Below are 130417 nucleotides of genomic sequence, written 5' to 3'. Positions count from 1 at the left end.
TAAAATTGGAAATTGATGCCTCCAAATTTATTCTTCTTTTTCAAAGTTGTTTTGGCTATTCTAGGGCTTTTTTTTTCCTATAAAAACTTTAGAATAAGCTTGTCTATGTCTATACAAATACTATTAAAATTCTTATAGGATTGCATAAAACCTGTAAGAACAATTTAGTGAATTAACATCTTCACAATGTTGAATTTTTCAATCTATGAACATAATAAACCTTATTTAAATCTCCCTTAATTTCTTTCATCAACATATTATAATTCTTATTGTTTAAATCCTATACATGTTTTGGTGCATTTATACCTAATATTCTTTGGAGCAATTGTAAATGATACTGCGTTTCTAAAGGTTTTCGCTTTTGCTTGTTCGTTGTCAGTATATAGAAAATACAATTAACTTTTATGTTGATCTTGTATCTTAACTCATTTTTTAGTTGTAGGAGTTTTGTTTACAGATTTCTTAGAGTTTTCTATGTAGACCATCATGTCATCTCCAAATAACTTTTATTTTTACTTTCCAATCTGTGTGCCTTCTTTTCCTCTTGGGTGCTAGAACATTCAGCACTATGTTGAATAGCAGCAGTGAGAATGGATATCCTTTCATTGTTCCCAATCTCAGATGGAAAGCATTTGGTCTTTCAAGTATGATGCTATGGATGTGTTTATTTTTGTAAATCCTGTTAATGAGATTGAGGAAGTTACCCTCTATTGAAAAACTACTGAAAAGTTTTTACCATAATTAGGTGTGTTTAATCAGTTGATATCATAGTTATTTCCTTCTTTAGCCTGTTGATATGGTGGATTACACTGATTAATTTTCCAATATTGAACTAGCCTTGGATATCTGGCATAAATCATTGAGTTGGGAAGCATTCTTTTATTTTCTGGAAGAGATTGTGTTTTCTTTATTATTATTATTATTAAGATTTATTTATTTATTCATGAGAGACACAGAGAGAGAGAGAGGCAGAGACACAGGCAGAGGGAGAAGCAGGTTCCATGTAGGGAGCCCGATGTGGGACTCAATCCTGGGTCTCCAGGATCAGGCCCTGGGCCGAAGGCGGCGCTAAACCTCTGAGCCACCTAGGCTGTCCCATGGTTTGTTCATGAGAGACAGAGAAAGAGAGGCGGATACACAGGCAGAGCGGGGAGAAGCAGGCTCCATGCAGGGAGCCCGATTTAGGACTCGATCCTGGGACTGCAGGAATCACTCCCCCGCCCCACCAAGCCAAAGGCAGACACTCAACCGCTGAGCCACCCAGGCATCCCAGAGACTGTTTTTTATAACAATTTCAATTTTAGGATTACTCAGGTTCTCTACTTCATTTGGCTTAGTTTTAATGGTTTATGATTTTCAAGAAATTTGTCTGTTTTTCAAAGTTGTTGAATTTAAGCATAGTTCATAGTATTCTTTTAATGGCTTCAGATCTGCTGTGATATTGTTTCATTCCTGATATTAGTAGTTTATGTCTTTGTTAATTTTACTAGAGGTTTATCGGTTTTTTTTTTTTTTTAAGATTTTATTTACTCCTGAGAGAGAGATTGGCAGAGACACAGGCAGAGGGAGAAGCAGACTTCATGCAAGGAGCCCGATGCGGGGGACTCGATCCCGGGTCTCCAGGATCAGGCCCTGGGCTGAAGGCAGCGCTAAACCGCTGATCCACCTGGGCTGCCCAATGTTTTGTTTTTAAGGGACTAATTATGTCTAATTTTTACCTCATTTCCTTATCTCAATTTTGTTTATTTCTGCTCTTTGTCATTTCCTTCTGATTGCCTTGGGTTTATTTTGCTCCTTTTTGCTTCTTGAGCTATGAACTTAATTTGTTATTTCTTTATAATATAAGCACTCAGTGCTATAAATTATCCTCAGTACTTTATTAGCTATCTCAAATATTTTTTTTTAGCTATCTCAAATATTTTAATGTTTTCATTTTCACTTATTTCTATGTTTTTTGAGACTTCTTTTACTCATGGATTATTTTCAAGTGTGCTCTTTACTTTCCAAGTGTTTGGTGATTTTCCTATTACCATTCTGCTTATTTCTAGCTTGATTCCATTATGATCAGAAAACATATTCTGTATGATTACAATTCTTTTAAATGTTTCAATATTTGTTTTAAAGCCCAGATTATGGCCTAGGCTCATGTATGCTCCATGTGTACTTGAGAACAATGTATATTCTGCTGTTGCTCTATGTTCTATAAATGTTAGTTTGATCCTCGATTTGATGTTGTTCAGTTCTATAATCTTGCTGATTTTCTCTAACAGCTCTATCAACTGGTGAGAGTGGGGAGATGAAGTCCCCAACTATAATTGTATTTGTCTATTTCTCCTTTTAGCTCTATCAGTTTTTGTTACATGTATTTTGAAGCTTTGTGGTTTCATGCATACACATGTAAGACTGCTTTTCCTCTTGGTGGATTGATCCTTTTATCATGTATTGCCCCTTATTGTCTCTCATAATATACTTTGCTTTTGAAGTCTAATTTATCAGATATTAATATAGTTTTTTTTTTAAATGTCAGCCCAGTTTCAAAGGTCAGTTTCCCAGAGCTACTCACAGTACCAATTATTCTAATAGTCTGGTCCCAATAAGAAATAGATGTCACACTGTTAAGTAACATGTGGAACACTTAATTTTAATACAGGGGCTATTTATAAAGGTGTGGGCAGGCTACAGGAGAACCACAAGTGGTAGTTCAGCACATAAGGACTAGAAACAGTAGTTATTAGTTACTGGAACCCAGAAGGAGAGTCCTATAAAGAATGAAACTTTGATGCAAACACGGAGTTTTGGTTGAAGATCAAAGTGCCAGAATGAGGTGATTATGTAGGGAACCAGGAGAAATAACTTGACCTCACTTCCTCTGTTCCATCTCCTGCTCTGGCTCAACTGTTCAAATCCATTCAGTTGCAAGGTCCAAATGAGTTAGCCTTATAGAGCAGAGAGCAGGATGGAAAAGGGTGGGGAGTGAACCTGGTAGGGCAAACAAAATATCTAAGTTTCTAACCTAAAGGACCCTGAGTTGGTAACTTTTTCTCTTGGATTACCTTCAGGCTTTTAAGACTTGAATTTTAGGGAGAGAACTATAATAACTAAAATTATTGAAAAATGGAACTGGCCACAACAGGAACATCCAAGACCTGGAACTACTCCACCAGTGGTGGGAATGTCATGCAGAATCTTCAAGCATTTAAGGACTAACCTTGGTAACCTCTAAAGTTCCCCTCAGCACCAAGGTTCTACGACTGAGAAAGCTGCAACACAATAGACTAAAAAGCATGGAAACCCTAGTCAGAGTAGAGGTCCTAAGGAATCAGGTGGGAGTGCAGAGGAAGCAGATTAGCACTATCCCTGGAGCACGATGGAAGCATTCTGTGTGAGGGTGTTTGGAGCATGGTTGGGAAGATTAGCAAGGACAGGAGCCTACTGGCCATTGGCCACAATGAATAAGAAAAACAGCAATATCACATTATAAAAGGACTGGAAATTAAAGTGTTCTGTTCCATCAGCCGTGAAGTGGATGGCAACATGTGTAAATGTGACTTTACTAAACAGGGGATTTCATCTCAAACTCTTCTGCAAATTTTCTGGCAATGGAATAAATTTCAAATTCCCTAGTTCAACATCCAAAGCTGTATGAGTTCAAGAAAGACCCTGATGAAACTGACTTAAAAACATTAAGGAGAAAAAAAAAATTAAGGAGGAAGGGTACCTGAATGGCTCAGGCAGTTAAGCATCTGCCTTTGGCTCAGGAAGTCTCAAGGCGGGGTGGCTTCTGTGCTAATGGATCAAGTAGCATAAGGGTATCATCGTGGGCCCAGATATGTATTGTTTCTCTGCTTTACTGGCCATGACATGTACCTCTTTCAAAGTTTAGAGATCCTCATGGTTCAAGGATGGCAGCCAGTACTCAGGGCTACCGAAAATTAGAAATATGGCTTCTTCTCGGTTTCTACAAAGAAGCCCCTCCTTTCTCAAGAATCTTGGGCAAACTTCTCCTTGGGCCTCACTGGCTCAAACCGGAAAATCACCCTAGCAAGGTAGATGGGATTACTCTTGAATTAGGAAAATCTGGCTGGGTCACATTTAACAAGACCCAACAGCTCAGAGCAAAATATGGGGCCATTTCTGTAACTGTGGAGTAACTGTACCTCAGTGCCAATCTCCCCTGAAAACTCTTGACTCCATGCTTCCTTTGGCTGGGACAACTCAACACAAGGGGTTGCCTCAGGAGGTAGTGGCCAACAGATCTAGAAGAGTTGGAAGACTGAAAATGAGGAAGTTCCAAACTCCAGGGCCACCACAGGACAGATAACACTTGAGCACAGCTTCCGGCCAGTCCCTGTGGGTGACTGTGTGAGACTAGGCATCATTTCTCTGATACTTAACTAAGATCAACCAGGCACCTCCACAAACCTGGGGCCATGGGGCCATGGTTACTGCAAAGAAGCCTCATAAGAAGTGTTACCTTATATTCCCACCCAAGCCTCTGGTCAGTCTTTACAAAAAGGCACCAGCAAACTCCAAGTGCCCCTCCTGGCCACCCAGAAACCTTTCCTGGTCAGGATAGGCTCAGAAAGCTCTAGCTATTCTACAGGGCTGAAGGAGACATCTCAGATAGAGCAAAGCTGCCATCTCTAGGGGAAGGCAGCCCCACTGGCAGGAGTGTACGAAGGGAAGCGCAATGGGTAGTCTATTCCATGAAAGCAAATCAGGGATGCAGTCTGTAGAGAACTTAAAAATAGCAAAATTGACTACATTTTTTATCCTTGCCATTTGCTACTGGCAATTATAAATATTAGTGATGAAATACCCCAGCCCAACAGAGACTGGAGACCACTTCTACCAGTGAGCTACCAGGGTTTTCCACCTTACCTACTAATCCAGGTAACTGCAACAAAGTATTCCACACCCATTCAAGGAAGGCCATCTTTCCTCCCTCTCTGATTCCCAGTCCTGCCAATTCAGCTACATTGCTATGTTTATCCACAAACTTCTCTTCCCTGTGACTCCAAGAGGCCTGATGAGATGACCAGAACACTGGGGGGCGTGTAAAATGAGCGTGGGTCTGTGGTAAGATGCCTTGGTTTCCAGCCCTGATTCTATTGCTTGCTTCCTCATAAGTAAAATGGGAATGATCATAATAGCATTTATTTCCTAGAATTATTATTCTTTTTAAAGATTTTATTTATCTATTTGAGGCGGGAAAGGGGAAAAGAAAGAGAATCTGATGCAGACTCTGCACTCAGTGCAGAGCCTGCCATGGAGCCTGATCCATGACCATGAGATCATGACCTGAGCTGAAATGAAGAACCAGACACCCAACCGACTGAGCCACTCAGGTGCCCCTATTTCTTAGAATTATTCTTTTTTTTTTTTTTTTTTAATTTATTTATGACAGTCACAGAGAGAGAGAGAGAGAGAGAGAGAGAGAGAGGCAAAGACATAGGCAGAGGGAGAAGCAGGCTCCATGCACCGGGAGGCCGACGTGGAACTCGATCCCGGGTCTCCAGAATCGCGCCCTGGGCCAAAGGCAAGTGCTAAACCGCTGCACCACCCAGGGATCCCTCTTAGAATTATTCTGAGGATTAACTGACAATGCTACAAAAACATGAAGGATACTGTCCAGCACAAATAGGATTCATATTTTTACCTAATCCTAGGTTATGAGAATTAAAAGCTACCAGCACACACTCTACCAGTATCTTTTTCACCCCCACTCCAGTGTCTAGTTTGAGAAATGAGCTCATCTTACATTAAGCGTGGATTTTTTTCTTCACACAAATTATTTGCATGCCTACAGTAATGGCAGTTATTTTCTCACAGGTTATATAACTTTCTGTAAGAGAACTGCAAATCCTTCATCCCCAAGGTTCAGGGCCCAAGATTCATTTTAGAAACCGTGTAATTCCATTTTAGTCTTTAATCCCCTCCTTTGTCATTTATTTTATTTCTCCATATGTTAATTCTCAGTGTCTATACCACTCAGTAAGCATTTAGCATAGGCCAAACTGTCAGGTAACTTTTTATACTCACGTTCTCACGTACGCCCTCGAAGAGTACAGGAACATGGTTTATACATATATACACACATTCATACACACTTTTTAGTTCAGCACCTACCTCATAAGCCTATAATGTTTTGCTGATGAATGTTTATAGATGTCAAAGTAGAATAGAGCAGTAGGGAGTCAATCATAGCACCTTGCTCCTCTTTCTCATGGACTCTGTGGCGTATTACCCTTTTCCCCACTTTTCTTTTAAAATCTTTAGAAGTCTTCTTAAAAAGATCCTCAAGTTTTACGAAAAGGTATTACTTCCCTTTAGCTCATGGAACTTACTATAATTTATCTCCACCAGTTTTGTGACCTATAAATTAAAAGGTTCAGCATCTGGCAAATTTCCTTCTAGGTTTATAGTGAACTCAAATATTTCCTGATTCTCCTCTGCCTTCAATCTCTATTCTTCTTATCATTAGCTCTTCTTATAGATTAACAATCATTGGGCAGCCCGGGTGGCTCAGCGGTTTAGCGCTGCCTTTAGCCCAGGGCGTGATTCTGGAGACCCGGGATCGAGTCCCACATTGGGCTCCCCACATGGAACCTGCTTCTCCCTCTGCCTGTGTCTCTGCCTCTTTCTCTCTGTGTCTCTCATGAATAAATAAATAAAATCTTAAAAAAAAAAAAATTAACAAGGAACAGTTACTTACATTAGGGAGGGAGGCAATAGGATAAAGTGAGAAAGGTACTACACTTTCAATATACCTTGTTCTTACAAGTGTGACTTTAGAACCATATAAAAGGCTTTTTATAACATATAATTTAAAAATGCAACCCTTAAAAATCAAAGATAGAATTAAACACATGAACCTCAAAGGTAATCTACCAGGCAGCATAACTACTAAAGAACTATTCCAAGTGACTTGAAGGCTCTATAATTTAAATATATATCCTTAGTAGGACATACCCTGAGGACAAAAACAAAAGCAAAACTGAAAAAGTATTTTAAACTATTCTTTTTTTAAAAACTATTCTTAATAATCATTGCTGGTTGTGGTCTTAGTATTGTTTTTCTGATATACGTAACGTGAGATCCAGAAAAGCAATTTTGATAGTTTAATCCCCTCAATCTGGTGTCCCTGAGAATAACAACACATAAGACAAAATCTAGATTTTTTTTTAAATCTAGATTTAAAAAACCTGAAAAGTCCTGAATTTGAGCCAGAAGAATCAGTATGATAATGACTTACAAAAAAACCCAAACATTTATTTCCAAGTTCTGTCCTCTGAAAAGCAACAACAAAAACAGAAGCAAAGACTATCCTAAGGATCCACTAATTCCTTAAAGAAATAGTTGACTTCAGGTCTGAGGCAGAAAGTTTACAAGACAAGCCTACAATCTCTCTCTATATATGGAGAGCAAGGAACCTATGAAAATTAGTAGTGTCATATCAAAAGAACGAGGAGTCCCATGAAAAAAGGCCAAAAGCACGACAATTTGAGCATCAGTAAGGCTACTGCTGCAAAGGTTTGCAACATCAAATGTTAAAATTCATGAGTTCAAGTTAGTACCTAAATAAAAAGAATTTACCATAGTTGGTGGGTGCCAACAAAACAACTCATTTTGAAAAAATGAGTATAGGGAAATGAGTATAGGGAAAGCATCAAATACTTATGCCTTTCTTAAACAAACAATACAACTGAGTAACAAAGAGCAGGTTAAGTATCTCTCAGAAAAGTATTCCAGCTTATACAAGGAGGAATATAAAATTAAAATTATCACCATTTTGTAACTCTCAATGAATAAATCTACATCTAAGCTTTAAGCATCAACTGCTACTACAATCCCAAAGAAACAATCAGATACTTTGTGTCTGCTGATCAGGAAGACCAGAGCACCATCTAACGCAGTCTTGCCAAGGGAAAAAGAACCAAATTATGATCACATTTCCATGTTCAGCTACAAATTCAATGTATCAGAGGACAGAGGAATACTCAAATTACACGAGGGTTGCAATAAAAAAAATCCAAACTGTGAGGAACACTTTCAGCAGTGCTTCTCAAACTAGGTGATGATCAGCTTATTTTTCCTTACTTCTTTTCCCCTAATTTCCAGTCCATCACGGATTATTATTTTGTAGAATAAATTAAAAATAGATGTAGAAAATGTAGAAAAAAATAAAAAATGCAGGAACTTAAAACTCCATTTTAATATGATCATATCCAACAAATAAAGTCACTATCAGACTACAATATGATTTCTAGACACTCAATTTTTGAACTTAACATAAAGTTGCATACCTTGTGGACCAGCATTAGATTCCGAGACCACATTTGATCTGTAGATAAAATATCTCCTTTCTTTATCTGAATCCCAAGAAGAGAACATCTTTATATTAAAAATAATTAAAAAGACCTATCAAGCTAATCACAATGTATGACTTTAGATCTTGATTTAGGTATAGTAAAACAAAATGAAAATCATTTATGAAACACCAGAAAATCTGAACTGGATTATTTATTTGTTTATTTATATTTATATTTATATTTATATTTATATTTATGTTTATATTTATGTTTATATTTATATTTATTTATTTGTTTTAAAAATTTACTCATGAGAGACCCGAGAGAGACGCAGAGACACAGGCAGGGGGAGAAGCAGGTACCAGAAAATCTGAACTGGATTGACTGATTGTTTGTTTGTTTGTTGATTGATTGACTGATTGATTGATTGATTGATTTTAAAAATTTACTCATGAGAGACCTGAGAGAGAGGCAGAGACACAGGCAGGGGGAGAAGCAGGCTCCCTGCAGGGAACCTGATGCTAGACTCCATCCCAGGAGCCCTGGGGTCACGCCCTAAGCTAAAGGTAGATGCTCAACCACTGAGCCACCCAGGCATCCCTGAACCAGATTTAAATAAGGAATATTATTAATGACGTTATTACATTAAAAAGAATCCTTATCCTTTAGAAACACATAATGAAATGTCTACGGGTAAAATGACATGCTGAGATTTCCTTTAAAATACAAGAAAGGGGGACATATATATAATTGGCTTTGAGTTGACTGTTGAAACTACATAATATATATGGGTAAGTTAACCTATTCTCTTCAATATTGCTTGATATTTTCCACAATCAAATAATATTAAAATAAAAATTTAAGGTTTTTAAAACCTGGTTCTTCTATTTTCTTCCCCAAGAATTCAAAAGAAGCAGTTTTGGAGAGGCAACTAACTTTCACAGCATTCTGCACCAGAAAGGGTAGTTAAACCTAAGAACTTTTATTAGAAGTGGTGTTGAATGCAATCTTTTATTGCTTTGGTGTCAAGATAATGAAATGATAGAAACTTTAAAAACTACACCCTTCACCAACCAGTAAGCAGAAACTGCTATGTATAGGATATTTCGTATGTGTAGTGTGAATAAAGGAGGGAGGTATTTCAAGGTTTTCTGAAAAAAGTGTAGAACAATTCTAAAATTACATGCAAAGTCTATGCTTATTTTTAGAAAAACACAAAAATCTTTTATATTTGGAGCCCTATCATAAAAATTCCCAGTCCTCCAGACAAGAACATTATTTACTACGTATAGCTAACCATCAACACTCGTCACTAAAACAAAAATCACCCTTAACACTTCTATGCTTTAGTTCCTTTTATTCTAATTTAGAATCTCAATTTCCACAAAACTAACTTGAAAGAAATAGGGGTTTCACACTTAAAAATTTTTTAAGATTTTTTTTTTTAAATTTAGAGAGAGAGAGAGAGAGAGAGAGATGGTGCATGCATGAGCTGGTGGGAGGGAAAGAGAGAAAAGGAAAAGCAGACGACCTGTTGAGCAGGAAGCCCTATGCAGGGCTTGATCCCAGGGCCCCAAGATCATGACCTGAGCCAAAGGCAGGCACTTAACTAACTGAGCCACACAGGTACCCCTCACACTTAAATTTTTAAGATTAAATTCCAAAATTGGTCCAGACAAGATTAAAGTTCATATGGTCTCTGGTTTTAAAAGCTTCACCATAAGGAAACGATTCTTTAAAAAGTAAGATTCTTACTTAGTCTGACTATGCTGCTATAGATTGCTGGCAACTTATTCTCCAACCTTTTAAAAGCTCTTCTCTCCAACTCCCACCCCCGTCCCCAAAATTAAATTAAAAATAATATAAAATTAAATTAAATTAAAAAAAAATAAAATCTCTTCTCCCTCCTATCACCTCACTCACCTATCAGGGTTTTTCTTTTTCTTTAAAGATTTGTTTATTTGAAAGAGCACATGCACAAATGCATGCTGGAGAGCAAGGAGGGGAGGGGGAACTTAAGGAACTCTGCACTGAGTGCAGAGCCCTACCGACTTATAAACCTGAAATTACAACCTGAGCCAAAACCCAGAGTCCGATACATTACCAACTGGATTATGCACAACCAATTAGGGGTCCCTCACCTATCAGGTTTTTATTACATTAGACTCCTGGCATTCATAAGCTATCTTCCTCCCCACTGCACTCTAGTCTATGGCACATGTAGGAGTCTGCCATTTTGCTCAGGCTGCGATGAAGCCTGAACAGAGTGTGCAATGATTTGGTGGGCAACAAGAAGTCACTGCTTTTTGTTCTTCATTCCACTCTTGCTCACTGTGAGGTAATGTGCTATGATAAGAGTAAAACATCTAAAATAGTAGTTTTTTATTTCCTTCCATTCACTCTCTATTACTAATTGGTATACTCTAATCTTGGAAAAGCTGAGAAATCCAATATTAAAGCAATTCAAAATCAGCAGGCCTAAGTCTGAAACATGCCTAATCTAAAACTTTATGGTACAGGGCTGTGTTCCACACCTAACAAGCCACTGAATTATTATTATTTTTTAAACCTTTACCACTTTGTGTTTACAACATATTAAATAATAAATTAAATGGTTTAAAAAGCAACTGTAGGGGTCCACAAGAAGTAAAGGTTGCTCTATTTTCATAGCTTTTCAAGCTACTACTAAATGACTTGCTAGAAACTACCTTAAATGGGTCTTGGCAGAAATAGATGTTACCACAAGCAGAAAAAAAAGATCTTCCTAACACACTGAAAACACCAACCAGTTTTACTCAAACCTACCTGGGTCAGTTATGCTGTAATTTAATTTTATCTGGAAAAAATAAGGAGTTTTAAGAAATCTTTGACCTGTATATGGCTGAAGTGAAGTGAAAACCCTGCTATGCTAGGACTTCTGGTAATACAGGAAGAATCCTTAAACATCCCAAGTCACAGGGGTCTCCTGTATGCAATAAGAGGCAAGCAAGTCTTTAATAAATCAACCACAAACACAAGATGGTATTTTAAATATACAGTAGGAACATTTATTTTAACACTTCTAAAAGATATTTCTCCATGCCTGATGATTTGATATAAAAATCAAACCCATCATACGTTCCCCATCAGTCTTTCCACATCAAGGGCAATCAGAAATTTGTACAACATGAATATTTGCTTCTGAAACAAAAATTACAAATTAAGTGATAACAAAAATACACAAATCAACTGGACCCTAAATGAATTTCTAATGAAGTCTTTCCCCCTTTCCCCCAATCACCTAGAACTTCTTTCTTCAGCCTCATTCTGCTCCTTTTCCTTTCTCTGCTTGGCCATGAATTTCTGTTAAAAGCAATTTGCAATATAAAATATTTATTAGATGTTGCTCTGTTGTGTGTGCAAACATATCTAATATTTCACTCAATTTACAATTTAAAAGAGCCTGATCCTACAAAATAAAGATTAGAAACACAGTGCCTTACATTAACATTCTTTCCTTCCATTCACCAGTCATCTGATATTTATGATATACCAGGCATTATGCTTGGTGCTTAGGGATTCAGTGGTCAACAAGATAGGTAAGGCCCTTTACCTCATGGAGCTTACATTCTAGTGGGGGAAGAGAAGCAATAAAAGAATAAATAAACAAGACAATTTTTGGTGCTGGTAAGCACTATAAAGGAAAGAAATACAATAAGTGACTAAGGTTGACCCTTTCGGGGGCTGGGAAGGAGTTTTGTGCTTTTACCTAAGTCTTTCTTAAGCAAAGGCCTTTCTAGGAAGTATTTGCATCTAGACGTAGCTAAAAGTGGGGAAGAGGCAGCTATACAAGCAGGACTGGTAGAGGGCAAAGGAACAGCAATATATATGTGCAAAAGCAACAAAGGGGACTTTCACATGTGAAACAAAAAGCCAAGAGAACCGGAAAGGAATCAATCATGTAGGGCTTTACAGATCTACAAGAAGTTTGGATATCATTCCAAGTGTAATACAAAGCCAATGGAAATTTTATTTTATTTTATTTATTTATTTTTTTATTTATTTATGATAGTCATACAGAGAGAGAGAGGCAGAGACATAGGCAGAGGGAGAAGCAGGCTCCATGCACCGGGAGCCTGACGTGGGATTCGATCCCGGGTCTCCAGGATCGCGCCCTGGGCCAAAGACAGGCGCCAAACCGCTGCGCCACCCAGGGATCCCCCAATGGAAATTTTAAATAGGAAAATGACATGATAAAGTCAGGAGTACAGATACTATAGCATAACGGTTAAGGGTTTGAGGCTAGAAAAAACAGAGCTAAGGTTCAAATCCTAGGTCTGCCACTAACTAGCTATGTGACCTTGTGATTAGATACTTCAGTTTCTAGACTCTATGCCTGTTTTCTTCACCTTTAAAACTGGAATGATAAAAAATACAATTAGAATGATAGCATCTATTTCATATTGATGGGGGAAGGGGATTAGATAAGCTTCCAGCAAATAACACCTCAATAAATGTTAGTTGTTGAGTGTCAGTGCCACAAATTCAATTTCTAAGATATATAAAGTAACTCTCAAATGTTCAGGAGATCAGAACCACTGATTCAACTATGGCTAATGATGATTCTCTAAAGTACCACTTCCTACTCCTAAAAATGAGTAGGACTTAAAAAGGGATGAGCGGTTGTAATCAAATCAGTTTAGGGAATGGGTTAAATACAGGTAAGCAGATTCTGAGTAGACAATTCACAAATTTTAATATGCTATGTGTTCATAACTCTGCAAGAGGCCATCAGAATACAGAGTTTCCCACTAAGAGAGTGTCACATGGGACTAGTGATCTGTAGAATCTACCCTGGGGAATGCTGTCAGAAGTTCCTGGCAAGGTACAGTGAAGACTATATTTTTGAGCTGTAGAGGAATAAAGGTACACATCTTCAAAAGTTCTCCCCAAGGAAAAGAACGTACATTTTGGGTGAATGCTTAAGTAGTTTGATTATAATACCACTTGAAGAATTTTGAGGGGTTAAGAAAAAAAATTTACCTCTGTATTTTGCTTATGACGTGTACTCTTGCAGTGATTTGTCATTGCTTTTTCACCTGAGTAGAAGAGGGAACAAATTGGACAGAAGAATCCAGCCTTCGGTACAAGAAAGTCTAAATCTAAAGGAAAGAAAAAAGGGGGGGAAGAGAAAGGAGGAAAATTATTATCTATAGCTGTTACTCAATTTATCTAAACATGACAAACATGCTAATCATTGTATATACTTATATACAAACATATACTGCTATGTATCTAGGGATCAAGAGCAATTATGCCTTTAATAACAAAACTGAGGACTTTATTTTTGGACAAATTCTCTAATATTCTATAGCCTCCAGGATACCACAAAATTCCTTCAGAATAGCAATTCACTGAAAAAGAATCTATCAGTGTCTTTGAAATAAACCTCTCTGGAATTCCATTAAAAAAAAAAAAGGCAGAATGATGGGCAACTGTTCACTTGAGGAATATGCTGGGTAAACAGATATGGTGCTCCTTTACTTCATTTTAGCAGGCCACAACCAGTTTGCTAGCTATGCTTTTTAGCATGTTTACTGAAATTTTTGCCTGGGCAAGTATAACTCAGTTATTACCACAGCAGCAAATAAAGTACCAGAAATAAAAGACTTATCCCAGACTTTCTAAGAATAGGGAAAAAATATCTATATCTATCTCCTATCCTGGTTTGGTAAAAAACATAGGCCTAGTGAACTGTTCTCAGAAATGCCAATAGTCTTCTAAACAATGCAACACTTGCTATGGTACTGAATTTTTATTTCATATGGATAAGGAAAAATGTCAAGTTTACTTTACCTTCAGGGACATCAGGTACCCCTGACTTCCCTAAAGAAGAGTCCTCAATCTTCTTACGTTTTCGTTCTGGTTCTGAATCTTTTAATCCAGATTCCTCATCCACTAAAAATCATCAAAATTTTCAAGGAAAATAAGTTATTCAAAATAGATTTACAGCCTGTAAAGCTAACATCAGGTAATCTCTGCTTCAAAATTATGGCTCATCTAAGTAAACCTTCCCTGGCTAGTCCCATTTGGCCACTCTTCAAAGATTCTTCAATATTAGAAATAAATGGACTAAAGCTAATAGCATATTTTATTATATATTGTTCTCAAAAGAATTTAAAGAGTAATGGAAGAAGTTCAAGTTCTGTAATTACTGTCAAGAGTTAACTAGTGTACGTAAAGGGCTGGACTGGGAAAGAGCATAGACTGAGGAGGACAAGACATGGGCAGAAAATCATTCTCATGTCTGATATTGAGGCCCTCTGAATCAAGAAAAACAGCCTAAATCGAAAGACTGAGACCACTGTCCAATAAAATCACAAATGACATCACAAATGTTCAAGCCTAGCAAAGTAAGTAATATGTGAGAAACATTCAATGTTAGCTGACTCCACATAATATAATCTTAGGGAAGACAAAAACGGAAACTGCTTCCAAGCAATCCTGATTACCCTCAGCAGCTTTAACACCTGTTACATGGAAGCTAACAAGTCTCTTTCACATATAACCTTTCATTTAGCTTGTATCTCGTGTGAGATAGGTCAAATCATCATTATCTTTATTTCTTCATAGATGGATATAAAGCAAAACCAAGACTTAAGAACTGGTATGCCCAAGGTTGTAAGGAGTTTAAGTGACAGAGGCTAAAACCAAAGCTTGTGACTTCCAGTTCAGTGCTCTCTACATGCAACTGGGCGAATCTTCAACAAATCTGAGGGGATGGGCAGGAACCATGAAATCATTTACTCCTCTCCTATTCCTTTTATTTTAGTGATCATCAGGTCCTCAGGAGTAGCTAAAAAAAAAAAGCTCTTTTCCTGCCTTGATTAAAATAGCCTCTAGTCTCTTCCTACAAAAGTTTATTCCCTCATCAGAGTAATTAATAAATTTTTTATATTTTTTTAAATTAATAAACTTTTAATTATTATTTGCTCCTGCCACTCCAAAGGGATATTCACCTTATAATATATATACTATATATAATCACATAATAAATTTTACATAGATTAGAACAATATTTTAGGTTTAAAATTGTTTAGAAAATTACTTTTTCTTCAGCTAGATTCTTTTTGTCAAACATACTGTCCATTAAGAGAAATAAATTATTTTATAAGCAGTAAGTCACTTTTCTCTATTCTTCATTTGCGACGAGACAATTCTGAGCAAACTAGGAGCTGTAAACAAACCTGGGCGAGGGGGAAGGGACAGGACGACACATACACTCATGAAATCATACTAGGAGCTATCTGTCACATAACCAAATCACTAACTATGGCTTGGTATCAAGGAGAGGTTCTGGAGAGTAACAGACAAAGGAAAGGACCCACTTGGTCATGGGAGACAGCTTCAACAAAGAAGACATGATCAAGTAACACATAACGCAGAGAAGTCAAAACTGAATTAGAAGGAAAAAAACTTTATAAATCAAGTTGGAAAACCATCCAATGGGAGTTTAATCAACATAAATTTCAGGAAGGTGGTTCAGAAAGAAGCCAAAATACATTCAGTTCATTGAGATGAAGAAGTGAAAACAGGTGATTCTGTCCAGATACTTTGCCCTGAAAGCAAAGAGAAAAGGTGGGAGCCAGAAGGATTTCAAGGTTAAGGGCACATTTTTTTTTTTTTAAACAACACTTTTTTTTTTTTTTTAATGGGAAAGACTTGACCATATTTTGTATGTTGAGGTGCCAAGGAAGATAAAACACAAGCTGGCAGACAGTGGAGATCCCGTATTTGCTCTGGTAAATGGAAATAAAAGTAAGGTTATGAGTTGGGAAGAATGAACTGAGTAATGCAGTATGTGATACAGAAGGGGGAAAGACTTTTATTATGTCTGGTTAGGAAATGGGAAAGAAAGGAGGCCCATAATAGACTGGATCAGCACTGAAAGCCCAGTTGAGATCAGATTCAATGAACTTGGGACTGAATCACAGCTGGTAGCTTTTCCTTAGAGAAGACAGGATAGAAAAGCAAGAGGGCAAGGAGGGTGCATCAGAGAATGTACAAAGGATACCTTGCAGTGCTGTTTCAGTCATCCTAGTAGCGGATTTTTTGCTTTAACTCTCTGAATCAGGCAACGTGAGATATGGAACTCTGCACTTTTTTCCTACCCTTTTTGTAACTGTGCTATGAATATAATGGACACAATGACAAATATTTGTTGAAGGACTACAGTATTATTCTCTCTTACTAGACACTGGTCCATACTTGTTTCAACACAAATTTTATTAATGTTAAGACATTTTTGTTTAATTCACTGGCTGCCTGCATGGCAGCCTCCACAAAGCAAGGGATCTAGGTCCACAAATAAGAGCTGGTTAAGCAGTGATTTCTACTTGATGCTGCAACATGGTCAGGATGACCTTTCACATGTCAGTTCCACAAATTTGTGTTCTACTGTCACATTCTACCACAAAAGGGATCATCTATTATTCTGTTTTCCCATTCTATTATGTTCCATTATCTCTAAATTACAAAGACAAAAATCTTTACCCAGATAAGGGTGCCTCCCCCACTTCCCACCCCACTCTATTTCGCCATTTTTCTCCTTTTCTTCTTAGATGGTAGACCTTTGGAACTTCAATCACTACCCTTGTGTTATTCTCTATACTCCTCCCCGCTTCCATCAATCCTGCTTTACCTTCACTAATTTGGAAGGCCTCTTCACCTTTCACTGGTTCTGTTGCAACAGCTTTTTCCGATGGTGGTATTTTCCCAATTCTAACTCTCTTGGTTGGCGTTTTAGCTTTAAAAAGAAAGTCTAATTTATTGCTGTAGTAATAGCATGCCATTCTTAGTTCAGAAATTATTTTGATCACCCTAAAGTGAGCTAAACCTATTACTCTGTACAATCAAAATATTACTTAAAAAGTGAAATGGCATCATCATAAATTTTTCTAAATCCTAAATCTGAGAAAAACTTGGGAGGCAGTCTGGTATAACATCCTTCTACTAACCAAAAGCTGTTTTCCAGTAACACAAATAAATCATTTTCATTCCAATTTGGGCACTGTAGTTTGCTTTCCAGCTTTGTCCTCTTTTTTTGAAGTATGTTAAGTTGGGACAAAGTCTGCTCTGTAACTAAAAGATATCTTGTAAACTTGCACACATTTCTTTGGAAAATATCACTGGCAATGCATCACTATTTGTTGACTTCTTATATCAATACATGGAAAATTATGACTCATGTTGTAATATTATTTTTTGAATTTTAAATATAATCCCCACATAAAGCAGAAAAATTACCTCCCCTAAGTATCTACCTGCTAAGTGTCTTTCAATCATGGTTTTTAGGTCTTCTTCCATAGCATTCTCACTTAGTGGACCAACTTGGGACAAGGCTTCAAGTTTCATCTTCCTTGTGTCCACAGCTTTCTTTTTTCTATCCCCTCTTTTATCTGTGGGATGGTCATTTTTGCTTTGTGCTAACTCAACTTTTAAATCACCGTCTCCATCTTCCTCCTCTCCAACTTCATCAACAGTAACAAAATTAAGCTCTTCTTTAAGGTTGTTAAAATCTGCCAGAGAGTCTTCATCCTCTTCAGTTACTTCATCCAAAGTCACTAAATGCAGGTCACTGCTGTCATCCTGTATTTCATCTACAGTAACTAAAGTAGAAGGGTCTTCAGGCATCTGAGAAGAAATGAACCCAATGGGATCCCTTCCAGTACTTCCCTCATCTCCTTTCATATTTAAAGTGTCAAAACTTAAGTCTGCTGACTCATTTAGGGGTAGCTCTTCAACTTCTCCAATTTCATCCACGGTTACCAATCGTTCCTGTTTGAGGAGATCGTGCTCTTCAGCCACTGACAGTACAGTAACATCTTTAGGTTCACTGTGGGCAATGCAATCATCTTGATCAATTAACTCATCTAATGTAAGAAGTGAATTTGAATTTTTTACCATTTCTTCCATATTTATTTCTTCTTCATCAATTACTTCATCCACAGTGACTAGAGCTTGTGCTAGATGTGCAGCTCCATCTTCCTCTTCCCCAATCTCATCCAATGTTACAAAAGATAATTCCCCCTCAACAACACGAGGGGCAGAAGTTTTTGCCTTCTTCTTCTTTAAGTTAAGTTCAGAGGAAGGGGTACTTTTGAAAGCCTCTCTTCTTTTTCCCTTTAGTGGGTTCTGCTTGGCTTGAAAAGGATTTACTTCTTCTATAACCTCATCCACAGTGACAAATTCATCCAAATTAAATGGAAATAATGGTTCCTGTGGAAAAGATTAAAAACTGTGAATAGAACCAATTACTGGTAACTTGTTATGTTCCAAACAGTCTCAGCAAATGTGCATGAAATACCATCTGTGAGAATTCTAGTACAAAGAAGTTTCCTATTCCTGAAGTTATTTTGTAAAGCCCCACAAATGAATTAGCTCCAATTCACAAAGTAAACAATACCAAAGGTAAAATCCTAAGAATGCCAACCTAATTCCACCTATACTTAATTTCAATTAAAATTACATTTCCTAAATAATGTATAAGTTTTGATATATGAAGCATAAACATTTAAAGCATTTATCAAATGAAGTAAAGAATTTATCAAACTATAATATAAAAAAATTACTGTTCTGTTAAATATTTAACAAGTGTTCTAGAAAACTTAATGGATATTTAAAAAAACACCTCAAATGTAGCTAGAAAGTAAATTGCTAACTAGATTACACCACCGACCAATTAAGATATATAACATTAACATAAAATTTCTAGCTGGACAAAGTTGTTTGGAAAATTTCGTACTAAATATGACTTACTGCCAAATATAACTATACTTGAAAAAAAACCAGTCTCTGTAATTTGAAAAATGGTGCCAATACTAAAGAAAAAAAAATTCCTAGCAGGCCTCCTACAAATTTAGAATGCTTTCAATGATTAATTACTAGCATTTATAATGACATTAGAACATATATCCATAACTTGGGGGGGGGGGCGGAAAAACATAAACATTTATACTATCAACTTATTAAACCAATAGAAACATTATCCTTACTTCTTTTACTTCTTAAACTACTAACATATCTCCATGCCCCGATAAGATGACTAAAAAAATATTCTATGAATGGTAGGAATCTAAAATATCGAACAACAACAATAAAAATACCATGTTTATTTGGCAGGAGAACTTAGCACCAGGAAAGTAAATCTCAGAACCCAATCAGTTAGGTTAATTTGAGCCATCTCAAAAGGACCACCTGTTTGGAAGTTCCACAAAATGGCAAGGACTCTGGTCAACCACTAGTCTCCTTTAACATATATAATTTTATTATGTTTATCACCCATTGCTGTCAATAGGAGATTGGAGGGATTTTCCTACTCTAATTCCCCCCCTTCCTGCACCTGTGTAACTTTTTGCCCTGCACCATCAACAAAAACCATTTAGCCTAGCTCAAGATAAAAAAACAAATTAGTGGTAGAGCCTTAAATAAAATATCTCGTGCCTGTCTCTTGCTCTGTATGTATCAAATTGATTATTATAGGAGAGACACTAGTTATAAAACAGATGAACTCTTCTGTGGAAGGATAGAATAGAAAGCTTATTAATGTTAGTGAATTGTTTCTTACCTCTTTAGATTTTGAACTTCTACCAGTGGTGCTTTTAGGATTCTTAGTGTTCTGCCCAGCCAAAGTCTGAAATATTAAGTAAAAAATACAGAGAAATAGAATTTACAGCTGTGTTATTAATGTTTTTTTAAAAAGATTACAGACACCAAACAATATCCAAACACATTTAATTATGCAAATAGTTAACAGATACCACACTAAGTCAACAATCATTTTAACATAGGCATCATCTCTGTAAGTTGTAGGTAAATTTGGTTTTACTGATCTTTTCTTCTGTATACCCACAAATCTAAGTTGGGCAATCAGTAAGCTGATAAAGGAAGCTTCAATTTAAAAGAGAAAACAGTTTCCCATTCAGAATCAGAGTGGTAAATCACCTCATGAGTCACTGCAGACTTTTTTTTAAAAAAAAACAACACTTGTATTTCTGACCACATTTTATTCAAATAATGCTTTTCAAACCTGTTAATTACATTATTTTAAATGTCTATTGGCTTAAATCAGTGAAATCATTAAGAGAAATAGGAGGTTAGGGGTGGAGTGAGGAGATGAAAATACAAAACAAGATTACATCTCCTACTCCAAAGCTACAACAGCAGAGCTACTCATTTTCAAAGGTACACTGAACCATTCTTCCTACCCTCCTCACCTTATTGCTGCTGTCATGCCGTTTCATGGCGGAAGGTCTAGCCTCTGTTTCCTGAGATTGTTTTGTAATATCCCTGTAATCCAGTTCAGAATCTTTGCCTTGCAGGGCTGAGATCCTTCCACTGCCACCTCTGGTAACACCACTCTGAGTGGGTTTCAACTTATTGCTGCTTTCAGCCAAGCCTGACCTGGCACTTGGTTTAAGGAGACCCAATTCCTTGGCTGAAAGTTTCTTTTCAGCATTTATTTGATCTCTGAGTACAGACTTTAGAAAACTTTTCTGGTTTTCAGATTTTGAAGCTGTAGCTTTTGCCTTTGGAGAAGAGACCATACCAGCTTTGATGCTTGATTTAGTGCTAGATGTATTTGATACAGCCAACATACTGGTTTTACTAGTTTCATCAGGCTTATTGGCCTGACCCATTCCTTTATTTGGATATGCCTTGGTCACAGCATTTTCTGCAGGCTTTTCTTTCATTGCTGCCACAATCTTTTCCAACTTCTCTGCAACCATCCTAGCATCACTCTTTTCGGCTTTCTCTGTTCCTATTTGCAGATCCATTCTGGATTCCTTACTATTAAATTCATTTTCCTCCTTTTCATCCATGTTACTTTTCTCAGAAATTCCCTTTTTGCTCACTGCCTTCTCATCCCCAGTGGAAATTCCTGATGCTAAGGCCACAACGCAAGTAGTTGGTACTATTTCTGAAACAGTTTCGTGTTTGTCCACTGCAGCTACAGCTTCTATCATAGACTGTGTAATCCCTGAAAAGAAATCTGCTTCAGATGGAGGTTCTTCTAGAATTCCTTTGATGTTCCTTTCTTCTATAATTGCACTGTCAGATGTTGATAATTCTGCTTCAGGGTTAATAATTTCTGCCTCTTCCTTCTCAAAGTCATTAGTATACACCTGCTGATTTAAAACACACTCCTCTATATTTTCAGTGAATAATTCAATACTGATTGGAGTGGATGCCACAAGAGGAATTTCCACTTTGACCTCTTCTTGAGTTTCAACTCCCAATGTTTCAATAGCAAAGTCAGAGTCACATAGTGCTTTTTCAGGTTCTTCCTCACAAAGTTCTTCCTGCTGTCCAGAAGTTTCTGTTTCAATGTTGGGAACAGTTTCTTCTTCAATCTCACTAGGTTTAACAGAGAGACTATCAGCTGTTGTTTGCACCTCACTTTCATCAACTGGACAGTTTTTCAAGTCAGGGCTAAAAGTATTTAAAAACAAACAAAAAGAACACAAACAAAACACAAACAAAAATCAAACTATGATGAGAATTCAACCATTATAAATAATCCTGTTGATGCCAATTGTTAAGACTTCCTGATGCATTAGTAATAAGCACTGGGAAATCCAGCCAATCGGCATTAAAATGGTTAAGATGTTTTGACATAAATATGTAAACAATATAAAATTGTAAGAGACCCTCCACTGCATTGAAGATTTCTTTTTTAGTTCAAAGGAAATAATGGCAAAATTATGACCATTGATATAATCCTTATAATCGATTTTTTCCTTCTGTGTCACGTTTGTACTAAACATGAGCTGAATGTGAATCGGAGACATCTCAAAGTATTAAGATTGAAGTATTAAGATCTTCCCAATAGTGGTTATTGAAACAATAAATACATGTACAGTTCTACAATGAAACTAATAGCCCATGTATTGAAATTTAAAACTTTAAGTGAATCTTACCTAAAATGAACAGAAACACATAGGGAGAAAGGGCAAGGGCTATACTCTTAACTGTGTCAACTTTTTTTTTTTTTTTCTTTTAAATATGTGAGACCGATTTGGTTTTCCCAAGAACTGTATTTATAAGACCTAAAAGAAAACTTTCTTTGCAAGTTACTGGATTTAAAGTCAGAGGCAAAACTGATAGAATCACCTTAACATAAAGTAGGTGCCTTTGGCTACTTGAGAATATATATATATATATATATTCAATATATAGTCAAAGAAATCTTCCCAGTTACAGAGAATAATTTAGAATTCCAATATGTAATTTAAAGTTTTAAGTAAAATTATTCAGAAGAAATGAAGAAAATACATGGCAAGTATATGCAATTGATCTTATTTCACTGTTGTCCTCCCAAATCCAAAGTAAACAAGTGTGTGATTCTATAATTCAAACTTCTTTGAGACAGAATAAATTTTTATAATGTTCCACAGATCAGAGGTTATCTTGAAGAGTGACAAGGAAAATCTTAGCTTCCAAAACAATGTCCAGCATGCTATCAACACAAATCATCAAATTTAACAAATACATTCCCTTATTATGCTAGAAGCAGCAGGTTAGGGGAAGACATCAGAAAGTGATGCCCTATCAACACTTCATAATAAAGAATATTGGTTTTTTTTCCTCCTAGTTTTCAAGGAAGGAGAAGATGAGATACCCTTTTAACATGCTTCTCAAAGAGTGGCCATAATATCCTTTAGTTGTGCAAGATGATGTGTATCTGTGTCCTAAGATGTTAATATTTCAAAATTTTGGAAAAAGTAAATGCTATAAGGGTCCAATCATTTGAACCAATACACTGGTCCTTCCCCGTAGAAGATGGTTAAGGAGATCTAAGAGATCAGAGAAACACCTCTTGACGAAAAGTTATAGAGGCAGAGTTTGAGGAAATTATTTAAGTTCAACAGTTGGTAACCATACACCTTAATCAGTATGTAGTCTACTCCTTTGTATAAGCTTCCTTTGTATACTGAAAGGGTTTAAAACTTTTTATTTGACATTATTTACATCCCTTATATTAAAAAACACCAACGGCTGATTTTAAATGTTCCAAATTCTTAGAACTAGTCAAAGTCAAACTTGTGGCCAAGCACAAATATGACAAAGATAAGAAAAAGTTCTGACATTCAATTACAGCAGTTATGTAATATTTCTCAAATGTAAGTTTTCATTTTTTTAATTGTAAGACTCATTTCCAATAATGAAGATTAAATTCAAATTCCTGCCTCATTACAGAACTGCACCAATAACCCTAAAGGCTTTATAAATTAGGGTTACAAAAGCACCAAACTACACAGCTAGAAGGATAACAATGAAGGTTTTCATTCCTGGCTCTAGAATACAGCAAGTCCTTCCCCTTTACCATATTTACAGTTTGTCAATAGAAAAAGCTATTCTTTTATACAAAATGAATCACTGTGAAGTTTCATACTTCAATCAGAGCATGGACCTACTTGAAAAAATGGCTTAATGTGACGTTTGTGTGAGTTTGTCTTTTAAAATTAAAGTGCAAAAAAAAAAAAAAAAATTAAAGTGCTTTCTTCACAAAATTCATTTACCGAAAGATAGTATCTAGTTTTCTAATATGGGAAAAAGCTTTCTGCAGTCATCAGGTTAGCCTGGAAAGTCAGTTTGAGATGTCAAATAAATGAAATTATTAAACACCAGAGTAAAAAACAAAAACAAAAACAAAAACAAACAAACAACAAAAAAAAACAAAAAAAACCCCCACAGTCTTGGGGATCCCTGGGTGGCTCAGCGGTTTAGCACCTGGCTTCGACCCAGGGCATGATCCTGGACCACATCGGCTCCCTGCCTGGAGCCTGCTTCTCCCTCTGCCTCTGCCTCTCATGAATAAACAAACAAACAAACAAACAAAAAACCCAAAAAAACCAACAACAGTCTTTTAGAAATAAAGGAAAACGCAGTCGTATTTTGGGAAATGCACAAAAAAGAAAGAGGGAAGGCATTCGGGATATAGGTATCTAATTTCCAAACCCGTGACCCACTTCCATCCTCCAATAATACCAGGCTTTCAAAACTCAAAAAAAGCTGGGTATGAGAACAAAGGTTAATACCATACCCTATACTTTCTGAGAAACTTTAGACTGCAATTCAACAATACTGAAAGATTAGTATTTATTTTAGAGGGCCACTGGGCTTGCATCCTTGCATCCTTATTTGGAACCTTAATCACACGATAAAGTAAATAAGGTTTACATGGGAGGGGATGAGAAAACTGCATCTTGCATCCTTATTCAGAGCCTTAATCACATGATAAGTAAATAAGATTTACATGGGAGGGGATGAAACAGACAAAATGTAGAATATTATTAATATATCCATAGGAGGTTTCTTTTATTTTTTAAAAATTTTTTTAGGAGGTTTCTTTTATTTTTTATTTTATTTTTTTAGGAGGTTTCTTTTAAATAGGAAACACATTTAAGTACTTTACACTAATTATAAACAAAAAGATCATATTCATGATGAATTTGCACCTGCAAGAGCTTCAAAAACAAAAACAACACAAACAAGCACCAGTATTTTCCCAGGATCAGTATACTTCAATAAAGAAATGTGAACTATTCAGGCATCATCCACGTCTTTTTATCTAATGTCATGTAAGTCAGAAAAAACTGACTGCAAAACAGAAATTACTAGTACTAGAATTTTTAAAATTAATTTTATAAGATTACCATAATAGATGACTTGTGTAAACTCATTAAGAATCTTTGGTAAGTCAAGGTAAAGAGGAAAAAACTGACCAGAACACAGACAACAGCTGCTCTTGCAGATCTGAAAGTATGTCAAATGATATATATAAAATGATTTTTTGGATGAACCTACTCACTTAACCAGCCAGGGTTACTGTGGAAAAACCATAGGTCTATCTATTATCACTTATTGCCCTTTGTGGGCTCTTACGTCAAACAGTACTGTTAGTATTACTTCTTAGACATGTATAAGGATGTATGACTTAAAAAAAAAAAACTCCGTGCTGGCATATACAGCAGACCTAATTGCTTAAAGTTACCACCATATTTTAAAGCATTCTTAATCATCTTTATCACTTAAAAGCCTCATTTAAGAATTACTAAGAAAAATCCGTAAGACATCCTGCTTTTCAGGTATCTTAAAATTAGTGCAACAAATAAAACAAGCATTCCATATTTAAACACTTTCAAAATGCTCTTTCAAACTTATAAGCTCTTACTACATTGACTCTAAACAAGAACAAATCACTAAGTATTAAAAAGGGGAAAGAATTCTAAATCAGTTATTTCCAATGAAGAGTAGTAAAAAGGTTATTAACTGGTGCGCAAAGGTGGTGATAAAGGTGGTATTCATCAGAATGAGAAAGTTACTAAAAAGTGGGTGTACTACATGTGGTCAGGACAAGGCTGTTAGTCATTAGTTTGTGTATACACCGAAGAACAGCTTTCATCTTTTGTCCAAGCTTTCATACTTTATTTTGCTTTATAAATATTCTGTTCCCCCACTCTAGCTGTTTTCAAAAAGTATCAAGATACATACTGATTATCTTTTTGGTTTGAAGTCAGTGAAATTTTAAAAGATCATACAAAATAATTAAAATTTTATTACTATGTTTAGCTATTTTGGAATAGAAAAATCTAACAACATAATACTGTTAAGAGTTGAGTTGTTCAAGAGTCTATGAAAACATTTCATAAAGAAGTCATATTTATGTATTTAATTCAAACTGTTTACGAATTCAGTTTTTCTTTAAAAATCAGTAAATACCTGAAAGAGACTAAAAAACAAAACAACGCTAGGTCAATAGTCAAAAAAAACCACACACACACACACCCTACCCTAATGTTCATACACACACACTCACACACACACACACACACACAAAATGGACATGAAAGATATAAACATTTTTGCTACAAGTAAGCAATTACCATAAAATACAGAAACAAAGTTCAATAATTAAATGCTATGCAAAAATGTTAGCAAACTTAAGCAACATACCTTTCTTTTCCTAGTTCTGGGTCTTTGTCAGCTTGAGCCTGTAACACAATTCCACATTTCATTAGAGACTATTCTACTGGAATTTAAATATTTAACTATTCAATGCAGTGTTCTTAGTTCTTAAAATCTAAGCTAAAAAAACAAGACAATGTCTTAAAAATATATCAAACAGTTAGTTTTCAGTATCCACATAACTATCAGGTTCTAGAATTATTTTCTCATTAGATAAAAAGCCCTAAGTTAGGTGATAGAGGCTGATACAGAGCAATTAATGAGAAAAATGTCACCTTAATGTTGATATAAGAAAGAAACTTTTTTGGACGCCTGGGTAGTACAGTTGTTGAACATCTGGCTCTTGGTTTCGGCTCAGGTCATGATCTCAGAGATCCTGAGATAAAGCCCTAAGTAAGGCTCTGTGCTCAGTGAGGAATCTGCTTGAGATTCTCTCCCCCTCTCCCTCTGGCCCTCCTCCCATTCTATCTCTAAAATAAATAGATAAAAACTTTAAAAAAAATTTTTTAACTTTAAAACCTTGGTAATACTGTTTTTTCTCCCAAGAATAAAAAGTCAACCTGAAATATCAACAGCTTCATCGTGCAATTGTTATTTAAAAAGGGAGATGAGGTGACTTAAAAAGCTTTCTACTCCAAACACCTAGAAGTGCTGAACAAAATTTAACAATATTTTTTTTTTAAAGGCTCCATGATGGGCTACCAGGAGCTCAAACTCACAACCCTGAGATCAAGACCTGACCTGAGATCACGAGTCAGATGCTTAACTGAATGAGCCACCCAGACACCTCTAATAATAATCCTTTAAAAAATATATTGAACCACCAAAAATGCAATGTCCTAGGGCCCAAAATAGAAGGAGAAATTAAAATTTAATGCCTATGTACCAAGCATTGGTCCAAGCATTTATTTATACACACACACACACACACACACACACACATACACACACACACACACACACACACACACTAGCTGTAGACTTTTTCTCTGGGAATCACGTGTGCTCTGAGTTCAGAAGTATCTTTCTCTAGATATATTAAAATCTGAAAACTAAACTTGAAAGAAATTGAGGGACGCCTGGGTGGCTCAGCAGTTGAGTGTCTGCCTTTGGCTCAGGGTGTGATCCTGGGGCCTCCTCACGGGCACCTACTTCTCCCTCTGCTTATGTGTCTCCCTCTCTCTGTGTGTCTCTCATGAATAAATAAAATCTTTAAAAGAAAAAAAAAAAAGAAATTGAATAATGTGCCTAGAAAGGGTTTCTGGTGTGGTTATAGGAGTCCCAGAGTAAAGGCTTTCTTTACTGGGGCATTTTGTTGGGTATTCAATCTACACTGTAATGATACATAACCAAAATTAAAGATGGCAGTTGATAAGCCCCATCCATAGTATTTAAAAGCAGTCTTCCCCTTCATGGGAAAACCTTTATGGGGACTTGTGTGAGTGTGACAGCAGAGGAAATCTATACCAGATACCTGTATTAGCCAACTTGGCTCTTTATTGATAATGAAAGAGAAAAATAAATGCACAACAGAGAGCAAGATAAGCATACAAAATGGACTGAAGATAGTTCAGACAACTGAAATACTCCACAAAACCGGTATAGATGTTACCTCCTGAAAGAACATTAAAATTTAAAGAGAAGAAATAATCAAAGAAATAATAAGAGGAAGACCTTCTTCAGGTGAAGGAACACACTCATCTTTATGAATCCACTGAGTGCTCTTAAAGCAGGATATATGAAGTAAGGCCCAAACCAAGGCAAACCTTGCTCACTAGGCTAGCCACACTGATCCTCCTTAAGAGTTCCTAAATCATCAAATCCATGTCCTTAAGGACTTAGAAGGGCTTAGCACTTGTTCTTCTGTTTAAAAACCTCCTCTCCTTGTTATGGTAGTGCCTGCTCTCCTACTTCACTCAGGTCTCAAATAACTATTCCTCAGAGGTGCTATCCCTGCCACTCTAAAATATACATTTCCTCCCATCCATTACTCTCTACCCTTTTTATATCTTGATTAGTCTCCGTAACACTTCATAACATTTTTTTACCACCTGACATTGCATGTGTGTGTGTGTGTGTATGTATAATCTTTTACAGTCTGTCTTCGCCACTAAAATATAAGCTCCTCGAGGACTGGGACAGCAACTCTTCTGTTTCTGTTTATCAATGTAGTCCAATGTCTAAGACAATGCTAGCATAGAAGAGGTATTAGACAGCTATTTGTTTAATGAACCAATGAATAAATGCTAAAAGCTTCCAAAGGAAAAAAAATAGAATACATAATGGTATGATTAAAATCAGCCTCCTCCTTAACAATATAGGTTAAAGGGTGCCTAGGTGACTCAGTAGGCAGAGCATGCAACTCTTAATCTCGGAGTTGTCAGTTTGAGCCCCATGATGGGGGTAGAGATTACTTAAAAATAAAATCTTGAAAAAAATACAGGTTAAAAACAATGAAAGGAAAAACAATCTGAGCACAGAATTCTCCATCAAGATAAATTATCAATGAAATATGTAAGAGCAGGGACGCCTGGGTGGCTCAGCGATTGAGCGTGTGCCTTTGGCTCAGGTGTGATCCCGAGTCTGAGGGTCTGAGGATCGAATCCTGCATTAGGCTCTCTGCATGGAGCCTGCTTCCCCTCCCTCTTCCTATGTCTCTGCCTCTCTGTGTCTCTCTCATGAATAAATAAATAAAATCTTCAAATGGCCATAAATTTAGAACAGGGAGTTTTGTTTTGTTTTAAAGATTTTACTCATCTATGCGTGAGAGACACAGAGAGAGAGAGATGCAGAGACACAGGCAGAGGGAGAAGCAGGCTCCATGCAGGGAGCCCGACGCGGGACTCAATCTGAGTCTCCAGGATCACACCCTGGGCTGAAGGTGGTGCTAAACCACTAGGCCACCCAGGGATCCCCCTAGAACAGGGAACTTTAACAAGAAAGTAGATTCTATTAACAAACAGTAATTAACGACCTGATTAACATGAAAACAGCCTTTCCTTTTCCTCTCAACAACCACCTCCCAAACCTGCACCACCACAAATGTAGAGGAAAGCCATAATCCAAACACTGAGGAAAACAAAAACAGCATCATTTTGAAAAGTGAATGGGAATGTAAGAAAGTGACCTCCAAATGTACAAGTTATGGACAGATATTCTATTTCCTTCTTTACAGACCCACTCTCAAACTACTGAATTCTGTAGTATCTTCTGAATCAAGATATAAAAATACAGATATTGGGATGCCTGGGTGGCTCAGCAGTTGAGTGTCGGCCTTTGGCTCAGGGCCTGATCCCAGATTTCCTGGGATTGAGTCCCACATGGGGCTCCTTGTATGGAGCTTGCTTCTCTTCCCTCTGCCTGTGTCTCTGCCTCTCTCATGAATAAATAAATACAATCTTTAAAAAACAAAAACATATTGATTTTCAGTACTGAAAATTAAGCCTTCATGCTTCATATGAAGAGTAATTATAGTTATATAACTAAAAGTTGCAATGTACACCTACATAAGTAATATTAAAAGTAAAAAATGAAGGGGGGGGGTGTCAAAGACTAATAGAGAGTGTTAATTAGCTCATTATAAAGGTGGTAAATTAAAAACTGTAATTTAAGAAATTTGGGAACAGAATTTATTTCCATTTCCTAGTCTAGCTTAGTCTTTAATTACTTCTCATATAGACCATTATAATACCTTGAAATTGGTTTACCTGTTTCAACCAACAATTTATCATTTGTTGAATGAATATAATAGACACTATGTGACATTCTCAAGATTATGAAGCTATCTTATTAGGTGTGAGGCTAAGTCTACAGTAAAACAATGTGTTTTTCAATTTAATAAGCCATAAGAATAAGGTTCTGAGTTAAAACTTGGGAAGTAAAGTATCATTCAGGCAGATGTTTTCTAGAATTTTCATTTGTTTAAGTCCAAAAATCTAGGACTACACTTTTAGGAGAAAAATTCTGTATTGTCAGTGTTTACAATAATTCTGAACAAAGTACTTCAAAATATCAAAAACACAAATTTTTAAGAATACAATGTTCTGTTGAGAAAAAAAGTGCTAAAAACATTCAAATTTTTTCTGAAATTATCAGGTTAAACAAGCCACTCAAATTTGTGCTGAAATGAGTACCTATCATTGGGTACCTGGGGGGCTGAGTCAGATAAGTATCTGACTCTTTTTTTTTTTTTTTTGAGATTTATTTATTTATTCAGGGGAGGGGGGGGCTGGGCAGAGACACAGGCAGAGGGAGAAGCAGGCTCCATGCAGGAAGCCCGACGTGGGACTCGACATGGGACTCGATCCCAGGTCTTCAGGGTCACACCATAGGCTGCAGGCGGTGCTAAACCTCTGCACTTCCGGGGCTGCCCTGACTCTTTGATTTCACCTCTGGTCATGATCTCAGGGTCGTGAGACGGATAGTGAGGAATCTGAGGATTTTCTCTCTTCTCCTCTCTCAGTCCCTCCCACCCACACCCTACTCCATTCTCTCTCTAAAATAAATAAATAAATCTTTAAAAAAAATCAATACATATCACAATGCCTTTACTTATAAGATACTCTATTTAATTTGGTTTTGGATAATGGAATCTTCTTTTTCTTGAGCTAGCACAAGATTTTTGGCATATTAATTAACAGAAAACAAGCAGACACCAAATATAGGCCCCATTATTTACCTCCTGTTATGGAGATACAAATAAACTATTAGAAAAAGAAAACATCTGAGTTTGAATCTAATTCTTTCAAAGGTGGATTAGTTTTCATGCATGTATTACTGTGTAAGTCAATAATCTGTAAACTCTTATGTCTTACACAAGAGTTTATAATAAATTAAAGAAAGGAATAAATAAACTTCTATCAAGAGTAGGCAAAATTGGACTTGAAGTAGATTCTGTACTCTTGAGAGAATTATGATGTTAGATATATAGAAATCATTCTACACATATGTCAATAACAAGTATCAGAATGAATATGCTACATTTTTCAAAACTACTCAATTTATTGTAATTTAGACAAATTTACATTGCTCCATAAACCATGAAAATTGGAGTCATGATTGCAACACAAATCTTTAAAAAAAGAAAGAATATCTAAACTCAGTACTAGTTTGGCTACTCTCCAAGAATGATTCTTGAAATTTCCTTCAGAGTACATCATCTAGTTTTGGAAGGATGACCTTTACACTTTCTTCATTTTTCTAAAGGCACAAAAGTTGATAGAAAAGAATCTTACCTCTGATGAGTCCATTTTTGGAGATAATGTGCATGTCAATACATGGTCGCCTATATTCTGGGGATTTTGTTTCAGAAAGCTATACATTGACTGAGCAGATTCAGGACTATCTAACTGAAGAATTGCCTTTGGAGAAGATAAAGAAAAATTAAATATTAATTTTTTAAAGAGTATTAATTTTTTTTAAGATTTTATTTATTCATGAAAGACAGAAAGTGGGTGGGGGGGGACAGACACAGGCAGAGAGAGAAGCAGGCTCCGTGCAAGGAGCCTGATGTGGGACTCGATCCCGGGTCTCCAGGGTCACACCTTGGGCTGAAGACGGCACTAAACTGCTGAGCCACCTGGGCTGTCCCCCAAAAATTAAATATTAAGTAGTTCCTTAAAAAACTGAAGTAGAATTACCATATGCTCCAGGAATTTCACTTTGTGTTATATACCCTAAAGAACTATAAACAGGAAATAAACAGCCATTTGTACACCCATGTTCATACCAGCATGGTAGAAGCAACCTAAGTATCTATCAATGGATAAGTAAACAAAATCTGGTATATGCCAACAATGGATTATTATTCAGCTTAAAAAGGAAGTTAATTCTAATATATGTCCCAATACACGCTGGAAGACATTAAGCTAAGTGCAATAAGCCAAATCACAAAAGATCAAATATTATAAGATTCCATTCATATGAGACAGAGTAGTGAAAGGTGGTTGTCGGGCACTAGGAAGGAGACACAGAAGAATTACTGTTTACTTTTTTATATAGTTTTTAAAAATTTTATTTATTTATTCATGAGAGACACAGAAAGAGAGAGAGGCAGAGACACTGGCAGAGGGAGAAACAGGCTCCATGCAGGGAGCCCGACATGGGACTCAATCCCGGATTCTCCAGGATCACGCCTTGGGCTGAAGGCGGCACTAAACTGCTGAGCCACCCAGGCTGCCCGAGGAATTACTGTTTAATGGAAAGATAAAGTTCTGGAGATGGACAAGTGATGGTTGTATTACAACATGAATATACTTAATGCCACTAAATGGATACTTAAACATGGTTAAAACAGCAAGTTTAGCTACATATATTTTAGCACAATAAAAACATTTTAAATTTTTCTAAAGAAGAGATAGATTTTTCTTCCAGATCTCAAATGTGATTACAAAGGTAAGGTTAATCTTCATTTCAAAGGAAGCAAGAGAAAATAATCCTCAAAATGCTGCAAAGTCCAGGCAAAATGGAAAAGTATGATAGATACTTTTAATAAACTTAAAAATATCTATTAGAGGATTAAATATATCTAAATAAAAGTTCAAAATTTCTTATGCCACCTGTCATCTCCCTTCCCTCCTATGTCACACTATTTCTTAAGTATCAAACATGCTCAAACATGTTCTAAGAATCAGTTACAAGCATGTAAAAGAAATTACTATCTACTTTAGTGAATTAGGTACTTTTTCTGAAGCACACACTATCAACTTTGATATGAAATGCTACCTTTCTAAGTAATATGTTTGCTCAAAATTGATTTTTAATAGATAAGTATCTGAATTAAATATTAAACACAGGGATGCCTGGGTGGCTCAGAGGTTGAGAGCCTGCCTCTGGCCCAGGGCGTGAGTCCCAGGATCAAGTCCCACATCGGGCTCCCGGCACGGAGCCTGCTTCTCCCTCTACCTGTGTCTCCACCTCTCTCTGTGTGTGTCTCTTACGAATAATCAATAAAATAATAAAATCATAAATAAATAAATAAATAATAAAACAAAGGGCAAATGTAAAGAAGTTAACAATTTCTTTTAAGGAAGGAAGCCGCCATACCATGAAGTGAGGGATCATCATTTTATACTTCTTTCTGCATAACTAAACAAAAAACCCTAACTCTCTATGTGCTTTATGGCTGGAAGGGACTTCAGAAAAATACCTACCTGATAACACCTTTTTTCATTTTACAAGTAAGAACTAACTAAAAGTATAAGCTAACTCAGCCAAAGTCACAAAGGTAGTTAAGGCTAGATGAACTAGAGGCTTTGTCCATGCAAGTTTAATTTCCTGTTAAAACTAGGACTTTTAGGGTGCCTGTGTGGCTCAGCTGGTTGAGTGTCTGACTTGATTTTGGCTCAGATAATGATCTCAGGGTCATGGAATCAAACTTTATGTCAGGATTCCCACTTGGCAGAGAGTCTGCTTGAGATTCTCTCTCTCCCTCTGCTCCTCTCACTGCTCTTGCTTACTGTCTCTCTAAAAATAAATACATCTTAAAACAAAAACAAAATACTAGGAGTTCTGAGGAGAAAGTAATAATCTCTTCCTTATTACAGCCCAGGAGAAAATATGCCAATCTATCATAGTTAAGGAATGATGTTGATGGGTGCTTCAGTTTTCAAGATGGATTAAAAGTTACAAACCCTCAGTCATATATTCTCTACAGAACATACAGCTAAAATAGGAAGGACCCATTACCTTGTTTTTATTACTCATGAATACATGGTGATCCACTTTTCCAAACTGAAGTCCAACACAAAGCACACACTGAAGTCCATCTTCTGGTAAGTTATCAAGATGTACAAATCGATTGTAAATTTTATCTATATTCGCCTGTAGTTTTTTTTTTTTTTTTTAAGAGACAGCATAGAAAAAGAGAAACACAGCTGAAGTATCAAACTACAAAACACACATTAATAATAATTTAATTTTTCAGAGATCAGATGATATCCTCTCCCAGGAATAAGAAAATGTGAGTGAAGACAGTGAGATTTTAGTTTTAGATTTGAGTAATCGATGGAACAATATACTAAAAACAAGAGGTTTAATCTTTCTTCTATCAACATAATATTTACCCTAAAACATTTAATATATACTTAAGCTACTTAATATGGCTCCAGTATCTAGAAAATATTTCACAGTAAGGAGTACCATGACCCTTTATTTCTTATTTTTACCAAGAGGAGATCCATCTGATACTTTCATCACCTCAGTATTTTTTAAATTTAAATTCTAATTAACATATAGTGTTAATTACAACATTAGTTTCAGAGGTAGAGTTCAGTGATTGATAAGATGTCTATAATACCCAGTGCTCATTCAATCATATGCCCTCATCATTACCTCAATATTTTAAAACCAATAGACTTGTAACAGGTGAATAACCAATGTTTCCATCATTTAAACAAGTGTACAAAGGCATTTAACTTATCAAATGCAAAACTTACCTCTGGATCATTTTCTTTAATCAAGGTTGTAAATATAGCTTCCTACAAAGGCAAAATAGAGGGAAAGTGAAGATTAAGTCTTCGTCATTCATATGCTTAGTCAAGATTTATAATAAAATAACCTATATGAATAAGCATTATTTATTTGAGAGAGAGACAGAGCATGAGCAGGGGGGAAGAGGTAGAAGGTGATGGAGAAGCAGACTCCCCACTGAGCAGAGAGCCCAACACAGGGCTTGATCCCAGGACCCTGAGATCATGACCTGAGTTGAAGACAGACATTTAACTGACTGAGCTACACAGGCACCCCTCAAGTCCCACTAATTCTTCTTATTCCCCTAAGCGAATTCAAGTTTAATAAAGTGGTGTCGGGGATCCCTGGGTGGCGCAGCAGTTTGGCGCCTGCCTTTGGCCCAGCGCGCGATCCTGGAGACCGGGGATCGAGTCCCATGTCGGGCTCCCGGTGCATGGAGCCTGCTTCTCCCTCTGCCTGTGTCTCTGCCTCTCTCTCTCTGTGTGACTATCATAAATAAATAAAAATTTTAAAAAAATTATTTAATAAAGTGGTGTCAGGGGAAGACATTCAAATTCACATACAGGGAATAAGAGATTTAACTTGGCAGACAATAAGAGGATTCAAACTATAAAACAAAAAGTTAACTGAGCAAAATAGAGAATGAGGAAGAACAGAAATGTAGGCTAGTAAAAAAAAAACCACAACAGTACACAATATTTAATGTACAGTTATTTAGTGCTGTTGATTATAAAGAAGACTAAGAGTGACATGAGATAAAAATGTCAAAGCCTGGGAAAGGCTAGCTAATGGATGGTTTACCTGTATAAGAAAGGAACTTTATCTTAGGAGAGTCTGGTTCTTAAGTTTTTTTCTCTTTTCAACAATGGCATACATAAAACAATTCCACCAATTACATCAGAGTGATTCTCCATGGAAGGCTTTCTCAAATAACATGCATTTCCACCTTCCTCTAGAGAGTCTAATAATTCCGCTTCATACTTCATACTTCTATGAAGCAGTTGATAATAAATGTTTGTATGCCACAAAGAAACAACGAAGGGTTCCTAAGTCGACTGACTTTGAACAGATTTAAATTTTATGTCAGTCTCATTACTTCATGGAGAAAGGTTTTAAGGGAGACAAAACTAAAGGCAAGAGACATAAAGAACTACTTTAGTTGGAGTTTCAAGAAACGAAGCAATGATGGACGGGATATAGAGGGAATGAATTACAGAAATATTTATGATTTAAAAATACAAGACCTAGTGACTGGTTGTGAGAAATTAGAGAAAAATTAAAGTAACATCTGGAGTTCTAGTTTGAAGGACAGATAACAGGAGTAAAATAAGAATAGAGAGTTATTTACAGACAGCAGTTTTCAACTTTTTTCCCACTCTGACATACATGAGAGGTTAGATTCCTTCAATAAGGAAGTAAATCTCAAACACTGGGATGGGAGACTGTGAAGGGACAGGAAGAAACTTCCTCAAGGTCTCAGAGAAAACATGTAACCTGAAGATACAACCTAGAAAGCATAAGTGACCACAATAAATCCGATTTAAAAATTTTATAATTTTCTAGTAAAAATGATACCAAGTCTATTAGTTACCTCATCTTTTATATTCATGTTTTCCGGAACCATACTTATTGAGAGTTGATTTCCATCCATTGATATTGGGAAGCAGGTATAAAATTTTACCATAGATTCTGCAGATTTTCTATTAATTTCCATAAATACCTTTGAAAATAGAAATTATAAGACAAGAAAAATAAATGTCTTAAATTTAAGTTACTTTTTCTTGAAAAAATTTAATTCTTAAGAGACAAGTAAATTGAGTAGCTTAGTAAATATTAAGATAAAAAAATGCATTCCTCCGAAGTGAGGCCAACAGACTCAGAGTATTACAACCATAAGGAAGAAATAATGAATGAGCTCATTAGGCAATACTAAAGAGAGAAACAAGACGGGACATTCCAGTAAATGGCATTAAGGAAAAATTGTATTTATCTTATTCATCCCTATATCCTTAGTACCTAAAGCAGTATTTAACACACAGTAGACATTTAATAAATATTTAAGTAACTAAATTTAATGATTAGTAAAATATGAGAAATAAGAAAATTGAAAGAACCAAAGAAATGTGTAATGATTACCAAGTTATTTTTAATTTTGTTTTCCTAATTATAAAATTATAGTTCCATGCATTTCAGTTTTAATTTTCATCCCTGAGTAAATAAATAGGTTGAACATTCTTCTCTATGTCTGATATTGAGGTAAATATCTTTCATATATATTTCTTCATAGTTGTAATTCTTTTTTAAAGGAATTATCTATTTGTGTCATTTGCCAATTTATTTATTGAACTTTTAATATTTTACAGCATAATGAATCTTTCTCTTTTACAAATATAATTTAAATTTTTAATTTATATCTTGCTTATGTTAATTTTAATTCACAAATCTTTATATGACTGAATCTGGTATTTTTCTACTTAATATCTTAAAAACTATTAAATCTCCAAATAGTTAATAATTCTACTCTAATCAAAACTGGGCAGATAATACTATCCACTTTCTCAATTTGGATTTTATATTTAATGTATCTTCTTATTCTTTGGTATATGATACAAAGTATGAATCTGAATTATTCATTTACAGATTCGCACAATTTCCCTGTATTTCAATGTACTGTCACATAAAAAAATTATTCTATTAAAAAACTCATTCCTTTTATTCTTGTCTCTAAATAGAAACAGCTTTAATGAAATATAATTTACATATCATAAAGTTCACCTATAAAGGTGTAGAATTCATTGGTTTTTAGTAATTTATAAAGTTGTACAACCACTCAATCTACTTTTAACATTATGTGAAACTACATATAACTCACTTGTGTTCACTCTCTTCTACTGTTTTCTTAAGCACACCGGCTCTGACTGCCATCAAACACATATCCTACTCTCAAAGATCTCTTCTCTAGTGACCAACTCCTAATAGAAGAACACTACTACTAAGCCACCTGAGTGGTATTTCCATTATTTACACTTTCCTGAAATCTCACTCCCTGTATCTTCCACAGGTTATTATGAATTATACATTTTGTTTTAAAATGACAAAAATAGTATGTACTTATTACTGAAAATTTAAAACATAGATAATAACCTAGGTTATTCTAAGTACTACTGATGACATCTTTGTTTGAGAATGGTTACTTCCCATTTGTGTGCAATTGGTGAAACAGCAGGAATATTAGTAAAAAAGTGCTATAAGTTGTTATAAAACTCTGTATCATTAACATAGTAAAGACATAAAACATTTCCTTTAGACTAAAATTTTGAGCAAAATTTTGACACATTTAGTGCGCCATCCTCCCCATGATGAAAACTATGTCAAATCATTTAGGATAACACTAAATACGGGATATCTATTTTATATTTAAAAAATCCCTTAGCATGAGTGGCTTAATTTTTTGAGGTGCTTCTTTTAAACCCTTTCTTTTTAGTTTTGTGAACTTAATGTATTTCAAAATGTGCTTCAGACATATGAACAGCTATTATCAACGCTTACCTTTTTATGAGATGATAAAATCAAAATATCCTTTAAACCACCAAATGGTTTTACTAGGTTGTAAACTTCTTCTATAGAATATCCTTTATTAGGCAAATTAGAAATAAGTACCACACACATTTCCTCTGTTTCCTTCAAAACAAATTTAAGAGTTGACATTCAAATTTCTTTAACTGCTTACTTTATACTTATTTAAATTTATGCTGCAGATCAAGGTATAATAGTATTTAAACTGCATTTAATACTAAATCTTACCAATTAAGAAGGCTGGTCTGAACCTCAAAAACAAAACAAAATGCAAATTTCCTCTCTCTGAGTACATAGCATAATTTCAGTCATACCATCTGTCACTTAGGGCTTTTAGTTCTCTTTTTCAACCACTGCTTAAAAATACAAGTTTAAGGGGCACCTGGCTGATTCAGTCAGGGGAGCATGTGAGTTTTGATCTTGGGGTGTGAGTTCAAGCCCCACAACTGGGTACAGAGATTACTTAAATAAAATCTTAAGAGAAAGTAAAAATAATAAGATAATAAAAGTAAACAAAAATACAAGTTTAAAAACACCAGTTTATCTCTGACAACAACTCCTTCATGTACTAGCTGCCATTTCTGTGTCGTGTGATGCTAACATCCCCAAGCTCCAAAACAAAGCATATCCTTTTATCTTGCTGAATGAAATAATCTTTCAAGCAAAATTAAAGTTTCCCTTAGGAACCTTTCCCTACAACCTCATCACCATTACAAAGTAAATACTTTCATTTCTGCCTTCTCTTCTCTCAGATCAATTCTTTAGGATGATTCCATCAATGCCAGTTTTTCCTTTACTGGATTTTGAGAAAATCCCCAAAGGTATACTAAACTGGACAACTTGTCACTTTTCTTTTGGAAAAAAAAGGCTGGGGCGGAGGAGAAGGAAGTTATAATTTTCATAAATCAGTTGAGAATGATTTTTAACTATGTCAATTGTGTTCATAAATGGTTACTTTTGAAGTCCTTTAAGGCAATCTATTTGTGCTTTAAAATATTCTTCCTAAAACAAAATAGTTAAGACATACTAGTTACTCTCGAAGAATGAATCTACCAGTCAAAAATTGTTTAGCATGTGCATGATTTCAAGATCTTAACCAGTAAAATCTAAATTAACAAGATGCTAATACATTCATAATGACAAAGGTAACCACAGGAAAACAATGTGAGCTTCATGCCCTTCAAATTGAACTTCAAATTCCACTTCCTATTCTAAAAACACACAGAACAACTGGTATTCTAAATATTAACTTAATTCCCATTTGCCTCTAAGAAAAAAGTAAAGCAGATTTCATAAAATTCTACTGGTTCTGATTTGACAACCTGTTTTTCTAGTCAAAACCCATTTGGCCTAAACTTTTTTCTCTGTAAAAGGTAAACCTCAAAAACATGTACATTTATTGATAATCTGCACTTAAACATTTATGACTTACTCTGCAACTCAAATCCTATCTAAAAAGTCATATATGACAAGGGTGCCTGGATAGCTCGATTGGTTAAGCTTCTGACTCCAGATTTAGGCTCAGGATGATCTCAGGGTCCTGAGATCCACCTTGGAGCCTGCTTACTTTCCCTCAGCCCCCATACCCCATTTAAAAAACAAAAAACCTAAGGTGAAGTAATAACACTTAAAAAATAAAGTTACAAATGACAGACTTTTCACCATGCCAAATCCTGTACAATTTTTAGTAGGTTTACAATAAAAATATATTGTGTCAAAATTTCCTAAGCTTTTAAATAAGTAAAATGTAAAAACTGACCTTGTTAACTGGTTCATTTTCTGTAGCCTCCACAGCAGCTTCTTAAGATACAAAATAAGGTAAGAATTCATGCAGATGTATTTGATTTATCAAGATCCCACTTTTCCCACAATGGATTAAATAGTAGCTGCATGAAAATGTACACAACTGACAAAATACTAGAAATTTAAGAAGGAAATAGCTACAGAAGTAACACTGGCTTTTAAATAATGCTTCATTTTATTCCTTCTAAGAGCTAAATTTCAGAATAATCAAGAGACAGAGTGAAGATCTGAATCATAATATTTTAAATTTCACTTAGGTATGAGCCTGATATTTTAAAAAATATGTATATATGATAGAAAATTAAACACCTTATTTTCTTAAAATTTAATTTTCTATCTTTAAAGATGAAACAAAATAAAAAAATTTTGACCTACCTGAAACAGTTTCTTTAACATTATTTTCAGTGGCTTTGATTTCCATACTGGTCTTTATTTCAGAGTTTTCTGCATGAAATAGTCTGCTTTAATAGTCTAGAAGAACACACTGATATAATTAAACTAATATCTCTAAACAGGAACTTAAATTAGTTTATTTTGTCACTATAAGTCTCCCTAGACTGACCTGAATTAAGTCAAAGCTAATATAGGAGTTGCTTTAAAAAAAAAAAAAAAAAGGAGTTGCTTTGAAAATCAACAAAACAATCCCTTTGAAGATTTTAAAGCAATAATTTCCAAATAAACCTTAAAATGTACACCAAGATCTAAAGAGAGCACTTAACGAAAGCATTTAAAACTTACCTGGTACAATCACCGGTTTACTGGTGTCTTTGTTTTTGACAATGCCAGCCTTTTTGACTTCTAGAGACTTCTTTCCACTAGATTTTGCTTTTAAAAGTAGAAGTGAATGATTATTCTAGGGATGTGTTCAATCATTTAGTGTGTCTCATACTAATATATGTAAGTAATGTAGTCCAACTTTATTATAAAAGCAGTTCTTTTCCATATATTTATCATTTCCACTTATATCTATTTACCAGTAAGATTAAAAGTAAATTTAAAGGGCCTCTGGATGGCTCAGTCAGGTTATATGCCCTTGGCCCAGATCATGATCCCAGGACCCTGAGGATCAAGCCTCTCATAGGGCTCCCTGCTATGCAGGGAGCCTATTTCTCCCTCTGCCTCCTGCTCATACATGAAAAAAGAAGAAAAGAAAAGAAAAGAAAAGAAAAGAAAAGAAAAGAAAAGAAAAGAAAAGAAAAGAAAAGAAAAGAAAAGAAAAGAAAAGAAAAGAAAAGAAAAAGAAAAGAAAAGAAAAGAAAGAAAGAGAAGAGAAGAAAAGAAAAGAAAAGAAAAGAGAGAAAGAAAGAAAGAAAGAAAGAAAGAAAGAAAGAAAGAAAAGGAAAGAAAAAGAAAGAAAGAAAGAAAGAAAGAAAGAAAGAAAGAAAGAAAGAAAATAAGTAAGTGAGTAAGTAAATTTAAAATGAGACACAATTCTTGTTGATGACCATTAACGGGCCACAGGTTTCTTCTCCTCGTGGCAGAAGCATATTATAATTACTCAAAAAACATTTTATAATTCCTACAACGGCTCTTTAAAATTAGCCTATATATTAATAAACAGATGTTAGTTTCAACATGTTACATTTCTTTCTTTAAGGAGGAAACACTGTTTTAACAGGGAAAAAAACATTTTTTGGAGTAACAAATAAAAATTTACAAGCTGGGGAAGGTAGCAAGGAGTGACAGTTCTAAAAATGGAGGAAAGTAAGTATTTGTAGGGGGAAGCGACAGAGCAGTCTGTAATTATACTGTCAATAAGGTCTCCTCCACCAAAATGTATCTGCAATGGCACACACTGTCAAAGACCAATGTACCAAAATATAGAAGCCCCATTAAGTGTCAGGTTTTAAAAATCAAAGAAATATCTACTTCTTACTTGTAGTTATTAGATACTACAAATTATATGAATTTAAAACTTGTTTTCAATTATTATGGCTATTATATTCTTCAAGGCAGTATTAAGTACAAACTTAATAAATCCTTTCCTTCCCAAAGTCTTACCTGTTTTGACTGAAGCTTTACCTTTAGCAGCTACTGTTACCACAGATTTTACAGAACCCGCTGATTTCCCTAAATCACAAAAGCTGTAGTCAAAATTGGCTTATTTAACTAGTATCAACAATCCCCCCCCCCCCCCCAAGGAACCTCATAGAGAATGAGTGACAGACTACATTTTATCAAAACAAAATGCTATCATTTTGGGGCACAGGTCATTCTCTAAATCTAGCAATGATGACAATTTCCTCAGGAAAAAAAGTAGCAGTAAAGTAAGAATTCACCTCCCCAGTGGGGTACTTAAAAATAGCATTCAGGGTAGTTAAATCTCTGAATGAGCGCATCAACCAAGAAGCAAAATTACTAACTGCAAGGATATAAGAACAGTCCAATAATGCTTTTAAAATTAAATTTAAATTTAAATTGGCCCCCCAGGGATCCCTGGGTGGCGCAGCGGTTTGGCGCCTGCCTTTGGCCCAGGGCGCGATCCTGGAGACCCAGGATCGAATCCCACGTCAGGCTCCCAGTGCATGGAGCCTGCTTCTCCCTCTGCCTGTGTCTCTGTCTCTCTCTCTCTCTCTGTGTGACTATCATGGATAAATAAAAATTAAAAAAAATAATAAATAAATAAAATAAAATTGGCCCCCCAGCCCAAGATTCCTTTGCTCCCAGTTGATTGGATAGCCTTCAAGAACACTTTCATTATGGTTAGGCCACATAAAGCCTGCTTTGACTGATTCCTAGTGGGCTCTATGTGAACAGAACTATTTAAATTGCTTTGACTCTTCTTTGTACATACACATTTGTTACTCTTACTTATATTCAAAGATAATGTATAAAGACTGTGACCATCCAAGTGTCACTGAGAAGATCACCAGAGAGCAAAATCCCTTTCTATTCAGAGAGCAACATAAGGCTTATCTCTGAAAATTAGGATTCATTAACAACTAGTAAAGCTGCATTATGAGGAAAAAGCCCAGAATCAGAAGTCAGTAGAGCAACTGAATTCCAAATTAAATTGTGAAGTCTTGTGGCATGAGTAAGTTTCTGTGCACATCTGCCCACTTGTAAACAAGGGTGGCAATTGCTATAATTATTTAAGAGGACCCTTGTAAGAACATGATTATGCTTTTGAAAAATTATCACACAAAACTAGTGACATGCACAAAAATCAACTGAAATATTTATAAATCCACCCTTTATATCCAAAGATAGACCCTAACCTCTGCTCAAAAAGATTAATACCAATCCTTACAGAGTATCACCTAACCAGCTATTTCTTAGTCAATCCCAAATTTTCATACTGCTTGAGTCACACTGAGCCTCAAAGAGCCCTTAAGCATTTCTTTCACTATCCCTTATTACAAGTCAATTTACGTTACTACTTCTAGCTGTGTATAAGAACTTAAGGAAATAATACATAGAAATAATATCCAACAGGTAAGGGGTGGCTAAGCAGCTTTAACAGCCATTATCAGCAAATCTCCAACAGAATTCCCATAAATGTACTATAAAAGTAAGTACTAAATACTGTTGACTAAATAAATACATCCTCAAAACAAGATTCCTAGCTTTCCCTGACCCTCTCAGGTTTACTGCTTTGAAGAAACCACTATACTGGATTTGCCACTAACAATGGTTATTTACCAACGCAAAGCCGTTCTCTTTCTACCATTATAGAAAATGTAATTTAATACACTGATCTCTAGCCACTCAAAAAGATGACCCTGGGCAGCCCGGGTGGCTCAGCAGTTTAGCGCTGCCTTCAGCCCAGGGCCTGATCCTGGAGACTTGGGATCGAGTCCTGCATCAGGCTCCCTGCATGGAGCCTCCTTCTCCCTCTGCCTGTCTCTGCCTCTCTATGTGTCTCTCATGAATAAATAAATAAAATCTTAAAAAAAAAAAAAAAAAAAGATGACCCTAAACTAACTAGTATTTAGCAAAAATGAGAAGTAGAAAAAATAATGCTAGAGGAAAGAGAAAAAAAATCACTACTTTCAAACCCATGAGGGGTGCCTGGGTGGCTCAGCTGGTTAGGCATCTTGATCTCAGCTCAGGTCTTGATCTCAGAGGTTGTGAGTTCAAGCATGACACTTGGCCCACGCTTGGCATGAAAACTACTTAAATAAACAAAAAAACCACACATAAAATAACCCCCACTAAAATCTGTAACAACTGAAAATATAGTTTTGCTGTGTGTTATCTGAACTATTTTATAAAAGAAAGTAAACAGAGACCTGAATAAAAAAGAGGGGAATTATCTCTGATACTCATCATGAGAAATTGTTTCCCACTTAATTATCTTATTTTGATAGTAACTACAAAGAAAGAGCATTGTTTACTAAGTCTCCTTTCTCCGAACTTCTAAATGGCTATAAATTTAAAACATTTCGTGTACATTCAGCACATATTTTGTCACATGAACTCCAAGATTCCTGCTTAATACTTTTTATGTAATTTAAAGTTAACTAGTATGTCTAGAATTCTAGTAAAAAAGCATACCTGAAGACTTACTGACTTTGGCTCCAGATGTCTTGGCTTGTCCAGTTTTGGCTAAAAAGAAAAATATATTAATGACACATTAGAAACATATCATTAGGAAAGAACTAGCCCAGCAATGACTGAAAAAAAACATCCTTATACTTGTCTTTGTATGGGTACGGAACTGCCTAAGTAAATTCTGAGACATGTAGTTGCTGAGACAAAAGAAAATATTTGAAATTTAACAATATTAAATTGTCCTGCATGAAAACTCTATCAATTGATATTCCCATCAATAGACAGGAGAGTGGGGCTTCCCATTTCCACACACAGTAGATAAGTCAAGTTATTAATCACTCTAATCTGAAATGGAAACTGGTATGAGTTTTTATTTCTTTAATTAGGAGTAAAGTTGCATTGATTTTCACATGCTTAATTACACACTATCTTTCTTCGACATCTGTTATCTTAATATTTGTCAATTTATTATCTTTTCAGTTGTTGAGGTTTTTCTTATTTGAGGACTTTATATATTAAGAAAACTCATCTGCATCACACAGGTAACAATTTTTTAAAAACAGTTATGCAAAATATGTATGTAAAAATATTTATGAAATCAAATATCCTGATAGGGAAGGATGTCTTCACTCTGAAACTGAAAACAAAAAAACTCGCCACATTTCTTTCAGTACTTTTATTTACCACCTTATGTATCACGATCCATCTGTGATTTACTTTGCAATTAAAGTACTTTTTTCCTTTTACAAAGGGATTAGTCAATTCAATGAATAATTGATCTTTTCCTTGTTAATTTAAAATATTACCATGATTTACTGATGTTGCATTGTTCTAGGAACTACCTCTGGAATCTCTCTGTTCTACTAATCTTTTGTCTATTTGTGCAAATACATGAAACTATTGGGAATCTTTACCTATGTAGTTTTAGTATCTGTTACTGTTAGTCCTAATTAGTCTTCCTTTGCAGAATTTTCCTATGTTAATTTTGTATGTTTAAAGCTTTATAATCAGCTTATTCAGTTTAAAAATCTTATTATTTTTGTCAACTTACTGTGAATTTAAAAAATCTTACTGGGATTTTTACTGGATTCGTAACATTTATCTAATATAAGGGAAAAAAAAGGCATACTGGGGCAGTTAAGCAGGGGAGCCTGCCTCTCCCCTCGGCTTGTGTAAACTTGCTTTCATTCATAAATAAATACATACATACATACATACATAAATAAATAAATGAATAAATAAATCTTTTTTAAAAAGGAGACACATAATGGTGAGAAGCTTTCTATCAAAGAGTGAGCTGTTTTCTCACATAGCATTTTATGTCTTTCACTAATATTTAAATTTTTTTCATAGCTTTTACCCTTTTTATTACACCCATTTACAGTAAATGGAATATTTTATTAGATTACATGTATGGTTATTCTTTCTACATAATAAAGCAACTGAAACCCTATATTAATTTAGAAAATTAAGGTGGCTAATTAGCAAGCACTTCAGTAGACTCTCTTGGGTGTTCCATCATACACACACATTTGCAAATAATAATGAATCATACTTTCCCATTTTTATGCTCTTGACTTGCACCGACTGGTGGTTATTAGTTTTAGGACAATATTTATGTTATTTCACAGAATTAACATAATTTTTGTTACATGAAACTGCTCCATAGTTTTAATTTATTATGACAACTTTATCAGCATTTCAAAACATTTATCTTTTTGAGATAACTGTAAATTCACAAGGAGTTGTAAGAAATAATAGGGAGAAATCCCATCCCTTCACCCGATTTCCCCCAATGGTAATATTTTGCATAATTATGTACTAAATTACAAACAGAAAGCTGACATTAATACAATCTACTAACATTTCCCTAGTTCTACACACACTCATTAATGTGTATTTAGTACCATGAAATTGTACCATAATGTGTAGATTACTGTGATCACGGATCACAATACAGCCAGTTCCATCACAAGGATCCTTCCTACTACCCACTTACAGCAATAACCACCTGCCTCCCCCTCCTCTTCAACCCAACAACCACTAATCTATTCTCTCTCTCTCGAACTTTATCATTTCAATAGTGCTGTATAAATAAAAGCTCTAATATATAATTTTTTGAGATTGATTTTTTCATTCAGTGTAATTCCTCTGCAATCCATCCGAGTATTACATCTATTGATAATTTGTTCCTTTTTACTGCCAAGTTGTATTCCATACTACAAATATATCACACAAGTTTAACCATTCACCCACTGAAGGACATCTGCCTTGCTCCTAGTTTTTGGTTATTACAAATAAAGATGCTAACAACATTTATGCACAGGTTTTTGTCTGGACAGGTTTTGTGCAAAAGTAATTCATCCATCTAGGATAAATGCCCAAAGAGCATAATTGCTGGGTCCTATGGTAAAGCACATGCTTAGTTCTATAAAAACTACAATACTTAGGGCACCTGGCTGGCTCAATCAGTAGAGCATGCAGTTCTTGACCCTGGTTGGAGCTGTGAGTCTGAGCCCCATGTTGAGTGTACAGATTACTTAAGTAAACTAAAACAACAACAACAACAACAAAAAACCACCCTGCAATATTATTTTCTGCACCATTTTAAATTCCTAACATCAATGTACAAGTTTCTCCACATCTTCAATAGCATTTGGTGTTACTATTTTCTTAGTTTATCCTCTGATAGGCACAGTGTCTGTCAGCATTTGATGTCCATATTAACCTGCTTCTTCCTGTTTCCCTTCTCTCCATCCCCATTTTTTTTTTTTTAATTTTTATTTTATTTATTTATGATAGGCACACAGTGAGAGAGACAGAGAGAGGCAGAGACACAGCCAGAGGGAGAAGCAGGCTCCATGCACCGGGAGCCCGACGTGGGATTCGATCCCGAGTCTCCAGGATCGTGCCCTGGGCCAAAGGCAGGCGCCAAACCGCTGCGCCACCCAGGGATCCCTCTCCATCCCCATTTTTAAAGAAAAATTTCCTTTCCTCTGAATACCATGAAATAGCTAAAATAGAACTAGATTTATTTAAAGATTTGATGGAACTCAAATGTGGAAACTATTTGGGCAGAATGCTTTACTTGGGGAAATAAAGGACTTAGCATTAAAAGTCTGTGTTTTGGTTTGTCTCTTTTTTTGTTTGTTCATCTGTTTTGTTCCCTAAAAGAAAGTTATTTTTATCTGGAAACTGAAAAGTATAAAAAATAAGATACATTTACTTTATCTTTTAAAATTATCTTTTAAAGATTTTATTTATTTACTCATGAGACACAGAGAGAGAGAAGCAGAGACACAGGCAGAGGGAGAAGCAGGCTCCCTGCAAGGAGCCCCATGTGGAACTCAGTATCAGATCCCGAGATCATGCCCTGTGCCGAAGACAGACGCTCAACCACTGAGCCACCCTGGCATCCCCCAAGATACATTTACTGAAAAAAAAAAAAAAAAAGAAAAAGGAAAAGGAAAGGAAAAAAAGAAAACCAATAAAATGTTAAGAAAAAAATCATTAAATTAAGGATGACAAATCAGAAAATTTTGGCTGTTTCCCCATGGGTTCAGTTACAACAATACAGTTTGAGTGTCCCCTGTATTTTAACTCCTACAAATATTTATTCATTAACCCTTATACTATATTACATGTTAAGGAATGAGAAAATAACACTACAAATATTCCCTTACTGAGCCACATAAAAGAGATAAAATTATTAAACTAATATCAGGGCACCTGGGTGGCTCAGTGGTTGAGCATCTGCCTTTGGCTCAAGTCATGTTTTCGGGGTCCTGGGATCGAGTCTTACTTTAGGCTCCCTGCAGGAAGTCTGCTTCTCCCTTTGCCCATGTCTCTGCCTCTTTGTGTCTCTCATGAATAAATAAAATCTTTAAAATAAACAAACAAACAACTAATACCAAATGACTCAATGTATTCAGTATTACTAGAAGGGAACTGGAGGCTTCTAATGCCCAGGTAAGTCAGGGAAGGTATCACGGAGAAGTTCTATCTGAGGTGGGCCTTAAAAAATAATCCAGAATTTGCTCCAACTCCACCCCAAAAAAGTAGTCTTATATGGCTTCCTATCCACAGTACCTTGTACAAGGCCTGGTACCTACTAAGTAGGTACACAGTAAGTGCTTACTAAAGTAACTGGAATTCAGAGAATCCCAAACAAATGGACAGCATAAATAAAGGTGACAAGGGAGTAAAAAGTAACCTGGGACAAAGGGTAAAGGGTCATTTATTTAATGTTAAATAATCTGGACTTTCTCCTGCGAGTCACTAGAAGTGGAATGATCAGACCTGCCTTAAAGAGATCTCAGGGCAATGGTATGAATAATGAAGCAGAGTGGAATAAAAATATGGTCAAGAGGCTATCTTCAAAATTAAAATATGAATCAATTAAAATAGTTACAAGTGTGATGAAGCAAAGTCAAAAGACATAGCTTGAGCCAGAATCAAGAGAGAACTAGTTTGAATCAGCCACTGGTTGGATGAAAAGAGGAAAGATGTTATTTAAGCTTGAACTGGGTGGTATAGAAGAGAAGAGACAGGGAGAAGATTACTCATAATTTCTACATTGGATGATGAATGGTGACTGTCAGATGACATAAAAAATGAGAGGAACAAACTCGAGGGGGTAGAGGTTTATGTATATACATGAGATGTCACTGGTCCTTAAAGCTGTACAAAGAAAAAAATTAGGAAGAAAAGTATGACATAAGAGGAACAGACATTTAGGGAAACCATTATAGGGAGATAAAAGAGCAATCAAAGGAGATTTAGAACAAGTTTTCTTAGTTTAATAGATGAAATGCTTTGAAATCATACAGTTTTAGATCTGAATCCTAACTCTTCCATGGGACCCCAAATAAGTCATTTAACTTTGAGTAAATTATTAATCTCTGAATCTGTTTTCTCATCTATAAAATGAGAAGGCAATTTGAAAGATTAAGGAAGGTAACATAAATTGCCTTGTATTAATTAGCGCAACCAATGGCAAGTTTCTTTCCCTTGTTTTCTGTCTTCTGGCATAGATTATACCCGTTAGTAAACTCTTCTTCTATTTAACAAATCATTATCTTATTCTAAACAGTAAGTCCAAACTCCAAACTAACCCTGGATCTCCTTCACTCTGTCACAACATTTTTCACTTTATAAAACATAGTATTTAGTATATATCATCTATTACCTCAAGTTAGTATATAAGCTACACGGAAATAGAGACAGTGGCTACTGGTTCACTGACATATCCTTTTTTTTTAAAAAAAAAAATATTTTATTTATTTATTCATGACAGACACAAAGAGAGAGAGTGGCAGAGACAGAGGCAAAGGGAGAAGCAGGCTCCATGCAGGGAGCCTGACATGGGACTCGATCCCGGGTCTCCAGAATCACACCCTGGGCTGAGGGGGCGCTAAACCGCTGGGCCACCGGGGCTGCCTCACTGATATATCCTAACACGTTAAAAAGTATCCCCAATTATGAGCATATAGTAGATGCTCAGTTTTGTTTTTTTTTTAAATTAGTGATGGGTAATGGTTCTAAAGTTTTCCTTTCTGATCAAATTATACTTTTGCTTCCTTCGTGTATTTCTCTTCATCCTTTCTGATTTGTGCTTATAAAAGTTCTCTTTAAAATTATCTAATCAGGGATGCCTGGGCACCTCGGTGATTGAGTGTCTGACTCTTGGTTTCAGTTCAGGTCGTGATCTTAGGGTCATGGAATGGAGCCCCGTGTCGGGCTCCACACTCTCAGTGTGGAATCCATTTCAGACTCCTTTGCCCTCTGCCCTTCCATGTTCTTGCTCAGTCTCTCCCTCTCTAAAATAAATAAATGAATAAGAACTGCCCTAATTAACTTATCATGCACCCTCATGAGACTTTCTCAATCCTATTTACAGGCTCCTGTCTTTCTACATTTCTATTAGAAGGGAGAGTATACTTGAAGCATTTCTCCCTCTACTCATTGCTTTTATTATGTTAGGACCAGTCCCAAAATTTAGACCTTAAACTTAAAAAATTTCCAAAGTATCCCACTTATTTCAACACCAGGTGATTGGCCGACCTAAAGGATATCTCCAACAGGTAAGTCTATGATACATGAAATTTACCAATGTTGAAATCAGAGTTCAAGGTTTTTCTCAAAGAAATCACTGCATCGGGTAGCCCCGGCGGCTCAGAGGTTTAGCGCCGCCTACAGCCCAGGGCGTGATCCTGGAGACCTGGGATGGAGTCCCAGTCGGGCTCCCTGCATGGAGCCTGCTTCTCCCTCTGCCTGTGTCTCTGCCTCTCTCTCTCTATGTCTATCATGAATAAATAAATACATCTTTAAAAAAAAAAGAAAGAAAGAAATCCAGAACACACTATACACCTTTCTAAAAGAAAACATACAAAACAGTTTAACTTTCTAAATTTTATAAACTTTCTAGTTTTTATCTACTTTATTTTAGCTTTTCTGTCTCATCCTTCACTATCAAGCTACCTATTCTTACTAAACTCAAGAGTGTTTGCTGTGGCAGTGACTTCTTTCCAACCCCAAACAGATGGAGAAAACTCAGTTTATTAAAACTGTATGCAAAATTCACTTAGCTAATTCATAATAAAGACCTGCAATGTTTTCCTGAGTATAAAGAAACAACTTTAACACTTGAGTGTAGTAACACTGCCTTCTGTTTGGTCTTTTTAGTTTACCTTTTGGCTCTCAGCAAACTTTCAAAATCAAAGGAGACCAAACAAGCAATCTTAACATATCTTTGCGTTGTATCTTATTGGTAGGGGCTGAAAGGAGATACTACAAAATTAACCTAAACAGCTATTACCTATGGAACTATGATAGGTATTTTATAGACATTATCTCTTTGAACCTTTATATATTAACTACTAACCACTAGCTTAATATAGGGACCAATCTGGGTTCCTTCTACTAATGTACAATAAATAGTTTTCCTACCACCATCTTGTAAGAAGTTTCTAGTAAACTGACAAAATATACTTCTTTGGAGGAGTATTAAAAGTAACAACTTACGGGCAGAAGCTGAAGTCACAGTTTCAACACCTTTGGAAGCGTCTATATCTTTTCTATTTAAAAGAAGAAAAAATTTAGCAAAGATTGAAAGTCTAAGTTCTAAAAGTTCTGAAGATGAAATCTTAATTTATTTTTATTTTTATTTTTTTTTTGAAATCTTAATTTAAAAAAGTTTAGAGGCGCCTAACTGGTTCAGTAGGTAGGGCATGTGACTCCTCATCTGAGGGTCATGAGTTCAAGCCCCATGTTGGGCGTAGAGCTTACTTAAATTAAAAATTTAAAGTTAAGGCAATTCAATTTGAACAATGTCTCATTTAAACTGGAGTCAGACACTTGACGGGATGAGCACTGGGTGTTTTTCTGTATATTGGTAAATTGAACACCAATAAAAATTAATTTATAAAAAAATAAATAAATAAACTGGAGTCAGAAAAAAAAAGAAAAAATAAACTGGAGTCAGGGTAATAAAATATATTAAAAATGCAGTTGTACAAAAATTTTAAAATTTGAATTCACATGCACATTCATTCTCAGATATGAAATCATGGCGTTACTCACTTTAAAGCAGATGCAGATATTTTCTTTGAATCTGATGTCTTTTTCTTCATCTCTTTGTTCTGTGAAAGAAAAAGATTTTGAAAAAGAAAAACTAAGTTTCTTCCTCAATTATCCAAGGCAATTTAGAAAATACACACAAGCAAAAAGATATACAACAAAAAACATAGATATTATGATATTCAGATCAATTTAACAAATACCTACTGAATGTTCACTAATTGTCAAGCAGAATTTTAGGCACTGGAGAGCAGTAAATAAAACAAAATTCTTAATGAGTTTACCTTCAAGGGTTAAGGAAAGAAAGACCACAAGGAAATTAAAAAATATATACATATCTTATCGGTTAGCAACAAGAGCTATGGAGAAAAGTAACAGAGAAGGGAAATAACTGTTCCTGTTTGGGAATGAGGAGTTATGCGACTTTCAAAAAGTTTGTTACACAAGTCTACTGAAAAGATAACATATGAGCAAACACCTACAGGAAAGAAGAGAGCAAGCCATTCCCTGTGTTGACAGCACTCCAGACAGAAGGAACAGGAACTGTAAGACTTTTGAGATCCAAGCCTATTAGATGGTTTATGAAGTATAAAGGATGTAAAAACTTGAAATGAAAAAAAAGAAAGAAGAATAAAGGATGCTTGGGGTTGGAAGTAGAGATGGAAAGAGGTACATGGTGGTTTAGGGGCAGAGTGTGGGTGGAATGTGTGGTGTGAACTCTTATAAGCCACTGTTGAGCACTGGCTTTTCCTCTGAGTGTGATGAAAAGCTGAAACTATGAACGGCAAAATCAATCTGCTTCTATGTTAAGAACAGAGTCTGAGTGGGTGAAAAGGTAAGGACAGAGGTAGAGACTGTTTTAAGGCTACAGTAATAGCCAAAACAAAAGACAGTGGTGGAATGGACCAGGATGACAGCAATTAGATACTGAAATGCCACTGTATTATTTGAAATGTTTTTGTAAGAGAGTGGTAAGAAAATGTAGATCAATAGTAAAAGAGAATTAATGAATTACAAAGAATTTATCTCTCTTCCATTACACTGCAAAGACTAGACTACTCCTTTTTATACTTACACCGTTTGTGCCTGAATTATTAGAGGTTGCACCTGTATAACTATAAAATTTAAAGTCTTCAACAGTATTAAAGTGGTGTCCCCTTTCTCGAATTTCAGTTATTTGCAGACTGGGTCTCCTGAATATACCCACCATGTCTTTCCTCTTCATCACTAGAAAACTATTAAGTTCCAAGAAGAGTGAGAGCATATCTGTCTGTTCATCACTCTATCTTCTGCAGATATCACAATGCCTTATAACAGATTTTTAAGAAATAGTTTTTCAATTAAAATGAAATTAGGGAAGCCCGGGTGGCTTGGCGGTTTAGCACCGCCTTCAGTCCAGGGTGTGATCTTGGAGACCTGAGATCGAGTCCCACGTCAGGCTCCCTGCATGGAGCCTGCTTCTCCCTCTGCCTGTCTCTGCCTCTTTCTCTCTGTGTGTCTCTCATGAATAAATAAATAAAATCTTAAAAAAAAATGAAATTAAACTGTCATCTGAATTTTGATTGTATATCTTTGGTTTTAATGCCTTGTTACTTTTTCTATAATGCTCAAACCCTAATAACGGTTTCTCAGCATTGTTTTTCATTTCTATGCAATCTTCTTGGATATTAGCTAACTGCTTACTGTGGGTTTTAGATGTAATATTACTATGAATCTTTCTAAAAATACTAAACTAGGGCAGCCCGGGGGGAGCTCAGCGGTTTAGCGCTGCCTTCAGCCTGGGGCCTCATCCTGGAGACCTAGGAGCGAGTCCCACGTCAGGCTCCCGCATGGAGCCTGCTTCTCCCTCTGCCTGTGTCTCTGTGTCTCTCTGAGTGTCTCTCATAAATAAATAAAATCTTTAAAAATAAATAAACAAACCAAACTAAAAATTTCAAAGTACTGTTTTCATTTAGTTTTTGCAGAGTTAGGCTACAGCACTACTTCAGAGTTGCAATGAAAAATCTGATACTTTTTTCTAGATAAAGTACTCCTGCTCCATTAAAGAAAATTCTGGGAGTATGGACCACTGTCCATTTCTGCGAGAAAAAAAAAAATGCCTGCTTTCATCAGATTCTTGGTAGTGGTAGCTCAAAAATGGTTAAGAATCAGTACTAAGAACTGAGGTCTACATTGGCTTATAATTAAAGACAAGGTAATTGAATTTGTTAAAGTTGTGCCAATTCATATTTTAATCCAGTTTTATTTATTTTTTATTTTTAAAGATTTTATTTATTCATTCATGAGAGACACAGAGAGAGAAAGAGAGAGGCAGAGACACAGGCAGAGGGAGAAGCAGGCTCCATGCAGGGAGCCCAATGTGGGGATTGATCCTGGGACTCCAGGATCACGCCCTGGGCCAAACGCAGGCGCCAAACTGCTGAGCCACCCAGGGATCCCTTAATCCAGTTTTAAATACAGGGATGTAGGCAATTTTCATCTTTTCTGTAACATTTCTTCATTGATTCGAAGAAGTAGCAAAATGGAGAGGATATTCTTTGAATCACAGCCAGAGTCAAAGGCAGTCCTAACACGAAATATCAAATGTGAACGAAAACTTTTTTCTTGGTCTGACTATTCGTGTCAAAATTAAGATCTGGACCAAGAAAGCTGTAGCAATGCCCTTCTTCCTGGTTTGGGCTCCCAGTCTGCTTTAGTTTGCTCTGGGAAAAGAGTTGATGTCTTCCCCTGTAATAACATGCTAAGAAGGTTATCTATACATTTCCAATCTGAAACATCCATAGCTGGAGTTCTCTATGGGATGTCCTCCAGTCAGTCCCTAGGAAGGCTGCTCAATTACAACAGAGTCATGAGTTAGCCTCATTCAAACCATATTTAGTTGAAGAATATCAATATTTTTGACACATAGATGGCATGTTTTCTAATTTATAGTGCTGATAGCTTCCCCTATTCGTTACTATGAAAATCAGAATAGTAAATATGGGTGGGCTCTTCTTGGACTTGTTACAACCATACCAACCTTATCAAAATGTTATCAAAGAGAATTATTTTAATCTTACTGAAATATTCTAATAACCTAGATGTATCCTTAATCACTTGTTTTCCCAGATTAAACTTTTTAATATTAAAGAAGACTTTCTCCTCTGTTCTCAAAATTTAATGATCAGCCAGGTCTTGCTTGAGAGTTAACTCATTTAAGCTATTTCTCCTTTCTATTCTCAAGTTTACTAATCTACCTGAAACCATTACTATTATTATAAGAGGCTGGTTGGCTAGATGAATCTTCTAAACAAACTTCAGTAGTTTTTTCCTCTTTTCCCCTTTAATCACCCTGCTAAGCTTTCCTCCTCTTCTTCAATCATTTGCCTAATTTATTCTACAGATCACTCCCAAATGAATTTATCTAATCCATCCACTTTCCGTCACAGCTCTGTTCAAAACGTTGAATAACACTGAACGGTCTACAGGATAAACTTTACATTCTTAAATATATAATTCAATTCAATTCTTGCTTCTCCCTAACCTCCTCTGCAACTAGAGGAGTAACGTGTCACTGTTCTGGTAAATCATATGTCGGTAAAAGTTGCTCATTCTTCCATTAAAAAAAAAAAGAAAAAATTCAAAACAAATAAAACCTAAAGAAACCTTCTTTTTGCTTTTGGTTTTTATTCCTTTCTTTCTGCTTGGAAAATAAATTTTATGGGTTACCATAAAATTCATTTTTCAAATCAGGACAATGAAAATAAATATATGGTATGTAACAGATGTAAACTAGGATCATGGGTTACTCTAGCAGTAACTAATCAGAAAACATAAACGAAATAAAACATATAGATCCTTTATGGACTAGCAATTTAAGTAATATTTATGATATATACAAATAAATAGAATAAGTAAACTTAACATCCTCTCCAAAATGTACTAATGGAAACATTACTAAAGACCATTATGAAAAGACACTATATGAAGTCTACATAGAGACAAGCCATGCTTCTGAACAGAAAGAAATAAGTATGGTAAATCATCCATACAAATGCAATACAATATCAGGAGTAAATGTTCAAGATTAACCAAAATAATTTTTTTGTTGTTAAAAAGATTTCATATTTATTTATTTTAAGAGAGAGAGAATGAATGTGCGTGCATGCGTGAGAATGAGCAGGGTGAGAAGCAGATACGGAGGGAGAGGGACGGGGAAAACGTTCCAAGCAGACTCTGTGCTGAGTACAGAGCTGAACATGGATCTTGATTTCAGGTCCCTGAGATCAGGGCCTGAGCCAGAAACCAAGAGTTGGATGCTTAACCAACTGAGTCACAAATAGGCACCCCAAATAAATTTTATTTTTCCAAATTAATTTTAAGTAAAGAACAAAGAAAAAGGATTCTATCAGAAAGATGGGCAATTATGTAAAGTTACAGTACTATATAATAACTGATATCACACAGTACTGAAACAGAAATAAACGGATTGATCTAACAACAGTATGAAAAGATCTACGTGTGCAGGGTAATTTATACACATCACGATGGTTTTTGAAATCAGTGAGGAAGAACCAATTAGGTATAAATGGTGTTGGCCTAGTTGGCTATCCATTTTGGAAATAGTATTAATCCCAATAACACCTTAACTACAACTTATAGATTAAAGTAATAATGAAATCACATCTTTTCTGGCACTGGTATAAAGGGAAATTCTAAAACAAGACAAAACACAAAAAGCAGAAGCCATTAAGAGGGGGGAAAAATAAACTTGAGTACACTGAAATTAAAAATTTTATATAAAAAAATTTTATATAAACGACATACTGGAAGAAAATACTTCTCAGAGAGAATACAAAATTAGTATCAAAATCATGAGCACCTTCAAATGAAATTTCTTAAAAAGACAACCCAATAGAAAGATTAGAAAAGACATACACAACTCATTAAAACAGTAATAACTAATAATTAAGTATGAAGTTTAAATAATAATCAGGAAAACACAAATTAAAGGTCAATACCATATTTTACATATTGCATTTTAAAACTGCAAATATTAAGACGTGGGTAACACAGAAACACTAGTATTCTCATTATTATCAGACAAAATTATTATAGCTACTTAATGGGAGATCTGGTATTACTTATTCCTATATAACCTATCACCCAGCAATTCCACTAGATATCACCTTAAAAACAGTACCATAAATGTATAAGGCCTGTAAAAGCCATATGCAAGGAAGTTAACTAAAGTCCTGTTCTATTAGTGAAAAATTAGAAATAACCTAAATATCAAATCCACAAGGAACTGTTAAAATAACTGTGGCATATTTATACAAAGTGATACCACACAGAAATTAAGAGGAATGAGGAAAATCTGTATGTACTAACATTTAGATCTCCAAATCAAATTGCTGATTGAAAAGTACAAAGCCCCTATAAAGTAGACATTCTTCAGCAAATATAATAATTACATGAAAAGAACACTCATACCCAAAGCAAAACTGCAAGTACTTCTTAAAAAAGCAAAACGTCTATAGACATTATCAATGGATATATATATAAACTAAAGTGTAAGAAATGATCTAGAAAGACTAAATTCATAAACAGTAATATCTTTAAGGAAGCAAGGGCCCAAAAGAATATATACGCTCTATAATCCTATTTCTTTAAAGTTCAAAACAGGCAAAACTCAATTATGGTATCAGAAATCAAGCGGGGGTTACTTTTGGGCAGAAGGAAGAGTGTAAGTATTCGGAAGAGGTATACAAGGGGCTTCCAGGATGTTATCAATGTTACTAGCTTGTGAACTAGGTACAGGTTTCACAGATGTTTCTAATTTTATTAAGTATTTTCTCCTAGTCTATTGCTTGCCATTTAACACTGTTTATAGTGCTATTTCTGTAAATATAAAGTCATTAATTTCAATATATTTCAATCTGTTGAGTGAACATTTATGTTCTATGCATTCTTCTGTATCACTTTAAAAAGTCAAACCAACCAAAAACAATGAAACATGTATGATCTAAACCCAGTTTACCTGTGATTTTTTCTTTCCTGGAACACATACTTTCACACTTTTTCCTTTTATCTGAAGAGGTGTTGTTTCAATGTACTTCATGACTGCAGTAACTGCCTCTCTAAATTCCATTTCCAAGTAAGCCTAAATAAAATGTATTCAATTTTTAGTCAAAAATCTAACTCAAAATTCTCTGCATGACTTAGTACTTTTTGTCAAACATGAAACTATGAAATTACTTCAAGTCCTGGTTGCTTTTACTTCTCATTTTGTTCAGCTAAAGTGTCATTTAATCTCTAAGGTGTTTTTACACATGAAATGGATATTTAACCTTATAGAATTTCTATACCATTACCAAAGTAAGAAGAGAAAGATAGGTCCATGGCAGCTCATGGAACAATGAGATATAGGAAGGCAGGGCTCATGGAATAAATGGAAATCTGGTCTAACTGCTGTAAGTCTGATGTTTTTAAGGCCTCTTGCAATAAAAAATACTACTAACTATATTCCCCTGTTTTGTCTCACAATTTTATGTTCTGCTTAGTCTGGAGTTGTTCATAATTGTGATGAACTTTATTGTGTGAGTTATAGGACTGTAACCCACAGGTGAAAAATACTGTATAACAACATCATTTTTTTAGTATAATTTTACCAGTGTACTAAAGCAATGGAAAGCAAGCTATAACCTGCCATCTGTTTTTGCAAAGATTTTGAACACAGTCATACCCATTCATTTGTATATTATTTATGGCTGCCTTTGTGCTACAATGGCAGAATTGAATAGCTGCTGCAATCCTATGGCATACAAAGCCTAAAATATTTACTATCTGGCCCTTTACAGAAAAAGTATGCCAATTCCTGTTCTAAAGAATATAAAACGGTATTTGGGAACGCTGTTCACTGGAATCTAAGCACTTACAACATTAACTCTCAATTAACAATTATATATGTAGTAAAAGCTGCTAAAAGATCTTTATAAAGTAATAACCAGATTTTATAATGTAGTAACTTTGTATGTATTTTTGGAACAGAGTGAATGACTCACTTCTTTTCTATATGGAACAATGAGGACATCATTAACTTTTCCAAATGGTTGAAATATTTTTCTAATATCTTCTTCAGTACAGCCATCCTCTGGTAATTCAGATACAAGAAGAACTGAACCATAATGTAAAGACTGGTCTTTCCGAATCTATTTTTGAATGAAAGAAAATTTAAACCAAATTAAGCCATTAAGTACAACAATAAATCTCAATATAATTTCTTCTACCATTAACCTAAGTCCTTTAAAGACTTTTCTAAATATTTTAGCACAATTTAAAAGAAAAATTTAAATGTCAAGGTAGTAAAAAATATGTTTTATATATTACCACCTAAAAGCTTATAGGTAACTCAATCACAGGTGCTCTTTTCTGTTTAGAAGCATTTTGTAACAAACAAGACCTAGGGAATGTTCCAAAACTGCTGTAGAATATTTTTCTACATGAATCTACATGGCCCATCATTAAGGAGGATGAAACTATATTTTTTTTCACTTTGTGTTTTAATAGCTGAAACGGTATCTAGATAGGTTTAGCATTTTTAAAAGATTCATATATAATATGCATAAAATCTGAATACCCTGTAATATCAAATTTATCACCTATATTTAAAACTGACTTTAAAAAACTTAAAAAGTTCCACTGTCACCATCTAGAAGTCTTGAAACAAAATGAAAAGAACACTATAGATAAATTTAGCCTCTTCAAAATTTTCCCTGTACTAAAAGTTCTTCCTAACACTCTTCAAAATGGTGTAATTACAGGTTGATTATTTTAAGTGCATCCTTCTAAATATAACCTCTTTAAAGGCAAGGAATTAGAATTGTTGAAAATATTTAGACAACGTTACGAGTAATGTATACCCAAATACCTGAAGACTTGTTAATATCACATAACCATCTGACAATCTGGCTTAACACTGGCAATTACTCTAACATTTGTTCTCCGGATGCTTCATATACTATTTACTGTATCAGTAATGTAATTAATATATATAATAATACACCAATTTTTTAACTAGCACGTTACAGTCAAAATACACCAATAAATCAGTACCAGAAAATAGGCTATTCTACACTGGGCAACAGAGTTTTTGACTTCTGAACTGTACTGCAAAAAAGTAAAAAATAGGCTAAAAATGATCAATTCTCAGTAAAGACTTTTACAGCTTACTGACAAAAGATTACAAAAGCTCATTAATGTTGGCTGGTGATTATACTCACTTCCCCTACCAGATATCAAAATTCATCACAACCACCTCTTGTGTGGTTAGCTTAAAATACCCAACCATCAAAATGTTCTCACTTTTGATACATCAAATGCCAAACCTCTATGATTTGTAAGCTACAAGATTTGGAATTAATGGGCTTTTACTAAATTCATAGGAGCAACCAATAAAATATTCTGTATCAACATGGTTTAGTAAGTCATGATTTTAAACTTTTGAAATATGAAAAAAAAGAAATATGAAAATAAAAAATCCAAACAACTTTTCGGTTTCAAAATGACACAAGTATCTACATGCACTAACAAATTAAAGAACTACTAACCTTACGCTGGAGAGAAACTGCTTTTTCAGACACTGGTTTACATTCTGGTAAGGTGTCATCTTCAATATTCTTGGCTTTGTAACGAGTAGAATGTCCCACTAAACTTGAATCACTCTTTATAGAGTTTGTAGATTTAACTGATGGCTTTGATCCACTGCTAGTTTTAGGCTTCAGTGCTGGTGAGTGTCCTTTATCAACTATTTCAAGATGTTTCTGTTTATTGAATTCTGAAACATGCCCAGGTCGTTGTACTACATCTTCGAATGCTTTTTTTCTATCTAGTAAAAAGGACATAAAAACAACTTCAACTGAAAAGAATGTATGATGAACACCACCATCTCATCACATTATTTAAAAAAACAAACAAAAAAACAAAAAACTCAACTGCCCAAGTATTTATCACACAGAGCTGCTGTCAGACCAGACAGGAAGCAAATAAACACAAAACAATTCTTAATCTTCAATTCTTCACTCATGAGCCAATCTACACCAGTAGTCCTCAAACTTTTGATTTCAATATCCCTCCTCACTTTCAAAAATTGAGAACTCCAGGGACACCTTGGTGGCTCAGTGGTTGAGCGTCTGCCTCCGGCTCAGGGCGTGATCCCGGGATCCGGGATTGAGTCCCATATCGGGCTCCTTGCAGGAAAACTGCTTCTCCCTCTGCCTGGGTCTCTGCCCCTCTCTCTCTCTCTCTCTCTCTCTCTCTCTCTCTCTCTCTCTCTCTCTCTCTCGCTGGGTCTCTCATGAATAAATAAGTCTTAAAAAAAACAAAAAAATCTTAAAAAAAAAAAAAGAATTCATATTTCTTTTTTTTCCTGAGGGCTCCAAAGAGTTTTTGTGTTAAATTTATCAGTATCTACTATATAAGAAATTGAAATAGAATTTTAAAAATATTTAATTCAGGGATCCCTGGGTCCTGATCCCAGGCAGCGGTTTGGCGCCTGCCTTTGGCCCGGGGCCCGATCCTGGAGACCCGGGATCGACTCCCACGTCAGGCTCCCTGCATGGAGCCTGCTTCTCCCTCTGCCTGTGTCTCTGCCTCTCTGTCTCTCTGTGTGACTATCATGAATAAATAAAATCTTAAAAGAAATAAAAAAAATAAAAAATAAAAATATTTAATTCATTTAATAATAATAAATTCATGTGTTAGCATAAAATAACATTTTTATGAAAAACCATTTTAATTCCCAAAAGAAACAAGAAATTAGATGAGTAGCACCACAACACTTTCCCACACACTTTCATGTTGGGCTTAAAACCTGAATTCTCGGGTGGCCTGGGTGGCTCAGTGGTTGAGGGGCTGCCTTTGGCTCAGGGAGTAGTCCTGGGGGCCCAGGATCGAGTCCCATATCAGGCTCCCTGCACAGAACCTGCTTCTCCCTCTGCCTGTGTCTCTGCTCTCTCTCTCTCATGAATAATTAAAATCTTAAAACAAAACAAAAAACCCCTGAATTCTCATCTCTGCTTTGGCATCCAATCTGATGGATACATTGTTTTGCTGAAATGTACAAAGAAAATCCAGCTTCACAGATATAATAGTTGGAAAAGGAAAGACCTTGAAGACCTCTAAATAGATCTGAGGACACATATATGAGCTATTTCTAGAAATGTCACTGAACCAGTCTTAAGACACAGGTTGAAAACATGAGAAATTTCAAAAATCTTTAATTCATGGGCAAACTAAGATGCTGACATATCCATGGTTTTTAAATTTGATTTTGGGTAGACAGATACCCATGTTTCTTTTGACACTTAATAAAAGGAAGGAGAATGGACCAGAGGTTGGGATGTGGGTCAATTTCATATAGAAATTCTAAAATATATATATATGTATAAAAGAAATTCTAAAATATAATAAAATAGAATATTTCATCTCTATCTTATTAAAAGAGCTAGGATAAATAGCTCAAAATGTCAACTTTTGTTAAATCTTGACAATAGCATATAAGTCATGATTTCAAACTTATTAAAGATATAGAAATAAAAAAATTCAAACAAAACCTAAAAAACTTAGTCAAAATAAGTAGATTTATTATTAGCTATATTGTCTATTAATATTCATGACCATAAGTGTACCTGATGATCTAACTGATCTTCGTGAGGTCTTTTCAGGGCTAACTGATCGATAACATTTTGGACTACCTCTAAATGGATTTCTCATTCGATATGGTGAACGAGATCTGGATCTGTATCGAGAAATGAAACGATGGCAAATTCTTGGACTTCGACTTCTTGGTCTATATATATAACGTATTGGGCTTCGAGATCGACGGAATCTGTGACTTGAGCTTGATCTCCTAGAACGTCTAGGACTGGGGGAATGAGACCGTCTTCTTGGAGTTTCATTTTCTTTTCTGTTGCCTTCATTTCTATAAAGAAAGGGAGGAATCACAAGATTCAGCAATTTAACGTAAATTTAACTTATATTAAATGACAGAAGTTCCTTCTTAATAACAGACTATAAACACTACCAAACTCTGATACCGTGTATTTAAAACAAAAAGCTGTTTGTTATGATGCAATTCACCCTTATAGATGAATAAGAAACAATCAGAACAGATGCTCAGCCCTCTAGTTGCCTGGATCCCTGTTTTGCTATATACAGAAGAATATGTTCCCCATCAATCTCCTGGGCTTCTCCTGTACCACTATGTAGCCAACTATATATTGAAAAGTATTAAGTTAGGGACACCTGAGTGGCTCAGTGGTTGAGCGTGTCTGCCTTTGGCTCAGGGCATGATCCTGGGATCGAGTTCCGCATCACGCTCCTCAGAGAGAGCCTGCTTCTCCCCCTGCCTAGGTCTCTGCCTCTCTCTCTGTGTCTCTCATGAATAAATGAATAAAATCTTAAAATAAAGTATTAAGTTATATAAAAAATTTAAGAAACGTTTACATAAACAAATGCTTTTCAACAATTTTTCCTGAGAGATTATGCCATCTACAAATATTTCTTTGACTGCTGTACTTGCATATACACACGTTAAACAGGGACCTCCTAGGGAATACAAACCTTAACAAAACCATTCCCAACCTTCAAGGCATTTATAACGTAAGACCACAAACATAAAACAATAACAAAAACATCAATTATCTTCAGAAAAGACTAAACAAAAAAAATAGAAGTTTAGAGACAAGCTATCACATTTAAGCTGGGATAGTTAAAGAAAGATTCATAAAGATTGTTGCATTTATTTGCTGTTTAAAAGTAAAAATTATCAGGGACACCAGAGTGGCTCAGCAGTTGAGCATCTGCCTTTGGCTCAGGGCGTGATCCTGGAGTCCTGGGATTGGGATGAAGTCCCACATCGGGCTCCCTGCAGGGAGCCTGCTTCTCCCTCTGCCTGTGTCTCTGCCTTTCTCTGTCTCTCTAATGAATAAAATCTTTCAAAAATAAACAAATAAATAAATGTAAAAATGATCAAAATAGGAACTCAATTAAAAACAATTTATCTTTCAAAAAAAAAAAAGGTACCTGTTTACTCTTAAAAGAAAATCAGGTCTCAACAATCACTATTCAAAAGAATTACCTTCTTGATGGAAGGATCTCAGGATTCCAATCGGGATACCTATTTTGAGAATAAATCGTGTTAACGAACAGTTAAAATGAGATTACAATTCTCAATCTTTCCTGCAATGCATCAGGAGGACTGTTCAAAACCAAAGTTGACATAGTAATTTATTAGTATATTAAAATATGAAAATTTTCTTGGAAGTATGGTTTTTGAGTGTCTAATTCAATAAAGCATTATTCTAGTAGGCAATTCAAGGAAAAGAAACACATTCCCAGTATTTTATAAAGACTTCAAAGTTTATTTAAGTAAAATAGGCAATATACATACAAGTGTTAAGAGGCACAGAATAGGGACATGACACACAAGTGTAAACAGGGGTTAAAAGACAAAGACAGTTCATGCACTTTGCAGAATTCCAGAATGTAACGTGTGTGGTGCCCTTTACACTATACCATGCAGTCCTTGAAGAGACATATCTGGTGGAAGAAATCAGGGGAGAATTTGCAGAAAAAGGCTGCTTTTCAGGTAGCACTTAAAATGGTCTACTGTAGGCATGAATTAGGATAGGTTTCATGCAGTGGTGATACATAAAAGAATTCAGAGGCAAAACAAGTGTTCAATTTCAGGAACTGCTCTGGCTGTAGCATGGAAAGGATGAAAAGGAATTATGAGGGGGAAACCTGGAAAGGTAGCTCAGAGTCATAAATTGTGAAGGTCCTTGAAATCAGGTAAGAAGGTTGCACATAAGTAAAAGGCAACAGGGAACCAATAAACATTTCTGAAGTGAAAAGAACACAAGAATATTTTCAAGTCAATTAGAAATAAATATCTGGAATTATGGGGAAAGACGAAGATTGAGTGAGATATTTAAAAATCAGGCATGCAGAAGCCACAAACATAGTACAAAGACTGTGTGAGATTAACAGAATAGTTTATAGGAAAAAAAGGGCTGCAGACAGAATATGCACACCAACACTAAAGAGTAAAGCAAAGACAAACCAATAAAAGGGATTAAGTAGTAATCGCAGGAAGAAAAAAAGTACACAGAACAGTAACATCACAGAAGCCTAAGAAAAAGACAGCTTCATCCTCAACTTTTCTAGAGAATCTAAACTTAAAAGGTTAATTGGAGGACGCCTGGATGGCTCAGTTGGTTAAGTTCAATTCGATTTCAGCTAGGTCATGATCTCAGGGTCGTGAGATTAAGCCCTGAGGTGATTCTCCCTTTCCCTCTGCCCTTCCCCCCAATTCCTGGCTTACGTGCATCCTCTAAAAAAAAATTTAAAAATAAAAAAAATAAAGGTTAATTGGAAATTTTGGAAACATTTTAAAATTGGAAATTAAATCATTATGTCAACTGATATCCAAAAACAATTTTTTAAAACATGAGAGACACACACAGAGAGAGGCAGAGACACAGGCAGAGGGAGAAGCAGGTACCCTCCGAGGAACGCAATGCGGGACTCCATCCCAGGACCCTGGGATTACCACCTGAGCCAAAGGCAGATGCTCAACCACTGAGCCACCTAGCTGCTCCTCAAAAACAATTTTAATAACCAAGAGGAGACCCAAGTAAGGAAATGGAGGCAGCCAACTCTTTCAGCAAGTCATGTGGCAGGAAAATAAAGTCAGGTCAAAACCATAGTAACGGTAAAGTGGTTTTTATTTGTTGCTGTTTGTCTAAGACACTGTTATAGCACGTTAACTCAACAATTCACAACTTCCTTTTCCCTTTTCTGCCTCTACTACAAAGGCTAAAAAGGCTAAATATCTTTTTTCCTAACCTCCTTAGAACATAGCCAGTGACAGGTTCAAAACAATGAGACATAGGTGCAAAACCGGTGGAAAATTCTTCCTGCTTCTTGCCCTCTTCTTCCTTGAGAACACACATGATGCCTGAAGTATCTTCTAACTATAAGGTGACAAACTATGAAGACCAAAAAAAAAAGGTTAACTTTAATCCAGTGTATCTACTATCTGGCATCAATAATCGTCAAAACATGGATAATTTTACTTCATTTACACTTAGGCTTCTAAAATCCTTCCTTACTGTGTTACTATCTAAGAAGGTAAATTTCTAGTCCTGTTGTATAGTGTTTAAATCCAAGACCTCTAGAATCAAGCAATGTTAGGTCTAAGTGTAGATGCTAACACTTAATGGCCATATATCTGAAAGCCAGTTACTTAATGCGAATAAGCCATAACTTTCTCATATGCACAATGCTAGAAATATGCTGCCAACACTTAGAGGTTATTAAATTTCTGGAGCTCTCCAGTTTATGGTTTTACAAGAGCTTGAGGACACTTACTCAAGAGTCGGTGATAATGTTTTGGATCCTCATTAGGTTGACTGCTACAATACATGTTTTTGTCTCTGTTGCCCAGGGCAGAAAGATAAAGCATGTATGTATACTATTCCGCAGGTAGAGTTTTAACTGCCTGTACATTGCCTAACTAGTTTAAAATGTGCTTCAGAAGCATGACACTCCTCACAGAGGCAGTATAGCATAATGGCTAAGAACAAGGACCTAAGTGACAGTATCTCTGACCCAATGTGCTAAGTATACACATCACCTATAGCTTCTGTGACAAAAATGTTCGACCTGTATTTATGGATAAGGAAACAAACAGAAAAGTACAAAATGTACTTTTGGGACATTCTACAAGACAACTCCTTCCTGGATATTTCAAAAGAAGTCAACATGAAAGTATCCTTCTCAAAATGAATGAATAAATGAAAGAAAGGAAGAAAAGAAAGAAAAGGTAAAGTAAGAAAAGAAGAAACAGGCAGATGGGCTGTTCTAGCTTAAGAGACTGCAATAAATGAATCTTGGTTGAATTCTGGTTTGGGAGTGTAGTTGAGGGGCAAGCAGGGATTCAATGTGGTTATAACAGATCTCAGGTTCCTGAGATCAAGCCCCATGACAGGTTCCTTGTTTGGCAGAGAGTCTTCTCCCTCTGCTGCTCCCTCTGCTCTTGCTCTCTCACTCATTCTCTCTCTAATAAATAAAATCTTTAAAAATAAATTTTAAAAAAATAGTTCAAAATAGTTTAATGAAAATACAAAATAGATGTGGCAAATGATAATAATTGGTGAACAAAAATTATCATATCCATGTTTACTATCCCTTCAACTTTTACAGCTTAGAATCTTTTTTTTTTTTTTTTACAGCTTAGAATCTTTTCAGAATAATCTATTGAGCAGAAAAGAGGGGGAAAGGAGTAAAGATCCATGGGCTAAGAAAGACTAGTTATGCCAATTATTTGCTGTGAGATAGCAAAGAAGTTGATTCTCTATGCCTCAGTTTCCTCACTGGTAAAATTACAAATAGTCATTATACATACATCTCACAAAGTTGCTTTGAAAATTAAATTATGCGAAGGACTTAAATTATGCCCAGCATACAAGAATATATTCTTATTTATTACTAATACTAAAATTCTGATGCACTGTATCTTTTCTCAGGTTATCCAACTACTTGTGTATCATATCCAGAAAGATCCAACAAAGACAGAGAGAGGGAAGAGTTAATCAGCCTTACGAAAAGGAGTAAGAAGCTAAATATACATCAGCAGGTGAATAACTAAATAGATTAAGGTATAGAAACAAAAGGAACATATGTAAAAAAACAAAGAATGGAATAGCATATATTTTCCCATGGAATGATTCCAAGCACCTGATCAAATCTATTTCTTATCATTATTATTTTTTTTTTTGCAGTGCAGAGAAACACAAGAAAGAATTATTCAAGAGCATACAACCTGAAAAAGGTAATAATGTAGGCTAGATAATACAGTGGCAGGCACAGAAAGCATTTTAAAATCAGGGCCTAAGTGCATGAAAAAAAAATAGGCTATCTACACAGAAGGCTTTAACAAGTATATGTGCCATTTGCTCTAGTAAATTAATGGCAGTGTATATAGCTAGAATCTTATTAACATTAATGCCTACCTACAGCAAATGACTCACTACCACTTAAATCCTTCACCTTCATAAAAATCAGACATCCCACTGGGTATCTGAGAAAATTTGTGGCTTAGGAGAGATTTTCCATTTCCTAGTGGCAGCTAGGCCTATCTAATTCAAATAACAAATTATCTCCATATAATAACCTATGCTTGTCTACACAATGTCTATATAGAGAAGCAACTCTATTCATAGTCTTTATGATTCAGGTAGGGCTTATTTTCACATTCAACAGTAGGAGCAAGCATATGACACCAACACAGGTAGGGTACCCAACTAGTTCTCACAACTATTATAACTGATTTCAAGATGGACAACTAACTCAAAGTGGACCAAAAGAGTCAAACCTTGGACTTAAACAGAAGTTGTGAGGAAAGTGGGTTTTTTGACATGTTTGTTTTGTTTTTAACTCCTAGAATTATTAACTACACAGTTCATTTAAGTCCTGAACTATGGGGGCTATTTTGCTTTGTGAAGGCAGTATACCGGGGATCTCATGAGGCCAAAGTAGAAGAGATCAGAACAGTCAAGAAACAAAAATATTTCTGACTACTTTGATTTTTGTTACAGCATCAATTCAGCTGTTCCTGAAACTAGTATCACTCCTTAAGCTTCCTCCTTCAATAAACTAATAAATTCCCTTACGTTAAAAACTACTTTGGGGCAGCTGGGTGGTAAAGTCAGTTAAGTGTGAGACTTGGTTTTGGCTCAGGTTGTGAGCTCAGGGTCATGAGACGGAGACCCTCATTGAGCTCCATGCTCAGTGTAGAGTCTGGTTAAGATTCTTTCCTCTCCTTTTCCCTCCTCCTCTGCTCATGGTCTCACTCAGCCCTGCTGGCTCTAAAATGAATGAATGAACCGGACTTAGCAGTTTAGCGCTGTCTTCTGCCCAGGGCGTGATCCTGGAGACCCGGGATCGAGACCTACGTCGGGCTCCCTGCATGGAGCCTGCTTCTCCCTCTCTGTCTCTCCATCTCTAATAAATAAATAAAAAATCTGGGATCCCTGGGTGGCGCAGCGGTTTAGCGCCTGCCTTTGGCCCAGGGCGCGATCCTGGTGACCCGGGATCGAGTCCCACGTCGGGCTCCCGGTGCATGGGCCTGCTTCTCCCTCTGCCTGTATCTCTGCCTCTCTCTCTCTCTCTCTGTGTGTGTGTGACTATCATAAATAAATAAAAATAAATAAATAAATAAATAATCTTAAAAAAAAAACAGCATAAAAAAAACAATTAACTTATTAAAATAACTAAAAAATGAATGAATAAATGAATAAATTCTTTAAAAAATAAAGATAAAATAAAAATTAAAAATAAAAATTAATTTGAGGTAAGTTTATCACTTATGACTAGAAGAATCCTGAATAATCTCAAAAACTTTTTCTGAGGTTTTCATAAAGAACAAAACCAAAATCCAAAACAGCTGTCACAAAATCATTTGCCCCAAAACATGTTACTATCAGTCTAGTGACCAGTAACTTGACACATAACTGTATCATATTTAATGATAGAAGGGGCACTACAATTTAGTTTCATTATTCCAAGGGATATATGAGATTCCTATTAAAGTCACACTTTTTATCTTCATAGCTGTCTTAAAAAAGCAAAAGTCTGAAGAACTGAAGAGCCAATACTGAGGAAACCAACATACCTAGCTTGTTTATCTCCCACTTAAGGTTTATTCTTTTATTTTTTCAAGATTTATTTACTATAGAGAATGTGCATGTGTGAGCGAGCAAGCAGGGAAAGGAGGTTGGGGGGAGTAGGGTGGGGGAAGGATCCCAAGCAGACTCCACCCTGAGCCGGCTGGCAGGGCTCAATCTCACAACCTGAGCCAAAACCAAGGGCCAGATGTTTAACTGAATGAACCATCCAGATGCCCCTAAGGTTTATTCTTAAAATAGGCTCTAAACCAGGAGATTTAGACCTGAAATTTAATTTGGTGTTTGGTTTGGGGTGGCTTTTTGTTATTTATCCTTTAGGCAAGTGGGGCATATAGAAGGAAATTATACCTACTATAAAATAAACCACTGCAAAGAAGGCAAGCCAGCAAGAAATGAACCTTTGATATTAAAAGTCTACCTACTGGGATTAAATTAGGAGAGCATCAGAAGAAAAGATCATACTTGTTTCTCTCCTTTTGGAAAAAGATTAAATATACTTTATAAAATACTTCAAACAGGCAATAGCTTTCTAAAAATATTTTTCTCTATAGTACCACAGTAAAGGTATTAAAGTCATATCTGAACATTAACTATTTTGTAAATTTGCTACCTATAAAAAAGAAAAACTTGTTCTTACTGTTGACGTAACTGGCGGCAGCTCTCAATATGAGTAGATGTATTTTGATGCTGAATCCAATCCTATTGTGAAAGGACAAAAGTGATGAAATTAGAATATTCCTCATACTGACTAATGAAATTATGCTTTTAAAAATGACACAGAATACTTTTTTCAAAAATTAACAAATCTAGTTATAAATAACATTTGACTACTCAATGATATTTCACAAAAATAAAATGCCTCCAAACAAAGCCACTTAATAGCAGACCACACTGATGCCATTTTGAAATATTTTAGTATAAAACACATTTTAAAAATCATACCCATGGACACTCATTTTGAAATCAAATATATATTTAAACTTGGAAAAAATAAAAGCACTGACCAAAAATAATTCATCTTACATGTAAAAATACTCCAGAACACCAAAAACTCTATAAATAATTATAAACAGTATCTGAAATGGCATCTTCAAAATATAGTATCAATGATTTATATCTCTAAATTCAAGCTAATAACATCAACAACAAAAAATCCTACCTCTTAGGCCAGTACCATTCCAAACAAGGTACCCACTATATTAACAAAGGATAAGATTAGTAAAAATATGAAAAACTGCTGATTAAATCTAATTTACTTTCAGGACTTAAGGGAAAGTAACACTATTTCAAAGACAATATCCCTTACATGTAGAGCTTTACAGTGAACAAAATTCCTTTTTAATACATTTCTTCATTTATAAATCTGCCCTAAAATTACATTCTGTACCCATAAATAGCTCCTGGAAGATATTATCTGATTAGAAGTTTTAAAAAAGACAACACAGTTTTCAAAGATTCAATCCCCCAAGTGAAACAGTTAAAAGCAATGTGTATTTTTATTACTCAATGTTTTATTGTTTTTCAGCATTTGGATAGGAAAAGAAATTACTCAACAGTTCTGTTTTAAAATGTTCCTTGAGGAAAATATTATTCATCTCCATTTCAAAAACATTTTAGTATGTCATTGCTACAAACTAGAAGTCTCCAGTTAAAACCACAGCTGACACTGATCTTGGAATCTGCCTTGTCAAGAACTATCCGAAGACAAATGCATGCTATTTGCAATACTCAGCAACAGGTTATGAAAAACCCTGAACTATTTCATTAAGTCGTGGAGCTGATTGTGGATTGCAAAAAAGAAATGTCTGCATATCCCGCTCAATGCTACAAATAGAGTGCTAGCAGAGTTTGGAAGTTAAGAGTCTCTAGTACTGCTGAACCCATGCCTTTGACATTAACTGGACATTGTTTACATCAAAGAGACACACTGCCAAGTAGTGGGTTGGGCATGATTTATTTAGATCATAAAGTGTTTCCTGTGAATAAGTTGCCATCATTTAAAAATCCAGTGATTTTACCCCCAAATCCAGACTTCCAGTTTTTCTTGAAGAAATAATACTGGACATATATTCTATATAGCAACTATCAACTGATGTTGATAGCATACTCTCCAATCCTACACATACATTCATACACATACACACACACATCCTGTGCTGTTTAACAGGCCCACTTCACTGACTGATATCACTTGCTTAAGCTCAGTAAATATACCTTTGCCACCCCAATTTCTAGACTCTCTAATAACAGTATCCAGATGAGGTAATAAGGGTCCAAAAGCAGTACTGCCTCTCCTGAGAGAAAAAGTGATAATTACTAGGCAGGAAGCTTCAAGGACTGTAGACTTGAGCCCAGAATCAAACTGTGAAAATACCTACCCACGTAAGAGTTCACTCTATCCTCCAAATACCTCAAAAATCTTTTACGTTAATTAGTATTTTCTCAAACTGAATTATTTCAGTGAGAAAGATAGCTTCTAAACTGAGAACAGGGATGCCTGGGTGGCTCAGTGGTTGAGTATCTGCCTTTAGCTCAGGTCATGATCCCAGGGTCCTGGGATGGAGTCCCACACAGGGTTCCCTGCTGGGAGCCTGCTTCTCCCTCTGTCTGTGTCTCTGCCTCTTTGTGTGTCTATCATGAATAAATAAATAAAATCTTTAAAAATAAATAGTGAACAGAGAAAAAGACCTAACTTCTAAACCAAGCACAGCTCCTCGTATGACGTCTAAATCTCAATTTAGAAATCCATTTCACATTCTACTGTTGCCTTTTTCAGACTATAGTTTTAAAGATTCAGCGGTGGGGAACATATGCATCAAATGTCACTTAGTAAGAAAAAACTCTGCAATCAGTAATTTACATTTATTGGCTACAGTATTTACAAGATCATATATATGCACATTTACAAGGCAGCAAGATGTATCACACAGAAACGAGAGGTAGTTTGTAACATCTAAGTCCATGTTCACAAATCTCTATCATGTGGTCATCTAGTAGTGAAAAATTTATTAGTCAGATCCATCATGCTGTTCTGTTTAAAAAAAAAAAAAGGTGTTTTTTGTTTTAAATGGCAATCTCTGTGAACTCTAATGATTTTGTAAGTTTTACTTTTATCATATTAACCTAGACTTTCATCATCTTACACCTGACGTAACTAGGGAAGCCTCGTATTTGGTGTCTGCTGTTATCACTTCTCATTCCTATTCACCTTGCTCACATCTGCCAGATTTATCCCCCTAAAATACACTTTGAACATGTCACTTCACATATCAAGGACTTTAATTAGCTTCCTAACGCATCTCACCTCAAGTCTAAACTCTAAGCTAAGCTTTCAAAGGCCCTTGGTACTTATTGTTATTGCTGACACCTGAAATGTCATCCCTCCCATACGTATATCTGAAACCTACTTATTATTCAAGACCCATATTTAACCTTCTCCATGAAGTTTTCCCTCCCAGATCCTTCCAGTTCAGAATCAATGCAGTTAGTCACTGTCACTCAATCTTATCAACTACTGCCTTTTGAGGTCAGAAAGTATATTTATACTTTTTTTAATTTTTGCTTTCTCCTTTTATAGTATCTATATGAGATGATGGATGTTAACTACACTTATTATGAAAAATATAGAACATATCATGAATTCTCATGTCATCTTTGCACATGGGCCATGCTAATTTCTTCTGTACCATTCAATTTTAGTGTAAGTGCTGCCAAAGTGAGTATTATTTATACTTCTTTTGAATTACATGCTGCTAAATACATAACAGGTATTGATAAATTGATAATGCTGGTCTGAATGGATATAAGCCTGAAGATAGAAATATTAAATTTCTCTCCCCTACAGCAGAGCCAAACAAGTGCAATCACCACACCATCTGATGCCCTCTAATTCTGTAAATTCCTTAGGTGTGTAATTTTTCTCTTCAATGAGACTGTTTAAACTGCTTAAGACCAATGTCTTCATTTTATATAGCTCTCATTTCTGCCCAGCGTCTAATTGAGCCATGTATGAAACTGGTAATCAGTAAATACTCATTGAATAAACATACATGTTTTTCATTCCACAAAATAAAAACCTTAAGTTCTTTAAGATACCTATCGGGCAGCCCTGGTGGCTCAGCGGTTTAGCGCCACCTCCGGTCCAGGGTGTGATCCCCACATCAGGTTCCCTGCATGGAGCCGGCTCCTCCCTCTGCCTGTGTCTCTGCCTCTCTCTCTCTCTCTGTCTCTCATGAATAAATAAATATTTTTTAAAAAAATACCTTTCTTGGATTTATCATGACTAGTTAAAAGTTCAAATGGAATACAGAGAGCCTATTACTCAATTCAGAATTTAGGCCAGCACTACTTAGAGACTATTTAACTAAGTGCAATGAATTATTCTGAGATTTTTCAAGACTTGGCTATCTCCCCTGATAGCAAAGGCAACTATTATTTTATTAGAACTCAGCAAATCTGGCTAAAATGAAAAAGAATGCTGCTTTCCTTTGCTGGAGTTAACAAAAGCATCAGCTGAAATCTGGAGAGTGGGTAATACATAGACAATAAAAGGGCAGCACTGGAAGGAGAAAAAAGAAAATTAACACCTATAGGTTTTTAAGCCTATTCAAAGTATACAACCAATAACAGGGCCTTGAATTGAAGCTTATTTCCATGGGAAATACATTCCTTCCTGATTATTTATAACATAAATCTACAAATCACATTAGTGAACAGAAGAAACACTGGTTTCCAAACATATGTAAGTAAATAAAACATACTGGGAAATTCCTACACAAATCCACCAACAGTTACAGTTGACCCTTGAACAATAATACAGGTTTGAAGTGCACGGGTCCATTTATACACAGATTTTTACAGTACACATAAACGTATTTTCTCATCATTTTCTTAACATCTTTTCTCTAAATTACTTTATTGTAAAAATACAGTACACAATATTAACATACAAAACGTATTAACCAACTAGTTAATGTTGTCGCTAAGGCTTCCAGTCAACAGGCTATTAGTAGTTTTTAGGGAGTCAAGTTGGATTTTCAGCTGTGCAGGAGCTGGCACCCCCAAACCCCAACCTGTTCAAGAGTCAACTGTACTATCAGAGTATATTCTACATTGCTCTTCAGCACCTCTATAAAATACTTTCTTCTAATTATACTGACCATAGAGGTACTAAGGCCTTTTTAAATTTTTTCTCTAAATTTCTACCATGTTACACCGTGAGCCAACAGCTAGGCCCAAAATAACTACTCTTGACTCAATTTTGCTATGGATTAAGTTATTTAGGCTGCTCCTTCTCATGAAACACTAAAAATCCTAGTCTAGCTAGAGTCAGAAAGTATTTGAATCAACATTAACTGTCCTTTAGCCCAAGACGGGTAGATACATGCAAGGCTACAACATACTATTTCTTAAAAGCGTGCAGTACAAATATTTTATTCCAACTTTTTATATTTTTATAACAGATTCTATTTAGATAAAGTTGACTCGTGATATTGTTTTATTAAGTCCACAGTTTATGTTATGTAAGTTTTATGTTGCATGAATTTTCTGCAAGAACTAATTGAAAGTTCAAAGTACATGGACAAACTATGTGGTGTGCCCAGTCACAGGAATACAGAAAGCCTAACAATTCAGTATTTAGGCCAGGGCTACTTCGATTATAACTAAGTGGTGATGTTGCAATCAATCACAAATAATTTCTGCCATTTCCTCAAGACCTAGTTAACATCAGCACAATATGAAAATTTAGAGGAAATTTGGGCGCTGATTATCATTATACAGTGATCTTTAAAAACACTCACCTTCAAATGACTACATTCTACGTTACACAGAGAACACAAATGTGGAAATATTCTTGGAGATGCTGCATAATAATCATTCATCATAGAGGGAGTTGGAAGTCTCTTCATCTTCTGGGCATCAGCATGTGAAAACTTTGGTAACCAAGATGCTTTCACAATCCCAAAGGGTGACTGAATGGGAATATCAGCCTCTGACTGGTAATTCTTTTTACTTCCTCCTGATCCATGTACACTGGATGAGTTAATCACAGGTTCATGTGGGATCCGTTCTTGCTGGCTTACAGCTGAAATTAATTCTGATGAAAAAGGTTGCTGGTTCATAGACGGAGGAATAAGAGATTGACTCATTGTCTGGTTAACTGTTTGGCTAATGGATTGACTGACAGATTTTACAGGTTCAAGGACTGACTGTCCTCCTGAAATGTGTAAGCCTGACATCTTAGTTCCACTCTCAACTGGGAAAAAGGACTGATTATTAGAGGACTCACTGGGGAAGTCCATCTGTCGAAACACATCTTCAACAGGAAACATAGAATTACATATCACATTTGGAGTGGGAACAGATGCAGAAATATTCTGCTGTGACCGAAATTCATTCTTGACCTCATCTGTTGGAATTTCAGGATCATAAATACGTACTTCAAGTGGATCTTCTGTGTAGCCATATTTGCTTGCATGCCCATAATCAATCACATTACTGGAAACTGCCTCATTACCAAGTGTTTCTTTATTTCTGCTCTGTGAAGGTAAATTAGGTAATCGGCGCCCCATTTTTCGCATTCTTATATCCCTCAAAATTAATGGCATATTTTCAGGAGTTAGCTGTTCATCAGGATAGCGACTAAGTTCTTCTAAGTCTTCATTAGATAATCCAAAACTTGCTAAGATACTTGAGGCACTCTCTTTTGTATAGCGGCTCTGCACTTGAGGACTCTGCTCTGTAACCTGTGTTATAGAACTCTGTTTCACTCCCACTGATGCAGATATATGAGGCTCATCATCCCACCGGCTACCATGAGGCTTCCCCTTCTTTTGTTGTGCTTCATGAAAATCCAATTTTTCTTTGGTCAATCTTGGATCAGTTCGGTGTTGAGTTACCTGAACATTCATTCTCTGTGGTCCCATGTTCTGGTAAGATTCATGGCCAGCAAATCTGTGTGGAATTCCACGGGCTCTCCCTGCTGGGTAAAATCTTGGAAGACCCATGGATCCAGGCCTCATAAATGGTCCTGGAGGCCGCATCCCAGAAGGGTTAGGTGCTCGTGGCCTCTGAAGTGGAAAGTTTCCTCGTGGATTAAACCTGGGTCTCGACATGGCTATTTTCAAGAAAGCCTGATTTAATAAAGTATAAGGTGGTGTTGAACTATGTGAGGCAACGGCATTCAGCTGCTGAAGCGCCAACTGAGTCTTAATCTGAGCAAAGTGCAAAGGAGATGGGCCCAACAGAAGTGGGTTTGCAATGCCCAGGTTCAAGGAATTCACAAGTGGTGCGAAATTTTCCAAGAATAACACAAAGCTGAAAGTTAAAACACAAATATTAGATCATTTTAACTCAAACTACTTTATGAAGTGGGTTCTACAGCCAGTGTAAAACATTTTGAAATAAAGCCATGAAATCATCCTCCATTTCATATACTTTTAGAGTGTTTACAAGAATTGTTAACTTTCCCAAAAAATGTTCTCTTCTTTTCTTCCCCGAATCCAGAACACAAACCCCAAACCTCAAGCCAGAGTTCAGTAACATAGTGTTGCACTGGGTGCTGTCCTAGGTGCTGAGCGGTAATTACAACTCCTTTAAAATAATCTTGAAAAACACTGGGGATTTATTTCATATTTCACGCTTTGTTACTGGAAAAAAGATGAAGGCATTAAAATACTATGAAATACACATACACTTAATATGTATGTTATGTACAAATCATGAAAACAAAAACTGTAAGCCTAAAATTTTACAAGACCCATCTCTCCAACAAGTCTTCCTTGGAATCACCTCTCACAAATTCCATATAGCAATTAGACTACGCTTAAGTTTCTGTTGTTAAATAAACATTTCTTTTATGATGAAATTTACAAACAACCTGACTAGTCTGACAAAAGAGAGTGTGCAGTAGCATGGAATTGATTATAATATACAACATAATACACAGTACAACCACCAGTCGCCTTTCTCTTAGATTTTCTCCACAGTGTGACTATAGGCAAACATACATCGATAATAATAATAACTAAGTTTATTTATACTGTTCATGTGCCAGTGACTCTTCCAAGCGCTTTGCATGGATTAATTCATTTAATTCTCACAACAACCCCTTGAAATATGTAAGTTGTAGGACAAGAACACTAAGGCTCAGAGAACTCGCACAGACAATAAACGATTGGACCAAGATTTGCACTCAAGGTAATTTAGCACCAGAATGCATGCTCTTAACCACTAACTGATGTGAGCAAGAATATCTTGCAATTCCCAGACACTGTTATTAAAGTGGTTGCTGTCCAGCCATCAGAATACAGCACAACTCATTCCAACCTAAGTCTCAGAAAAATAGTACTTCAGCACCAAGGTCAGCAGCCATGAAAACTTGACTTCCCTCTCCCAGTTTTAAAAAACAACAAGAACCCCTGTGTCCGTTGTTCACAAGGTCCCTACTTTTATACCTGATAGAAATGCAAGATGGGAAATACAAGGTCTTGAGACACCTACACCTACTATGAAAATCCACACTATAGATCATACTTGATGATTATCACTTTCTGGGTCAAGCTACAACTTCATAGCTCCACTAAATCCTTCTTTAATGTATACGTTAATAAAATGTTAATTTGGCTGAGAAATGGGCTTTATCTAGTTAACACACTCCCTTCCAACCATCTCTTCCAGTCAAAACAAACAAAATAATTTTGTCGCAGACCTGACTTACTTGATTTTTACTCAACGGTCAGCCTCCATTAAACATTTCTCATCCACCAAGACCCAGTGAGCCTTTCAGCAAACTTTCTTATTTGTTGCTTGTATCACTGGGGACTCATACCTTTCATTATGCTTTTGTGTTCCTATCTGTGTTTTATTAAAAAAAAAAAAAAAAAAAACTGTCAATTAAAAGCATGTGTTTATTGTTGTCTTATCTTCCAAGCATAAATTTTACTCCTACCTAAAACACCATCAAATATTTGTTAAGCTATCTGAAGGATCCAAAGTCACTATAGATTGTCAAATCAGAATGAAACACAATAGTACTACAAAAATCTTAAGCTTCTAATTCAACAGATACAAACTGCAGACACAAGTTTAGTAAACAATGAAATGATGCAGTCATATGAAAATGTGTCTGTTTTCTACAAAATAAAAATATTTCCAAGAACAACTTTGTCTTACCTAAGCAGTTTGGCATCTAGTAATTCAAACTCTTTCAGCACCATTTTCCTTAACTGGTGAAGACTGTTCCCACAACTTTAAGAACACAAACTATCTCAAATATTGTTTCTCCTCCGTAAAGAAATCAAAAAGGAAGAGATTTCAGTCATCTAACTACTGCATGGAATTGTGAATAAGTATCATTTAGAGGCATCTATGTCTTAAGTTCTTTAAAGGCCAAAAACTTATCTATGTATTTCCTAATGTGTCCAGCACAGCCTTACAGTGATGTACGAATCAGAATTTAAGAGAGCAGCCCTTCACAAACTGTATCCTGCAGAAATTAGTACCCTGTGAAATTGTAGGTCTTCCATAAACAAGTTCCCTGGTCAAGAAAGTTTGAAATGCATGCACTAGCTACCCTTTTCAGAAAGACATGATGCCTACTGTATATTAAAAGCTCTAAAAAAAAAAAAAAAAAAAAAAAAAAAAGCTCTGTGATGCCCTGTTATCAAGTTTTTTTTTTCATTTTGTGCTTCCTAAACTTGAGTTGTCTTCATACATATACCTAGAGACGATTGGAATATTTAGTTATTGGTAAAGCACAAACAATGAACAATTAGAACAGTTAACTTGTGACTTACAGTGTACAACCAGGGTCCTGAACCCCTCCTTCCTCTATTCCCCTTAAGCTTATAGTTGCTGTAGTACAAGGTGGTGGGTGAGGGAGAGGGGTGCAGTCCTCAGGGAGGGACTAAAGAGCAGGGGAAGTGGAGTTCCACCCTTGGAGAGAAAGCTACTTACTAATCACCGCAGAATTATTCTCATGTTTCAACAACTGCCATATCTGTATCAGTGTTGTAGTTATGAGTATCACTCCTGAAAGATTCAATATTCACACAACAGTGTGGAATATAAATGACAAGAATCAAAAGGCCTTTTCCTGAATTTAAATTTCAGTTCTCAGTAAGTAGAAGTTTGGCTTGTTTGCCCTTTTTTTTGGATCCTTACACACACATACACACACACACACAATGTCCTATATGGTTAGTCCCAATGTGAAACCTAATATAATGAGGACACAGTAATAAGTTAACAGCAGCCCTCGCTTTCCCAAAGAGATTGTTCTCCCTTCTCTCTTGGTAAGACAAGTTAGGGGCTTGTTTAGTCATAGTTATTTATTAAGCATTCTAATTCCAGGACCTGCTGCTAGCTAGAGGTAAGAAAGTTTCTCTCCTAATACACATATCCTGGAAAATACATCATTATAAGCAAATGTCACTCTTTCAATAGGTCTCTTCAACTAAATTCCTAAGAACAAGTTTAATCCTCCTGAACTTTAAACCAGCATTTCTAATTTTTATCCCAAGACTCATTCTGAATTTCAAACCTAGTCTATAGTGTATTTTAACTTTACATTGCATTTAGTAACACTTTCAGACACTGATCCACTAACGTAAAACCATCAAACACCTTCTTATGCTATTATCAGATATAATCCTGGTAGAAGTTTCTCACAAGTAGTTAATCAAAACAACATCATTAAAAAAGGAATTATGATAAATTACTATACATGTAGTTCAGCTGTCTCCAGTTCTATCTATTCCCACTATAATGATGTGAATGTTAAATCAGAAGCATGAAACACAATGTTGAGCATTGGTAAGAACTTACATGGACCATTTTAAAAATATAATAAAAAGTCTGCCTACAATCCATATGCCAAATAACAGATCTTCAATGGTTAAAGAAATGTTAAGTAACCTTGTGTTTTCTTTGTAAATGAAATTTAAGGAGTACAGTCCTATTTCATTTGCATAACCTTTTTATAAGCATCATTTAGGAAAGTTATAATTTAATCTTCTCTCCTAAAACTATCGTTCACATTACTGCAAACAAAATGTTCTGACTAAAAAGATGCTTGTATTTACAGTTCAAGCTTTCTATTTACAAAGTATTATAAACTTCCCTTTTGCAATTATATAATTTTCAACCCTTATTTCTTCAACTCTAAGGCAAGTCCCACCAATCAGCATCCTCTTCTTTGTTGCTTAACTTTTCCCCTTTGTTTAAACTTCAGTCCTACCAATGATGCCTCAGAGTACAATTACTCAATGCAAATGATAACCACTAAATGAAGCACAGGAATTTATTACCTTCTCAACAGATTCGGAAGAATAGAATGCCATAATCAACTATTAGATCTTTCAAGATATCTAAAAAAACAATGCCAGGTACTCCTAAAAAAAACTTAGAGAAACTGTCTTCTTAGCACTAAATATGTCAGAATAATTTCAAACCCACTTAAATACTTTTAACAGTGCTGGTTTACAAGGGGAAATAGCAAGGCTATTAAGCTAGAACAGATCCCTTCCTTCATAAACCTTTAAACACCCCAGTTTTTAAAAGATGGAGTTAGTGTCTTAGAGAAACCAAAATGATAAAATATAGTTAAAAATCTGGATGTTTCCCTTTTCACACTTCTGCAATTAAGAGGGTTTGCAGAGACTGAAGACTGGTTGAATAAATTATGGTATATTCATAATTTGCAGGGGTAAAAAAGGAATGATATCAAAAAACCTTAGGAGGGGGATCCCTGGGTAGCGCAGCGGTTTGGCGCCTGCCTTTGGCCCACAGCGCAATCCTGGAGACCCGGGATCGAGTCCCACGTCGGGCTCCTGGTGCATGGAGCCTGCTTCTCCCTCTGCCTATGTCTCTGCCTCTCTCTCTCTCTCTGTGTGTGTGACTATCATAAATAAAAAAATTTAAAAACCTTAGGAGGATATACCCTAAAGGTAAGAACTACTACATTAAAAAAAAAAAAAAAAAAAAGAACGCTCCAAAAGTTGTTTTCACTTTTTTTTTAATTGGCATATGGACAAAACATAAAATGCTGATTAAAGATAAAATACCCATATATTATTTTTATATATATATATAAATATGTAGTACCACCATCACATATGTCTGAAGTCAAGCTGGTTTCTAAACCAAAAATAAAAGAGAATCCTTGCTCTCCAAATCTGCTGTTACAAGTAGAGAAACCCAAGGGGTTTCACCAACAATGGCATTCACTGATTTTATAGTAATTTCTAAATTTTAGTAATATCAAAGAATTTATAGAAAGTAATAAGTGATAGCCAAAAATTCAGAACAAATGCCTAACACAGTTAAGTACAAACTTTATTAACCATAACTATTAAAGAATATGACACTTTCTGGAGAACTGAGCACTAGCCATTAAAGGCTGGTTCACCTAATTTATGAAATCACTAAATTGACTTCAAAATTAACTTCGAAAAACCCGAGTTAAGATCTGAGTTAATTATTAACACTCCTGTGAAAACAATTTTCAAAAATTGAAAGACTGTTTGAAAAACTGCAATTAAATATTAATACCTTAAAATAAATTTTATCCCTGATAAGTAACATATGCTTTTTACAGAAAATAAAAGGTAGTAAATTAAATCCTTACCATTAAAACCATAATCCTAGAATGAACTAGGATTCCGATATAATTTCTTTCAGGTTTGTGTATGTAAATACGTACATGGATGAGAGAGAGAAGTACACCAAACTTTACTGTATGAAATTAGAAATACACTATTTTCAGTTAACATTTATTTTCCTTTATTTAATATTTTCCAAAAACAGGCTATTTATTGGTCACGATACTTTCTGAACTTCTGAAAGAAATTCTATTGTTGTGACAAGTAGCACTTAATTCTTTTCTGTAACCTTTTAAGAACCAAAGCATGCCACTCTGAAACAAATATTCAATAAAATGTCAAACATAAAAATTCTTTTAAAAACACTTAATAGAAACTGACTTCTTGAATCAGGCATGCAAAAATGGCTCGATCTATTAAAAAGATACTGACATTAGATCCCATGAGTTCTTTCTGAGATGTTCACTACCACACACAATCAAAAATTGCCTGTTATTCTAATGTAATCTTTCTTAAGGGAATCCTTTATTTTCTTTATAGATACTGGTAAAGAAATCAGAAATCTAAAAATCTAAAAGCATCATTAAAAATTAGCCAGATCATAATGGCTCCACTAGATTCATAATGAAAAAATCTATATCAATCCCCAAACGTGAACTTTAGTATTCAGTTTACAAAGCACTTTATATTATCTCACTGGAACCTCACAATAATCCTATGAGAAAGGGAATCCAGTTTTTACAGATTAAGTGAAGCCTCAGAACTAAGTTGCAAGATCATAACTAAAATCTTTAACTCCTATTTTTTCATGCAATATTCTAGATATAAAATGTAAATGTCATAGCTTTGGTTTTTCTAATTATAAAAAGTAACAAATATTCATTATCACACCCCCCCCAATAAAGAAAAATCACCTTCATGACACATAGAAGAGTTGTTTTCTATAATCTTAACATAAAGGGAAAACTACCATTATTTTTCTACATATATACCCACATATCTCATTTGGAATTATTTTGTTAGAGTGACTGACAATATAGAAATCCACTTTCGTATCTAAGAATACAGGGACTACACTGGTAACTTAATATAAGAGGGAGTACATGTCATTCTATGCTTTCCTCAGTTTAAATGTCAATCTGCTAATCTCTTCTAGTATACAGATGGATCCACTTGGGCAACTCTTTTCTACCATTAGTTTTGTCTCTTCACATCTCAGAAAATCTGTAGGTCCTAATTTTGAAGGTACCACAAGTGTGGCTGGGCAGTATTACTAGAAATTAAAATGCCAAAATGTGGCACCTCAAGGTAACTGTTAAATAACCAGAAAGAATAAACAGGCAATTAGAAACATTATTTGATATCACAGAGGGTGTCACAAATTTCCCTGCCACTTGAAAGGATTGCTAAACATCATGATTCCATACATGAAAAAAAAAAATGGAAGCTCAACTCGCTAACAACACACAATTCCAAGGACAGATTACCATGAGAACCATGCATTAACAACTTCATATAGCAATGATTTAAGCTACTATTTACAGAAAAACAACTTTTTGATAAACAAGATGCATATAACTGTACGTATTTTTATATGTATTTTTTTTAAAGCACTGCATACATAAATGGGTTTTGAGAGATCACACTGAATTTACAGTAAATGATGCCTCCCTGAGAAGTGCTTTGGTGGGCCTGCTTGTCTTGCTACCCTCAATAAATGTAATTAGTCAAAGAGAAACCACCTGATCAGAGCTGGAATAAAGAAATCTGTCCTGAGATTGTTTTTAAAACTAGAAATTAAAAAAGTAGTGTATGTTGATAAAACTCAAATGCTGATAGAATATTTACTGCCTTAGTAAGAAAGCACAAGCATGGAAACCAAATAAAGCCAATGTAACAGAAGACCTCAGGACCAAGAAGTAAAAACAGTACTGAAGACATTCACTGCTTAGATGCAATTGTTCTGAGGCATAACTGCATTCTTGACCTCCCTGCCATTAGGTTGTTCACTTCCATGAAGCATACAGGCCAAAATATGTCTTGTCTCTGCCTAAAATGGGTTTCCAAAATCTTTGATTAAGCATACCTAAACTATTTGGTCAAATGCCTTAAAATGCCAAATTCCTTAAAGTCTTTACCAAGTAACAAAAAAGCATATATAGCATGTTACCTTTTTTTTTAAGGTTTTATTTTACAGAGAGAGAGAGAGAGAGAGAGCGCGTATATGCAAAAGCAGAACCCGCAGGAGAGGGAGAAGCAGGTCCCCACTGAGCAGAGAACCAGCATGGGGCCCTTGATCCCTAGATGCCAGGATCACGACCCCAAGGGTCACAATCTCAGCAAAAGGCAAACGCTTAACAGACTATGCCACTCAGGTGCCCTACCATGGTTACCTTTTGTATAAAAAATGAAAATAAAAAAACACATGTATCTGCTTACAGTTACAAAAACTACAGGTAGGATAACACAGAAAACAAGATGATTACCTATATGAGATAATAAAAAGGACTGAAAAAAATTGGGAATATTTCATGGAGTATATGAAATATACATGGAGTATATCCTATTATATAGCTTTGACTTTTAGAAGCACATTAACAACCAACATTTTTTTATTTTTATTATTTTTTTCATTTTTTTTAATTAAATCAAGGATGGAAGGAGGTAAGAAAAATCTAAAACTGAAAGCAAATTCAATCATTTTGCAAACGCATACTATAACCCATTTAAAAAATTCAAGTAATTTATGAACCCACTATTTGATATATATATCCTCAGTTTTAGAGGAGCTAGGAAAAAGGGGGAGAATTACAAATAAATTCTTACTTTTTAGTGGTTTGTTTTGGGGAGTTCTGTAATGATATGAATTCTTAAATTACTTTAGATATGTTCCAGGATTAAGCAAACAAGTAAACGTTTTGATAGTGCTGGGAACCAAGGCTTTCAATGTCCAATACAAGATATACAAATATGAAATGAAAAAAAGAAAAAACTGGACAATAAATTATAAACCACTGAAAAAAATCAAGAGTCTGTAACTCCAATCATTGCAAATGTAGAGGAACTGCTGACTTGAAAAATCATCATTTTGCAACTCTAATAGTAAAGACTGGTTCAGACAAAGAATCTTCTGTGCGTGTTAAATCTAGAGGGAAATTTTGGTAAGTAGGACATCTGCATAGTCTTAGAATGTCTCTTCTTAAATCAATTAGTTCGGAGATGGGGGTGGGGGGGGCATCAAACATATCCGTGGCAGACAGATGGATATCATATACCTCCAGATTTGATACAATGGGGACAAAGGATCGCTTACGTGACTTTTCTGACCGGGGACACATAATCTGAATCTAATCAAGAGGAAACATCACAGAAATCCAAATGAGAAATGTTCTATTACAAAAAAAAAAAAAAAAAAAGGTAAAAAGAACAGAGAAAGAAAGCAGGCCATATTTTTCAGAAATGTCAACTTCACTAAAGATAAAGAAAGGCTATAAGGAAATGCCCCAGAGTAAAAAAAACTAAAGGACATGACAATTATATGCAATTACCTGACCCTAGACTGATCCTGTTCTAGAAAAACAACAACTGCTATAAAGAACACTAGTGGATCAATTGACAAACCAGAAAATGGCAGATTAAAGAATTGTATCACTATTAAATTTACTTAACTAATAACTATGTAGTTATTTTACTATAACTACAAAAGAAAATACCCTGTTTTTAAGGAAATAAACTAAGGTAAAGGAGTACAATATATGCAACTTACTCTCAAACAGTTGGGGGGGGGGGTAAATCACGTGTATATGCATACAAGAATAGAAGAGGGGAGGGAGGAAGGGAGAGGGTATTCCTGTCAGAGATTTAATTCACTCAAAAATTAATAATCCAACCTTTTAAGTACGAGATTAACTCCTTAATTATATACTAAGTAAAAAAAAAAAAAAAGAGGTTATAAGTATGGCCACATGCAGAAAACATGCAACACGACAAAAGAGCATCAGCTCTACACACATTTTTGTTTTTCAAAAAGCAAGCAAAAAAAAAAGTGAGCATCATGCTCACTCCCTATTGACTGTTAGCCCATTATGCAATTCGTAATAATCTCATCTTTGGGGACATTTCAACTAATCTGAAGATATCCACCCTGCTAGGAGGGGTGCCAGTGAATTACTTCATTCAAAATTGGTTAACTCCCATAAGTAAAATTTAACACTAATGTAGCATAGTGTTTCTTAAGAACTTAGTTCTTAGATTTAGTGTATTAATTCTGGTCCTGCTGAGTGCTAAAAATGTGACCTTCAACAGGCTGGTTAACCCAAGCCTCAGTTTCATCATGTCAATACCCACTTCAGAATGGTGATGTGACCATTAAAATTATACCTCCCATAGTGCCTGGGTGACTTAGTTAAGCGGCCAGCTCTTGGCTGGCTCCTGATTTTGACTCAGGTCATGATCTCAGGGTCCTGGGATCAAGGCCACATCAGGCTCTGCACTCAGCACGGAGTCCGCCTGAGATTCTTTCCCTCTCCCTCTGCCCCTCCCCACCCCAAAATAAATAAATCTTAAAAAAAAAAATTATACCTCCTGATTCACACAGCAGCTGCTCAAAAGGCATTAAGATAGTAAACAAAATGCTTTAAGACGTAGATAGATACTTGTTTCTTTTATTAAGATTTAGGTGATTTCTGAAAATTTCAATACAGTAGTTGTATACATGTATTACATAAACACACTGTAAGTGTGGTATATGAGACACAATTGGGGAAATTTGGATACTGGCATAAGGAATTATTATTTTAGGGGTGATACACGTTTTTCTCTAAATATTGTAGAGAAAATCTGAACTATACACTGATGAGTAATATGGGATTTGCTTAAAAATAATAGGGTGGAAGGCAGAGACATGACTGACCATTAGCTTGCAATTATTGAAACTGGGTGACAGGTACACAGATGAATCATCGCATAATTCTCTCTGCCCTTGTATATGCTTAAAATTTTCCATAATAAAAAGTTTTCTAAAGAAATGAACACATTCAAAGAAAATAAAGTTGACAACATTCACTCAACAGTAGAACAACAAAAATTAGTTCAAAGTTTAACAAATTAAAATTGTGGAAATAAGGTAAGAAAAAAAAGTGTAAAACCTTAAAAGACCGGAACAATAATTATTTCGGTATTTAAAGGGATTCAAGAGTTGAAAATAATCCAAAATATATTATGTGCCCAACGTAACCACGAAGAAAATATCAAAATATGTGTGCCTTAAAACTAAAACTCTCTTGTATTCCCTGAACTCTTTTCTCCGGACAAAATCCTTGCTCTTGACCCTCACTGATCATTATTATAGCTGTTTTATTTCTGCATCTCATTTTCTTCCTTTCCATTATTCTCTTATCTTCCATATACCTGTTTTCACTTTCATTCTAAGCCACAAATTTCAGACTACAGTAAATAAAGTTGAATAAGAGAGTAAGTAAAGTTGAATACAAATGGGGCTTATTGGGTTTAGCTACAAATAGAACTATTTTCAAAATTTGGAGGAGGTCTAAACCACCACATACCAACATTCAGTGGCTCTTCTTTCCTTGCAAAATAGATCAATGTTACTGGGTACCCATACTGGAAGCACTGATTCCTTTCCTTGCAAAATAGATCAATGTTACTGGGTATCCATACTGGAAGCACTGATTCCAGTATACAAAGCATCTTATCTGATTAGTATATAAAGCATCTTATGAAGAATTTGGACAGATTTATCCAAACTTTGTCCAGTATACATTAAGTCACAATAGGAAGAGCACAATTTGGACTCCAAGGGCTGGGGTTCCTACCCAGGCTCTGGCAACTACCAGCTGAGTTCATTTACTCAACACATGAACCTGGAATACATACCAGGCAATGGGACAGATACAAAGATGAACATAACAATCATATAAATAAGTTACATTTTATTTTGGTAAGTGCTACAAGTGAGGAACATATAAAATTTATAAATACACCAAATATTTCAATGAAATATTAAATGATTTTTCAGCTCCAAAATTCTATCAATTCTATCTTTTAAGCTTCTTTTAACTAAAAGGGAATATTCACAAGAGACGATCTTCTATCAAAAGATGCTGCCTAAAATGTAAACATTTGTAATAAAAGTAAGAACTAACGTTAAAGCACCTATTATGTGCCAATGGATAGGGGATTTCCATTCATTGTCTCTCAATTCTCACAACAATCCCAAATAGGAAGTAGGTATTAGCACCATTTTACACATAAGGAAACAAAAGTTCAGTAAGACTAAAGGAACTTGCCCAAAATCTTAGACATACAGTAAAGAAAAAAACAGATTTGAATCCAGATCTTCTGATCCCAAAGCCTATTCACTAAACTATTTGTCTCGCATTTTCTTTCACTACATAAAAAAAAAAATTTCCAGAGATCACCTTCTTTAGAGCATCTAAGAAAAAAGTCTTTAGGACAGCCATGAATAACAAAGTGATCTCTGATTGTAATGTGTTTTTTAAACAAGAGTATGTTATATACACCCTCCAAGACAAAAAAAAAGATTACAAGACTAAAATATAACCAATATTCAAGGTAATGAATATGTGACAAGAATATTCTGAAAACTAGTTAATAGAAACCAATGAGGTTTTGTGACTTCTTCCAACTGTTTTAGCTTTCCCCTTACTAGATGGCAACAATCAAGCAGAGAATGGCCCACTATATTTCACTGTATTAACATGTTGGATTCTACATAATAATTTGAAAGTATTTACAGAGTATGGGGAAATAAAATGCATACGAAGTACTGTCAAATTTAAAAAAAAAAACATAAACTAAGTCTAGAATGTCTAATAAAATTAAAGCTATGTTGAAATACTGTAAACTATGCATTTTTCTGTATAGACCTCATTAAGCATTTTTTTGGAAATTGATTTTTCCAATTTATCAATATTAATCACAAATCTGAATCAGCAAATATCCCCAACAAATAAGTCAACCCTTTACAACAGATGAGGGAGAATTAAAAACGAAGGAATTTTTTTGTGCACAATTCCAAAGCCGGTTAGGTAAAGAATTTAAATCAACTTTCAGTTGCCGGATCCTGGTAACAAGCTTTTCTTCAAAAAGCGTTCAGATTAAAATAGGGTCCCCCCCCAAAAGAAAATTCCTCCTTAGAGTAAAATTTAAGATTAAGAAAAATTAGCTTGAGGCAGCCGTCATTGTCTAGTTCGATTGAAGATTTTGTACTAACAGAAGTTCCCCCCATTCGCAATTATCTCAACAAAAGGCCGGTTTCAAACGTCCCCAAGGATGGAACAGGATGGTACACGGCCCCCCCTTAACAGGACGGGGCTCAGCCTAGAAATCACACACAAACCACTAACGACCCGTATTCGCGATTCCTCGGAGACATTTGTACCAGAACGGTTTATGAGCCTTCCGTATCCCGCACAGAGGTGACATTTTCTTTGCTTTCCAGCCGGCAAAACAGCAGGCACAAGGGGACAGGGACGAGCAGAAGCCGCAGGATCTAACATGCCCCCTTCCCCAGCCCCAGACACAAACATGCTCTTCTCTCCACGCTCGTGGCACGGCGCCGCTCGCCAGAGGGCTCAGCTCGAGCTCCGCCGTCCGCCGCCTCGCTTCAAGGCCTGACGGGAACGGTTCCTCCCTCCCCGGCGCTCCCGCACCGCCGCTTCCTCCGGCTGTCAGGCCTGGCTCGGCCTCGGCAGGCCCGGCCCCGATGGGGAAGGGGCCGCCACGGCGCTGCCCAAGGGCCGTTCTCGCTCCTCCGCCCGTGCAACGGCGTCAGGCGGCTCTTCCGGAAGCAAGGTCCCAGCGCGGGCGCCCGACCCGGCCCTCCAGGCAGCCAAGTGAACCGACGCGGCAGCGGGGCAGCCGAGCTTCCCTTCCCATCCCGGGGGTCCCCCAACCTCCTCCCGCCCCCGCCGCCTGCCCGCCGCCATTTTGTGCGCAGCCGCTGCGACACAGATACAATAGTCGGCCCGGACCGCACAGGAGAGGCTCAGGAGCCCCACGCTATGGGCTCCCGCCTTGCAGCCCCCTACTCCCCCCAAGGCAGCGGTCCTACCTATGCCTACCCGACTAACAGCCGGATCCCATTTGCGCCCCACACAGTTTAGCACTCAGCCTCCAGTCTCGACGCCGAAGAAGCTACCGCCTCCAGGGAGCTGCACGCATGCGCGCCTGTCGAGCCTTTGCGAGCCCTCATCCGCTCCCGGCGCCTGCGTACCGCCGGCCCCGCGCTCGCCCCGAGGCGCGAGAAAGGAGCCGGAGGAGCCTGGGCCCGAAAGGGAGCGCTAGCGCGCGGGGCGTCCCGGGAGCGCCCTGAGTCGGCCGCCGCCGCGTCGGCGCCTCTGCCTGCTCTGCTCCGGGCCGGTCCAACTCTTGCGCAACCTGGAAGACTTGTGTGGTCTCGCCTCCGTGAAGTCCCCCCTGCCCGTTTCTGCCTTCGGTAACCCCTCGCACTGGATATCATAATGCTCTGTATGGTTAGGATTTTGCCTGCCATTAGGCTCTCGCCTTTTACCTATTTTTGCATGCCTCTGAGCAGTGACGTGATGTGTATCACAGCCCCTGAATATGTCAGGAAATTAGAATCCAGTTGAAGTTTATTGTTAATTAAGCTAAAAATCTGGGCAGCCCCGGTGGCGCAGGGGTTTAGCGCCGCCTGCAGCCCGGGGTGTGATCCTGGAGACCCGGAATCTGGGTCCCACGTCGGACTCCCTGCGTGGAGCCTGCTTCTCCCTCTGCCTGTGTCCCTGCCTCTCTCTCTCTCTCTGAATAAATAAATAAATCTTAAAAAATAAATAAATAAAAATCTTTTCATGTGTCATTTCACAATCAAAATACCCACATGTGTGGTAGATACTTGACACCTTCATTTTATTGATGGAAAATTTTGGGTTGAGAGAACTTGAGTCACTTAAGGTTACTCTACTACACCAACATATAAGCTCAATCATTGGGCAAAATCGGGTGAAACTCACAAGTCTTGCCTGTGGATGCCACACAAATCACACACCGCCTGCCTGAAGTCTCATGCACCACTTTTACCTAGCACCCAAGCAAACGTGTCTTTCTCTTTTCTTTCTTCCTTTCTTTTTCCTTCTTTTCCAGAGATGTATTTCTTTTAGTCATGTTAAAATAAACAGAAAAAGCTCAAAGAAAAGTCTTATAAAATGTATCTTACCAGATTTTCATCTCAAACTAAAAATCCTGCAGAGGCAACAAGCCAAAAACAACAAAGAAAAAGCCAACAAGCCAACTCCACATAACCAATGTTAAAGCTTGAAGTGTTTCCTTCCATACATTTCCTTTTTTTTCCCCTTGTTTTGGGTTTTTTTTGTTTGTTTCTTTTGTTCTTTAAAGATTTTATTTATTTATTTGACAGAGAGCACAAGCAGGGGGAGTGGCAGGCAGAGGGAGAGGGAGAAGCAGGCTCCCCATTGAGCAGGGAGTCCCACATAGGGCTTGACCCGGGATCATGACCTGAGCCTCCCAGGCACCCCCATACATTTCTTTTTTTTTTTTTTTACTCCCATATATTTCTATATAGTCATACAAACATACATAAACGTGTTATTTGCATGCAATGGGAAATATTCTTTTTTTCTTTTTTGTCAAAAACTTACACATTAGTCTATTTCCCTTTATGATTACTGATATTTCTCCCAGTAAACCATATAGATCCGCTTTCTCAAATAGTTGTGCAATATTTCATAGCATGGTTCCATCAGTTATTTAATCTGTTCTTGACACTGATGTTGTTTTCAGTCTTTTTTGATACTATAAACATAGCTCACATATAAACAGCCTTACCAACTGATATTTTTATTTCTAAAGGCTAGAATCCCAATAGTTATTTTACATTAAAGATGTATATATAGATAGATTAGATGGATAGATAGATTTAATTCTGCTACATATTGTCAGAATCCTTTTTGAAAAGCTTATCCAGATTCCCACTTGCACTAAATGCATAGGAGAATGACCATTTCTTCCCAACCTCACTTCTTTTTCTAAACTCTGAAATGACTTAAATATCATTGGACATGTCTGTAATTTAAAAGGTGGCATAATTAGAGGCATGTGGCTGGATCAGTCAGTAGAGAATGTGACTCTTGATCTTGAGGTCATTAGTTTGAGCCTCACATTGGGGGTAGAGTTTATTTAATTTAAAAAAGCTTTTGAATTGGTATAATTAACCTTTGAAATATCTCACCTGATGCTTTTTCTGGGAATGGCTCTTGAACAACTTTCTTTAGATGTTTTTATGATATATAATTGGATTAGAATTTTTCTCTCCCCCCTGCAATCATTTTTGTAACTTAATTCTCCTAGAAAAACCACCATTTTGGGATCCCTGGGTGGCGCAGCGGTTTAGTGCCTGCCTCTGGCCCAGGGCGCGATCCTGGAGACCCGGGATCGAATCCCACATCGGGCTCCTGGTGCATGGAGCCTGCTTCTCCCTCTGCCTCTCTCTCTCTCTCTCTCTCTCTCTCTCTCTCTCTGTGACCATCATAAATAAATAAAAATTTAAAAAAAAAAGAAATTTCTAAAAAAAAAAAAAGAAAGAAAGAAAAACCACCACTTTGGGGCACCTGGGTGGCTCAATGGTTGAATGTCTGCTTTTGGCTCAAGTCGTGATCCCCAGGTCCTAAGATCAAGTCCCGCATCAGGCTTCCCACAGGGAGCCTCCTTCTCCCTCTGCCTGTGTTTCTGCCTCCCTCTCTCTCTCTCTCTCTCTCTCTCTGTCTCTCATGAATAAATAAATAAAATCTTTAAAAGAAAAAAAAAAAACAACCATTTCATCTGGGTTTGTTTGTTTATTTATTTATTTATTTGAGATAGAGAGAGTGCTCACATGGAGAGAAAGATTAGCAGAAAAGGGAGAGAGAGATCCAAGCCGACTCCACACTGAGCATGGAGCCCCCTGTGGGGCTCAATCCCATGACCCTGAGATCACAACCTCGATATCACAACCTGAGCTGAAACCAAGAGTTGGATGCTCAACTGACTGCACCACTCAAGTGCCACTCATCTGGGTTTTCAAACTCATTTCCCTAGAGTTGGGCAAACTAACCTCATAAATTCTTTTTACTTTTATGCTGTCCCTTTTATGGTTTGATTTATTTCTACAGCACTTATCACCTTTTAACATACCATATAATTTATTTCTTATTGTTTCTTATCTCTCTCCACTAGAACATAAGCTCCATGATATTAGGGATTTTGCCTCTTTTCTTCACTGCTTTATCTCCAATACTTAGGATGATACTTGGCACACAGTAGGAAAATCAGTGTATATATTTTTTTATTTTTTTAAAAATATTTTATTTATTCATTCATGAGAGACACAGCAGGGGAGAGGGGGGCAAAGACTCAGGCAGAGGGAGAAGCAGGCTCCATGCAGGGAGCCCGACGTGGGACTTGATCCCGGGACTCCAGGATCACGCCCTGGGCTGAGGGCAGGGGCTAAACCGCTGAGCCACCCAGGGATCCCAATCAGTGTATATTTTATCCAAAAAAATGAATGACCCTGATGGATAAAAAAGTATATGTGCGTGCATGTGTGTGTCTGTCTGTGTGTGTGTGTGTGTGTGTATGAAATTGTTGAGCCTCATTTCATATCTACTGGCCATGTGCATTTCCTCCTTCAAAAATCCTTTTAATATTCTTTGCTTATATTTCTAATAAGCAGATTATCTCTTTCTTATTAGGAGATAATTCTTAGTGTAAGGAATATTAACCCTTTGTCAAAATCTTGCATTTGGTTTTGCCCCATTCATATTTTCTTTTGCCATTATAAATTTTAAATGTAATCAAATTTGTCAATCTTTTCCCTTGTGACTTGAGTATTCTTTTTGTCTAAGAAGTCTCACCCCACCCCCACGAAGCATACACACCTAGGAATTATACAAAAATTCTCCTAAACTTGCTAAATTTTTGTTTATAATTTCAAATTTTTATTTTTTACAGTTAGACATATTTAATCTAAAATTTACTTTTAGGGCACCTGGCTGGCTCAGTTGGAAGAGCATGGGACTCTTAATCTAGAGGTTATAAGTTCAAACCCCACACTGGGTGTAGAGATTACTTAATTGAATAATAAGTAAATAAACTTAAATAAAATAAAATTTATTCTTTTTGTGATATGAAGCAAAGATCTAACTCTGTTTTCTTCCAAATATATTAAATCAATCATGAAGTTTCCATGTGTTAGAAAAAACATGCTTTCCCCTCCTTCATTGAAATAGCCCTTCCCTTTAAAAAACAAACAACAAAGAAATAAGTCCCCATACATAAAATGGATTTATGGACCTTCTAGTCTGTGTTACTTATACATTTGTCTACCTATAGGCCAGTACCATTTATTCATTCATTAACTGACCCACTAAGTATTTGAGGGCCTACTTTGTTGCAGGAACTCATCTGGCACCAAAGAGTCAGTGGCAAACCAAAGGCACCAATAACTCATGCCTCATGGAAGACAATACACAAGCAAATATATAGTATATCAAACGGTAAGTGCTATGGGAAAAAACAAGCAAGATCAGGAGAGGGAATAAAGAGGTAACAGAGGTTGCATTTTAAACAGGATGGTATTCAAAAAAGGTATAACTAAGGGATGTCTAGCTGATTTACTCAGTAGAACATCCAACTATTGACCTCAGGGTCATGGATTCAAGCCCCATGTTGGTGCAGAGATTACTTTAAAAATAAATAAATAGATAAACTTCTTTAAAAAAATAAAGGCATGACTATCTATGAAGGCAGCGTGTCAGCAGAAACCTGACTGAAGTGTATGAATAAGCCGCAGAGAAATCTGGGAGGAAGAATATTCCAGGAAGAGCGGAACATAAAATACAAAAATTCCAAGGTGAAAGCCAGCTTGTCATACTTGAGAAACTACAAAAATGCCAAAGAAGCTGTAACAGCATGAGTAAGAAGGGACACAGCAGATGAGGTGGTAGAGAAGTGGGCTATATTAGTCTGCTATGGTTGCCATTAGCAAAATATCACTGGATGGGTGGCCTAAACAACAGGGATTTATTCTCTCACAGTTTCAAGTCTAGAAACTGACTGGGGAGTCTAGAAGTCTAGATTGGGGTATAGATATGTTTGGTTTCTCCTCAGGCTTCTCTCCTTGGTTTGCAATTGGCCACCTTCTTTCTGTGTCCACACATGGGCTTTTCCCTATGCACACGCATCCCTATTGTCTCTAAACCCTTCTTATAAGGACACCTGTCATATTGGATTAGGGCCCACCCACATGACTCCACTTAACTGTAATCACCCTTTAAGGTCCTACCTCCAAATATAGTCCTACTCTGAGGCATACTGGCGGTGAAGACTTCAACATATGAATTTGGGAGGAACAATTCAGTCCGTAACAAAGACCATTTTATTTTTTATTTTTTAAATATTTTATTTATTTATTTATTCATGAGAGACACAGAGAGAGAGAGGTAGAGACATGGGCAGAGGGAGAAGCAGGCTCCATGCAGGGAGCCTGACATGGGACTCATTCCGGGTCTCCAGGATCACACCCTGGGCTGAAGGCGGTGCTAAACCGCTGAGCCACCGGGGCTGCCCACAAAGACCACTTTAAAGCCTTTTGGGTTGTGTTGTGAATGAGATGGGAATATTTTGAACAAATGAGTGACATAAATTGACATTCTAAATATTGGAGGACAGAGTAGTCAACAAAAGTCAAGAATCTGCTTTCACAGAGTTTATACTTTAGTGGAAAAAAACAATACACAAAAGAATATATAATGTGGTAAAATAAATTAAGGGAAATAAAGTGAGTAAGGGAAAAATGATAAAGCAGGGGCTGGGTAATGCCTTAGAGAAGATAGTCAGGGAAATCTTCTCTGGTAAGATGACAGTGGAGCATAGATATAAAGGAAGAGAGAGGGAATATCACATTGATATCTGGAAGAAAAGCTTTCCAACAGAGGACACCAAGCAAGTACAAAGGCCTTGGGACTGGAGCACATTGGGTATGTTTAAGAAATAATTAGGCAGCCAGCACAGTTGAGGTGAAATGATATAGAAGAAGGACAGATAAGGATAGAGAAGTACAAGGGATCAGATCATGCAAATCTTTATAAGCCACTTGTGGCTATACAGAACATTAGATTCATACTGGATTAGGAATCACAAGAATTTCCTTTCTAGCTCCTGTTCTGATAATGACCTCACTGGATTTCAGTTTTCATATTGTAACAAGAGGGAGAGGGAGTGCCCGGGTGGCTCGGATGGTTAAGCATCTGCCTTCAGCTCAGGTCGTGATCCCTGGGTCCTGGGATTGATCCCCACATCAAGCCCCACATTGGGCTCCCAGCTCAGAAGGGAGTCTGCTTCTTCCTCTTCCTCTGCCTTTCTACCTCCCTCCTCATGCTCTCTCTCTCTCTCTCTCTTGCTCTCTCTGAAATGAACAAATAAAATCTTTCATAAAATGAGGGTGGTGGGGGCGAGGAAGGGACTAGATTATCTTGCCCATAAAATGTGAGTCTGGAAATCTCCTATAAACTGAAAGATGCTCATGAATATTTATGGCATTCCCAAGAAAAAAAAATTTGTTCAAGATTTTTATTTATTTATTTGAGAGAGAGCAAGAGAAAGCATGAGGGGGGTGTAAGGGGCAGAGAGAGGAGAAGTAGACTCTCCACTGAGTAGAGAGCTGATGTGGGGCTCAATCCCAGGATCCTGAGATCATGACCTGAGCTGAGACAGACGCTTAACCATCTGAGGCTGATTCAGGTGTCCCATCCCCCCTTTTTTTATTTTAGAATCTACCATATCCACACTACTCCACATTTTTATATTTTTTAGCCACCTTGGACCACTTGCAGAAATTCACATTCCCACCTAAAAATGTCAATATTCTTGATGGAAATAAAAGTCATCTTACTCTGCCTACTCTTCTGACTATCACTCTTGTCCACAATCCTCCTCCCCATTTTTTTTTTTTTACTCCATCTCAATACTTTAATTCCTCCCCATTTTTTAACAACTCTGTTTTCTGATTGGCCAGACAAGTACTGAGCAGCTCTGTTCACAGCTCAGCTCCTGCCTGCTCAGCACAGTTCAATGCCTGAAAGGATTAGAAAAAAGAAGACTCATCACAAACCTTTTCCTGTGATTTGTGAATATACATGGGGCTTTGTCCCAATGGCACAAGGAATCTCATTACCATTTCATCTCAAGTGCAAGTGTTGTAGAAAATAGGAGCTGGGAGTAATAATTGCCCTTCATATGTCTTTAGAATGTGATGATTGGGATAGATACAGGGCCACCTTGAAAGTTTGAGAAATCCCATAGTCATATTATGCCCCGCTAATAAACATGAACATCAACAAGACTTGATTCTTATTGATCCTTGAATTTTGCCTCATGGTGCCAGACTATAAGCATGTATCATATAGAGAGTTCAGAAAAACTCAAAAGAACAAGCGGTTATTTTTCTCAGTTTTTATCAAAGCTAGTGCAATGGTAACTAGAAATCAGTTTGTCTCTTCTTGTTAAGGTGGTTTCTAAATATGTCCATAGATTCTTTGATGTAATTCACTTCACAAGGTAGAGCCTAATTCCACACTTACTGAATGCAGGTGGGACTTGGCATATTGTTTCTAATGAATAGAATGTGGTAGAAGGGATGCTGTGTGATTTCTAAGGTTAAGTGATAACAAGGATAGCTTCTACCTGACTTTCTCTTCTTTTATTGGATTACTTACACTAGTAAAAGGTTCATGAGAACATCCAGCCTGTTAATAACCCCAAAAGGGAAAGAATTTTAAATATTAACCAAAGCAGACAGCATAACAGAGAGATCAGGAAAAGAGACTGTCAAAGAGAGTCCTGCTAAAACACTGCCATCCCAGAGTAATTTGTGTGCATCCAAGACTACAGTCTTTAAGGAGCAAGAACAGAGGCTGCACAATGAAGGGGCAATAAACTTCACTAAAATAATTCAGGTAAATTACTAAATAAATAAATAAGCAAACAACAACAAAAACAAGTCCCAGAAGAAAGGGATAATCAAGATCTAGATTTGCCACAATATATAACCTAAAATGTCCAGTTTTCAACAAAAAAATACAAGACACACAAAGAAATAAGAATGCGTGACTCATACACAAGGAAAAAAAGATAGACAACAGAAACTGCCTGTAAGAAGGTCCAGATATTGGATTTAACATAATAATATGTTTCATAATAATTATTAGAAATATATTGGGAGAACTAAAAGGAACTATGCTAAAAGATGTAAGTAAATGTATTGACATGTTGCAACAAATAGAGAATGTCAATAAAAATAGAGGAATAATTTTTTTAAAGAACCACATGGACATTATGGAAGTAAAAAGTACAATAACTGAAATGACAAGTTCATTAGAAGGATTCAACAGTTGATTTGAACTGGGAGAAAAAAGAATCAGCTAAAACAGGGACTAATGTGGGTCTTCCATAAAAACAAAGGGCTGTAATGCAATCTTAAGAAAGTGGGGGATACTCTTCACTTTATATCATTTTGGCTTAATAAATATTTCATAGGACTGTTCTATTTTCAGATAATGGGAGGAAACTTGTACATTCCCATGACTCCAACACTATATGTTTTGAAGTCACAGTAAAATCAAAGAATTACATTAATAATTAATATGAATGACAACATTTCAAGAAGTAATTTCTGTTACATGGAAAACAAAATTAAGAAAGCAACCATCAAACAAAAGCATCAGACAAGGCAAGTCCAAGGATAGCGGATGAGAACAGCTGATGATCCTGTGAGGGATTTCTGGCCTAACCAATGAGAAGTCTGCCAAAGACTAGTTCAATACCAGCACCAGAAACTACCATTCCTGTTGTTGAAGCACCTGCACCAATAAAATTGGTAGCAGTATAAATGTCTCTGCTGATTGCACTGGTCTGAAACTCCCACTGGATTAGCTAAATCACACCATTCTGTGTCCCATTAACTACTATAGAGCCCTCTTCTATCAAGATGACACTGATGTGGCAATGGGTCTGGATGCAATTCTGGATCCAGTTTGCATCAGAGCAGGGAGGCAGGAACCCTTGGCACAGATAAACATCTTATACTCTTTGGGTGCAGCACAGCAAGAAGACTTGGGCAACAAGCAACATAAGGTCCTCTCCCATTTCCTCTCTTCTGGGAAGGTAGTGGGCTGTGACTACAACAGAGATCAAAGGGGTGGGTTCTCTTTCATTTTTGAAGGTTAGTTCTACCAGACATATAATTCTTGGTTGACGCTTTTTTTTTCTCCCTGTAGCACTTTAAATATGTCATTCCATTGTCTTCTGGCTAACATGATTTCCAGAGAGAAATTGGTTGTCACTGTTACTGGGGCTCTCTTGTAAAAGATAAGTCCCTTCTCCCTTGCTGCCTTTATCTTCTAATAATTTGACTATATTGTGGCTGCATGTGGATCTCTTTGAATTTATCCTGCTTGGATAAGCTTAACTTTGAGTTCACTGAACTTTGTGGATGTGTAGTTTCATGTATTTCACCAAATTGGAAAGTCGTTGTATATTATTTCCTTAGAAAGTCTTTCTTCCCTGTATTCTCTCTCCTCTCCCTCTGGGACTCCCATTATACATATGCTGGTATGTGTGATGATGTCCCACATATCTTTTAGGCTTTGTTCATTTTTCTTCATTCTTTTTTCTTTGTGCTCCTCAGACTGGATAATCTCCATTAACTATTTTCTCTTTTAAATATTTAATTTGGGATCCCTGGGTGGCGCAGCGGTTTGGCGCCTGCCTTTGGCCCAGGGCGCGATCCTGGAGACCCGGGATCGAATCCCACGTCAGGCTCCCGGTGCATGGAGCCTGCTTCTCCCTCCGCCTGTGTCTCTGCCTCTCTCTCTCTCTCTCTGTGACTATCATAAATAAATAAAAAATTAAAAATAAATAAATAAATAAATATTTAATTTATTTATTTGAGAAACAGAGAGTACAAGAAGGGGGAGCGGAGCAGCAGAGGGAGAAGGAGAAACAGGCTCCCTCCTGAGCAAGGAGTCCAAAGTGAGGCTCAACCCCAGGACCCTGAGTTCATGACGTGAGCCAAAGGCCGACACTTAACTGACTGAGCCACTCAGGTGCCCCTCAATTAACTATGTTCAAGTGTGCTGATTCTTTCTTCTCCTTGCTGAAATCTGCTATTACACACCTTGTTTTAGTTTCTTCCTAATCACCCCACTAGTGAGAGTGGGACTCTCACTCTAGGATTATTCGCATGGGTGAACACACAACACCCAGCACAAATGATAGGAGATTGCTAGCATTTTGTTGTCACATATACTTATAATCTGGGGGAAGAGGACATCACACATCATAGAAGGCCTTGTGAGAGTCATACTCATAAACAGAGTGAACAATGACATATGGGAAGTAGGCTTTGTAATTTCAGTAGGGTGGGTGGATACCTGGCTCCTGCAGTAAGTTGTGATTATCTTGTCTGAATACTTTCAGGGACTTGAAGGGAATGGAAACCTGTTAACTTAGGAATAATCAGGAACTGCACTTGGTCTCCAAGATAAGAAAGTTTGTTTAGGGGAACCTGGGTTGCTTAGCAGGTTGGGCATCCAGGTCACAGTCCAAGAGTCCTGGGATCAAGCCCCACATTGGGCTCCCTGCTCAGTGGTGAGCCTGCTTCTCCCTCTCCCCCTGCTCATGGTCTCTGTCACTATTTCTCTCTCAAATAAATAAATAAAATCTTTAAAAAATATTTTTAAAAAGGTTGTTTGGCTAGGGGCATGGGGTTTCTCTTAAGAGTGATGAAAATGTTTCTTTTTTTTTTGAAAATGTTTCTAATATTAATTATGGTGGTGGCTGTGTAGAATTCTATGAATATACTAAAAGCCACCAAATGGTACACTTTCAATGGATGAAATGTATGTTATGTGAATTATATCTCAATAAAGCTTTTATATTAATGGTTCCTTTCATAACTTATGAGAGCTTATTTTAAAGCTACACATTAAAAAAAAAAAAAAGAGTAGCAGTCTCCAGCTCAGCTTCTGGGAAGCCAGCTCTCAAAGAGCAATAGAATATGAACTTTTCATCACTCATGACCCAAAAGCAGCACTGCTAACTTTACCATCTCCTTATTCCATCTGAAATAAGCTATTGTTATCCCCTACTTAAATAAGTCTATCATACAGATGACTCTGTACCTCTAGGATGCTGCTTCACTGCTCATCTTGGCTTCTGCTTCTCTTCTTTCTGAGAATCTCAAATTCAGATTTGTTTAGGTCCCCTGTCACCTTTTGGGCAGAGTTCTCATACTGGTCCATTCATAAGTCACAGGTCTGGCTAATATAATGTACCTTCTAGCTAAGGCACTTATTCTTAATTTAATTAGCTGTGGCAAACGCAGTAAAGCAATATGATACATTGCTAGTGGGAATCCAAAATGGTACAGCCGTTCTAGAAAATGGTTTGGCACTTTTTTTCTAAACAAGCATTTTCTATATAACCCTACAATCCCACTTCTGAGAATCTACCCTAGAGTAACAAAAACTGATATTGGCACAAAAACCCAAACACAGATGTTCATAGCAGGTTTATTTGTAATAACCCCAAATTGGAAACAACCAAATGTTCTTCAAAGGGTAAATGGATAAACAAATTTTGGTACATCCATACAATGAACACTACTCAGCAATAAAAAAGGAACACATTACTGAAACATACTATAACTTGGATGAAACTCAAAACATGCTGGTGAAAGAATCTAGTCTCAAGAGGTTACATTCTATGTAATTCCATGTATATAGCATTCTCAAAACCACAAAACTGTAGTGATGGTGAGTAGATCAGCAGTTTTCAGGAGTTATCATTGAAGGGAAAGTGTGACTATAAAGAGTTAACACAAGGGAGTGTTTGGGAATGATAAAACTGTTCTTTATTCTGATTATGGTGGTGGTTATACAAATCTACACATGAATTAAAATATAAAGAACTGTACACCAAAAGAAAAAGAATAACATTTTCTGTATGATAAAGTAAAAAATAAAAACTAACAAGCTTAGGATATTTGTATGGAGTGAACATTTGTGTCCCCCCATCCCCATTCATAATCTGAAATCCTAACTCCTAATGCAATGGTATTAGAAGGTGGGGCTTCTGGGAGATGATTAGGTCATGAGTCTGAGCCCTCATAAATGGGATTCATACTCTTATAAAGGAGACTCCAGAAGATGGCGGAAGAGCAGGGTCTCCAAATCACTTGTCCCCAACAAATTACCTAGAAAACCTTCAAATCATCCTGAAAATCTACGAATTCGGCCTGAGATTTAAAGAGAGACCAGCTGGAACGCTCCAGTGAGAAGAGTTCGCGCTTCTATCAAGGTAGGAAGACGGGGAAAAAGAAATAAAGAAACAAAAGGCCTCCAAGGGGGAGGGGCCCCGCGAGGAGCCGGGCTGAGGCCGGGGCGAGTGTCCCCAGGACAGGAGAGCCCCGTCCCGGAGGAGCAGGAGCTGCACCAACCTTCCCGGGAGGAAAGGGGCTCGCAGGGAGTTGGAGCAGGACCAGGAGGGCAGGGATGCCCTCGGGTTCCCGGGGACACTAACAGGCACCTGCGCCCCGGGAGAGTGCGCCGAGCTCCCTAAGGGCTGCAGCGCGCACGGCGAGACCCGGAGCAGCCGGAGGGGCTCGGGCGGCGGCTCCGCGGAGGGGGCTGCGAGGCTCTGGGAGCAGCTCGGGCGGCGGAAGAAGCTCCGCGCGGAGAGGGCGGCGCGGCTCCGGAAACAGCTCGGAGGGGCTCCGGCGGCGGCTCCGCGGAGGGGGCAGCACGGCTCCGGGAACAGCTCGGAGGGGCTCGGCCGGCGGCTCCACGGAGGGGGCTGCGGGGCTCCGGGAGCAGCTCGGCGGCGGCGGCTCGGGCAGAGGGAGAAGCTCCGCGCGGAGGGGGCGGCGCGGCTCTGGGAACAGCTCGGAGGGGCTCGGGTGGCGGCTCCGCGGCGGGGGCTGCGGGGCGGGAGCGCGAATCCAACAGCGCAGACTCCAGAGCACAGGGCGCCGGGACACAGCCCAGGATCCGGCCTCCCCCAGGGACAGGCAGAGGCTGGGAGGGCCCAGGACCGCAAGGACGCTCCTGCCTGGAACTGAGCAGATCAGCGGCCCCGCCTGGGAGCCCCCAGGCCCTGTGGATGGAGAGCCCCGGAGCTACTGCGGGAGCTGACTCCAGGTTCCCAGAACTGCCCCCGCCACTGTGGCTTCCTCCCGGGGCCTCACGGGGTAAACAACCCCCACTGAGCCCTGCACCAGGCAGGGGCAGAGCAGCTCCCCCAAGTGCTAACACCTGAGAATCAGCACAGCAGGCCCCTCCCCTAGAAGACCAGCTAGACAGACCAGTTCCAGGGTAAGTCAAGGGACTTAAAGTATACAGAATCGGAAGATACTCCCCCGTGTTTTGTTTTGTTTTGCTTTGGTTTTGGTTTTGGTTTTGTTTTGTTTTGTGCTTTATTTTCTTTCTTTCTCCTTGATTTCTGATTGCTTCCCCCACCCCACCCCCCTTTTTTTCCTCCTTTCTTTCTTTTTCTTTCTCTTTTTCTTCTCTTTTTCCCTTTTTTTTTTCTTCTTTCTCTTTTTTCTTTTTCTCTTTTCTTTCCTTCTCTCTCTTTTTCTCCTTTTCCCAATACAACTTGTTTTTGGCCACTCTGCACTGAGCAAAATGACTAGAAGGAAAACCTCACCTCAAAAAAAAAAAGAATCAGAAACAGCCCTCTCTCCCACAGAGTTACAAAATCTGGATTACAATTCAATGTCAGAAAGCCAATTCAGGAGCACTATTATACAGCTACTGGTGGCTCTAGAAAAAACCATAAAGGACTCAAGAGACTTCATGAATGCAGAATTTAGATCCAATCAGGCAGAAATTAAAAATCAATTAAATGAGATGCAATCCAAGCTAGAAGTCCTAACGACGAATATTAACGAGGTGGAAGAACGAGTGAGTGACATAGAAGACAAGTTGATGGCAAAGAGGGAAACTGAGGAAAAAAGAGACAAGCAATTAAAAGACCATGAGGATAGATTAAGGGAAATAAATGACAGCCTGAGGAAGAAAAACCTACGTTTAATTGGGGTTCCCCAGGGCGCCGAAAGGGACAGAGGGCCAGAATATGTATTTGAACAAATCCTAGCTGAAAACTTTCCTAATCTGGGAAGGGAAACAGGCATTCAGATCCAGGAAATAGAGAGATCCCCCCCTAAAATCAACAAAAACCGTTCAACACCTCGACATTTAATAGTGAAGCTTGCAAATTCCAAAGATAAGGAGAAGATCCTTAAAGCAGCAAGAGAAAAAAAGTCCCTGACTTTCATGGGGAGGAATATTAGGGTAACAGCAGACCTCTCCACAGAGACCTGGCAGGCCAGAAAGGGCTGGCAGGATATATTCAGGGTCCTAAATGAGAAGAACATGCAACCAAGAATACTTTATCCAGCAAGGCTCTCATTCAAAATGGAAGGAGAGATAAAGAGCTTCCAAGACAGGCAGGAACTGAAAGAATATGTGACCTCCAAACCAGCTCTGCAAGAAATTTTAAGGGGGACTCTTAAAATTCCCCTTTAAGAAGAAGTTCAGTGGAACAATCCACAAAAACAAGGACTAAATAGATATGATGACACTAAACTCCTATCTGTCAATAGTAACTCTGAACGTGAACGGGCTTAATGACCCCATCAAAAGGCGCAGGGTTTCAGACTGGATAAAAAAGCAGGACCCATCTATTTGCTGTCTACAAGAGACTCATTTTAGACAGAAGGACACATACAACCTGAAAATAAAAGGTTGGAGAACCATTTACCATTCAAATGGTCCTCAAAAGAAAGCAGGGGTAGCCATCCTTATATCAGATAAATTAAAATTTACCCCGAAGACTATAGTGAGAGATGAAGAGGGACACTATCTCATACTCAAAGGATCTATCCAACAAGAGGACTTAACAATCCTCAATATATATGCCCCGAATGTGGGAGCTGCCAAATATTTAAACCAATTAATAACCAAACTGAAGAAATACTTTGATAATAATACACTTATACTTGGTGACTTCAATCTAGCTCTTTCTATACTAGATAGGTCTTCTAAGCACAACATATCCAAAGAAACGAGAGCTTTAAATGATACACTGGACCAGATGGATTTCACAGATATCTATAGAACTTTACATCCAAACTCAACTGAATACACATTCTTCTCAAGTGCACATGGAACTTTCTCCAGAAAAGACCATATACTGGGTCACAAATCGGGTCTGAACCGATACCAAAAGATCGGGATAGTCCCCTGTATATTCTCAGACCATAATGCCTTGAAAGTAGAACTTAATCACAACAAGAAGTTTGGAAGGACCACAAAAACGTGGAGGTTAAGGACCATCCTGCTAAAAGATGAAAAGGTCAACCAGGAAATTAAGGAAGAATTAAAAAGATTCATGGAAACTAATGAGAATGAAGATACAACCGTTCAAAATCTAGGGATGCAGCAAAAGCAGTCCTGAGGGGGAAATCCATCGCAATACAAGCATCCATTCAAAAACTGGAAACAAGGGATCCCTGGGTGGCGCAGCGGTTTGGCGCCTGCCTTTGGCCCAGGGCGCGATCCTGGAGACCCGGGATCGAATCCCACGTCGGGCTCCCGGTGCATGGAGCCTGCTTCTCCCTCTACCTGTGTCTCTGCCTCTCTCTCTCTCTCTCTGTGTGACTATCATAAATAAATAAAAAATTAAAAATAAATAAATAAATAAATATTTAATTTATTTATTTGAGAAACAGAGAGTACAAGAAGGGGGAGCGGAGCAGCAGAGGGAGAAGGAGAAACAGGCTCCCTCCTGAGCAAGGAGTCCAAAGTGAGGCTCAACCCCAGGACCCTGAGTTCATGACGTGAGCCAAAGGCCGACACTTAACTGACTGAGCCACTCAGGTGCCCCTCAATTAACTATGTTCAAGTGTGCTGATTCTTTCTTCTCCTTGCTGAAATCTGCTATTACACACCTTGTTTTAGTTTCTTCCTAATCACCCCACTAGTGAGAGTGGGACTCTCACTCTAGGATTATTCGCATGGGTGAACACACAACACCCAGCACAAATGATAGGAGATTGCTAGCATTTTGTTGTCACATATACTTATAATCTGGGGGAAGAGGACATCACACATCATAGAAGGCCTTGTGAGAGTCATACTCATAAACAGAGTGAACAATGACATATGGGAAGTAGGCTTTGTAATTTCAGTAGGGTGGGTGGATACCTGGCTCCTGCAGTAAGTTGTGATTATCTTGTCTGAATACTTTCAGGGACTTGAAGGGAATGGAAACCTGTTAACTTAGGAATAATCAGGAACTGCACTTGGTCTCCAAGATAAGAAAGTTTGTTTAGGGGAACCTGGGTTGCTTAGCAGGTTGGGCATCCAGGTCACAGTCCAAGAGTCCTGGGATCAAGCCCCACATTGGGCTCCCTGCTCAGTGGTGAGCCTGCTTCTCCCTCTCCCCCTGCTCATGGTCTCTGTCACTATTTCTCTCTCAAATAAATAAATAAAATCTTTAAAAAATATTTTTAAAAAGGTTGTTTGGCTAGGGGCATGGGGTTTCTCTTAAGAGTGATGAAAATGTTTCTTTTTTTTTTGAAAATGTTTCTAATATTAATTATGGTGGTGGCTGTGTAGAATTCTATGAATATACTAAAAGCCACCAAATGGTACACTTTCAATGGATGAAATGTATGTTATGTGAATTATATCTCAATAAAGCTTTTATATTAATGGTTCCTTTCATAACTTATGAGAGCTTATTTTAAAGCTACACATTAAAAAAAAAAAAAGAGTAGCAGTCTCCAGCTCAGCTTCTGGGAAGCCAGCTCTCAAAGAGCAATAGAATATGAACTTTTCATCACTCATGACCCAAAAGCAGCACTGCTAACTTTACCATCTCCTTATTCCATCTGAAATAAGCTATTGTTATCCCCTACTTAAATAAGTCTATCATACAGATGACTCTGTACCTCTAGGATGCTGCTTCACTGCTCATCTTGGCTTCTGCTTCTCTTCTTTCTGAGAATCTCAAATTCAGATTTGTTTAGGTCCCCTGTCACCTTTTGGGCAGAGTTCTCATACTGGTCCATTCATAAGTCACAGGTCTGGCTAATATAATGTACCTTCTAGCTAAGGCACTTATTCTTAATTTAATTAGCTGTGGCAAACGCAGTAAAGCAATATGATACATTGCTAGTGGGAATCCAAAATGGTACAGCCGTTCTAGAAAATGGTTTGGCACTTTTTTTCTAAACAAGCATTTTCTATATAACCCTACAATCCCACTTCTGAGAATCTACCCTAGAGTAACAAAAACTGATATTGGCACAAAAACCCAAACACAGATGTTCATAGCAGGTTTATTTGTAATAACCCCAAATTGGAAACAACCAAATGTTCTTCAAAGGGTAAATGGATAAACAAATTTTGGTACATCCATACAATGAACACTACTCAGCAATAAAAAAGGAACACATTACTGAAACATACTATAACTTGGATGAAACTCAAAACATGCTGGTGAAAGAATCTAGTCTCAAGAGGTTACATTCTATGTAATTCCATGTATATAGCATTCTCAAAACCACAAAACTGTAGTGATGGTGAGTAGATCAGCAGTTTTCAGGAGTTATCATTGAAGGGAAAGTGTGACTATAAAGAGTTAACACAAGGGAGTGTTTGGGAATGATAAAACTGTTCTTTATTCTGATTATGGTGGTGGTTATACAAATCTACACATGAATTAAAATATAAAGAACTGTACACCAAAAGAAAAAGAATAACATTTTCTGTATGATAAAGTAAAAAATAAAAACTAACAAGCTTAGGATATTTGTATGGAGTGAACATTTGTGTCCCCCCATCCCCATTCATAATCTGAAATCCTAACTCCTAATGCAATGGTATTAGAAGGTGGGGCTTCTGGGAGATGATTAGGTCATGAGTCTGAGCCCTCATAAATGGGATTCATACTCTTATAAAGGAGACTCCAGAAGATGGCGGAAGAGCAGGGTCTCCAAATCACTTGTCCCCAACAAATTACCTAGAAAACCTTCAAATCATCCTGAAAATCTACGAATTCGGCCTGAGATTTAAAGAGAGACCAGCTGGAACGCTCCAGTGAGAAGAGTTCGCGCTTCTATCAAGGTAGGAAGACAGGGCAAAAGAAATAAAGAAACAAAAGGCCTCCAAGGGGGAGGGGCCCCGCGAGGAGCCGGGCTGAGGCCGGGGCGAGTGTCCCCAGGACAGGAGAGCCCCGTCCCGGAGGAGCAGGAGCTGCACCAACCTTCCCGGGAGGAAAGGGGCTCGCAGGGAGTTGGAGCAGGACCAGGAGGGCAGGGATGCCCTCGGGTTCCCGGGGACACTAACAGGCACCTGCGCCCCGGGAGAGTGCGCCGAGCTCCCTAAGGGCTGCAGCGCGCACGGCGAGACCCGGAGCAGCCGGAGGGGCTCGGGCGGCGGCTCCGCGGAGGGGGCTGCGAGGCTCTGGGAGCAGCTCGGGCGGCGGAAGAAGCTCCGCGCGGAGAGGGCGGCGCGGCTCCGGAAACAGCTCGGAGGGGCTCCGGCGGCGGCTCCGCGGAGGGGGCAGCACGGCTCCGGGAACAGCTCGGAGGGGCTCGGCCGGCGGCTCCACGGAGGGGGCTGCGGGGCTCCGGGAGCAGCTCGGCGGCGGCGGCTCGGGCAGAGGGAGAAGCTCCGCGCGGAGGGGGCGGCGCGGCTCTGGGAACAGCTCGGAGGGGCTCGGGTGGCGGCTCCGCGGCGGGGGCTGCGGGGCGGGAGCGCGAATCCAACAGCGCAGACTCCAGAGCACAGGGCGCCGGGACACAGCCCAGGATCCGGCCTCCCCCAGGGACAGGCAGAGGCTGGGAGGGCCCAGGACCGCAAGGACGCTCCTGCCTGGAACTGAGCAGATCAGCGGCCCCGCCTGGGAGCCCCCAGGCCCTGTGGATGGAGAGCCCCGGAGCTACTGCGGGAGCTGACTCCAGGTTCCCAGAACTGCCCCCGCCACTGTGGCTTCCTCCCGGGGCCTCACGGGGTAAACAACCCCCACTGAGCCCTGCACCAGGCAGGGGCAGAGCAGCTCCCCCAAGTGCTAACACCTGAGAATCAGCACAGCAGGCCCCTCCCCTAGAAGACCAGCTAGACAGACCAGTTCCAGGGTAAGTCAAGGGACTTAAAGTATACAGAATCGGAAGATACTCCCCCGTGTTTTGTTTTGTTTTGCTTTGGTTTTGGTTTTGGTTTTGTTTTGTTTTGTGCTTTATTTTCTTTCTTTCTCCTTGATTTCTGATTGCTTCCCCCACCCCACCCCCCTTTTTTTCCTCCTTTCTTTCTTTTTCTTTCTCTTTTTCTTCTCTTTTTCCCTTTTTTTTTTCTTCTTTCTCTTTTTTCTTTTTCTCTTTTCTTTCCTTCTCTCTCTTTTTCTCCTTTTCCCAATACAACTTGTTTTTGGCCACTCTGCACTGAGCAAAATGACTAGAAGGAAAACCTCACCTCAAAAAAAAAAGAATCAGAAACAGCCCTCTCTCCCACAGAGTTACAAAATCTGGATTACAATTCAATGTCAGAAAGCCAATTCAGGAGCACTATTATACAGCTACTGGTGGCTCTAGAAAAAACCATAAAGGACTCAAGAGACTTCATGAATGCAGAATTTAGATCCAATCAGGCAGAAATTAAAAATCAATTAAATGAGATGCAATCCAAGCTAGAAGTCCTAACGACGAATATTAACGAGGTGGAAGAACGAGTGAGTGACATAGAAGACAAGTTGATGGCAAAGAGGGAAACTGAGGAAAAAAGAGACAAGCAATTAAAAGACCATGAGGATAGATTAAGGGAAATAAATGACAGCCTGAGGAAGAAAAACCTACGTTTAATTGGGGTTCCCCAGGGCGCCGAAAGGGACAGAGGGCCAGAATATGTATTTGAACAAATCCTAGCTGAAAACTTTCCTAATCTGGGAAGGGAAACAGGCATTCAGATCCAGGAAATAGAGAGATCCCCCCCTAAAATCAACAAAAACCGTTCAACACCTCGACATTTAATAGTGAAGCTTGCAAATTCCAAAGATAAGGAGAAGATCCTTAAAGCAGCAAGAGAAAAAAAGTCCCTGACTTTCATGGGGAGGAATATTAGGGTAACAGCAGACCTCTCCACAGAGACCTGGCAGGCCAGAAAGGGCTGGCAGGATATATTCAGGGTCCTAAATGAGAAGAACATGCAACCAAGAATACTTTATCCAGCAAGGCTCTCATTCAAAATGGAAGGAGAGATAAAGAGCTTCCAAGACAGGCAGGAACTGAAAGAATATGTGACCTCCAAACCAGCTCTGCAAGAAATTTTAAGGGGGACTCTTAAAATTCCCCTTTAAGAAGAAGTTCAGTGGAACAATCCACAAAAACAAGGACTAAATAGATATGATGACACTAAACTCCTATCTGTCAATAGTAACTCTGAACGTGAACGGGCTTAATGACCCCATCAAAAGGCGCAGGGTTTCAGACTGGATAAAAAAGCAGGACCCATCTATTTGCTGTCTACAAGAGACTCATTTTAGACAGAAGGACACATACAACCTGAAAATAAAAGGTTGGAGAACCATTTACCATTCAAATGGTCCTCAAAAGAAAGCAGGGGTAGCCATCCTTATATCAGATAAATTAAAATTTACCCCGAAGACTATAGTGAGAGATGAAGAGGGACACTATCTCATACTCAAAGGATCTATCCAACAAGAGGACTTAACAATCCTCAATATATATGCCCCGAATGTGGGAGCTGCCAAATATTTAAACCAATTAATAACCAAACTGAAGAAATACTTTGATAATAATACACTTATACTTGGTGACTTCAATCTAGCTCTTTCTATACTAGATAGGTCTTCTAAGCACAACATATCCAAAGAAACGAGAGCTTTAAATGATACACTGGACCAGATGGATTTCACAGATATCTATAGAACTTTACATCCAAACTCAACTGAATACACATTCTTCTCAAGTGCACATGGAACTTTCTCCAGAAAAGACCATATACTGGGTCACAAATCGGGTCTGAACCGATACCAAAAGATCGGGATAGTCCCCTGTATATTCTCAGACCATAATGCCTTGAAAGTAGAACTTAATCACAACAAGAAGTTTGGAAGGACCACAAAAACGTGGAGGTTAAGGACCATCCTGCTAAAAGATGAAAAGGTCAACCAGGAAATTAAGGAAGAATTAAAAAGATTCATGGAAACTAATGAGAATGAAGATACAACCGTTCAAAATCTTTGGGATGCAGCAAAAGCAGTCCTGAGGGGGAAATACATCGCAATACAAGCATCCATTCAAAAACTGGAAAGAGGGGATCCCTGGGTGGCGCAGCGGTTTAGCGCCTGCTGTTGGCCCAGGGCGCGATCCTGGAGACCCGGGATCGAATCCCACGTCGGGCTCCCGGTGCATGGAGCCTGCTTCTCCCTCTACCTGTGTCTCTGCCTCTCTCTCTCTCTCTCTGTGTGTGACTATCATAAATAAATAAAAATTAAAAAAAAAAAAACAAAAACTGGAAAGAACTCAAATTCAAAAGCTCACCTTACGCATAAAAGAACTAGAGAAAAAGCAACAAATGGACCCCACCCCCAGCAGAAGAAGACAGTTAATTAAAATTCGAGAACTAAATGAAATCGAGACCAAAAGAACTGTGGAACAGATCAACAGAACCAGGAGTTGGTTCTTTGAAAGAATTATAAGATAGGTACCATTAGCCAACCTTATTAAAAAGAAGAGAGAGAAGACTCAAATTAATAAAATAATGAATTAGAAAGGAGAGATCACTACCAACACCAAGGAAATACAAACGATTTTAAAAACATATTATGAACAGCTGTACGCCAATAAATTAGGAAATCTAGAAGAAATGGACGCATTCCTGGAAAGCCACAAACTACCAAAACTGGAGTAGGAAGAAATAGAAAACCTGAACAGGCCAATAACCAGGGAGGAAATTGAAGCAGTCATCAAAAACCTCCCAAGACACAAGAGTCCAGGGCCAGATGGCTTCCCAGGGGAATTCTATCAAACGTTTAAAGAAGAAATCATACCTATTCTACTAAAGCTGTTTGGAAAGATAGAAAGAGATGGAGTACTTCCAAATTCGTTCTATGAGGCCAGCATCACCTTAATTCCGAAACCAAAGATCCCACCAAAAAGGAGAATTACAGACCAATATCCCTGATGAACATGGATGCAAAAATTCTCAACAAGATACTAGCCAATAGGATCCAACAACACATTAAGAAAATTATTCACCATGACCAAGTAGGATTTATCCCCGGGACACAAGGCTGGTTCAACACTCGTAAAACCATCAATGTGATTCATCATATCAGCAAGAGAAAACCCAAGAACCATATGATACTCTCATTAGATGCAGAGAAAGCATTTGACAAAATACAGCATCCATTCCTGATCAAAACCCTTCAGAGTGTTGGGATAGAGGGAACTTTCCTCGACATCTTAAAAGCCATTTACGAAAAGCCCACAGCAAATATCATTCTCAATGGGGAAGCACTGGGAGCCTTTCCCCTAAGATCAGGAACAAGACAGGGATGTCCACTCTCACCACTGCTGTTCAACATAGTTCTGGAAGTCCTCGCCTCAGCAATCAGACAACAAAAAGACATTAAAGGCATTCAAATTGGCAAAGAAGAAGTCAAACTCTCCCTCTTCGCCGATGACATGATACTCTACATAGAAAACCCAAAAGCCTCCACCCCAAGATTGCTAGAGCTCATACAGCAATTTGGTAGTGTGGCAGGATACAAAATCAATGCCCAGAAATCAATGGCATTTCTATACACTAACAATGAGACTGAAGAAAGAGAAATTAAGGAGTCCATCCCATTTACAATTGCACTCAAAAGCATAAGATACCTAGGAATAAACCTAACCAAAGAGGTAAAAGATCTATACCCTAAAAACTATAGAACACTTCTGAAAGAAACTGAGGAAGACACAAAGAGATGGAAAAATATTCCATGCTCATGGATTGGCAGAATTAATATTGTAAAAATGTCAATGTTATCCAGGGCAATTTACACGTTTAAAGCAATCCCTATCAAAATACCATGGACTTTCTTCAGAGAGTTAGAACAAATTATTTTAAGATTTGTGTGGAATCAGAAAAGACCCCAAATAGCCAGGGGAATTTTAAAAAAGAAAACCATAGCTGGGGGCATCACAATGCCAGATTTCAGGTTGTACTACAAAGCTGTGGTCATCAAGACAGTGTAGTACTGGCACAAAAACAGACACATAGATCAATGGAACAGAATAAAGAACCCAGAAGTGGACCCTGAAATGTATGGTCATCTAATATTCGATAAAGGAGGAAAGACTATCCATTGGAAGAAAGACAGTCTCTTCAATAAATGGTGCTGGGAAAATTGGACATCCACATGCAAAAGAATGAAACTGGACCACTCTCTTTCACCATACACAAAGATAAACTCAAAATGGATGAGAGATCTAAATGTGAGACAAGAGTCCATCAAAATCATAGAAGAGAACACAGGCAACACCCTTTTTGAACTCGGCCACAGTAACTTCTTGCAAGATACATCCACAAAGGCAAAAGAAACAAAAGCAAAAATGAACTATTGGGACTTCATCAAGATAAGAAGCTTTTGCACAGCAAAGGATACAGTCAATAAAACTAAAAGACAACCTACAGAATGGGAGAAGGTATTTGCAAATGACATATCAGATAAAGGGCTAGTTTCCAAAATCTATAAAGAACTTATTAAACTCAACACCAAAGAAACAAACAATCCAATCATGAAATGGGCAAAAGACATGAAGAGAAATCTCACAGAGGAAGACATGGACATGGCCAACATGCACATGAGAAAATGCTCTGCATCACTTGCCATCAGGGAAATACAAATCAAAACCACAATGAGATACCACCTCACACCAGGGAGAATGGGGAAAATTAACAAGGCAGGAAACCACAAATGTTGGAGAGGATGCGGAGAAAAGGGAACCCTCTTACACTGTTGGTGGGAATGTGAACTGGTGCAGCCACTCTGGAAAACTGTGTGGAGGTTCCTCAAAGAGTTAAAAATAGACCTGCCCTACGACCCAGCAATTGCACTGTTGGGGATTTACCCCAAAGATTCAGATGCAATGAAACGTCGGGACACCTGCACCCCGATGTTTCTAGCAGCAATGGCCACAATAGCCAAACTGTGGAAGGAGCCTCGGTGTCCATCGAAAGATGAATGGATAAAGAAGATGTGGTTTATGTATACATGGAATATTACTCAGCAATTAGAAACGACAAATACCCCCCATTTGCTTCAACGTGGATGGAACTGGAGGGTATTATGCTGAGTGAAGTAAGTCAATCGGAGAAGGACAAACAGTGTATATTCTCATTCATTTGGGGAATATAAATAATAGTGAAAGGGAATATAAAGGAAGGGAAAAGAAATGTTGGGAAATATCAGGAAGGGAGACAGAACATAAAGACTCCTAACTCTGGGAAACGAACTAGGGGTGGTGGAAGGGGAGGAGGGCGGGTGTTAGAGGGGAATGGGTGACGGGCACTGAGGCGGACACTTGGGATGAGCACTGGGTGTTATTCTGTATGTTGGTAAATTGAACACCAATAAAAATTAATTAAAAATAAATAAAAATTTTAAAAAATCAAAAAAAAAAAAAAGACTCCAGAATGCTCTCTCACTCTTTCTGTCACATGAGGACACAGCAGGAAGATGGCAGTCTGCAACCCAGAAGAGGGATCTCACCAGACCTGGTCATGCTGGTACCCTGATCTTGAACTTCCAGGTTCCAGAACTATGAGAAATAAGTCTTTGTTGTTTATAAGCCACTCATTCTATGATATTCTCTCTCTCTCTTTTGAAAAAGATTTATTTATTTGAGAGAGAGAGAGAGAGAGAGAGAGGCAGGAGGAGGGGCAGAGGGAGAGGGAGAGAGAGAATCCCTAGCAGACAACTAGCCAGAGGTGGGGCTTGATCCCATCACTCTGAAATCATGACTGGAGCAGAGGACAAGAGTCTGACGCTGAACCAACTGAGCCACCCAGACATCCCTATGATACTCTCTTAGAGCAGTCCAAACTAAGACAGATATCATCAAGCAAGTTATAGAAGAAAAGTGCAAATAGCCAAACTTATTAGTAATCAAAGGAATACAAACTAAAACAGTAAGGAGTGCCTGTTGCGTGTGGAGATTACTTATAAATAAAATCTTGGGGCACCTGGATGGCTCAGTTGGTTCAGCACCACACTCAGCAAGGAGTCTGCTTCTCTCTCTCTCTCTCCTTTTGCCCCTCCTTACCACTCGTTCTCTCTCTCTCAAATAAACAAACAAATTTTTAAAATTAACAAAAAATCTTTAAAAAAACAGTAAGAAATTGTGCACTTATCAGATTGGCAAAAACAAAAAAGACTGATGTCTAGTGGGTGAGGATGTGTGGAATTTAGCAGCTGGTGAATATGTAAATGGTAGAGCCTTTGTTAGAGGGTGTCTGGCTTTTTTTTTTTTTTTTAAGATTTTATTTATTTATTCATGAGAGACACACACACACAGAGGCAGAGACATAGGCAGAGGGAGAAGCAGGCTCCATGCAGGGAGCCCGATGCAGGATTTGATCCTGGGACTTCAGATCATGCCCTGGGCCGAAGCAGGTGCTAAACCACTGAGCCACCCAGGGATCCCCATTTTAGAGGGCATTTTGATGGCATCTTTAAAAATATGTGTATATCCTTTAAAGCAGATAGCATATTTATAATTTACTTCTCATAGTACCTGGTAGAGAGGGAATTGATTAGTGTGTAAAAATTGAAATTATTTCCTGGAAGAAATGAAAGTTTGAGCTGAACCTTCAAGGATGGCTAGGGTTTGAATCAGTGAAGAGGAAAAATAAAGAATGTCCTAGGAAAAAGAAAAGCTGAGACACAGTGGCTCAAGAGGTAGAATGAATATGTTAAATTGGCATCAGCCAGGCTTCAGTGCAAAAGCGGAGTAGGGAAATGAAGAGAAATACATGGAAATTTTTTCACAAAGTGAGGTTCATCTCACCTTTGGGGGATCAAATTAGATGGCACACCTCCCCTAAGAAACCTCCCCTACACCCAGGATTAACTGCTTGTTCTATTGCCCTTCCATAGCTCCTGAGGGAAACCTCACTATTTTCACTGGTTCTCAAACTTCATCCTGCATCAGAATCACCTAATGGGTTTATTAAAACACAGATTGCTGGCTCCACCCCTCAAGGTTTCTGATTCAACAGGTGTGGGGGCCACAATTTGAAAGCTACTACGCTAGCCAAATTGGCTTCCTTTGAATCACTAAAATATGATTACATTGAACAGCTGTTATTTTTGCCTTCCCAGCATTTATCCTCCCTTTGTTTCAGTAAGGGAACCCTTCTCCAAAGGGGAACTACTTCATAGAAGTTTAGGTGTGGCTGATCTGCCTCCCCTGACCAAACTAGGCACAGGACCCAGACCTGCCTACAGTATTCTCTTCCCATGGTCACGGTAATTGATTCAGGAATGAGACTACAGCCAGTCAGAATCTTCTCTGGGGTTTTTCTGCAGACTTATCAGAGAAGATGCTCTCCTTCTGCTCAGGTTGCTAAACTGATAAGATAGATGTAACTCTAAGGCTTCTGGTGGCCCTCACGACTCTCAAGTGAAGAAAATCTGTTAAAGAGAAAAGAAGGGGGGATCCCTGGGTGGCTCAGTGGTTTAGCGCCTGCCTTCGGCCCAGGGCGTGATCCTGGAGTCCCAGGATAGAGTCCCACATCAGGCTACCTGCATAGAGCCTACTTCTCCGTCTGCCTGTGTCTCTGCCTCTCTCTCTCTCTCTCTGTCTCTGTGTCTCTCATGAATAAATAAATTAAAAACTTTAAAATAAAAAAAGAGAGAGAGAAAAGAAGGATGTGGATGATGTCACTTGAGCCCTTTTATCTGATCACACCCAAAGCCAGGAGCTAGTTAAACTCCTATAAATTGGAACACTGACTTTGTGCCTATCAAACCTAACGCTTTAGTGGCTTTTGAAATATTTTATGTATGAGCACATGACCTAAATTGACCCAATCAAATTAAGGAAAAAGATTTATTTCATTTTAGTGGACAATCCCTGCTTCTACTCCAAGACATCATCAAGAAACTCTCTATCCTCTACTTATTGGCAGCTCCCTTGCCACCACAGGAATCCAGTCTTAGGGATGGAGCCAATGTTGAGAACAGCAGGATGAAGAGAGAAATAAACGAGGGTCTATATTGGCATAAGCAAGCCACTGCTGATCTTTACCACTTAGCACCCCTACCACTGGACTTTTGGTTATGTAAAACAACAACAAATTTACTTGCTTGAGCCGTTGTTTTCGTATTAGAGTCCAACACTATCCTAAGCCATATAACTGGCTACTTCTGACATTGAATTCTTGCAAGAAAGAACAAGCTTCAGTCAAAATGGTGCATCTGAAAACAAATAAAAAATACCCTAGCCTTAGAACCTTGCAAAGAGATATTTTTATTGCCCACGGACAGCGATCTCAAAACAGATGTGGGTCAAATAATTACTAATCTTAGTGGGTTACAAAGCTAAAAATTCTGCCTCAAGCTAATGTAAAGAAGGAGACACAATGGGAGATCTGATCCGGATCCAGGAAGACCCAAAGAATTGGGACAGCCAGAGGGCCAATGTCCCTCTTGCCTCCTCCTGCCTCACCCCAACCAATTTTAGGTTGGACAGAGGTGAATACCACCTGGCTCATCATAATGAGCCAGTCTGAAATGCACACCGGCGACAAGGGGAAGATAAGCAGAACCTCCCCACCTCAGAAATGCCCCAAGACAGAGACCAAGTCTGAAACAGCTAAAATTGAATTAAGGAGCTTAACAGACAAATAGGTCTATTCTGAAGGCACAGAAATGAGTATTCACATTCAATATTGATGGGAACAGTCTTTCTGGAAGGTGATTTAGCTTAATAGAAACCTTTTTAAAAAAATGTTTCTACTCTAGGGATGCCTGGGTGGCTAAGCTGTTGAGCATCTATCTGCCTTCTGCTCAGGGTGTGATTCCAGGATTCCGGATCAAGTCCTGCATGGGCTCCTTGAAGGGAGCCTGCTTCTCCCTCTGCCTAGTCTCTGCTTCTCTCTCTCTGTCTCTCATGAATAAATAAATAAAATATATATTAAAAAGGTTTCTACTCTGGATATAGTAATTCTATCTAGGTATCCATCCTAAAGAAATAAAGACAACTACAGATATAGTCATGTGGTATTTAAAATGGCCACCACTGAGGGCGCCTGGGTGGCTCAGTCAGTTAAGCATCTGCCTTGGGCTCAGGTCATGATTTCCAGGTCCTGGGATGGAGTCCCACGATTTAGCCTCATATGAGGCTTTCTGCTTGGGGGGAGTCTGCTTTTCCCTCTCCCGCTATGCTTTCTCCCTCTCTCTCAAGTAAATAAATAAAAAATAAATACTAAAAAACCACTGAAAACAACTTGAATGTCCCCAAATTGCCCAAGTTATGTCTTTCATTTCACAAATATTTATTAAGTGTCTTTTGTATGCCAGCCATTCATTGTGATTAAATATGGCCTGTTCTCAACACTTGGCCTTGACCATCTGCTAAGCACTGGGGATACAAGAGCACACATCAAGTTAAGGGCAAAAATGCAGAGTGTTCAGAAACCGTAGAGGCCACTTTTAGGCAAAGAGGCTGGAGCAATGTAATGCAAAAAGGACACAGAGGGCTACAGGGACCACTTGACTGGATGCAGACAGGCCCAAGAAGTGGGGTGACCCACCTCAAAATATCCATAGTCCCTCACTGACCAACCAGGCACAGTTCCCAAAAAAGGAAAGATTCCATTCACTGACCACGCCACCAGCTTTTGCTCGATTGTCGCCCCACATTTGGGGGTCCCCATCTGATCGACACTCCATTTAGGCACCACAGAAATTTTATACCAATTTAACACTGCAGTTTTATGTCTTAAATATAATAACAACATGTGGCTTATAGTCTGTATATCTTTGGGTTTTTATTTCCTTTTTCTCCCCAGTAACTTATTTTTATTATATTTCACAAAATATTGGTCTGTGACAAATTGAAAAGTTTTAAAAATTGGTCCCTCACTGCAGATACTTTGAGAAGCATTGGCATACAGAATTTATAAGATGGAGGTCTGGTTGGGTGTAGGACACCAGTTGGTTTGGCCAAGAGTTATAGCACAGACTAAGATGTTGGCAATGAAGATAGTAAGAAATGGAAAGACTTAACATGTTTAGGAGAAGAAATTGATATAATTTGGTAATATAGTAGATATGAAGGAGAGATGAGGGATGTGTCAACAGTGCTTGCTAAGTTGATCACTTACTCAGCGGGACAAATGATCATGCCATTCCCTTAGCTAGAAAATGCTGGAAGACTACCAGGTTTGGGAGATAAGGGGGATTCATGAGTTCTGTCTAGCTTGGATACATAATTTGGAGTGTGTTTGACACAAGTAAAAATGCTAAATAGACAATGAAATACCTATGCTAGGTCTCAAAAGAGGCTTGTGAGATGTAAATTTAGAAGTCATTGGCAGGTATCTAATAATTGAAACTATGAGCCATTGATTAGATTACCTGGGGAGAAAATACTGAGCAAGAAGATGGTCAAGGCCAAGTGTTGAGAACAGGCAATATTCAATCACAATGAAGAAAAGGATGAGCTTGCAGAAATAACTGAGGACAAACCACACAATCGCTTTGTATCCATAAATAGAATATCACTCAACAATTTAGTTTTTTAGATTGTAATAAATATTAACTGAAAAAGTTTAAAGTATCTGTCATATGTTCCCATTTTTAAACAGAAAAATATACATATAGGCAATCGCATATCCAAAAGTAGATGCCATCAAAAGCCTGGTACTAACAGTGAGACATATTGAGAGAGTTTTTTTCCTGCTCATTTTTATTTCTACTTTTATTTTTTTACAATGATGACAGTTTTTTCCTTGTGCCAAAGCAAACTTTTAAAAAGTTATGTGCACATGAAGATATAGTCCTCAAGTTTAAAATTTTACCTGAAACTTAGGATGTATATTGATTTTTTTCTTTTGCTTATAAATACTTTCATTTCATAAAGCCATAGATCATTCTGTAAAGTGGTATTTTTCCCCCACACTTATAAAAAAGATGTTGACAATTCTTAGATAAAAAAGGTGAAAAAAGGGATCCCTGGGTGGCGCAGCGGTTTGGCGCCTGCCTTTGGCCCAGGGCGCGATCCTGGAGACCCGGGATCGAATCCCACGTCAGGCTCCCGGTGCATGGAGCCTGTTTCTCCCTCCGCCTGTGTCTCTGCCTCTCTCCCTCTCTCTCTGTGACTATCATAAATAAATAAAAATTAAAAAAAAATAAAAAATAAAAAAAAATAAAAAATAAAAAAAATAAAAAAAAGGTGAAAATGTTTCTTATTAAGTCAGGGTTACACAAACATTATATTAAGAACCCTCATGTTTTAAGTAAAGATTTCCAAAGGCATAAGGATTCTTTGAAAGTATAGTCCTTGGGCATACTGGATTTATATTTTTTTCTGGCCTGGCATCCCTGGCACCTATCACAACTATATACTAGCACCAAGAAATGATTTACTATAGATAGATAGATAAATAAATAAATAAATAAATAAATAAATAAATAAATAAAATCAGAAAGTGTCAAAAATATTATTAAAGAAATTTAGGGCAGCCCTGGTGGCTCAGCAGTTTAGCACCGCCTTTGGCTCAGGGTGTGATCCTGGAGACCCGGGATTGAGTCCTACGTCAGGCTTCCTGCATGGAGCCTGCTTCTCCCTCTGCCTGTGTCTCTGCCTCTCTCTCTCTCTCTCTCTCTCTCTCTCTCTCTCTCTGTGTCTCATGAATAAATAAATAAAATCTTTAAAAAAAAAAGAAATTTTAAAGTACTTTTGAAGTACTAAAGTATTAAAGTAAATGTATCTAGAAAAATATTTATAACATATTACAAAGGATGAGTTCCCCTATCTAGGCCCCATAAGTTAATAAGGAAAAAGAACTCAGTAGTAAGATAGGCAAAGGATATGACAAAGAAAGAAGTACAAAGTACTATTAACTATGCAGTGATGTTCAACTTAACTCATAAGAAAATGTAAATTGAAACTACACAGATATACTATATCTCCTCTATGAGATTAGCATAGATCAAAAAGTATGACTATGTAGCTTGGAGTGTGGGTGATCAGCATATTCCTATGTGGAATGTAAATTGTTATGATCTCTATAGAAGGCAATTTGGAAAATTTCTGTCACATTTACAAAAGCACATGCTCTTTGAAACAGCAATTCCACTACTGGGGATTTATCCTGCAGATGTACTCATAATTATACAAACATACCAGATTATTCACTGAACACTATTTGTAATTACAAATTATTGGAACATCCTAAATATCCACCAAGAAGGAATTAGATAAATTATGGTACACCCAACCAATAAAAATACTACCAAACTGTAAAACTGAGCAAGGAATCTGTATAATGATCAGAGATGATCACTGAGCTATATTTAGTGAAAACAAATAAGAGGTAGAACGCTGTACAGTGGGTAGCTAGAGCATATCTTCTACCTTTTAAATTTGAACCATGTGAATACATTGCCTATTCAAAATACTTTTTTAAAAGAATGTAATTGGGGAAAAAAAAGAAAGTTCTCTCAAATTTAAAGCTAACAGGAAGAGAGAGAGAAAAATTAAATAAATAAATAAGGCGTTAATGTTAGGAAAAAGATAAAGATTTGGCATTAGTTTCCTAGGGCTGGGATAAAAACCACAAATTGGGTGGCTATAAAACAATAGAAATTTCTTCTCACATTTTGGGAGGCTAGAAGTCCAAAAGCAAGGTGTTAGCAGGGATGGTTCCTTCTGAAAGCCTGCAGAGAGAAAGTGACATGTCTCTCTCCCGGGTGGTTACTGGCAATCCTTGGCATTTCTTGGTTTGTAGATGCATCACTACAATCTTCTCCTCTACCTTCACATCACCTCCTTTTTGTGTCTTTGTGTGTCCTTTCCTGCCTCTTATCAGAAGACCTTCATTAGATTTAGGGCCCACCCTAATGCAAGTCTAATCTCATCTCATTCCTTAGTTTTGGCTACAAAGACCCAATTTCCAAATAAGGTCACATTCTAAGGTTACCAATGGACATGAATTTTGAGGGACACTACTCAACCTGCTATACTCATTACTCCTGCTTTTTCTTGGCATTACACTGGAGGTTTTTTTTTTTTTTTTTTTTTTTTTTTTTTTACTTGTGATAGCTGTTGTTTATTGAATAATAGGGCAAGGGAAAGAAAATTGTAATAAGCTCCTATCTTCATATGCATTCCTATGTAGGATATTAATTTCACATTATATCCTGTGTAGGATCCATGTTCCTCTATTTTCAGGTAGGTAAAATACAACAGAGCCATGGATCAAAGGTAGACACAAAGCCAAAATGGGGTTTATTTGCATACTGGGAGTGGTTCTGGATCTCCATCTGACTGGTTTATCCACAGAATAATGATGGAATTAGAGTCACATCTATCCCATCTCTTAACCTACCAGAAATGAGGCCTTAGGCTTTATCAAGGTACTTTTAAAAATATCCTTTGATTCTCAGATGTTAAGAAGATTCAATAAAGCAAAGATATTACACCAAGAAGGACAAAAGGAAACTTAAGGCAACGCCAATGTAGGGTCTTGGGGGCAAATGTAGAATTAGATTAGGATTATGGAAATTGGGTATTTAATATGCTGCCTACAACAAATGGCAGAAAAACACTGAGGTAATAGTGCATTTGAACAGGAACATCTGAGCAATCTCCTGATGGTTCTAATCAGGTTCTATGTGCCTGTCATCTCAAGACCAACAAAAATGGTATAAAGATTAAAAAGAAATGGAGGGATCCCTGGGTGGCGCAGCAGTTTGTGCCTGCCTTTGGCCCAGGGCGCGATCCTGGAGACCCGGGATCGAATCCCACATCAGGCTCCCAGTGCATGGAGCCTGCTTCTCCCTCTGCCTGTGTCTCTGCCTCTCTCTCTCTCTCTCTGTGACTATCATAAATAAATAAAAAAATTTAAAAAAATAAAAAATAAAAAAAAATAAAAAGAAATGGAATCATCACTCTTTGAAGATGATATGACTATGTACACAGAAAACTCCAAGGAATCTGCAGATAAATAACTAGAAATAAAAGACTTAACAGGGGTGCCTGGTTGGCTCAGTCAGTAGGGCAAGTAACTCTTGATCTCAGGATTGTGAGTTTGAGCCTCATGTTTTAATTACTTAATTAAAAAAATTAGATAGTTTAACAGACTAACAGTTCAAATTACAAAATCAATTGCATATCTACACATCAACAAAAAAGTCAGAAAATATGATTTTAAAAATAACTTTATGGTAGTGATAAAAATTAAGGTATTAAGAGTAAAACAAAATGATATGCAAGATTCCGTATGGACACAATAATAAAACTTCTTTGAAAGATATTAAAGAACACCTAAAAAAATGTGAGCTATGTACTACGTTGATAGATAGCAACATTCAAAACCATATATATAGCAATTCTCCCCTGAAGACATGTATAAATTCAACTGAATTTCAATCAAAACCTCAATTGCACATTCTTTGCAATCTGATAAACTAATCCTAAAATCCATATGGAAGAATGAAGAGCCAAGAATAGTTAAGATTATCCTATGTAAGAAGAATAAGGGGAGAATTGCCCCACCAGATATCAAAAGGCATTAAAAGTTAATAATATGTAAAAAAAAAAAAAGTGTGGCATTATGCAGAAATAAACAAAAAACTAATAAAACAAAGACAGCTCAGGAAAAGACTTAAGCATTTATAGAAACTATAGAAATATAGACAAAGGGAGGCCTAGGTGGTTCAGTGGTTGAGAATCTGCCTTTGGCTTAGGTCATGATCCTGGGGTCTTGGGATCGAGTCGCACATAGGGCTCCCTGGGGGAACCTGCTTCTCCCTCTGCCTATATCTCTGCCTCTCTGTGTCTCTCATGAATAATAATAAAAAAAGTCTTTAGGAATATAAATAGAAATATATATATATATATATAAAGGTAATATATATATTTAGTGAAAACAAAAATGTAATTTGAAACAGCAATTCCACTACTATAGAAAAGATTATATATATGTATATATACATCAGCAGGGGAAAGGATGACTTTCCAAATGGAAAAAACAAATGGACTCCCACCTCACAACATACCCCAAACTCTGTTCCAGTACATTAGATACTTGAAAGTAAAAGCAAAGCTTTAAGATGTTTACAAAAAAAATAGGTAAATGCACTCAGGATAGGCAAGAATTCCTTATACAACAGTCAAACAATACAAACCATAAGGGGATATATTAATGAACTTCATTACTTATAATTAAAACTTTATGAAAATATATCAATATTTTTTAAAAAGTTAAAAATTAAATGACAAAGTGGAAGAATATTTATGGTACAAGCAATTAACAAAGGCATTGGGATTACAATCGGGATTTATAAAGAGCTCTTGAAAATCAAAGAAATGTTCAACGACCCAATAGAAAAATGAGCAGAAGATATGGTGAGGCATTTCAAAAATGGGGAAGTATAAATAACCAATAGAAATCTGATCAATTTATTAATAATTAAGCAAATGAAAATGAAATCTCACTGAGATTCATTCTGTTCAGTCAACGAATATTTATTCAAGTCTAGTGCACATTTGTTACCTTCTAAGCTCTAGGGATGCAACAGTGAATGATACATACAAAATCTCTGTCCTTGTGGAGTTACCTTCCTGTGGGGAAAGGCAGTGGTAATAAATGCTCTGGAGAAAAATGAAACAGTGAAGGGGGATAAAGAATGGGAGAGAGGAATATCAAATTTTAAAAGGGATGGACGTGGGGGTGCCTGGCTAGCTCAATTGGTAGAGCGTGTGACTTGATCTCAGGATTGTAAGTTGGAGTCCCATGAAGGATATAGAGATAACTTAAAAAATTATAAGCAAACAAATAAGTGGGATGGGCTAGGAAGGCCTTACAGTTCAGAAAAGGCCTGAAGGAGGTGAAAGAGCCAACCACACAAGATATCAAGGGAAAGAACATGCTAAGCTGTCTAAGGAGTTTGTGCAAAGGTCCTGAGTAACACTAAGGAAGCCAGAGTTGCTGGAGTAGAGATCATTTTGTACACACCAGGCAAAACCTCAAAAGCTAAATGTTGATGGTGATATGGAGTAGCATTAACTCTTGTACACTGCTGATAGGAAGGCACATAAATAATAATCATCTTGGAAAACTGTGTGTAGCTTTCTAGCACTACCTTCATAGGTACGCAGCTTAGAAAAGCTCTTGAACAACTTCCTTGTATCAGGAAGTAGGCACATAATATAGCACCACTGATTTTTTCACAGCAAAATTGAATGTCTTCTTGATTTTAATACCATTTTCCATCAACAGAAAAAAGGCAAAATAAATGGTATATTCACATAATAGAATACACGGCAGTTAAAATGAATAAACTCTGGTTAAACATATCGACACAGATGAATGTCAAGAATAAAATGTTGATTGAAAAAAGCAAGTTGCAGAATATCTATAATGTGACTCTGTTCATGCCAAGTTTTCAAACATACACATCGAAGCAATATATTGTTTGTGAATATGTCCGTAAATAAGAAAATATTTTTAATGTAAGAGATTAAGAAGTGAAAAAGTCATAATGGGGGAAATTTGGGGAAGGCATGGAATCAGTAAGAGTATATGAGCATCAAAAACATTGTGAATCTTCTATTTTTTTAGACTGAGTGATAAGTATATGTCACTAATTTTATATTTATTATTTTATCATACAAATATAGGAGGTTCTAGGTGGCTTTGTCCATTAGGTGTCCAACTCTTGATCTCACCTCAGGTCATGATCTCGGGGTTGGAGTTCAAGGCCCACTTTGAGCTTCACAGTGAGCATGGAGACTACTTAAAAAATATATATATATAAATATACAAAACCTTTTGGATACTTGAAGTATTTTACCTAAAAAGTTTTGTTTTCTGAAGAGTGCATGTACCAGTGTCAAATTTTCTTGGCAGATAGATAGTTTTAATATGACCCTGAAATGGTTAAATAAAGCATGGCATTCTTTAAAAAAAAAAAAAAGCTTCTGGATTATTGAAAAGGTCTTTCTCCTATTCAGAGAGCAAATATCTAAAAAAAAAAAATCTATCCTGCTTGAATCTGTTTTATTTTTTTCCTCGTTTCACTTTCTGGAATATTACAACCCAACATCCTTTAATAAAAATCTGCCATATAAAAAAAAAATCTGCCATATAAATACACAGAATCCTTGTCATCTTCTTCTTTTCAGTGATTAATCTAAGGGTGGGAAATGGGAAAATATGACAGAAAAAAAGTTTATGAAGTACTATTTATTTTTAATAAATGCTATTTATTTATTTATAAGTATGCTATTTATTTTAATAGTATAAACACTATTTAGCACCTAAATTTGATTTGGACTTCTTTTTTTTTTTTTAAGATTTTATTTAGGGACGTCTGGGTGGCTCACTGGTTGAGCATCTGCCTTTGGCTCAGGGCGTGATCCCAGGGTCCTGGGACTGAGTTCCACATCAAGCTCCCTGCATGGAGCTGCTTCTCCCTCTGCCTATGTCTCTGCCTCTCTCTCTGTGTCTCTCATGAATAAATAAATAAAATCTTTTAAAAAAATAAACCGGAATACAGTATTTATAACAAATGGCAAAGGAAATAAAAATGTTTATATACAAAGATTACATAAATGATTAAAAATGAATAGTGTAGTATAAAAATGGGTAAAAGGCTAGGATCCCTGGGTGGCCCAGCGGTTTGGCGCCTGCCTTCGGCTGAGGGCATGATCTTGGAGTCCCGGGATCGAGTCCCGCATCAGGCTCCCTGCATGGAGCCTGCTTCTCCCTCTGCCTGTGTCTCTGCCTCTCTCTCTCTGTCTCTCATGAATAAATAAATAAAAATAAAAATGGGTAAAAGGCATAAAACTCACCAAAAAAGGAAGACAGAGTTGTATTAAAATATACCCCCCCAAAAAAAATAAAATATACTCAAGATTTGTTTAATCAAGTATGATAAGACACGAAGACACAGACATGAGTGTCAGGAAGGCAAAAGTTTATAATCACAGGGCCTTTTTTTTTTTTTTTAAGATTTTATTTATTCATGAGAGACAGAAGAGTGGCAGAGACACAGGCAGAGGGAGAAGCTCCTCCCCACAAGGAGCCTGATTCAGGACTTGATCCCAGAACCTCGGGATCATGCCCTGAGCTGAAGGCAGACGCTCAACCACTGAACCAACCAGGCATCCTTGTACATTTTTTTTTAACAAGAGAAAATTCCCAAACAGTTTACTCATGTGCTTAACAAATTAAAACAAAGTAATTCTGTAAATTAATAGAAAAAAATTGAAACTTAAATTACATTAAAAAATTAACATTTTTGTCTGCTAGGCATTGTTCTGAGAGCTTGTATATACATCAATTCATCTAATCCTGAGAATAATTCAATAAAGTGGACAATGTTATTTTCTGCAATCCATGGAAAAAGTAATTAAGGCCCAGAGTTAAGTAATTTGCTGAATGTCACATAGTTAATAACTGGTGGCTCTATGTGAACTCAAGCAGTAGGGCTCTGTAACCCATACCCTTAATCACTACATTATTTTGCTTTTCTCATAGTATAATGTCTTAGTAGAAGCAGACAGAAGGACAGAGGTCAGAAAAAAGAAAAAAAAAAGAAGGCAGAAAGCTAAGGCAATATTGATATCTGTTAAATATCTGACATACCGACTGAGAACTCCTTAATTCACCTACCAATATTGCTCTTTTTTTCTTTTTTCAGCTTTATTATTTTTTTTAACTTCTTTTCTTTTCAAATTTTTATTTAAATTCTAGTTAGAGGGGCCCTTGGGTGGCTCAGTCAGTTAAGCATTTGCCTTGGGTTCAGGTCATGATCCCGGGGTCCTGGAATGGAGCCCCATATCTGGCTCCTTGCTCAGCGGGGAGCCTGCTTCTCCCTCTCCCTCTGCCTGCTGCTCCCCTTACTTGTGCTCGCTCTATTTCTGTGTCAAATAAATAAATAAAATCTTTAAAAAATAAAATAAATTTTACTTAGAGTTTTATTTTTATTGCAAATAAAATTGTAAGATATGTATACATCATGATGATTTGATATACATATAAATTGTGAAAGGATTTCTTCCATTTGGTTATCTGTCACTATGTATGTATTTTGTTTTTTAGATTAACACAACAGAGGTTTATTTTTTGCTTATGCTGCTTGACCAGTGCAGTTTGGTAAATGGGTTCTGTCCCAAGTAGTTATACAGTGTCACTACTGGAGTCCATATTCTTGTGATATTGACACTAATATGTAGCTTTATATATATATATATGTGATGGCTGTATTAATTAATTATATACACACACTAGATACACACACATATACACACTTTTCTTTGAAATATACATTTTTTTGATGAGAACATTTAAGTTCTACTCTCAGAAAATTTTAATTATACAATACAGTGTTATCAACTCTAGTCACCATGTTTTACATTAGATCCTCGGATCTTACTCATCTTATAAGCAAATGTTGCAAAAACTTGCCAGAGAAAGTACTTCGGTCATATAAATTTTGAAATATAGACATTCTTAAACTTTCTTGTCCTTGTTTTTATCAAGGGACATCTGATCTAAAACTGCCTCTCCTAAATCTACCTTTAAAAAAAAGAAAAAAAGGGCATTTTAGAGTTCTTTTGCCATCTCGTGGTCTCTTGCAGTATTGCTACTGAAAACCTAACACCTCAGAGCTGGGCTCCAGAAAAAATGTCAATGCCAATCTTAGGGCTGATATTTTGCCTGCTTTTGATCATTTTGGTCACCCTCTGTGGGATCCTAAATTTATCCACATCTTTTTAAAAGTATGGTAACCAACCTGGGCACAATTCAGTCTATCTCTGAAGCCCCAAACCAAAGCTGGCTATGCTCAAAATCTTTCTGAGGAAAGTTGTCCCAGCAAGCCCCTGCTGGAGGGGGTAGTCTGTGTGACTTTTTACAGTTATAACAGTTCCAAGACAGTTTTTCATGCTGAATTCATTCTGCGTCTCCTTTGTCTGCTCCAGTAACACACTGCATCAGATCAGAATTCTTAAATTAGTCAGTATACTATTTCCTCCTCTGGTCTGGTCTACTCCCTCAAGGATATTTCCCTTTCCCCTTTTCTGGAAGAGAGGAGGAAAAGGCTGGCACCAAGGCAATACAGCAAGTGCCAGGGAACACTTCAGGGTGAGGCTCACAGGGCAAGATTGATGAGTCCCATAGACACATAGCCATTTCCTGCAGCTCTCTGGTGTTGGGAACTGAGAGCCTAATTTAAACCTCCAATGAAACCTAAGTGCCCCAACCCTACCTGCTTTTCTGCCTTGCTTATGGTTAAACTAATCTTTGAAAAGTCCTTAAATTCTTTAATCAAATACAGCATACACACTTCTGTATAACCAACCTAAAGACATCTAATTCCTCAATCTGCTTTCTTATGACCTTATATTATTTCTTCTTTTTTCCCTCTAATGTTCCCAACTTGAGACAGCATGATGTCAGTATCTGCCCCACTCACTTCT

At 37.2% G+C, this 130417-nt stretch overlaps 1 protein-coding gene, 1 non-coding gene and 1 pseudogene across 8 annotated transcripts; all 3 read right to left on the bottom strand.

Annotated features, from left to right (window-relative positions):
• Nucleotides 1-11334: 11334 nt before the first annotated feature.
• Nucleotides 11335-91161, bottom strand: ZNF638 (zinc finger protein 638). 7 transcript variants are annotated; one of them, XM_041754717.1, is made up of 28 exons: nucleotides 90668-91158; nucleotides 75772-77287; nucleotides 70608-70669; nucleotides 64360-64398; nucleotides 62909-63201; nucleotides 60830-61107; nucleotides 59285-59431; nucleotides 58261-58383; nucleotides 52245-52303; nucleotides 51687-51739; nucleotides 44667-44717; nucleotides 42171-42239; nucleotides 40908-40994; nucleotides 40545-40613; nucleotides 40126-40166; nucleotides 38340-38471; nucleotides 36382-36510; nucleotides 34757-34798; nucleotides 34008-34142; nucleotides 31556-31681; nucleotides 26310-26347; nucleotides 20567-21707; nucleotides 19918-19983; nucleotides 17615-18569; nucleotides 16993-17097; nucleotides 14148-14249; nucleotides 13335-13453; nucleotides 11335-11654 (listed from the first exon to the last, which is right to left on the bottom strand). In XM_041754717.1, exons 2-28 carry the CDS (start codon nucleotides 77083-77085, stop codon nucleotides 11589-11591), a joined length of 5841 nt encoding a protein of 1946 aa, XP_041610651.1. In that variant the 5' UTR covers nucleotides 77086-77287; nucleotides 90668-91158; the 3' UTR covers nucleotides 11335-11588. The 7 variants fall into 7 exon arrangements, with proteins under 7 accessions (XP_041610651.1, XP_041610648.1, XP_041610650.1 ...); XM_041754714.1 differs by having other exon boundaries at nucleotides 20567-21782; nucleotides 40126-40163; XM_041754716.1 differs by having other exon boundaries at nucleotides 20567-21782; nucleotides 62975-63201.
• LOC121492256 lies at nucleotides 73588-73693 on the bottom strand. Its single transcript, XR_005988165.1, has one exon. It is a non-coding gene; the product is annotated as a U6 spliceosomal RNA (small nuclear RNA).
• Nucleotides 91162-99301: 8140 nt separating the features above from the next.
• LOC121490747 lies at nucleotides 99302-99704 on the bottom strand (annotated as a pseudogene).
• Between the last annotated feature and the right edge of the window lie 30713 nt (nucleotides 99705-130417).

This window comes from Vulpes lagopus, chromosome 5 (genome assembly GCF_018345385.1).
Source record: "Vulpes lagopus strain Blue_001 chromosome 5, ASM1834538v1, whole genome shotgun sequence".
NCBI lineage: Eukaryota > Metazoa > Chordata > Mammalia > Carnivora > Canidae > Vulpes > Vulpes lagopus.
Note: the sequence above shows the minus strand (reverse complement) of the source record. Positions and strands in the feature narration are given on the sequence as shown.

What these genes read in the sequence shown, in the direction of transcription:
- ZNF638 (XM_041754712.1), bottom strand. Translation starts at nt 77,085, where the DNA reads ATGTCGAGACCCAGGTTTAATCCACGAGGAAACTTTCCACTTCAGAGG. An exon ending in CAAAGTCAGTAAGTCTTCAG is followed by an intron (nt 42,240 to 44,666) that starts GTATGCTTTTTT and finishes TTTGTGATTTAG; the next exon opens with GGAAATCAGCGGGTTCTGTA. An exon ending in AAAATGAACCAGTTAACAAG is followed by an intron (nt 38,472 to 40,125) that starts GTCAGTTTTTAC and finishes TTTGTTTTGAAG; the next exon opens with GAAACAGAGGAAATGTGTGT.